At 40.1% G+C, this 144179-nt stretch overlaps 6 protein-coding genes across 7 annotated transcripts in view; 3 read left to right on the forward strand and 3 right to left on the reverse strand.

Annotated features, from left to right (window-relative positions):
* Window positions 1-10925: 10925 nt before the first annotated feature.
* On the forward strand, window positions 10926-34517 carry TBATA (thymus, brain and testes associated). Of its 2 annotated transcripts, XM_053451191.1 has the most exons (11): window positions 10950-11032; window positions 18458-18513; window positions 18897-18974; window positions 19516-19763; window positions 20331-20498; window positions 23125-23213; window positions 31774-31935; window positions 32382-32463; window positions 33345-33501; window positions 33798-33844; window positions 34270-34517. In XM_053451191.1, exons 4-11 carry the CDS (start codon window positions 19544-19546, stop codon window positions 34347-34349), a joined length of 1005 nt encoding a protein of 334 aa, XP_053307166.1. In that variant the 5' UTR covers window positions 10950-11032; window positions 18458-18513; window positions 18897-18974; window positions 19516-19543; the 3' UTR covers window positions 34350-34517. The 2 variants fall into 2 exon arrangements, with proteins under 2 accessions (XP_053307165.1, XP_053307166.1); XM_053451190.1 differs by lacking the exon at window positions 18897-18974 and having other exon boundaries at window positions 10926-11032.
* Window positions 34518-37063: 2546 nt separating this feature from the next.
* LOC128469356 (microsomal triglyceride transfer protein-like) lies at window positions 37064-69942 on the forward strand. The gene is made up of 18 exons (XM_053451173.1): window positions 37064-37159; window positions 40021-40208; window positions 40908-41054; window positions 43615-43722; window positions 44684-44797; window positions 49428-49567; window positions 50421-50568; window positions 55939-56096; window positions 56581-56749; window positions 58655-58762; window positions 60263-60475; window positions 60723-60937; window positions 61039-61133; window positions 61616-61737; window positions 63180-63410; window positions 64230-64354; window positions 65261-65431; window positions 69662-69942. The coding sequence occupies exons 1-18, from the start codon at window positions 37087-37089 to the stop codon at window positions 69801-69803; spliced, it is 2667 nt and encodes an 888-aa protein (XP_053307148.1). The 5' UTR covers window positions 37064-37086; the 3' UTR covers window positions 69804-69942.
* A 5693-nt stretch (window positions 69943-75635) lies between these two features.
* Window positions 75636-82031, forward strand: LOC128468231 (steroidogenic acute regulatory protein, mitochondrial-like). Its single transcript, XM_053449921.1, has 7 exons — window positions 75636-75699; window positions 77326-77480; window positions 77686-77799; window positions 79225-79383; window positions 80268-80452; window positions 80895-80988; window positions 81927-82031. Exons 1-7 carry the CDS (start codon window positions 75636-75638, stop codon window positions 82029-82031), a joined length of 876 nt encoding a protein of 291 aa, XP_053305896.1.
* A 4994-nt stretch (window positions 82032-87025) lies between these two features.
* LOC128469375 (oocyte zinc finger protein XlCOF19-like) lies at window positions 87026-92645 on the reverse strand. The gene is made up of 3 exons (XM_053451194.1): window positions 92433-92645; window positions 90882-90975; window positions 87026-88732 (listed from the first exon to the last, which is right to left on the reverse strand). The coding sequence occupies exons 1-3, from the start codon at window positions 92448-92450 to the stop codon at window positions 88083-88085; spliced, it is 762 nt and encodes a 253-aa protein (XP_053307169.1). The 5' UTR covers window positions 92451-92645; the 3' UTR covers window positions 87026-88082.
* A 5996-nt stretch (window positions 92646-98641) lies between these two features.
* On the reverse strand, window positions 98642-121711 carry LOC128469355 (uncharacterized). The gene is made up of 10 exons (XM_053451172.1): window positions 121603-121711; window positions 119820-119909; window positions 114816-115257; window positions 112785-114042; window positions 108489-109264; window positions 105804-107172; window positions 104275-104413; window positions 103518-103672; window positions 101582-101697; window positions 98642-99432 (listed from the first exon to the last, which is right to left on the reverse strand). The coding sequence occupies exons 2-10, from the start codon at window positions 119878-119880 to the stop codon at window positions 99375-99377; spliced, it is 4374 nt and encodes a 1457-aa protein (XP_053307147.1). The 5' UTR covers window positions 119881-119909; window positions 121603-121711; the 3' UTR covers window positions 98642-99374.
* Window positions 121712-140406: 18695 nt separating this feature from the next.
* Window positions 140407-144179, reverse strand: part of P2RX3 (purinergic receptor P2X 3) — a 9958-nt gene continuing 6185 nt past the window's right edge. Inside the window, exons 9-12 of the mRNA XM_053451188.1 lie at window positions 144084-144177; window positions 142526-142591; window positions 141409-141486; window positions 140407-140970 (exon numbers count right to left, since the gene is read on the reverse strand). Of these exons, the coding sequence (XP_053307163.1) occupies window positions 140854-140970; window positions 141409-141486; window positions 142526-142591; window positions 144084-144177 (355 nt within the window). The 3' untranslated portion in view covers window positions 140407-140853. The remainder of the gene's footprint in view (window positions 140971-141408; window positions 141487-142525; window positions 142592-144083; window positions 144178-144179) is intronic.

A 144179-nucleotide genomic window follows, 5' to 3' on the forward strand; every position in this document is an offset into this window, starting at 1 on the left:
TGGCATATAGGGGGTATAAGGCATTTCTGGAGGCAGAGTGGCATAAAGGGGGTGAAAAGGCATATCATGGGGCACTCTGCCTCCAGAAAAGCCTTATACCCCCCTATATGCCACTCTGCCTCCCTCTTATGCCTCAACCCTCCTATATGCCACTCTGTCCCATGATCTGCCTTCTAGCCCCCTATATGCCACTCTGCCATATAGGAGGTTAAAAGGCATATCATGGGACATTTTTGTTTACTTTATATGGCAAGCCGATCCAGCTTGCCATATTAAATAAAAAATAATATATGCCACTCTGTCCCATGATATGCCTTCTAACCTCCTATATGCCACTCTGGCATATAGGGGGTATAAGGCATTTCTGGAGGCAGAGTGGCATGAAGGGGGTTAAAAGGCATATCATGGGGCACTCTGCCTCCAGAAAAGCCTTATGCCCCCTATATGCCACTCTGCCTTTCCGATATGCTTTATACCCTCCTATATGCTCCTCTGCCCCATGATATACCTTTTAACCCCCTTTATGCCACTCTGCCTCCAGATATGCCTTTTGACCCCCTATATGTCACTCTGCATCCAGAAATGCCTTATACCCCTATATGCAACTCTGGCATATAGGGGGTTAAAAGGCATATCATGGGACAGAGTGGCATATAGGTGGATATAAGGCATTTCTGGAGGCAGAGTGGCATATAGGGGGACACACTTACATACACACACATGCCGATTTTTTTTTGTTTTTAACAAATACAAAAAACATTATACAGTACAAAAAATACATTATTTTACTCACCTTCTACTTCTCTTGACATCCTGGTAGCTGCACACTGTTCTCCTCTATGCTGACAGCCAGGATGCCACTGACCTGACATCCGGTGCTGCAGCAGTGCGAGGGGGCGGAGCTTCCACCTCACGCTGCTCCCATCACTATGCAGCCATCAGACTGCTGGGAATGTAATTTAAACGGCCGGTGCGTGCTGATGCCACCGGCCGGCTCTGCTTTAACACTTTTTTTTTTATTTATATGGTAAGCTGGATCGGCTTGCCATATAAAGTAAAAAAAAAAGTATTAAAGCAGAGGCGGCCGGCGGCATCAGCACGCATGGGCCATTTAGATTACATTCCCAGCAATCTGATGGCCGCATAGCGATGGGAGCAACGTGAGGGGTGAAAGGTCAGTGCGAGGGGGCGGAGCTTTCACCCCTCACACTGCTCCCATCACTAGACGGCCGTCGCACACGGCTGCTGGGTGCTGATGCCGGCCGGCCGCATCGGCACCCAGCGGCCGCTTTGATTAGATTTCGGGCAGCCTGGGGGGCAGCTCAGCGGCTGTCTATATGGTAAGTCTCCTGGCCGCCCAGCCCACGGACCTTCCGGCCCACCGGGAAATTTCCCGGTATCCCGGTGGGCCAGTCCGGCCCTGCCTGACTGTCCTGTACCTCCATCCCGCTATCCTCCCCCACCTCTACCCGCGAGAGAGCTTGCTCAGTGAGCAGCAGACTCCTCTCCAAGTTGTCAATAGATCTCAGTGTTGCCAGTTGCTCCTCTAGACTCAGGATTTGTGCTTCCAAATGAGCAACCTGCACACATCTCGCACAGCAATATGCACCCTCGAAGCGCTGATCAAGGATTGCATACATTGAGCAAGATGTACACCTGACCGCATTGTCAAACATGGAGGACATCTTTACTCTGAATACCACAAACAAACAAAACACAGTGCTCCCCTTGCAATAGATATAAATATACTCTCCTTCTTTGCTTGTAACTCCTCACTTAGAGATGTCACTTAGGAGATTTGCCCCAGCTCAGGATTCGCTTGTGTGTCCAAGCTAAATGCAACTGCAAAAAGCCAAGCAGAACTCACAGAGGAATGTAAAGAATACCTACACTGATCTGCATGCAGTAAAATGTAATGGAGTGGAGTCTTTGCAAAATAGAGTGAAGTATGCATTCGACATGAAAATAGGGTTGGGGTGCTCTATTGGTGTAACTAGATTTTTTTATCTAATTTACCTCTATGACATGATGATTATTAACTAGTAAGAGTTGTAACTATTGGGAAATCCATAATAAATGAAGTGTAATAACCCAACAGTAACCCATGCTTATCTTCAATGTAATTTGGGATCCAGGAGTTGTAAATGAAGATCATAAAGTATGTTGTGATCATTGGACTGACTAGGAAGCTATCACACGGAAGATTCTACAGGGGTTATGCAACTGAAAAACCGACTTCCCTCCATAGCAAGCATTGATTTTTTTCCTGCTGATCAGATCAACCAATTGGTTGCCATTCACTAGAACTGGTCAGTGGCTCATGTTCATGTAATATTTACCTAAATGGTGCTGGTGTCGGTTGCCGATTGCGATGCATACGCACGTGCACTGCAGTCCCATCCCAGCATGCTGTACACCGGGTTGCACGCGCATTATTCTGTGACATAGTAGAGAGGATTGTGGATGTGCCCGCATGTCCACCCTGCAGTAATGTATGTACTTTTTATCTATATGTTAACTTAATGACCATTGTGGCGGGACAAAGCATTGTGTGTAAAACAGCTCTGTGCCTCCATGTATAGTGACCTTAATCAGGTCCTAGTTCACCAGGTGTCTAATGGATAATTATTTTTATAGTTCTATTTTTGTAAGTGTTCAAGAGCTGTAATGGAGGTCAATTCTCAACAAGGGGGAACTGGGACACCTCCTGCTGCTCAGTGGGCTTATCTCCCCAACTGGCTCATTTACTATATTTAAGTCAGCAAAACATCCACAGAGCTTTATGCAGCACGGTGTGAGGGAGTGCCAGGATATGACATCATCTTCCAGCGCTCAGTGATGAGGATGGCAGATGTGGAGGAAGAGGCTTGGAAAGGCAGCTTCCACAAGTCTTTGTGGGCTTGCAGATGGAAAATATCCCTGGCCAAATAATATTTATCCTACATGTGATTATGTTGAGTTAATTGTCACCTTTATATGATACGTTATTTTCTTAAAACTACCAATACTTTTTTTCAGGCAGTCCAATTATTGAATTGGAGATATTTGGTTTAAAACATTACAATTACAAACAATTTATTATATTTTATAGAAGCTGAGCTCTGAAGCAAAACTGGCATAATAGTTATCTGTTGCACCATCACCACCACCACAACCTTACTAAGGGAAGTAGTAACTTATAGGGGAGGAATAATCACGTAGAACAGGAATTTAAGATGTGTGCACGTATTGTAACGGGTTTCTAATGCATATATATATATACCATAGTGCTTACATTATTCTATAAATGCATAGGGTATATAGCATTTTAAAAGTAAAACTACTATCTTAGTTATACATGTAGGATTGTTCTTTCTTCTGAATGTCAACCTTCTTGATAACAAAAAGTCAGATTAAAATAAGCAACATTTAACCCTTTAAGGCCGAGGACTCATGGGGTATGTTTGAGATGGGGAGGGTGCACTGTTGCATTTCTGGGGAGGCTCCTTACCTGCCTGCCCGGTCCCTTCTTATGTCTAAGTAACCTGTGCTCATTGGGGGACCATTGGGGGGCCGTCTGGTCTGCCGGAACCAGACTGCCATGGACTAGTCAGCTATGGGGGCTCTACAAGCCAGGAAACACTCGATGTGCCTGACTGGGACCTAGCCGCAAATTCACGGAACTCTGCGGCGGCTAGGAACCGCGGCGATGCCCGCCGACAATTCAAACTGTGCTGCTACGGACATCCTTTGTCCCACCACGTTGCTCTTTTGAGGTTACATTAAACTCGTGGTGGGCAACACTTGGTGGTGGTCACTGAAAGGGAGCTCATTTGGGAACCCTGGTTTTTAGTATCAATCTTTAGGACCGGGGCTACCCAGCCGCAGCTATAGAACTCTGGTCCGACTACCACGCAAACTATTCCCTGGGAAGTTTCCAACGCTGTCGCTCAGGGTCCTGACATCAAATCACGTCGCTTTTTGGACCATAACATCTTCGGACCCTGGTATAAGGTATAAGTATACCTTGCTCTAGTTGATTTATTACTTTTTTGTACAGTCTATCCCTATACAGATCCTGCATAGTTAAAACTGTGAAGATGCTATTATTTAATGTCACATCTTGCACACCCTGGCACATTTCAATGGCACTTGTTTACTTCTCTCTTGTGTTTGTTCTATGTTTATTTTATCTGCTTTTGTTTGTTGGACTTTTGAGAAACATAACACAAACGATATTCAAATATCTATTTTAGAAATGCATTTACATTTATTTATTAGAGTGCCAGAAGAGCATACTATTGCTTGGTTATATGTTCCACATTCGTATGGCCCTCAAAACCATCAATATTGTTTCCATTTGTCACATGGAGCCGGCTCTCTCGGTATGTTTCCTCCCTTTCTATATTTCAACCCCTATTGTTCCATCATAATTTTAATTTTGTACTTTCTGCAGTGTTCAATTGGGATTAGGATTAAAATGATACAAAATTCACCATAAACGATATTGTAAGAATAATTCATCATCAACAATAATCATAAATAATACGCTGGAACAAGCGTGCCCCCAATTACAAGACAGGTACAGGTGCAAGAAAGACGATCAGGATTATTTTAATGTGTAGGGCACACTTTAAAATAATCTCTGTTGGTGGAATTCCAAAGATATCAGTCAAAAAACACTCAGCAAACACCAAATTGGTTCTGTTTTATCTGTTCTGTTTTTGTCAAATTATGTATAATGTTTTTCAGGAGTCTTTTTAATCCACACCCATCCATACCCATGCAGTGGCAAGAAAATGTAAGTGAACACTTTGGAATTACCAGTTACACATGTACTTAAATTAATGACACACAAACAATGATAATCCTTTATGTTGAACACATCTATTAACCATTCACAGTGCTGGTGGAAAAAGTAAGTAAACCCTTGAATTTAATAACTGGTCGAACCTCATTTGGCAGCTATAACCTCAAACAAACGCTTCAAGCAGCTGCAGATCGGACCTACGCAACATTTAGGGGCCACTACGAAAGGTACATTTTATTTTTTTTAAACCATTTGCAGTAGATTTACTTAGATGTTTAGATTAATATTTCTGCTGCATTACACAACTTCTGCTGAGCTTCAGCTGGTGGACTATCACCCTGACATTATCCTCTATGAAACCTTGATAAACTTGGGAATTAATTGTTCCCTTGATGATGGCAAGCTGTCCAAGCCCTGAGGTAGCGAAGCAGCACTAATCATGATGCTACTTGAACCATACTTCACCATTGAGATGTGGGTATCACATCGGCAGATGTTTCTTGAGAATAGCAAACTCAAAAAAAAATTTCTTATGTAAAAATAGCTCTAAAATACACCTTCAAGTTTCATTGATTGGACTCCAGGTTAGCTTTTATTGAAGTGACTAGCCTAGGGGTTTGCATACTTTTTTTCAATCCGCACTGTGAATGTTTGAACGTTTTATTCAATATGGACAAGAACAATACAATAATGTGTGTGTTATTAGTTAAAACAGCTTGTATTTGTTCATTATTGCAACTTAGATGATCATATCACTAAATTGTAAATATTTGCCCTGATTTTATAATGACCTCATATACCTAGGATTTTAATACTTTTGTAATTACAAATATGAAAAGATACATTACCGTTTCCAAAGTATTTTTTTTTAAATTTGGTATGTAAGGGTGTAGAATAAATCAGGACAAATATTCTAACCCCTCCTCCCACAAAAGCAGGCAGTCTAGGCTATTTCACAAAGATCATTTGGCCACTTTTCATACAGCCAATTCCTAACCAGTGGCAGTGGGGACTATTTCTGATGCCTTGATTATGATGATAGCTGAAAGTAGCAGGGAGAAAGTTTGTATGCTGAAAAGGTGGGTTTTCAGAGAGATTTTGAAAGTTGCGTATGAGGGAAAAAGTCTAACTGAACAGGGAGGGGAATTCCACAGGAGGGGTACAGCAAGGGTGAAATCCTGAATACAGAAGCGGGAATAAGTAATGAGAAGATAGCCACAAGTCGCAAGAGGAACGAAGAGGGCGGTTAGGGGTGTATTTGGATAGGAGCGTAGAGATTTAAGAGGGTGCACAGCTGACAATGTGAGAGCATAAGAGTGTGAATAAGAGTGAGTAAAAGTGTGAGAGAGTGTGAGTGAGGTGATGATGGGAGATGGGAGTTAAGCTGTACCACTATCAATGTCTGGCTCTGTATATAGTGATTAGAGTTATGCTGTACCACCTTCAGTGACTGCCTTACTATTTAATGATGGGAGTTATCCAGTACCACATGCAGTCTCAGTATATAGTGATTGGAGTTATGGTGTGCCACTGTCAATGTCTGACTCATTATATAGTGATAGAATTTGGTGTACCACCATCTGTGTCTGGCTTGATATATAATGATAGGAGTAATGCTGTACCACCATCTCTGTGATGATGGGAGTTGTAGTGTACTACTCTCAGGCTCAATATATAATGATGAGAGTTGTGGTGTACCACTATCAGGCTCAGTATATATTGAAAGGATATATACTGTACCACCTTCAGGCTCAGAATATAATGATGGGATTTATGCTGTACCCCCTCAGTGTCTGGCCTGCTATATAGTAATGGGATTTATGCTGTATACCATATGTCAGACTTACATTTATGCTTATGCACATTATGTACTGTATGATATCTATGTCTGGCTAACTGTATACTGATGCTACCTCTGGAATGCCTAGGATTACTTTACTGTCCCATTAAGCTCATGCAAAACACTTTCCAAGTCTCCAACTGGCACAAAATGTAAATAAATCACTGGGTTTGTGGATATTAGTTTATTTTTAGTATTATTTTTAATACTCTGCAGCTCTAATATCATTAATCTCCTTGTTAGTTATTTATCTTCTTTCCTTAAAATAACCTCTGTAAAAGTGATAAAGTTCATCTGCCTGAGAGAGACGCTGCGCAGGACATGTATCCATCACATTCCATGGATATGTGGTAGAGTTGGTGCGAATTTGGTGATATAATCTGTGCCATAATAACTAGGCAGAGCTAAATTATGGTAATTATGTAGTTTGGGCAGAGTGGGTAGAGCTTTGGGGCAGTGGGTATGGTACATTTTTAAGATGTGCTGCAAAGTGTCCTGCCCAGCGTGGCCAACAGTTCCCACAGTGACAAGGTTATCATACTGTATATTGTAAAAGATCACTATTCAATAGTTGTCACCAGTCCCAGTTCTGTTGGGGCAGTTTTTAGATCGTGCCTGTTAACCAAAGTCTTCCCAATCAGTGTATTGATTTCTTGTCAACATTTGATGCTATTGCCCACACAGACAAATGTGTCCTATCTAAATAGACAGAGCCAAGGCATTATATGAAAAGAGGGTTATGTAATTTGTATCATTATGCCAAGAAGTTTTTAATACAGATTGCAAAATGTCTCATGCAGCATTGCAGTTTTGGGTTAAACACGTAAGTTCTGCTTGGTTATCAGATTTCTCCACATGTAGAGATTTTATTGTTTAACAACAAGCTATCCTGTTAAGCACTCACTATTAAACCAAGCATAATATGTAATTTTATAGCTTTCATATTAGTGAAGTCACAAACTTTTCAAATTAAAATTCGGGTTATATATTACCATTAAGGCAAGTTAAGATAAAGGGTGGAAAATATCTGATTGTGGAACTAACCACCTAAAGAATGGAATTTTAAAATCTAGATGCCACTTGTGTTGTTATTATTATTGTTATTCAGTTGTTCCCCAAAAGTATAGCCAGAATATTTTATGTAAATATTCTGTTGTCAGCTTATTAGCATTTTGCATGGAGTCTACCTGCACCATTCTAGCAGACTCTGCACGGGCATCTACTGCTGCAGTTCCTCTACAAAGTTATTGTCACAAATATCTTACAATAAAATGCCAACCCGAAACATGTAACACAGCAGCTCAGTAGCATTTCCCACTTACAACATAACAAAACATCTGGCAACTGGCAATTACCTTACTTCAGCAAACTAGTTGAGATCCCAAAATAACATTACATCAGACACATATTCATGCAACTTAATGTGATTTATTATTTCAAAAGATAGCAAATGAATTGACCGAATTCATTTTTATTCTCAATAGATAGGGTGGCAGTGTGCACAAACACTATGCAAATACCATGTCTGTAACACTATGACTGTGTGCCAAGCAACCAGTAATGAGAAAGATAAGAAGGAACAGCTAGAAAAAAGAACAGCTGTATGAGCACTAAAAAGCCATAGAAAAAAAACAACTTCTATCACAGCTGCCATCCTCACTACAGAGTCCTGGAATATGATATCCCTGTATCTTAAAGGATGCAGAGCTTTTTAATGAATCCTATGGCGGCTGTGTTGGCTCATTAGTCTACTAACAACTCTCCCCTCTGCTTCAGGATTCCGCTTAGAATCCTCTTACTTCCAAAGCTAGAATACCCTCCTCTGCATTTTTCATTATGTCCTGTTTACCCGCTATACACCGCTATATGAATGAGCAAATAAAAGCAATACTAATGAAACCAAAATTGCATAGCATGACTCTTGGGCATGTGCTGCCTCTACTGTGCAATCGAGAGAATATTGTGACAACCAGTCTGTTGTCCCATATGTTATTTTGGCCCCATTCCTGATTTCATGTATTGCACCCCCATCCCTGTGTTTTACCCCCTCAGCCAAAAGAATATAGTCACTGACTTTCCCAAGGTTTAAGGGCTCAGGGACCCTGTGTTTCCCTTGTGCTGGTTGGATTCCACTTCGACTGGGACCTAGCCGTAAAATCATTAAACTGTACTGTGGAACTGTGGTGATACCTGCCAACAATCGGAACTACAATGCTACGGACACCTGTTGTACCACCACGTCACTCTTTTGGGGTTACACTATGCTTATGGTGGGCAACACTTGGAGGTGGTAACGGAGAGGGAGCTCATTTGGTTTTATTACCCATCTTTAGGACCGGGGATTACTCAGTCATGGCTTTTAAACTCTGCCTTTCAGACTATTCCCGGGGACGTTTCCGGCTCTGCTATCAGAGGTGCCAACGTCAGATCAAGTCGTTTTCTTTGGAACACAACATCGTTGCACCCTAAGCTATCCATTGGTACCCTGGTATTGACACCGCTCCCTCGGGATCACCCCAAAATAGTGACCCCTTTTTAGGTGGGCATTGCTGGCCGTAGAACTGTATAGAGGAGCCGGGCTGTCTGGTGGTGATGAGATTATACTCCTAATCCATGTTATGTTTTGTGTATAAATATCTGTGCTGTCCCCAATAAACTCAGTTCTGTTTTACCCCTACACTGTCTCGGCTAGTGCATGGGTGAATGAAGAGTTAATCCCTTGAGCAGTCAGCGGCAAAGAAGATCTCCACTGCAGAGCTACTCAGTCAGAGTACGGGTCTCTGGTTTTTTTTTAATAGAAGGAAAGGGTTAAAGTGAAGCTGCCTGTTTCTGAATTATGAAACACAGCATGTGGTATTTGAACAGCAATTTCTGAGAAGCAGCAAGCAGTAAATCAGCGTGTGCTGTACCTCCCGCAGACTGTTGGCTTTGAACACTATTGTTGACCCTTGATCACTTTCTTAAATATTAATGCATAACAAACACGAGTAAGTAAATAACTAAATAGAAGGAACGTGTTAAATATGTTCCCTATGCTTATTTCAGCTGACAGAGATTTCTAAATACAAGATTGGCGACACTAAAGCTACTTAATTATTTTTATTCAAAGGGATACCTTAAATAGGTATTGGTACTACTGTAGGTAATATGGAATTTTGCCTTTTATACGACCTCTGCAACAAAACAAAATGGTTGTTGGTTTGTGTATCATTATGTAGTGTTGTTGTGATTTAAATGCGGACATTAATTAAATAAAATCAGTTACCATTCCCTTTATGCAATAATTGGCTTACCACATGAATATGCATAATAAATAACATCATCATCTCTTACCAAGTCTGTGACGGGGCCGACCTGTACCCCGACCGGGTACGCCCGCCCTACGTTGCTTCCTCCACCCCATGGCCATCGGGAGACCAGCGATTAACCCCTTCACTGCCAGACAGCACCAGCGTGTAGAGAGAAGAGGCTGCCTTACCACTGTGGCTAGCCAAAGCTGAGCTACACAGTGGGGCTATCGTCCTGAAAAGGACAATAAGTGATCATAGCAGAGGACACAGCTCTTCAGGAACCTCGGCGCCACTGTAGTATACAGAAGTATAGCAATACAGCGCTCTACCACCATGATAAGGGCAGCACCGAGGCTTACCTCAATAACAAGACAGGACTCGCAGTGAGGTAAAACAGGGACTCTTTATTTGGTAAACGCATGGGCTAATATACAGGAAAAAGGCCATAAACCATGTCCACATAACCCCACCCAGCCCAGACAGTCCAGCGCCACACTTAGGCCACCAAGCCCGACAATGTCCGTACAGCTTTCAACTGTCATTTTCGGGGTGATCCCGAAGGAGCGGTGGCGATCCCCGGGTATCGATGGATAGCTCGGGGTCCTGAGGATATCCTGTCCAAAAAGCAAAGGCCCCCGAGTTTGTGTTAGTGAGTATGAGCAATGTGTGTAATTTGTGTCTTTACATGTTGTATGTTAGAAGGGGGCAATGATGGCACAGACTAGATGGGGGCCTGGGGGGAATTTTCTCATCATGGCCCCGTTAGTTTCTAGTTATGCCCCTGAAGTACTCAAAAGAGTCACGAGAACAAACTTTTCTGTTATTAACCCTTAGCTATGAAATACAGAAATACTGCCACAGGCAAGTAAAAAGTTCTAAATACCAAGCAGCGGGTAATGGGAGGAGGAGGACATAGAACTGTCCAAAGTCACAGCACATTTCCACTGTAGGGGGTTTGTTCTAGTGTTGTCTACAAAATTGTAACCTAGCAACATGGTCTCAATAAGACAGAGGCATGAATGCAAACACAGCTTCACAGAAGGAACCACAGCTCTTGTCAGACGCCTGATCTAACAAGGAGATACCTGTACGGTCCTGTGAGCATAGTGCAAGGTGAGATAAAAGACTCTGTAAGCTGCAGTGCAGATACTATCACTGCTTTTTGTGGCAAGGTGCAATGGGCTAGATTACATGACCTGTCTAAATCCAGACTTTTGCTGAAAATGAAGACCCCATACTAAAAGCAAATTTACAAGTAATTCAAATCCAAAAACTGTTCAAATGCACCTACAGATTTAGTCAGAGTATCTAACAATCGTAGAGTATCATGTACTGATTACACATCTACAAGTCACTGTACATTTGATTAGGTCTAAGGAGAACCTACCCTAATTGATGTTAGGATGGGTTGTCGCCACAGCTGAAGCTCATTACAGTCAATGTTAATGTACAGCTAGTATTGTGCGCACTTTTATTTTTGCTAATGGTTTTTTATTTTCCCTGTATTAAAATGTTTCGGTTTTGTAATTAATAGTGTGTATCAACCCAAAAAACAGCATTAACATTTGTCAAATATTGGAATAAAGTGAAAATATGACTATATAGGAAGCTAAATAATTATAGTATCTACAGTATATTATAGCTATAGTAAACATTGATTACATAGAAATTACTGTAGGAAAAGCATTATTATTTCTTCTTAATGCTGCAGTCAGTGTGTTGGAATTTAAATGGTTACATTTTCATTGGTATATTGTGTTTTCCTTTATATATGTAGACTTTTCATACATTTCAGCTTTCTACAGTCCACAACATTTCCTGAGATGAGTCTTGTAGATTCCAGTTTTTATGTTATGGAATGTACATTTAAAATGTATACATTTAAATTGTGCTAGTGGTCCACACACCCCAATACTCTTAATAGGAGCCGTTTTCTTTTAATTTCTAGTTATAGTCTTGATCGGTTTAGACAAGGAGCTGAATCTCAGACTATGCTTTTTAAACCACTGTTAACACTAAGGTTTAGTGAGGGTACTTTACAAATTGTGAGAATGCTAATTCTTAATCCCAAAATTGGCAGAGGTCATTTGAAGGTGAAGGTGAATTTGCTGCTTGTTACTGTCCATGTGAATAGGGCCATCATCAAAAGCAAAAGTTGCAGGGATTAGCAGCTGTTTGTTTGCCGGCTATATCTACCTCTATAACTTATCTGTCCTCTTCTAGTCGATGTACTACGAAATTGCTGATATATTCCTCCTTTCAATAACCATTGTTCAATTTGCATAGATGTCTATATGCTGATAAGACAAAACACACTGTTTATTTTTAATTAATACTTTCAAATACATTTGCTTTTTGTCTTGATACCTTCTGGTCCTAGGGGCAAATTAAGTCACTCCCCCCATTGTAACACATGCAAACATTAACACACACAGACTAACATGCGCACTTTAACACACACTCTTACATACACTAATACTAACACTTGGTAGGCTAGGTGCTTCAAATATTGTAATGGCTCATAAATAGGCTTCCCAATTAAAATGACCAAATCTTACATTTAGATGCATTCAGTAATATCTGATTTCTAGAAAGTTTTTTTTTTAACTAAAGTTATTTTATGTGCTGTATTCGGGTAAATGAGAGGCATTTTGTTGACACCAAATATGGGTACTGTGCTTTTTGTGAAGGTACGTGCATGTATTTTGTGAAGATCTATATTGGCACTTGGCATTTTGTAAAGTTGAATGCAGGCACTCAGGAACGTGTGAAGCTATGTGCAGGCATTGGGCATTTTGTGAAGCTAGATGTGAGTGCTCACTACATAAAATACTAGGTCATATTCTCACATTAAACTTCACACAATGCCTTAGCTGTGTCTGTCAAAATGTTGTTCAGTGTACGTGCTATCATACAAGTCCAATAAAATCACTGAAGGTCCATCTGGTAGGAAAAGGAAAGATTTGAGTTAATGCTTTGTACTCGTCTAACACTGCCTATTAAATGGGAATGCACCTGTTTAAATACCGGATTAGAATTATGTTTTAATCCTCAAAGAGCAGTAGCTATGTAGGTTGTGACGATGCTATTCATATATCTGTTCCAAAGGTTATTAATGATGTAAGAGAAGGAAAATGTGTCAAAGAAGATTTCCTTTCTCATTTTGTTATGGTTGCCATTTTAAGTCAATCAAGTAAGGATAACACTATCACGATCCAATCCCAATAATTAGATTATATAGGGTTATAGGAATGATGAATCTGTATGTAACTTGATCATGATACCCCTGATAAGAGTTTAGGGCAGAAGCTACATATTGCACATCTAACCTGTTTCATAATTTATTTAAGGATAATCCAAAACTAAATCAACGTTTAATTAAGCGAATCTTAATATCTGATAACTGAACCAGAGAACCCTACAAAGGAAGAATGATTTGGCAAAGAGATCAACCCTTTACTATTAACATGACAGATTATGTTATGTGATATTACCATGTCACCTTCTAATTAAAAATGAACTTTAATAAGATTAAGAAAAATCTGACACTTTCAAAACAATATATAGCGAACCAAAAATATTTGAATTCATTGTGTTTGGGATTTATTGTTACACGAGAAGATTAAATGAATGCCTATGTTTGCTTCTAAATGAATGCTCTAATTACAGAGAACACTTATTAAGCAAGAATTTAAGTGTTGACATGCTGAATGGTAACTGGATGACGCTTAACGTCATTCAGAGCTACAACCACTTTGCAGCCAGGATAAGCACAGCTCAACAAAGTGCAATAATGAGTCTTTGCTTTGTAGGAAGGAGTGTCTAGCACTGAGTAAGCAATGTGAGCCCCTTTAGTTGTTATATTAAATGTCTAACAACTAATCGCATACCTCTGAAGTATAGCTGGAGCTCAACATATGGCTCTAAATCTAAATGGTTTGAAACATGGAGTGTCAGTTGGTTCAAACTCTTGACATGAGTCAAAATCTATCAGGTATATCAATAAATCTACTTCCACAGACAACCTTAGTAAACAAGAATGCTTATTAAATACTTCATGAGCATTTTAATTGCCTTTTTTACTTTTGTTTATAGACTCTCTCACCACAAATTCACACTCACAGAAAAATGTATATAGCACCATGTACAAAACATGAATTGTTTGCCTTAAAGCATGTATTGCTTAACTTGTCCTGAAAATTGCCCCAAGACACAGGGATGTATACTGGCCCTGGCTGACTAGATCTAAGGCAGCAGGCCAAGGGGAAGCCCCTCTGCAACAAAACTGGGTATGGATTCTGCTATTGCGTAGTGTGCCACTGTTTACAATGATTACAAGTGAAATCTTTAATATCCACAGCCAGAACCATTTACACTAGGACTATGCCTAGTTAGCAAAGCCTCCACAGTAAGCTTTAGTGTTGGTCGCCCTTCACATGTAGGTGTTTAGTAGGAGAGTGCTCTGGGTCAAGCCACAGACAACATAAAACTACTTCCTGTCATATGGATCTCAAAAGAACCATCTGATCACCCTTATCAGATGGTTATTTTTTATATAAAGGAAGCTATATATCAGGAAGAAGCTTCAATGTGACTGCAAAAGCAATTAAAGCATTCTTATATTTTTTTAGCACTCAAAAGGCTGACAAATGCATTAGAAACCAAGTGTAAAGGCCTTAGGAAGCTATGTAGTGTCTCATTTATAGGGATTCCATGGCAACTGGGCATGTTTACAGCACCTAAATACAATGGTATTGTTCAACAGTGGAGTTCTGAAACATCTACACACAGCAACACACATATCTATTATCTAACATAATGCACTTGGGACATTAAAATCCAAGTACGGTACTTGGGGTACTGTGGCGTGTTTCTATTTTAAAGACCTTTAATGTGAAGAAATGTACCGTAATAATTTCCTACAATTGCTTGTATCTTTTCACATTAAACAATGTATCTTGGCTGACCATCAACTTGCACTTGCGTGAATACCAGATCCATATTTCATGTTGGGAACATTTTTTTATTTAACCCTGCAGTTTAAGGTCCAATACATTTTCACTAAGTGTGCCAAGCAGGTCCAATTTAATTTTCGGAAAAAAAACACATACTTTCAATTTGTCTACAAAATATTTCTTATTACTGCAAAGCAATTCATAAATACTACTTTAAAACCATACATAATGTTTGTCTCTATATTTGTATGAAACTTTTTCTTATAATCATCAGTAAAATCACATTCAGAATCACTCTGTACTTATAATTTGGCTAATTCTTCCTTTATTATAATAGCGACATCTCATGGTTACTAGGACATCCAACATTGAACCATAAGCTGTAAAATACTCTTTCCTATAATAGCGACACCTAGCGGTCAACTAGTAAATCCGACATTGGACTACAAGCGTTAAAATATATTGTCGGATATATTCCGACATAGGACCCCAAAGGGTTAAATTATATTTCAAAAACATGTTAGTCATAAATAAGATACACATTGAAACACATAATTACTAATAATACTGTGGCCCATGAGATCATGTAAAGGGTTGTGGCCAACGAAGTGGGCACCTGTATACCATATTTGCTTGATTATAAGACAAATGCTCTGAAAAATACCCCTTGTCTTACATAAGGCCGTCTTATAATCAGATCTCAAATAGAGGTCTCACTACAAGACTAAGATCAACATTCTCTCAGTGCTGCATGGGACCGGCCAGGGGCAGAGGAGGTTGTCTACGCGCATCGCGCAGACGCTAACCAGCTGCCAGAGAGGAGGATCCCTCGCAGCGCTGCAGAGGACCTGGATCCTCCTCTCTGGCAGCCGCCGAACGTCTGCGCGATGCACACAGAAAACCTCTGCTGCTACCCGACACTTCCGCCGAGGCTTCTATGACGGCGCAATGGTATGACGTGACCTTCCGGGACTCAGTCATAGAACCCCCAGGGGTCCCGGGTAGCAGCGGACGTTGTCTATGTGCATCACGCAGACATGCCCTGGCTGCCCCCACAGCAAGTCTAGGTCGGGGAGGTATAAGGCATATCAGGGGAGCAGATTGGCAAATAGGGAGGAATAAGGCATATCAGGGGCTGCAGAGTGGCATATAGGGGGTATAAGGCATATCTGAGGTGCAACCAAACAGCTTATCAGTGCCATATTTGCAACACAAGCTTCTTAGTGCCCCCAAACGGTCTGCCTGTGCTATCTTTGTCCCCAAACAGCTTGTCAGTGCCCCAAACAGCTTGTCTGTGCCATTTTTGTCCCCAAACAGATTGGGCCATCTTTGCCACCAAACAGCTTGTCAATGCTGTTTGTGTTCCCAAACAGCTTGTAAGTGAAACAACCTGCATGTTTCATCTTTGCTAAACAGCTTGTCAGTCACCCCAAACAGCCTCAATGTTTGCCTCCACCAAACATTTACATATCCATGCTCACACACAGACACCTACACACATACACATTCATTTTCACATTCATGTTAAGACACATATGCATATATTCTCATTGTTACATACATACTCACTCTTGCATCCCCTACCGGTCTGTTAGCGGTCTGTTAGTCTGTTCTTGCTCTCTATATCCATCCTTTATTTCTCCATCAATACCTGTCAATACCTGTCCCTTAGCATGCCCCCTTCATATCCATACAATATTCAACAGTAATTTACATATGTTCATTCAATTTAACACCGGGGGCTTAACAAGAAACCACAGGGCTCCAGTGCTTGCAACTTCACGAGCAACATGTCCCACAGTGCCACTTTTGTCTCCAAACAGCGGTGAGTGCCACTGTTGCCCCCAAACAGTTTGTTTGTGCAACATTTACCCCAAACAGCCCACCTGTGCCATCTTTGTCCCCAAACATTTTATCGGTACCACAAATAGCCTACCAGTGCTATCTCTGCCCCAAACAGATTTTCTGTGTCATCTTTGTCCCCAAACAGCCTGCCTGTGCCATCTTTGCCCCCCCCAGCACTTTCACGTCCATGCTCACAAACACAAATGTCTATGCAAGTACGCATAAGCGTTTATGCTCACATACACTTACACATTCATGAAACACACTTATACATGCATATATTCTCATTTACTCTCTCTCACACCCCCTTACCTCACCTGCAGTGGTCTGCTAGTCTGTTCTTACTTTGCGTGTCTACCAGTCAGCATCGAGCCGGATATGACACCATATGGGGTGCTGACTGGCGTACGCTCAATGGGAGTACGACCACGGCCGCCAATGCAGCTGCAGGGGCAAAATCTATTTTGCTCCTATAGCGTAATTGGCAGCTGCAGCTAGAGCATTAGATGGCAGGCCTCAAGACCAGTCTCAGGGGAGGTGGCCTACTAGGATACAGGGAGATTTCCAGTCCAGCCCTGGCTTGATGCACAAATACATATTATTTTATTTTGTGCTATTTTAAATTGGTAAGATGAATAGAAGTGTTGAATTTACCATACATAGAAGCAATGCTTTGGATTGTACTTTACTGCTTCTTAGACCAGTGGGGGTACAATTGCAGTCCTCAAAGGCCGTGAACAGGCCACAGTTGTTGGTTATCCTGTCTTCATACCAGACATCTAAATAAAAAATTACTATTTGTTCTCAGGTAAGGATACATATGATTCCTGACCTGTTTTGCAGCCCTTGAGGACTGAAGTGTTGAACGCTGACATAGACTGTATGGCAATCACCTCTAGTATTTTTAACACACTTATGTCCACTCTTGTTTAGAACCTCCAACAAGGTCATAACTCATAAGTGTACTACAGTGTTTTACAGCCCTAAACATCACACTCATGCAGAATATATTTATAAACTAAATTGAGTAAATAAATATGCTTTACATAAATAGTTATTAACAGTCACTAAAAGGACCTGGTAACGCCCAAGACATGCTTTTCCTGTTTTACCTTGTGAAATGTTGGAAGGAATGAGATTGTACTTAATTACACCCTATCATGGGGATGACAGTGGTATATTTATGTTAGGTGCTGCCCTGAGCCTAACCCAGGGCAGCACCACCATGCTCCTCCATTCTTACTAATTGCCGTAAGGATATGCTATCATATCCTGATGCTTCACTTTTTAAGAAGACAAAACACCAGACTAAAAGGAAGCTATGGAGGGCTGTTGGGGAGAACCTGATAGCCCAATATTGGTTTTATATATATTATATTGGGCTATTGGGCCTGTTATGTGGCAGAAAGGTAGCCCCCCCAACCTAGGCCTAGGCCAAAATATGCCGCCTGACCTAGAAACAGTACCTGCCTTTCTCCTTTGTAGTCTGACATTCACATTTCTTGTCATTAATTGGCCATAATGCAATTATTGAAATCGGTGGGAGCACTTGCTCCTTTCCATGAGTTTATTTTCATATATATATATATATATATATATATATATATATATATATACGTGACCCACCTCTATGTTTAATAGGAGTTTTACCAAATTAATCTGGTTATACGTGTAATTATTGTAAAATGTGATAATACCAGCAGATTTAGCAATTTTAATATCTGTTTTTCTATCATAGAAGACTAAAATGGCAAATGTCACGATAGCCTCCCAACCAGTCCTACGCCAAACACAGTAAGTACAATCACTTGAATCTCTTGCTCATGTAAGTAGAAAGATGAACATCTCATTGTCCCACAATTGATACATGCCATTGACACATACTTAAAGCAGTCAATATTTTTTAGAAACAAGGCTAAATAACAAATATATAAATTTGGACTGGCCTAACACCCAATCTCATGCTCAGACTTGGTCTAGGTAAAAAAAAAAGTTTACCGCACTACTTATTACTAATATAGGCATCAACAATACCACTGTACACTAATATATTTTAAATAATGTACATTTTAAATTCAAAATAAGAGCTTGTAATACAGAGAAAAATAATCTGATCACTAATTTAGTGGTCAAATTGTGATAACTGACACAGTATAAATATAAAGCATCTTATTTAGGACCCTCTAACGTGACATTATATGACCCTGCTGAACTCCACACCACGACCAGATTGTTGGTTTTCATGACATAAAGAGGTAAGTCTGTGATTTAGAACTTACCTCTTTATTCTGGGATTGTTCTGGTCAACCAGGGATGGGTGGCAACCCTTGTTCAGAGGCCTTCTCCCCTCAATCGCAATGAGAGTGGATAGATGCTGGTGGTGTAATAAGTGGCTATATAAGCCATCTTAAGAGCAACTAGTGCTGTAAGTCTGGCTAATAATTATTAGCAAATTGGCACTGAATGTATCTGCTCCATAATGTAACCACAATTTCACATATGAAGACACATGTTCAGAGATGCAACCATTCAGATCCAAAATAGAATGCTTACATGTGTATTGCAGCGCCTCAACACAACTTTCCAGGGGTAAAGTTGTGTTAAGCCACTGCTAGAAAATATACTAATTTAACTTGTTCTTCTGTAATGGGAATGGCTTCTAATTAATTTGTACTCAGAGAAACATGGAGAGGAGAGCTCAGTGTCAGGCTCCTGTTTTTTGTTTTATTTATACTGTATACATGAAAAAGTTTAGCTTTATATTGTAATTTTTATAATATACTATTTTAATTACAGAGTTAATCATATTGCATCAAAAGACTCAATGGAGGAGCTGAAGAACCCGGTTTCAGGACTTTTTAAAAGTAATGACATTGCAACTATAACAGAGAAGCTAGAAAACCTTGCCCAGAACACACCTCTACGGTTTAGTGCAGAAGCAATGAGACCCCCAACCAAAAGCAGCTCTCGATTTGGTAACCTAAGCAATCATTCATTCTTCTCGAGACACAATCCCCATCCTCACCGAGTGACACACATTCAAGGTATGGGTCAAGGTTATTACTACTTATTACAAGGTTATTACTACTACTATCGCATAGTTTTACAACCCTGAACAAGTAGTAGTTGTGTAATTTTCATGCATGGCAGTCCTTAAAAACAAAGCGTTGTATTCTTGGAGTGAGACATGTGACACTTGAAACAGCACTATACATAAAAATAAATAAGTACATCTGCCAATAAACATTTTGCAAGACAAGTTTTGAATCTTGGCTTATACATTCTACCACAACAGTACCTGTAAGCTAGAGGTACTTAGGCTATGGAGTCTACCCTCTCTAGTGATCTTCAACACAAAACAGACTTGCTGTAATTCAGCAAAGATACATTAATTGATTCATCCTTATACTCAGTATCTTGAGCCACTGATATTATTACTAAGATCAGGAAACACACAATTATGGGACAATAAAAACCACAGTGAAGCGTACAATTGATACTTATAGCCCTCTGGTGGCGCATTTGACCAAAGCACATGTAACTATGAAGAGTAGTAAGGTCCTGCATTAGGAAACAAATGCAGACATTGCTTTTTTTTTACTTTTTTTTAGGACTTAATGGAATCCCAATTTGTATGGTGAATGATGATTGGTCAGTGACTTCTCCACTCTATCCTCATCCAATGATTAGAAGTCAATTGTCCACCAACTTGCTAGGTATACCCTGCAGCATGCCAATAGGAGATCCGCATGGAAACAAGGTCCCATTCCTTACAGCTGGTTTGTATATTAATACTTGGGTGACTGTTAGGTAAATATACTGTATGTAGATATATATATATATACTATATTGACAAACGTATTGGGACACGCCTCTTAATTACCGTATTTGCTCGATTATAAGACGAGTTTTCTTTCAAATGCTCTGAAAAATACCCCTCGTCTTATAATCGGGGTCGTCTTATAATCGGACCTCAAAGTCTGACTATGAGACGACTAAGATCCAGATCCCCCTCAGCTGCAGGGGATCTGGATCCTCCTGTCTCAACCCCCCCCCGCCCCACTTACCGGTACTTCAGAGTCCCCGGTGTGCAGCTGTCATGTAGCTGGGGCAGCGTGTAGACTCACGCTGCAGCTGGAAGGAGGCGTGGCTAGCAGCGGGGGTTGTCTGCCTGCATCGCGCAGACATTCCCCGGCTGTCAAAGATCAGAGTTCCCCGCACCGGCACCGGCGTGGGGAACTCTGATCTCTGACAGCCGGGGAATGTCTGCGCGATGCACGCAGACAACCCCCGCTGCTAGCCACGCCTCCTAGTCTACACGCTGCCCCAGCTACATGACAGGAGACTCAGAAGTACCGGTAAGTGGGGCGGGGGGGAGTGTTAAATGGGGGGCATAAGGCATTTCTGGAGGCAGGGTGCTCTGTGAAATGCCTTTTAACCACCTTAATGCCATTCTGCCTCCAGAAATGCCTTTTTAACCCTCTATACGCCACTCTGCCTCCTGAAATGCCTTAAACCTCCCTATATGCCACTCTTCCCCATAATATGCCTTTTAACCCTCTAAGTGCCAGAGTGGCATATAGGGTTAAAAGGCATATCATGGGGCACAGTGGCATTTAGAGGGTTAAAAGGCATATCATGGGGCACAGTGGCATATAGGAGGTATAAGGCATTTCTGGGGCAGATGTGCTTAACTGGGGGGCAGGTTGGAAAATAGAAGGAAATAAAACCAAAATATTTTTCTCAATCATACCTTTTATTAAAAAAATAGTTTAAATGAATTAACATTTACTGGTAAAACTTTTTTCCTATAGGGTCGTCTTATATTCAGGCTTTTTCTTTTTTTCCTAAATTAATATTAAGATTTGAGGGGGTCGTCTTATAATCAGGGTCGTCTTATAATACGGTAGTTAATTCAGGTGTTTCAATCAGACCCATTGCCACAAGTGTATAAAATAAAGCACCTAGCCACGCAGTAAGTCAGTTCGTGAAATTTCATAACTGCTAGATAGACAGTGGAAAAGTTTTCTGTGGAGTGACGAAACACAAGTCTGGGTTTGGCGGATGCCAAGAGAACGTTACCTGCCTAACTGAATTGTGCCAACTTTAAAGTTTGGTGGAGGAGGGGTAATGATATGTGGCTGTTTTTCAGGATTGGGCTAGGTCCCTTACTTCCAGTGAAGGGAAAACTTAATGCTACAGCATACCAAAACATGCTATGTCTTGGAGTTTTAACATAGAAAAGAGTGTCCAAACGGGTGCCATACTTGAGGACATGTGTATTTATTTCTGAGATTGGATTCCTTTAGTATGATAACATTTAACCCCTTTTTATGTACGCCCACCCTGTATTACCATATTTTCTCAATTATAAGACAACCCTTATTATAAGACAATTACCCAAAGTTTGAACGTTAATAAAAGAGAAAAAGAAAAAGCCTGAATATAAGAGCATGGACGAAACAGTGAATGAGAGTATGAGAGAGTGAATGAGAGTGTGAATGAAAGTTGGAGTGCATGAGAGAGTGTAAGAGAGCATGAGAGAATGAGTGAGTGTGAGTGGCAAACCCCTAGGCTTAGTCGGCTGTGCGAAAGTGAGACAGATCTGAGGTCGACCTCAATTAGTAGACAATGTTGTTTCCTTCTGATGCTTTTTTCTGGAAAAAAAAAAAACACCCTTGTTTTATAATTGAGCAAATACGGTAGTTGTGTACCTACATGTTTGTATAACCACATATATTTCATGGGTTTTGTGGTTGAAGTTTTTCAGAAAAGTTGTTTATGGTGAAACAACGAGGGAATATTACATTTCGGAGTGAGGGTTGTATTCTTAATACTACTATTAATTCTATCATGCTATATAATGCATGTATTACCTTAAACTAGGTAGATATGAATTGCGTAATTAAAAAGGAAATGTAAACTTTAAGATGATTCCAAGGTTGTACCGGTAGCAAAAATACTAAAATCGGCCTGGCCTCTCACAAGCAAAAAAAAATAAATGTTAAAGGGTTAAAGTTAGTCTTCCAAAAATAGCATTTCGATTGCTGTTTAATTGTAATTTAAAGATAGTTCTTTTCTTTTGTGTAACATCAGAAAATAAAGTTGCAAAAAGCTAGTCCTAAAAGGACTCAAAAGGAAAAAAATGCAGGAGACCACATAGAACATTATACGGTAGATTTTAGAGTAGTTTTATTAACAAAAGTCAATGAACCCTTTATGGAAAACATTTAGAATCTAGGATTATTGAATATCTTGATCTATTACTTGTATTAAGTATATGTAAATCACAAAGAAAAAAAAAGGGTAAACCAGGAAATTTCAACTAATTAATCTCTGAATGTCTGAAAGAAAAACGTTTTTTTTTGCACACTCCACTCATTAAGTTATGTTTCTTTTGCACAGCAAGTTCCATATCTGAAGCCTGGAGGGAAGAGTTGAGAGAGCTTGCAGCCAAAGTATCTACTTCTGACAAGCAGGCAGACAAGAAGGAGGTACTTACTGAACTTGTGGTACATAAATGCATTGGATGGCAGGCAAGGGGCTTTATTGCCTCCTGGGCTGCGCTGATGTAAAGATTTTGGAAATTTCTTTGTATGTGTTGAACATTTTACTTAATTGCTTGGCTGGATTTGCATCCCAATAGATCGCTACATTTATATAGTTTCAACAACGGATTTGTGAAATAGCTGCAGTTTTTTATTGTTCAGTAATAACTTTTGTGTGGAAAGGGAGCAAGAGAGTGTAAACTCTTATGATGCAACAGATCTAAACTGCATATGTGATACATGCGTACTCATAAAGTACTGCACAGGGATGGGATTGTACGTAATGACACCAACAACGGCCTCTATTCAACAACCCATTTAGTTGTTTGTCCTCTTACTGAAAAAAGCAAACAAGAAAACATAAAAGCAACTAAATAGTAGTCAGCGATTCAATTCCCATGAGTGTAACCTTGTGTTCATGTTTAGTGCATGTCAATTTGTAACTCCAAAGCAAAGCCAGGGAGCCAGTTGAGAGCCAAGTAGTTGAACACTTTCAATAAAGCTAAGTTAGTCATTAAAATGTGTCCAGATCCCATTGAAATGAACTGAAATGAAACCTGTGAGAAGCTCTCCAACTCTCCCGCTCTACTTCTCTCCAACTCTCGCAGGTCTCCCTCTATCCCAGCTCTCCCCCTGACAGTGCTTCATCCCAAAGCTGTTGATCTCCTTTGATCTCCCTCCTCCTTACCTTGCATGGAACCCTGTCTTCTTGCAGCTTGCACTGTCAGTTGTAGCAGCTGCACCCATACTGATGGGCATCTTAGTTACTATGATGGCATGGAGCAGGACAGTTGTAGGGCCCTCATGAGTGCAGGGCCCGTTTCGACAATACAAAGGATGGCCCTAGTTCGAGTGTCTTTTTATAAACAATTAAAGGGTAAAGTCCCATGAAAACTAAAAAGGACAGAAATATAGTTTAGCATTGATTAAATCTTGGCTTAAGTGTATTTTGCTCCAATAAACTTATTTTGTCTGCAGTCCTAGAGGCTGCCATTATTGTCAGTAGGGACATTTCTGCTCAAAAACCACACTGAGCTGATTTGTTATGGCACTGCTAATGAAGTTTGGCTTGTACAATTAAATAATTTCCTCCATAAACATTCATAAACCACAATGTCAGGCTGGGTGATTAAGACTGAGCAATTCCTTTTGTGATGGAACCCTCCATCACAAAAGGATAATAGTAATATGATAAGACTTAGGGTGTTTGTCGATAGATTGGGTTATAACACAGTAACACAGTATGCCGCTGTCAGAAAATATTATATCATGCAAAAATAGAACTGTTTAAAAAAAGAAAACAGCACAAAACACTTTTATCTGCCACTAGTAATATTTTTTTGAGGGGGGAGTTAGTCTTAAAGGTTTTGACAGGTCATTGAATAAAGACCATGTCTTAATTAAACCCTGTCCTTCTGGTATGCCTAGGTATATTATAAACAATTTGAATTCAGTCACAATTTTAATATGTAATAGAGCAAATCTAATCTTAAGAGTGATATCTACATCCAATCTGGGACCAATGATATTACACCTGAATCTAAGTAGAAAATCTTTTTATATGTCCAGGACTAAGCTATATTAATACTATACTATAATTACTGAGTTTAGGTGGTTTCAGCCACACCCATTGCTAACAGGTCTAAAGAAGCAAGCACATGCCATCTCCAGAGACAAACATTGGCAAAATAATGGGCTGTGCCTAGGAGTTCAGTGACTTCAAACTTGGCACTGTCATAGGATGCCACCTTTGGCAAGTCAGCCCAGGAAATTTCTGCCCTGCTGGATCCGCCCCAGTCCACTGTAAGTGCTATTATTGTGAAGTAGAAACATCTGGGAGTAACAAGAGCCCAGTTACGAAGCGGTAGACTATGCACACTCACAAAGTGGGGCTGCTGAGTGGCGAAATGCATAGCGTGTAAAACTCACCTGTCGTCTATAGCATCACCTACTATAGAGTTCCAAATTTCCTCTGGAAGCAACATCAGTACACTCACTGGCCGAGCAGCTGACAGACAAATCTGGGTTTAGTGTATGCCAGGAGAACACTACCGAGAATAATGCAACACTACAGGGAATAAATAGTGCCTACTTTAAAGTTTGGTAAAGGAGGTCTGGTGCTGTTTTTCAGGGTTTAGACTGGCCACTTAGATCCATTAAAAGGTAATGTTAATTACGGTACAAGTTGTGCTTAAGAATCCTAATATTCTTCCATACAAGGCCCAATATCCTTTATCAGTGGCCCAACTAGATGCAATATCTATTCAAGTAGCTGCACTCCTAGAATCCAATACAATAATACCTACTACTTCTCTTTGCAATACTCCGCTGTATCCAGTCAAAAAGAAGCAGATAAAAGGCCAACCTCCAGTGTACAGGATGGTACAAGATTTACGCGCTGTCAACGAAGCCACGGTTCTGGATACCCCTATTGTGCCAAATCCACATACTTTTCTATCCAGTATTCCACCTACGGCATCCTGGTTCACTGTAATTGATCTTGCTAATGCCTTTTTCTCCATTCCATTACACCCTTCGTGTCAATATCTTTTTGCATTCACACATGCTGGTCGGCAATACACCTGGACGGTGATGCCACAAGGAGCTCAAAACAGCCCGTCCAGTTTCAGCAAAGCTATGTCTTCTGTGCTTTTTTCATGGCAAGACGCTCACCCGGAAGTTGAGCTCCTGCAATACGTGGATGACCTACTTCTTTGTGCTCCAGACCCATCCACGTGTCAAGAAACTACCCTGGACCTACTCTATTTTCTAGCTACAGCTGGCTGTAAGGTCTCCAAATCGAAACTACAGTTATGCCTTCAAAAAATGATTTTTCTGGGACACTGTATTACCAAAGGCCGTAAACACCTTACAATGGCACGAAAAAAGGCCATCCTGGAGTTGGCTCCGCCAGAAACTCCACATCAGCTACAGACCTTTCTGGGTCTCATTTCATACTGTCGTCCCTGGATTCCCGACGCTTCTGTGCTAATGCAACCACTCTATGACTGTATACCTCGAGAACTACCAGCAATTTTTTATTTAACACCAGAAGCACTGGACTCATTCGACGCTCTACAACAAATGATTGCCTCATCTCCAGCTTTAGGAATTCCGAACTATTCTCTGCCGTTCCGTCTCTATATTATGGAACGGCAAGACCATGCCACAGATGTTCTCACTCAGATGCACGGTGGTCGACATCGTCCCCTCGGATTCTACTCCAAACGATTGGACCCAGTTGCTCGCGCGACACCTTCCTGTGTAAGGGCTATTCACGCTGCCAGCTGTCTTCTGGACGTCACTTCAGATATTGTCCTCGGACATCCCTTGACAATTCTAGCTCCACATGACATCTCAGCTATTTTACAACAGACTCAACCCAGACATCTCACTGCTCAGCGTCATCTTCGTCTCCAAGGGAGTCTGTTGTTGCCCGACAATGTTACTATTCAACGATGCAATATTCTCAATCCGGCTGCCCTCCTTCCACTTCCAAGGAGGGAGTATACTGATATTCCGTCTACGGATTTTATTGATCTAGCCACAGAAAAAGATCTTCAGGAACAGCTATTGTGGCATACTATCGATTTTCCAGATGTACCACCCGAGAACGATCCACATAATTATCTAACTATGATGCAAACGGAAGTCGGTTCGCCTCCGAATATACAGGATACCCCACTCTCAAACCCAGAATGGACCCTATTTATGGACGGCTCCAGATATGCCGATGACAAGAGTCATTTCCATACAGGAATGGCGGTTACGACTGACACGACTGTACTCTGTGCAAAAGCTCTACGACCAGATCAGTCGGCTCAGGAGGCTGAACTAGCTGCCCTCACCGAGACCTGCATTATAGCTAAAAATTCTACCGCGAATATCTATACGGATTCCAGGTACGCCTTTAAAGTTATACATGATTTTGAAATCATCTGGAAGGCAAAAGATTATATCACCGCAGCAGGAACTCCAATCAAAAACAGGAAGGCAGTTGAAGCTTTGATAACTGCGGCCCTACTCCCGAAACAAGTTGCAATGATCAAAGTCAAGGCACACTCACGGGCTAACACTATGGAAACAAAAAAAAATACCTTAGCAGATAGTACAGCCAAGCAAACAGCTCTCAATGAAGACTCAGTAGTCCCTTTAATGACGGTGACCAAGAAAACACCAATAGAATTAGACTGGAATATTTTAATTCAATTACAACAACAAGCTTCAACCAAAGAACAAAATCAATGGATACAAGAAGGAGCATCCGAGAATGAACGGGGAGCCTGGGCCAGAGGCCAATATCTTTATTTACCCCGGACTTTATATCCTTTAATCACATCACTAGCTCATGGACCGACGCATCAGTCTAAAACCATTATAAAGGAAATTATCGACAAAATCTGGATCGCACCAGGAATCACCCCAATGCTAGCACGAACCACCGAATCATGTTTAATCTGTGCTCAGTGCAATACCGGAAGGACAGAACCTACACCATCCAAATATTTACCGAATGCTCAATACCCTTTCCAACGGATTCAAATTGACCATATTCAAATGCCGATGTGTCAGACATTTCAATATGTACTGGTAGTGGTAAATGTATTTTCCGGATGGCCAAAAGCCTATCCAGTACAAAACCAAACCGCACCCACTACCGCAAAGAAGCTTATTCAAGAACTCATTTGCCGGTTCGGTATCCCAGAAGTCATAAAAAATGATCAAAGACCTGCATTTACGGCAAACGTCACTCAAAAAGTGTGGAAAATCATAGATTCACATCTTGCTTTCCATACTCCCTACAGACCACAGAATAGCGGGAAAATAGAAAAATTAAATGGCATAATCAAATCAAAGATATTGAAAATGACACAAGAAACTGGTCTAAATTGGGTACAGTGCCTACCCATCGTACTTTTTGCTATCAGACATACGCCAAAGGCGTCACACAAACTGACCCCACACGAAATACTTTTTGGAAGTAGCCCTAGGTTAGGACAATACTTCCCACAACAGTTGCAAATGAATTATAAAACAATGGCAAAATATGTTATTACTTTGACTACTCAATTATCTAATATATATACCCAAGTTTTCTCTTCTATTCCAAATCCCAATATCCTCGAAGGTACTCACTCTCTATTGCCTGGAGAGTAGGTGGTCGTGAAGAAACACGTCCGATCTACTTTGGAACCGAAATTCGAGGGCCCTTTTCAAGTGCTACTAACGACTCCTACCTCAATAAAAGTTAAAGAAAAACCCACGTAAATACACGCATCGCATTGCAAGAAAGTCAAAGGATACGATCCTCCAATCAATGACTCCTAAAATACATATCCTTTGCAAAAGAATGGGCATCCCACTATTATTATCATTCATTTTCCAACATACATGGGGAAAACCAGCCCAAGCTATCAGTCACCAGAGAGATCGGGTAGCCATTACAAGAGATGCAAAACAAGCAGATCCTCCCATTTTTTGGTACAACTCCAGTAGCACAACAATAGCCACATACTCATTCCAATTTTGTCACATTATAGATTGTGTTTCTAAACGCTACACCAATATATATACCGGGATAATGACACAAGAAAAAGATACCACCGACAATTTTGACCCCGGATATTGTGATGTTCAAATAGGAAAATGTGTTAGGTACATATGCTATGTTGGAGGGCAATGGGGGGACGACTGCAAATATTGGGGCTCTGTTATAACTAATTCAGGAACCAAATAGGGATATAAGCCCCCTGAAGCCCTAGCCCTCAAAAATCAATATGGTAAATCATTGCTCTCACGAATGACTCTCATATCCACCGGAACTGGTGATAACCAACGATACACCCTTACTATAGAGAATCCCCGGCCAACTGATGCTCGAAAATATATTTTCGGGATTTACAAATATGGTTTCATGAGCGGCAAGACCCCCTTCTATCTTAAAGATATGTACAATAATTTAGAATAGGAAGAGCCACAAGGTAAACCATCAAACCAACCAGTTTCGAAACCACCGGAAATTCCATATACTGTTCTGCGCGCCATTCAAAGTATGATAGCTATAGCGAATCCCACTTATAATGATACTTTAGCCATAGAAACTGGATATAATGATATTAATCTATGGCTCGAGTGGATGCAATATTCTGCTATTAAGCACAATAAGTCCAATTGCTATGTGTGTGGTAAAGCCCGTCCACATCTGGGTACAATACCCCTACAGTTGCCCTATCAGTCACTACTATGTCTGTTGAATCTTTATACCAATACCAGTAACAAATTCACCGAATATGAAAAATAGAAAAGAGAATATCCTCTACTAATCGAGACTCCCAAACTCAACGGAGGAATTACTATATATTCTGGCACTTATATTTGTATTTCAAACACCAAAGGAACAGGCAAATTTCTTGGTAAATTCTCTAATGGTAATTGTGCTGAATACAGCAATTTGACCGGTCCCCCCACACAGAATCAAGTATATTCTCTGGAAGACATCTATTGGCTATGTAGAGATATGAAATTGCACACCAGATTAAAAGGTAGTTGGACTGGTGAATGCGCACTAGCCAAAGTTATAATGCCGTTATTTATAATATCGGAAGAGCCAGAAGCTGTTGAGGCCCAGTCTACCCTGTTCCGTAAGAAACGCAGTGTCTCAAAAGCCCCCGAAGGAAGTTTCGACCCCCATGTGTATATAAATGCAATAGGAGTTCCTAGGGGGGTCCCAGATAAGTATAAAACCCGAAATCAAGTAGCCGCTGGTTTCGAATCCATTTTTCCCATTGTTACAATAAATAAAAATGTTGACTAGATTAACTATATCTATTATAATCAGCAGAGATTTGTCAACTATACCCGAGATGCACTCCAAGAACTTTCGGATCAATTGGAGGCTGCAACCCAGATAACTTTTCAGAATCGTATGGCATTAGATATGATTCTGGCAGAAAGAGGCGGGGTCTGTCGAATAATTAGAGAAACTTGTTATACTTTCATCCCAGATAATACAGGCCCCGACGGAAAAGTGACCATGGCTATTAAAAAGTTAAATTCTCTAGGAGACGAATTAAAGCGCAACTCCGGAATCGATCATCCATGGGCCGAATGGTTTGGCTGGCTCAAAGGATGGAAACAAGCTCTGGTCCAGCTGGGAATAATTTTACTGATTATTGTGATTATTGTTGCTTTTATGCTATTCTGTGTAGTCCCTTGTCTTCAACGCCTATGCGATAAAATGTTTGCAGTAGGCGAGACTATCCCGTTAATGCTTATGTACGATGACACGATGCCAAGCTTTACATCTTCTTATAAAACACCATCTAGTTCGATAGTTCCCCCTGACAGTAATCCCCGCCCCGTGTAGGGACATATAGATCCGAGGGACATGTCCAAGACCTGAAACCGGGATTTTATCCAATAGGGATAATTTGTCGCCACTGCAGGTGAAGAGGATGCGGGATCATGTCCGGTAGGATCTGTCAGGATTAGGGACAGTCGGCCATCGTATATTCAAGGGGGGACTGTTATGGAACCATTATATATATCAGCAAAAAACGCTTATTGCTTTAATGAATATAAGCTGGCCTCGACCAATAAAGGGTTACACCTCACGCAGATACGTGAGAGACGCAAGTAGCAGTGTATTCAGTTATCTATATTTTACTAACCGCAAGCGCCATTCTGGCTATATCTTGTTGCAGGAAAGTATCTAATATTTGTTTCTAACGGTTTTCTGCCTTTCTGCCTATTTCCGCATAGTTTCAGGATTAACCAATTAATAAGCTTTACGTAACCTGACGTCCCTTTTTGACGTCCCTATATAATCTATAATATAAACAAAATAAAGCAGAGTGATTTTGGACCTGACCCAGAGTGTGTCGTGTGTCTTATTTTTCTCTCCGTGCACGTACATTTATATTCACATAATTTGGAGCAGTTCAACAATTAAAGAAAGGCTTTATTGGAAAGCATCCAAAACACTACCACATACAAAGACATTTTAGATGATTGTATGTTTCCTAACTTTGTGGCACCAGTTGGGGAAGGTCCTTTCCTATTCCAGCATGACTGTGGTATGACAAATCTGGTGTGGAAGAACTTGAGTGGCCTGCACAGAGCCGTGACCTTGACCTCAATGAAAACCTTTGAGATGAACTGGAACACCTGACCTAACAAATGCTCATTTGGCAGAATGGGCACAAATTCCAAAATGCGCACTCCAAAACTTGTTGAAAGTCTTCCTGTAAGAGTGGAGGCTTTCATAGCTGCATAGGTGGGGGATGGACAACTTCATATTAATGCCTATGGTATTGGAATGGGATGTCTAACACATACCTTTGGTCATATAGTGTAGGTTTCTAAGTGATCAGGGGAGAGGAGCCATACTAGTAATCACCCTCAATACTATGATATGCACATAATCTAAAACACATTACTCGTCTATACGTTGTAGACATAGGCTACGAGACCCAAGTTCCTTAACTTTTCCCTATTGTTCTATTAGGCAGAAGAACCCAGAAGAACCACACAATACTCAGCAGAAACAGGGCGCATTATTCCATCTTCATCAAGGGCAATGACTCGCCAAGCATCCCGCAAAGCGCATCGTAACAGTAATGGCAAAGGAAAAAGTACTGCTGCAGTCTTCCAAGATCAGGAACTACTGGTAAGAAGTGTAAGAAGGTTTGTAGGGGTATCACGAATTATATAACTATTATAGTCAAACATACGGCTCTGGTATCATGTAGAATGTAGCATAAAGACTGTATATGGGCTGGAATAAAACACTGGGTTAGATTCCCTCTTTAGGAAACATACATGTCACGTGGTACTTATAGGGGATTTTTCATTAAGGTGTTTAAATCAGTGGTGCACAAATCCAGTACTCAGGAGCCACAAACAGGCTCCTTTTTCTATTTGAAGCTGAAAAACAATCAATAAACTACTTTGTCCCAGCACTGCATGGATTCTGCGTGATATACACCAGATATAATGGGCAGACCTGAGTCTTTGTTCTTTGAATTTGCTACCTTCAAACTGCATGTTTAAATATTATTAAATGGGTCACAATGACCTGGTATGGTGACATGTGTACTTTGCTGCTGCCAACAGATCTTGGAACTTCTGTGTCAGATTCTACAAACTGATTCTCTTTCCACGATTCAACAGTGGCTGCTATCAGCTGGACAAAGAGGTGAGGAAAACTGGGCAAATAAGAGTGACCATACTTAAACTCACAATATTCCTGAACATAAATTCTCAGCAGCATCTGTACATAAATCATTATTCTGGCCCTGCACAGTAGTTGTGACAGGAAGACCTGTACCACGGCTGGGTACACCCGACAAATTGTGCTTCCTTCCCAGAGACACCAGTGATTAACCCCTTCAGTGCCATACAAGACTAGCACTGTAAAGAGGAAGAGGGACACCGCTGTACTGTAGCTGTGACGGAACTGTAGCTAGCCATAGCACGCTGGTACTGTCCTGAAAAAGGACAGTGGGCTATTATAGAAATCCATCCCAAACATCAGACCATCAGACAGAACCAATGTTGAGGTGATAATAGAACAATCTATTGCAGAAACACACTTCCGCCCAGATGAAGAGTTCCAGGTCTCTTGGAAGTTCTTCCCTAGTCATGAGAAAGGTGGATTCCCGGGCTTCCCTGTGGAGCACCCACTTTACGTTGTTGGATAGCTCAGGACCTTTTCTGTGCACAGTACTAAAAGCAACATAATCCTGTCAAAACGTCATTTGACGGGTACAGGATAACTTAAACATAAATCCACAGAGGGGAAATTATGTTTGCTATCCACACAATGACAATAGGGTTTTGTAGGAGATAGTGGATCAGTCACATGGCAAGCCTAGTCCCAGCAGTCCCTGGGCCCTTCCAGCAGTCAGGAATGTCTGCTCATCAACGCAACAATGCACTACACAAACCCATTTTGTTTTACTCTAGCTAGTCTTGCAGCAATATTACAAACCTGCACAAAAACACTTTTGGAAAAAAAAAAACCCTTACTAACTTGGTATCACTGAATGAATATCACAATTCCTTTTGGCATCTTAGAGAAGGACCTTGTGATGGCCATGATCCAGACGGCAACTGCCAACATGCAGTTCAACTCACATACAGTTGGGAGATCCATGGATGATAGGCTTCACTCTCAAGCTGCACTTGGACTGCTTTCAAGAGATGAGTACCTCCAGAGGAAAAATCTGAACAGGTTCTTATACCGTGTTTTGTGCTGTAAATGTCTTAAAGAAAACATGGGTTTATATTAATTCCAACACTAAATTTTATGTGTCCCGTATATGTGTCTAGTGACCAACTACTCCCTTTCAGTGTTTAAATTGATGGAATGGTATCCTCAGCCTGTTTTTAAGTTAAAAATGCATCCAGACCCACTGCTGCTTGGTGTATATATAAATCTATATGAATCTTTTTTTATGAAGCATTATAAATGCATGTCCTTTATTGAATTAAGTATTGATAAACTTTACTTTGCTTTATGGATTCCAGTTGCAACAAACATAGACAAGAGCCTATCGCTGAGGAAGATAAACCAGGTAACCAAAGTTGTTAAAATCTGAAGAAATCCATAAATCATTACTGGTTCATTGCGTGACTGCATTGTGAAATTGCTTATCTGGCTTGTGTTAGCTTTTTTATCCACCTGATTTCTTAGAGTTACTAAGAAAGCACATTCATAATTTCATATGCATTTTAAAATGGTCCTTGAGCAGGTGCAAAGGGTGAGTTTTAGTTACTAACATTCCTGTTACTGAACTGGCACCAATGAAAGGCCCTTTGTTTTTTTTATATATTATATACGTACACAAATCATTATATACATAATTTATAAGATCAATTTGCTCTGTTTTTGTGCTAATTTATCATTGTAACAATCAAATACATTACCTCACTGCAATTCTGTAAGTTCTTTATGCATATGTGGTTTGTAGACTCATGGTTACTTTCTGGTATCTTACAGAACATATTGGCTCAGCTCAAGTTCTTCAGATTCATTCATCAGAAGATGAAAATGAGAACAAGCCTGGTTCAGCCAAATAATACAATTCTGGATAACATGTGGTCTCCTTGAAATATCTACTGTTATAAAATGTACGACAAGTGCTTATACTAGATTTTATGTCTCGTGCAAAAGCATACACATATGGTAATCTGATATTGTTTGTTATCAGACAACAGAAATACTCTGAAATAAAATGACATATTATAAGTCTGCATTATTCTCCATATTTGATTTAGTGTCATGTGACATTTGGATGGTAGAAGTGAGTGAATCAATATATATGCCCCAGTGCAAACTAAATCAGGTACCAAGCATTTTTCATTAAACATATATATAGTACACAGCACCTTAGATTCAGAGGTATTAGTATGCAAATAGTATTAATAATAGAAGTCAAACATTTACCACATTCTTGGTAAAAGGCTTGGAATTATTATTATTTATTATTTTTATTGGGAATGTCATTCTCTGTTTTCTCCTGAATAGTACTGGGTTGTCCCATAGCTTAAAGGAGCACTTCATCCATCATATGCACTCTAATAAGAGGTCCTTTTAAACATTACATGGTGTTCTCCTTTTAAATGCACTCAATACACATCTTGTTGCATGCCATATAAGTACTGCCAGTGCACATGATTTCAATGGGATTGTTATTCCTGCCACTAATTAGCTGGTAAGAATCCTGGGGTGAAATGCTGCAACTCCAGCTCCAGCTTTTTTTAGGGTATTTTATTTAACTTTCAAAAATGCATATGAGATCTAAATGTAGTCCCTGGCACACTGGAGTGTCCCTACAGCAAGGCGGACGCTAGGGTTTCTAGCATTACAAGTGAGCCATGTCTTCTGCACCCCTCCTGCCTGCACTTGCTTTCATAGGGAAAAACGTGGTACAGCTCACTACAGCATATATATATATATATATATATATATATATACACATATATACATACAGTATATCTTTAAGCTTTCAATGCATGTTCAACATCCCATGGCATCATTCCCACTCCACCTATCACGCTATTATGACTCTAATACTGAGAAGCACATACTCCAAGCATCCCAAATATAGGGTAAATTAGGTGGGAATTCTCTGGGGATGAATTACACGTCACCATCTGGGGGTCTGATGGATGAATCTGGATTTGGCGGATGTGAGAAGCACAGTACCTTTTGGAATTCATAGTACCTTCAGTTTGGTAGAGGAAGGATAATGGTCTGGAGCTGCTTTACAGGGTTTGGGCCCCTTAGTTCCAGCAAAGTGTGATGTTAATGCAACAAAGACATTGTCAAGGGCACACTTTGTACCCTGGCTGGGTATGCCCGTCGGTTCTGCGATGCTTCCTGCCCAGATGGAAAGAGTTAACCTCTTCGAGCGCTAGCCGAGGTGGCTTTGCGGCACCGCAGCCCGCCGAGGTGTAGCTGAGTAGAGCGCCATAGTTGCCCCTGAAGCATTAGACGAAACTAATGTTCCAGGGAAGTAACAGACTTTATTGGGAAAATGAACAGGCTTAAATACTGGTTAGGTGATAAAAAGGTCATAAATCAGGATACAGTCCGACCCCACACTTAGGCCACCGAGCCCCGCAATGTCCGTATACTTTGGTTGTCGTTCTCAGGGTGATCCCGAAGGAGCGCCGGCGATCTCGGGGGTACAGAGGGAGCGCTCGGGGTCCAGGAACATCTGGTCCAAAAAGCGACGTGATCAGTCAACCCTGAGCGGCAGTACTTTGAAACTTCCCCCTGGACGGACCGCAGGACAGCCGGCACGGGTTCGATAGCCGCGCCGACAGACCACCGCTTCTCTAGCAGTCTCTGAAGGGGGTGCCTGGGCTACAAGAGCCGAAGTTTGTGGGCAGGACAGGTGATACACGGATGGGGTAGGACGGGAACGGAGCATAGATAACACAGCACACACATATATAGAAGGGGATACATTATTCAATGGTACTTGATCAAACACGGCATTATTTAACCCCGGATGATCATGATAACTGTTATACACGGCAGGCTTTCATCAGTGCCTGACATCACAAGCGTTCTTTTGCCTGAAACACTCTGAAATCTTGTGCAAAGCCCTCAGGCCGCAAAGGGGCTCCATATTAATTCCCATGGCTTTTTAATGGGATGTGCAACAAGCTCTCACTGGGGAAATGGCCATATGGTGTACAGTATATCATGTGCAAGAAGATGTGGTCACCAAAACAGATCTCCTGCATGGTAAACTAGATGGGGGGCTGGCAAAAGAGCAAATGCTATTATATACGTTAAAATGCTTATAATGGCTGGAGTGTCCCTTTAAGTTAATGAACTATGAGGAGATAGTGTGTGTGGGGGGGGGTTACAAATGTATTAACAATAAGGTACAGGAGGGTAAGAGTCCCTGAGAATTACAAGCGTTGCCGCATTTTCTACTAGCTCTGCTGCTATTGCTACATCCCTCAGAGAGGAGGGGAGGGGCGTGAACAAGACCGATGACCCCGCCCCACTTTCACTTTCGTGGGTCCATTAAATGGCCCTGTACCACCGATCAATGATTAAGCAGCAGCCAATGTTCCGGTTTTGCAGACTGTCGCCGTGTCCTGATTCCGGATAACAATCGTCCCATCCCGCTGCTTCTGGACCCGATCTGCCGCTGAAGCTGTCATGGCAGAAAGTCTGAATTGAGCTTTCCAATTACTTTTGCAGGGGGGGTATCATCCCTCCACAGTAAGCTCTCTGAATAGCAGCTTTCAGTTGGCAACCTCCTCCTTCTGTCATTCATCCTATTTTAACAACATGTCTCTGAGGTGCAGGTCTGGAATGTGCCTCCCGCAGTTAATGCTTCTTCTCATCTGCTGCTCAGCCAATGGTAAGTCCGAACTCTGCCCCATTCATGAGCTTGTTTATTGTCAATTCATTCCACTTGTAACTATGTGATTGCAATGCGCATGCCTCTCCTTCTATCAGGCAGAGGGTTTTTGTTAAATGATTGAAATGTTCATAGTGCTGAATTAAAGGAGGAACATTCCAGGACGACAACCCAGTTCTTTTCAGGGGATGCCTGGCAAGGGTTGCAGTATAAGGAAATCTGTGTCATCTGATTCCATGAAACCTAAATAGTGATTTCTTGTGTGGGTCTCATCACCCATCAGAGCTCAGTATGTATGGGAGACTGGTGAGCAAGTCAAGTATGTAAATCTATTGAACACAAAAAATAGATGCCTTCACACAAAACAGGGTGATGATGATGCCTTTGTTTAAGAGGTTAAACCTAGAAAAGCCAGAGAGTGATACAGTATGACACGTATACTTGTCAGCTGGGACAGGAATTAAATCATGATAGTACTCAGTGCAACATGGATCAGAAGGGAATGCCCGACAATTCAGTCAGACATTCTAACAGTGACAGTGTACAAGTCCTTATCAGCACTGAGCCAGCAATGAGTCAAGGCTGTTCCCCCTACCTCTGCTAATACTTTAATATCCAAAGATGCATCCTGACTCTTCTTTTGTGGGTATAATAGTATGTCTATAGGATCGTAAATGGGTTAAAAACCCTTCACGACCCACCAAACCAAATGTTTTTAAAATGTGTAAGGGTGCATTTTGGCCTTTTATTCCCTTCCAACACATTAAAAAGTTGTGCATGTGGGGTATTACTGTAATATATTTGTGTAAGCAAATTGTGGTGGTTTTTGGTTGTGGCATATACCGTATTCATTGGCCTAGCCTAGGCTGGCTGCTATAGTGTTTGACATTGTTGGCCACACCACTCTTTCCATTCTCTTGGCATTTGCACTAATTGTTTCTCTCCTACTTTTTTCAACCATCTTTCTCTATGTTGTACTTTATAAACTGTGTCTCCCCTTTTAGTAGGAATACAAAGACCAAGGCCTTTGTCCTGTGTCCCTCTCCCAGCTGTCTATATACGCTTTCCCTGGGGCAATTTATAGAATACCGTATTTGCTCGATTATGATGACCCCCCAAAATTTGAATAAGAAAATTTGAATAAGACTACCCTATAGGAAAATGTTTTACTAGTAAATATTAATTCACATGTAAACTATTTTTTCATATTTAATAAAAACTCTGATTGAGAAAAATGCATTTTATTTGCAAACCTGCCCCCTAGTTATGCACAGGCTTGCCCCAGATATGCCCTATACCCCCTTATATGCCACTCTGCCCCCAGAAATGCCTTATACTCCTATATGGCACCACCCAGAAATGCCTTATACCCCCCTATATGCCACTCTGCCACCCCAGCCAGATTTACCAATGCATCCTGATACTTGTCCCCCATGCATCAGACACCCTGGTGTCTAGTGGGGGAAGCTGGTGAACGTTGGTGTGATACACATAAAGAACCTCTGCTGCTGCCCGGGGCTTCTATGACTGCTTATATCACTGGTAGCTCCATCATAGAAGCCCCAGCGGCAGTGCCGAGTAGAAGTGGAGATTGTCTGCGTGTACTGCGCAGATGTTCACTAGCTGACAGAGAGGAGGATCCAGGCCTCCTGCAGCGCTGCGGGGGGATCCTCCTCTCTTGCAGCCGGTGAACGTCAGACAACCTCCGCTTCTGCCTGGCTCTTCCGCTGGGCCTCTATCATGGAGCTCCAGAAGGTCATGTCATGCCAGAAGCGGAGGTTGCCAGAGAAGAGGATCCAGGTCCTTGCAACGCTGCTGGGGATCTGGAGCTTAGTCTTATTGTTAGACCTCTATTTGAGGTCCCATTATAACCTTGAATACACGACATTTGCTCTGAAAAAAAATCTCGTCTTCTATTCGAGCAAACATGGTACTTCAGCTTCAACAACCATCTAAATTAGAGGTGACACCCAAATCTATTTTTCTTTTACGGCATTCATTTCCTGCATGGGTCACCTATGATTAAAACTTATGCCAAAGCCTTGGCACTTAATTTTACCTTAATCAACCTCAACACCCAAGCTTCAGCTTTCCACAACTTGAAAATCAAACTAAATGAAGATTTTTTTTTATTGCGTTTTCCAATTAATGTAGAAAATGTAGAAAACCTGATCACACGGGATGTTACACATAATTTAAAGAGTACATCATATTATCAAAACATGTACCTGGTACATACATAAAAAATCTATAGGCAGGAGGATAAAAAATCTATAGGCAGGAGGAGTTTGCATATGTTGCATTGAGGTATAACTGAGAGATGCCAACAGAGACAAGAGGTAAATCACAAATACAACCTATTATACCTATTGTGTCCAAATGAAAAATAGACTATAGACTACTGTACTCGCTATATGACTGCACTTTTTTTTACCTCTTCTTTTTTATTACACTGTAAACCTTGAAGCTTTAAGAACATCTGTCTATGTTTTGCTTAATAAAGAAGCATGCAATATATACATCTCCAATAAATTACTAAAATCATTGTGTTAGTTGTGCATTTTTGGGATGGAGCATTTTCACGACTATAATCTACTAACATTCAGCCATGCCCAATTTTTCGATGCACATTTGTGCATTTTTTTGTATTTTAATGTCCAATTATTTTAGAAGAGTCAACATTTATGTACTGTAACGATCCAAAAATAAAGAATTTCCCTACAGAGAAATTAATGTTGTCTTACACTCTGTTAATAACATCAACAACATAAATCCTTAAAATGAAATATTGTAAATAAGGTACTCCCTACCCTTACAACATTGCTGTACCTGTTGGTATTTTATGCTGGTTTCTGATCCAGGTTATTCAGATGGTCCACTTTTCCAGCCGGAAACTACCTACAGATATCGCTACACGCTGGATTTCAAGTTAGAACATGCTTCTCAGCCTTCAATGCCAGGAACCAGACTCAAGCTAGATGCATCTGTACAGACGTATGTCTTATGGAGAAATAAGGACCAGACAGATGAGCAGCTGGTACATTTACAGGTTTGTAAAATGTTTAATAGATTGTGTACAAAAATTTATCAGTTTTTCCTGAGAGAGAGATTGGGCATAATCCACAATGAAGACCCAGCACAGTTGCATTGCCCAATCATAAAGTCTTTAGTGATACCTTTTATTGAACTAGTATAGAAACCAATCTTGATATTCTTAAAGTTTATGTGATTCTACATCTTATATGCATGCACGTGTGCTGGGTCTTCATTGTAGAGTCAAAGTAAGGATATACTGTAGCTTGTACTACAGGGGTGTCCAACCTGCGGCCCCCCAGCTGCTGCAGGACTACATCTCCCGTAATGCTCTTTCAGCTAAGGGGCTGGCTGAGGAGTATGGAAGATGTAGTCCTGCAGCAGCTGGAGGGCCGCAGGTTGGACACCCCTGTTGTACTATGAAGAATGGGGTGCTTCCCAAACTTTTTAACTCGGGGAAAGTTCAACATTATTTCTTTATTAGAATAATCAGCAGTTGGTAATACATTCAGTAGAGCTTTATATTCAGCTACAAAGTGATCTTAATCTGACAAACTAACAGGCAATACAAGGATGTATATATTTTCAGAGCAGGTTATGCAAAAACAGTTTTTTGAAATTCTAATTGATTTCTATTGATTATGATACAATGGTTTTAGTATATTACTACATGTTATACAAAGTTATTCATGATTTATTTATTCAACAATTATAGATAACGGATTTTGCCTTTCACCATATGACAAAAAAACCCAACAAAAGCAATGATGCTGAACAGTATTCCGATATCAAGCAGTTTAACGACACAGAAAGAAGCAGCAACTTCCTCCAACCTATACTCTTTCACTGGAGTGCTGGGAAGGTACATTATAATATAAATGTCATATATAATGTCTAACTTTAATTATAAGAAGGATGAAAAGTCTGTTAAAAGTTAGTGGTTAAAGAAAGATGTAATTGGAACTTAATTTAAAAGTGTCCACTGGTTGACCACTAACACCACTTCTGGTGGGCTAGCGGGAAAGTAATGGTGCCTACAGTGATAATGGTTTCGCTATATTTCCATTGTTGCTGATGCTCAATTGAATGAACTCGCATCATGATTCTTTTTAATATTAACTATTTTTTAATCATATTGTGTTTATTATCGTATGTAACCCAGGGAGACATTGCAGTATCACAGTCTGTTGTGGATTCCTGTTGCCATCAGCTGCAGAACAATTGTCAACTTGTCGTCGAAATAACTGGGAACTCGGATTAGCCAAAAATAACCCAGAACTTAATTTGAATAGGTGTAGGCTGGGTGCACTCATGATTATCTTTAGGACTAATAGTAGATTGTAGTTTTATGTATCAGTTCCTCAGTGTGGATATTATATAAAATATTGAGAGCTTTAGTCCATTTTGCCTACAAATTTGGTAGATACTATAGATAAAATGTACCTTTCCCCTCCAAGTCAGGGATGCACCCTAAAAATACAGAAGATATGTAGTTGCTTTAAGAAAAAATTCCCAAAACAAATATTCATTATTTATAAATAATGATTTGCAGTGTAAAAGTTGGATGGGGATTTTATTAAATTAATGTTTTTATTTGTAATTATGTATATCTGACAATTCAATCTTATGCAAGCTTTGTGGGAAAGGCAAGGGTTGCGCATTATTTGGAGCCTTTGGAACACTCTAACTATCATGTCCACATTAATTTATATGATAGATGAGTGGTTTATTTAAATGATTTGCTGCCCTTTGCAAATGTGTGGAAGGATCCTGCAGAACCCCCCATGAGTTTCTTCTTTCTCTGCCCATCAACTACTAAGCATGGAGGTCATTCTAATGTGAGCCCCTCATGCTTGCATTGAAAACACTGCCTATTAAAGTATTTACAAAATAATTTAACATACTTTTTTTGGTTCAATAGAGTGTCCATTAATTTGCGAAAGCATAGAAAATTATATCGACCACTATGTGGCAAAATCACCTGAGTTATAAAAAACCTTACATTTTTATAGTTCTATGTACATTATAAACAGATGTACGTATGTGGGTAAAGAGAAAAGAAATAACTTCAAGATAAGAAATTGCTAGCTCAGCAGAAAACCCTTCGCTGATCTGCGAGTTTATCCTCTGATCGCAACAGGATTATTTTAAGATATATATTTTTTTTTTTGTTTATGTGGCAACAACCTGTCCCTGTCTTCGTATCACATGACAATTAAGGGTTCCCAGTAAACATTCTGAATGAGACAAAATTTGACATGATTATAGAATTATTTCTGGGTAGGTCTTTGGCAATCCGCAAGCACCAGGAATTATGTTTCTAATGCTGACTTTGGTTACACAAATGTTACGTTTGGCAGAGTAGCTGCCGCTGTGAACAGCAGCTGTACACTAAGTATCTCCAAAACTATTACCCTCATTGACAAACTGAAAGCATTTATACTAAATGAGTGATACTGAAAGATTTAATGGTCTAACTCTAACAATAAAGAAAAATGTACATTTTATGGGTATGTGAGTATGTGACTGCTAGTGGGTTACTGTGAATATTTTCATAAATATGTTTACACAGAGTGACCTTTAACCAGGAATGGTTATAGAAAAAAGATCAGCTTTAATAAAATTATTGGTAACTTAAATGTTCACTTGTTGCTTGTTAAACTGATTAAATGATTCCTATATCAGTAATATTTGGAGGGCTTTTGGCTGAGAAGCCACTTGGCCAACGGCTGCAAGTAAGCGTTCTTTTTGCAATCAACGTGAACTTAACTGCACCTCTTAAGCGCCATTGGTGTGCTAGCCCACTACCAAGCTATTATGCCATATCACAGAGTGGGGCAGGACCAAGTGGTTCTGCAAAGTGTACGGTGCAGAGGAGGCTGAGGGAATGTGCTAATAAAATGACATGACTTTTATTTTAAAGTGGAAATCTGGTCACCTTACAGAACAGAGCAATGTAACTCAGCAGAAGGTAGGCTACAAGGAAGAAGCACATTTTGGTCCATTTTTTTCAAGCAAAACAGGTGAATAGGGTGTGTTTCATGTAATGAATATATCGTGGAGATTGATAAGGAAATCCGAACCCCCAATCTGCAAAAAATAGCGCAAAAAATATCTGGGCTCAAGTCCAGTATTAGTACCAGGTGAGTTAGGAAGCAAGAGACTTCAATCCTGGTCTGGTACCTGGCAGGTGCAATGGAAGCCTCCACAATGTTCAAGAGATCTATCCCTTCAGAAATTTCTTAAAGAAATCGCATGTATTGGTGTTGGGCAACAAAGGATCTTCTGGCTTTGGGTGCAGCTTGGTTTTAGAATGTCCGTGTTGCAAAATGTTTTTTTTTGTTGGACACATTTGAATTCCAGCTGTGTCATCTTATGTGATTTACTGGATATGTTTTCAAGCACATTATTATGTTTTCCAGGTTCTGAGTTTGTACATTCCGAAAGAAGACAACAAACAAATGCTTGATTTAAAAAAAGGACTTGTCAGTCTGTTCCAATTTCAGCTTAACCCTGGGATTTACACAGAGGTACTCCACAAATGAACACAAACCTTACCAGAGCTGTATTTTGTAAAATATATTGATGTTGTAACTGTACAAAGCGAATAGAATAGAATGATACAAGGTGCAGAAAATTCCAGCTCTCGCATTTGCTTCACCTTTCTGTCCACTGAACATCTTCAACCTCATGAATATGATTTATACAGGGGTAGTGAACATGTGGTGCTCCATCTGTTGGGAAACTAGTTGTTCATCCAGCAAGTTAAAAAAGAATGCCCTCCAGAAGGTGGTATGTCAGGTTTGCCCATCTGTGTTTCAACAGGAGTAGTACTGTCCAATTGAGCAGTCAACTAGATAAGAGGTTTGCTGATGTCCACTCGTGGTAGAAGAAGTTCTGCCCAATTACTTGCCATGTGACTTATCAATGTAATGTGATTGTATATTCATAAAAACTTTTAAAAAACATTACGGTAAAAACAAAAAGAGTGCATGTGAATAGCTGAGCATCATTGAAGCTGTACTTTCACAACAGCCGCACCCAGGACCTACCTCAGGGAGGGTCTCCTTTTTAAGCCATCTGTTATCAGTGTTGAGCCTTGGGACACAATGTCCTATCCTGGCACTATATCTTATTACATTCCTGAGAATAGATGCTATGGCAGTTGCGCCAGCTAGGCACAGAGCTCTGTGGTGTAAATAACCTAGTTAGACAGAGATCTCTGACTATTGAGCAGCGATGGGTGCCAGATAGGGCATACAAATGCCGACCTGTCTGCCTAGGCCTAGATGGCCAAGGCTAGAACACAGTACTGTATGGATATTATTAACACAAACTGAAAATGTGTTCAATATTAAATGAAAAAATAATAATTATTACGATAATCACTTATGCATATTATTCAACACCCCAACATAGGCAAACATTTAAGTATTTATATTATTTTTTAATGCTTCATGTCAATTTATCTCTACTTTTTATATCTTTCAGGAAGATGTTTCTGGCAAATGCAGAGTTACGTATGCCGTGTCCAATGGTTTAATTACAAAGACAAAAGCTTTGCACAGCTGCACAAATTCTCCATTCAGCAATAAAGGCGATGAGGTGATTTCTGTGTTTGTTTTGATGTAGACGTAGGCCATCCTGGCAGTGCATCTGGAAAAGACAATCTCTCGAAATATCAGGGCAAATGATGCCAAAACGTTTAATGTTATAGTTAGAAGACATGCAAAAATTTTTGTGGCCCTAGATATTTACTGTGTAAAATACTCTAGGGCAGTGATGGGCAACCTTTTTGGCGTGGTGTGTCAAAAATCGGCAAAAAATCGAGCATAACTCGCGTGGTGTGTCACTTCGACAAAAAAACATAATTTTGCGCAATTTATAGTTTAAACTACAAAAATGTATAATTGCAATATATAATTGTATTTAATAAACCAAAAACAAATTATTTAACATACCTGCTTAGTAACTACTTACCTTTCAGGAGTCCTGCGGTGGGGGTGCAAGGCCTCTGTCTCCCAGCTCTGCCATTGTATGGAACAGTATAGAGTGATGGGAGTTATGATGTACTTTAGAGCATAATTATATAATGAAAAATACATTGGAAATGGTACAGCATAACACCCATCACTCTCACACACTTACCAATCCACACGCATACCAATCCACACATATACCAATCCACACACATATACCAATCCACACACATATACCAATCCACACACATACACCAATCCACACACATATACCAATCCACACACATATACCAATCCACACACATATACCAATCCACACATATATACCAATCCACACATATATACCAATCCACACATATATACCAATCCACACATATATACCAATCCACACATATATACCAATCCACACATATATACCAATCCACACACACATACACCAATCCACACATATATACCAATCCACACATATATACCAATCCACACATATATACCAATCCACACGCATACCAATCCACACGCATACCAATCCACACACATATACCAATCCACGCGTATACCAATCCACACACATACACCAATCCACACATATATACCAATCCACACGCATACCAATCCACACGCATACCAATCCACAAACACATACCAATCCACACACATACACACCAATCCACACGCATACCAATCCACAAACACATACCAATCCACACATATATACCAATCCACACACACACACCAATCCACACACATCCACCAATCCACACACATCCACCAATCCACACACATACACCAATCCACACACATACACCAATCCACACACATACACCAATCCACACACATACCAATCCACACACACATACCAATCCACACACACATACCAATCCACACACACATACCAATCCACACACACATACCAATCCACACACACATACCAATCCACACACACATACCAATCCACAAACATACACCAATCCACATGCATACACCAATCCACATGCATACACCAATCCACATGCATACACCAATCCCCACACATACACCAATCCCCACACATACACCAATCCACACACATACACCAATCCACTCTCACTGTATGCTTTCCTACCTTTCCTCTTTTCTCCTTACAGCTCCTTTTCCTGCTCTTCGCTCCTCTTCTTCTTCAGTTCTTCTTCCGAGGGCACGGGGTTCAGAGGGCACGGACAGCGGTGGGCGCGGCTTCAGTGTTGTGTGCCGGGATCTAACAACAAACCCCGGCGCACAACAGCTGTTGCCGCGCGGATCACAAGGGAGCGGTATCGGAGGTCTTTAACAGACCTCCGGCTCCCTTGAGTGATTTTAAGCCGGTTCAAGGGAGATCCTTGAACCGGCTTAAAATAACTCAAGGGAGCCGGTGGTCTGTTAAAGACCTCCGATACCGCTCCCTTGCGAGCCTGCTCCTCCACCGCCCCGCCCCCCGCTAGTTACGCTAACGCACGTCCCGCCCCCCCCTTTTTTGGGGGGGGTGACACGCGCAGGATTTCCTGCGATTCATCCTCGGCTCCTGCACGGCCGCCGAGGATGAAAGAATCTGTGCTGGAGGAACGGGTCCTCCAGCACAGATTCTTTCATCCTCGGCGGCCGTGCAGGAGCCGAGGATGAATCGCAGGAAATCCTGCGCGTGTCACCCCAAATGGCTACGCGTGTCACCACTGACACGCGTGTCATAGGTTCGCCATCACTGCTCTAGGGGGTGCTTCTTTCATGTCTGTGTGCAGTATATTTGAGGTAATGATACAATCGATATCCTGTGGCCAAACATCTGTTCACTGCTTACACAGGCAAGGATACTTTGCTTGTGTAACTCCCATTATAGGGTCTAACTATTTCTCTGACTTAACTGAAAATAACTCTGTATGTATCATTAGTGTAAAAGAGACAAAAGTGTACTTCAGAAATAATTCAGAACTTATTATTTTTCTGCCATGGAAAATTATGCTCATGTTATAGTATGTTGTTACAGGGACTGTCTTACATCCCCGACAGCCTCTCTAAAGAAGAATAAAAGATTTATAGAATTTGATGGCAGAGAAGAACCATTCAGCCCAACTAGTCTGCCCATTTTTCCTTATATAAGGCACTTAAACCCTTATCAGTCTTTGGTCAGATCCTCTAGTGAGGAAAGCTTTATGTCTTTCCCTTACTGTATTAGCCAAGTAGAACTTCATTACGTTACATTAAAGCCTTTGATCCTCCCAGTTTTAGACCATGGCCTTGTTTTAACATCGCTCCTCCTTTCAAATAAGCTTGCCTTCTGTACTTTCGTAAATACCCTTTAAGTATTTGGATGCTTCTATTGCACCCGCTTTCTCTTCTTTCCTCCAAGTTATATATATTACGATCCTTAAACCTTTCCAGATAATTTCTGTCCTGCAAACCACTTACTGTTTTTGTAGCTCTCCTCTGAACTCTCTCCAATGTATCAATATCCTTTTGGACATGGAGTCTCCAGGACTGGATGCAGTGTTCTAGGCGAGGGGTGACCAGAGATCTGTAAAGTGGCGTAATCACCTCCTTCTTCCTGCTGGCTTTTTGAAATGCTTTATTGCATTGTCTGCTTACCTTTAAGTCATCAGAAATAATTACAAATAATTTAAATGTAAATTTTTCATTTATTGAAAATAACTTAATAAACAAACAGGATGTTAAAAACAAACAGGAGAATAAATAAACTGCCTCCCAGATAGGCCACACACCCCCAGATAGGCCCCCCCGAATATGCCTTATACCCTGATATGCCACTGTGCCCCCTGCCATGCCATTGTGCCCCCCCGCCCCCATGCTCCAGACTACTTGGTGTCTAGTAGGGACAGCCGGTGAGCAACTGGGCGATGTGCGTAGACAACCTCTAATTCTGGCTGGGACTTTCACTGGAGCTTCTATGACTGAGCACCGGAAGGTCATGTGATGCCGGTGCTCCATCATAGAAGCCCCGGCGGAAGTGGAGGACAGTAGCGGAGGTTGTCGGCACATACCGCACAGACACCCCCACCGGCTGTCAGAGAGGAGGATCTGGGTCCCCTGCAGCGCTGCGGGGGATCTGGATCTTAGTGTTATTATCCGACATCTATTTGAGGTTGGATTATAAAACGAGGGGTATTCTTCAGAGTGTTTGCGAAAAATACCCTCATCTTATCGATAAAATTGATTAGTTGTTGCAGCCCTACTTAAGTCCCTCCCTTCCATTGTCACATTGACTCCATTCTGTCACATTGACAGAACAGTGCCCCAATGCTATATTCTGCCTGGGGATTTTTAGTTCCTAAGTGCATTATATTTCATTTATTACTATTAAACTTTGGCTGCCGCACTCTCGACCATTCTGCTTACTTATTTAAAAGTAGAATATATGCTGGCCTCGTTCCAGCATTCATATCAGCAGCTCACCTTTGGAGCTCGCCCTCGTCCCATGAAAAGGGTCAGGGCAAGATGACAAGTGAAGTTGGGTGCTTGCGTCAACTATTTCATAATGTCTGTATTTCTAGGCGAGAATCCAAGATTCTTAACTTTGGCTCAGATTTTAGTTTTCTGTATCTGAATTCCAGCTTTTTATGAGGACATCTTCTGCCCTGTAGACACTGATAAAAAAATATGGTTATTAAAATACAGCACAGAAAGCAAGGAACAATTTAATAATGTAATAAAACGAGTTAAGGGGTATTATGATATTTTAAATCCATTTAATATTATTTAATTCATGTATTAATATCAGTATGACTGCTAAAGGCGTACGTACATGGCATATTAGTGCTCTGTGACATGAAAGCCTAGTACTTGTACAGCTGTCCAACAGTTTAGTTTCGCAATCTACTAATAAAGGCTGTGATTTTTCTTACATTTTCATAAATGGCTGCTGGATTATGTGCCAGGATTGTGCCAGGTTTATTTTTCAATCCCTGTCCTGTTTCTTGCCCCTTGTGGCTTGGACTTTGACTTCTCTAAGGTAAAGTGAGGTAAATACTGTGAATGTGTAGCATAGTAAACAAGAATTAAAGTCAAGTGTACAGATAAACCAACAACGAATTAAGATCTGTTCCTTATTTATAACATCACCAGGTAAATCTCAGATTTAGCCCATGGTTGCGCATAATACAATAAATAAACCATTGTATTTATTACGTGACCAAGTATCACCTTAAAATTTGCCTTATACCTTACATTTCAATATCCCTACTATTTCTTTGGAATATGATGCTTTACGACATTTTCCTGTTTATTTTAAGGTTTTGGGAATTTCTTGGAACTCCACCAACCATGGACATGTATTACTTAATGGAAGTACTATGCTGAAAGCCATTTCAGAAGAAAGCCACGTAGTTTCCCTGCATCTGAAATCACTTCTTGGATCTCATATTGCTTCTAGGTAATATTTGTTGTTGTGACAACATCAGGTGAAATTCACAATCTAGTCCAAGAGGCCAGCAACATTCAGTGTGGAAGCCATATCCATCCAATTGGTCCGTTGGTTAAAAAACCAAAAACATGTTTGGCAGGCAACACGCTTAATGTGTAGTGTCTATTTCTTTCTAAAATACATTTACCAAAAGAGAATGATTAGAACGCCCATAAAAGAAGCATTGATCCAGCCTACTGTCCTGGCAACTCTAGATCATTTGTGGTTGTTTGAGGACACTTGATTTTCTTCATCATAATGTGTGTGTGTGTGTGTGTATATATATATATATATATATATACATACAGTACATCCACAAATGTATTATAATTTATAGAAGTGGATGTTAACTTTATTTTGCACATCACTAATACAATTCTTTGCTGTATTCTGTCCCAAATGGGGGCTGCTGCACATTATTTACCAAAACATAAAACTGTTAGATCATTGTATTGAGAGAACACCAGCACATGCCATGATCTAACGCTAGTCAATAAAAGCAGCTCCCTCAATCAATCTGCTGTGGAGTGGAGATTGAAGTCTTCTTTCTCCACCAGTTAAATTGTCATATATTAATTTCTCTTAGTAGGCCCTACCACTGCCAAAATATGCGCCTATGAAAATAATGCCAGCTATCTAAAATGTATGTACTTAATATTTCATAACTTTGAAAAACACCACACCTCTGTCAAGTTCCAAAAAATATTATTCCCGCTACATACAAATGTACAAAAAAAGGCATACTTGATGTATATGATTTATATGCAAGTTTATAATATCCAAGGCATCCAGCTCTTTAAAACCTCCCTTCTGGGTTTTACAGGCAAAAATTGGAGCTCATATCACATGCCCCAGGTCCTACAGAGTTTCTTGGACCAAATGTTGAGAAAGTACTGGAAGAAGCTTCTGAAAAATACGAGAAAGTAGAGATCACAACTCACCAAGCAAAACATTCTACACAAAGCCAGCTGGTAAGCAGTTTTTCTTGAGGATGTCTTTATGTATTTTTTTCATAATCCCCTACCTCTACCCAGGTCTTGGTATTTTATAATGTATGCATGAATGAATCCAGAAAAGAAAACCTATTAAGATAACTTACTGGAAACAAAGAATATTGAAGTATCTGATTAACAGATATGATCTTCTAAAAGTGAACATGGCTAGCCATAGGTTTTATTATTTTATTATTTTCATCTTTAAACTGCAGTATTGATTCTAGCCATGGTCCATCTACATTCTGGTTGAACAATGCTACAAGCACTAACATAGCTTAAACAATAACCACTTAACAAAATCTGACCGCTTTTTTATCCTGGATCTATTCTTCAATTTTACTTAACATGCAAAATCATATGTGTCCTCAATACAAGAGACTAGATAGATAAAGGAACCTTGCTCAAATGAGGCAAAAACTGATAGCCTTGGTGCATATCATTAAATTATTACAGTTAGTCAGGGACCTCTCATAGTCAAGATACTACATACTCAAAATGAAACAAGCTTCCTCTTTTCAGAAACATTTCATGTCCAATTTAATTCCAATTTGGCAGAATTTACCTTGAACTTCTATTCAGACAAATGCTTTGGAAGCTCTTCAGACCACAGCTTCTATGAAGTAAACAGATTCCATGATAAATTATAGGATCTATAGCAAGTTTATTTCCCAGTGCCATTTAAAATATTGCATATATAGGCTAAATTAGGGGTAGCCAACAGCTGCAATGGAGTAGCAGTACCCACGATACTCAGACATCAATCTGAAGAAAAGGAACCATGCCTATAGATAGCAGGGTATCACGGGAGCTGTGGTTCTGGAACAGTTGAAGAGCTACCCTGGCTGTAAATTATTTTACCCCTTTTAATCTTTTTCCTCTTACAGATTAAAAAATGTGTTTTACCACCGCATCCCATGTAACGCTAACCTTACAATCTTACAACACTTCTATAATACATAAAAAAAAAAGAAAGGAATTGTTTTAAGACCATCCCAATCTGGAATGTTAGTCAAGATTGCGGTGGCTTTTGTATGTGGTATCTCTCATGTTTTATAATGTTCTTATAAGTGCCTATGGAAAGAAAGAAATGCCCTGCAAAGTTTGCACCTGCAACTCTGTCCTTCAAGGGAGCTGGGTAATTAACCAGACAGAACTGTGCTTGTCTGGCTCATCCACTTCTCGTCACTATGGACACTATGGACCCCCCCTATATGCCACTCTGCCTCTCTAAAATGCCTTATACACCCCTATATGTCACTCTGCCTCCCTGATATGCCACGCTACCCCCAATATGCCTTATTCCCCCCTATTTGCCAATCTGTCCCCCTGATATGCCTTATACCCCCCATATGCCCCTCCAACTGTTAATTTCAGTTTATGTATGGAAAGGGTTCACAGGAAGCTAGTTGAGATTATTTATAAGATACCTAATGGGGTGATTGAAAAACGGTTGTATAATCAACCAGTTTCACCAAATGGCAACCAACAGAATGGTCCAATCAGCAACTTTTGAGAAATATTACTAACTTTCCAAGAGAAGTGTGTCTGAACCAAGTGTGCATGGAGCATTAGTGTCATCCCCAGCACATCTGTGGAAGAAAGGGTGACCCAACACGGAAAGATACAACAGAGACAACCTTTCATTTTGTAGATTGGAAAACTAACACTTTCTACAAGGTACTTTTTGTTCTATTAATATAGAGATTGTGATTGTGGTTTTGTGCTACATTTTACAGTTCTGTTTACCTACCAAGACTTCTGTGGGGCAGTCCAGATTTTTGGGCACTGTCCATACCTGGGAACTTGTGGGCTCCAGCTGCTTACCATTGCGGGACGCGGCCAGGACTGCCCACTGACGTCGGTAGGCATTACAGCCCACATCAGTGGGTGTTCCCGCTGACATCTCATGAAGACCCCCATTTAAGGGGGAAATGGGCAGGGAGTGGGGTGTGTCAAGACCCTGCTCCCACGACCTGGAGTATTTGGGCCAAACCTGGGGAGTTTCCTGGTATGGCACTGTCCCACTATATGTACTTTATCTGTAAAATATTTCCTCTTTATATATGTTAGGTTGAAAAAAAGTGTTCTAACATAATGAAACTTTGTAGCATTGAAATGTTAAGGGCATCATGAGCAAGATAAAATATTGTAGGTAGTTGACAAGAAGTCGTATCCGAAGTTTCAGAGTTTAAAAAAAATAGCATTCAGCAATAAATAAATATACTGTGCTTTATTGTATGAGATGCAACTGTATTGCATCTGTTGTAATTGATTACCCATCGTATGATGCCTGCATGTTTATATTAGGCTTTTTAAGTACACATACAACAAGCTTTCTGTATGCCATTACATACAAAATTGGGTCTATGTCACATCTGCTTTCCATGTTCTCATTCTGTTGACAGGGATATGGCAAATGACGCTTCTTCAGATGGTTGACCTCACTATATTATTGAGAAGGTCACTGCCAGTTCTGCATTAAGCGTACTCTGTAACTGAAGGCTAGATATCTTGCCAACTTCTCTCAAGGCTGGGGAAGTCCAGAGACCCAAAAGACATTACGATGTGTCTTCTGCTTGTCACCCATTACTAGCTATTGTCATTGATGTATGGTGGATTAGGCGTGTAACCTAACTTTCAATTATTTATGACTTTCAATTACTTTCTTTACACACAGCTGCTTATACGCCTAATACAAATATATATAATTATATTCTAGTAAGTGGAACACAAGGAAATACACTTACTTTCTTCAGCTTGGTGTATGACCTGTTTCTTCAATTCTGTTTGTTTAAAAAGGTTTTTCAACTAGATCATATTATTTTAGAAGATTATTTTATTTTAGAAGACCCATCAATAATCAATTGTTATATGTGAAAAATACTTTGAATTATAATTACCAACAATATACGGGACAGAAATTTGGACTTTAAAAGATGGGTAACGACCAATATAGAACAAAGCAGCTAATCCTGAAAATAAGAGACTCGGGAAAACCTATAAAAGCAAAAACACACTCAAGAGACGGCGCCTTTTTTTTTACAGCTGAATACGTTTTTTGAAACGCGCCCTGTATTTTGTACTAGCCTGGCCAGGCACAACTTCCTTTATTTATTTGTTACCCCTGTTTGGCATTTAAGGAGTTATTTTTAATAGTCTTTTATTGGGATTATTTTCGACTATTATAATTATTATGATTATTATTACTTTTACTAGTTTATATTTGTCAAATGTATTATTATTTGAATATGTATTTTTTTGTGTATTATTAACTTGTGTTGATGATTCATTATATGTTATATTCATGTAGGCGCTGTCTCTTGAGTGTGTTTTTGCCCTCATTAACATATTAACAAATAAACTATATTTAAGTGGTAATTGGGTTCAGTTTTATTAGCTACACCCGGGCGTGATTGATGCCAGCCCTGTTGAAACTAAACATCAATTAAATAGAACCTGTCTTGCAAAGTGAAGTGGGCTAAAAGGTCTCAAAAAAGCAGCACATGATGCTGCATTCTAGAGAAATTCAAGAATAGGTGAGAAACAGTCATTGATATCTATTGGCCTGGAAAGATTTACAAAGCCATTTCTCTGGCTCTGGGACTCCAACGAACCACGGTCAAAGCCATGATCTACAAAAGGAGAAATATTGAAGTAGTGGTCAACCTTCCCAGGAGTGGCTGGCCTGCCAGAAAGCTCCAGTGAACCACAGTGAGCCATTATCTAAAAAAGAGAAAAATTGGGGCCGATTCCAAGAAGGAATTTACCGTTGTAGTAGTGTGATGGTCTGGGTATTTGCTGGTTCTGGGCCTAGGCGACTTGCCATAATTGGTGGAACCATGAATTCTGCTTTCTACCTGAAAATCCTGAAGGAGAATTACCAACCAACTGTGCAGCAGGACAACGATCTGAAGCATGTACACAAGGGGATTTAAGTGACTTTGAACGTGGCATGGTTGTTGGTGCCAGACGGGCAGACAGGTTCGAAATGACAGTAAGGCAAGTCTTGATTCAGATGGCAGGGTCAGACTTTGGCGTAAACATCATGAAAGCATGGATCCATCCTCCATTGTATCAATGGTTCAGGCTGGTGGTGGTGGGCCCCTTAGTATCAATTGAGCATCGACAGCCTGTCTGAGTATTGTTGCTGATCATGTCCATCCCTTTATGACCACAGTGTACCCATCTTCTGATGGCTACTTCCAGCAGGATAATGCACCATGTGACAAAGCTCACATCATCTCAAACTGGTTTCTTGAACACGAGAATGAGTTTACTGTAGTCTAATGCCCTCCACAGTCACCAGATCTCAATTCTATAGAGCACCTTTGGAATGTGGTGGGACTGAAGATTTGCATCATGGATGTGCAGCCGACAAATTTGCAGCAACTGCGTGATGCCATCATGTCCATATGGACCAAAATCTCTGAGGAATGTTTCCAGCACCTTGTAGAAAGTATGCCATGAAGAATGAAGGCAGTTCTGTAGGCAAAAAGGGATCCAACCCGGTACTAGCAAGGTGTACCTAATAAAGTGACCAGTCAGTGTGTGTGTGTATGTATGTATGTACGTATTTTTGTATAAAAGCATTTAGTGCTTTTTCTCAGTGACCTAAGATCAGTCAAAACCACAGCTTCTAAGACTTCTTAAATATATTTTATTATTCATATATATAAGCATATATACATGCAAACAGCACCAATAGATGAGATGATAGCTACAGGATGATGGAGTCAGAGTTCTGTAGGCTCTTCTTCTTGGAACAATGGAGGGAGAGAAGTGGTAGAGGTGGTCTCCATGGCCTCTAATGAGTTTCTATACCTTTTTTTTATATCAGTCAGGTTGAAGCGATTACCATTCATGGCAAGGACATATCTATTGATTTTACCATTGCATCATCTTTTATAGAGCCCTTTTAGTCTGCCACATGGTTATAACATGTTTTCTGGGTAGTCATTCTCCCTACATAGAGTATAGAAACTACTTGCTGCAAACTTCAGAAAATGGAAATCCCTGAGTGTTATTAGCTCAAAACAATTCTCTGAAAACCTAACACTTAGGTTTCAGATTGTTCTTTTTGCCAGCCCCCGATGCTGTATTTAAGGCAAAAATGTACAGAGGAACCTGCCTTTTGTTCTGACAGACTGACCACATGACCTCACTAGCACCATGGGCTATGAAATGTACCTAACAAAAAAAGATGATTCGCTCTGTCTGCATGTATCAACTATGCCTTCCGATTTACATGTTATTGATGCTTGACAAAATTGTGAAACGTAAAACCATAACCATGATGGTTAGCATAAGATCCCCATTTTAACTTGGTTTTCATTTTGGCTATTTCAGCTTCAGGACTACTTTGGATCCTCTAAGAAAAAATTATCTAAGATAAATGTATCAAAATCATCAACAACAAGACAGTTTCACAAGTTTGTGAGGATTCTACGCCATGCCAAGAAACGGGACATCCTACAATTCTTACAAAAAGCATCTGGCGACCTACTGTAGGTTATTTCAATTCTTGGCTGTATTTTTTTAGTATTATTTTAAAACCTGTTGAGAGCTGGCATTTCTAATCAACTTTATGGTACTTACATGATTACAACTCAATAACAATGACATTCTTACCAAACCCAGCTGGACCAGATGTGTCACCACATATAAGCAGAGGTGGTTTTAAACAACGTGGTGAATCAACTTGTGAGCCAGGTTCCTTTTTAAGCTTAATCTATTTCCCTTTAGGGACAACCTGTGAGAATAGCATTTGAGGTTGGTCACTGTCCTCCCCTGGAACCCAGCTAGAGAGCTGTGTGTATTCCTCAGCATCCATCAGACCTTAGTGTTCATGGAACATCAGTAAATGTTGATTTATTTGATAAGTTACACAAAAAGTACTTTCTTTCAGGTTTTCATCTGCTTCGTGTTATGTTATCATTTTATCTTTCCTCTTAAGGACATTCATGACAAAACTAACTCATTCTGTTATAGACCATTTTCCGTTGATGCGGCAGTGGCTGCACAATCTCCAGCATCTATAGCGGCTCTGGGCGAATTTCTGGATTTCAGAAAAAAGAATCAGGCCTCCTTGCAGGAAAAATTTCTTTACTCTGCAGCTTTGGTCCGACATCCTTCAAAGGAACTTCTTAACCTTGTGTTGGTAAGTGCAAACAATTTATACTATATTTAGTGAACAATAAATATTCAAAGGTTTCTCGTTCTTTTGCTCTTCTGTCTGTGGGGTCCTTCCATGTTTTGGGAGAGCCCCTCAAATTAGGCATAATTGGTTACAAATTAAGGTTGAATGGACAAGTCTGTTAATTAAGGTTAAAGAAAGACTTTTGAATCAAATGTTCAACTATGCTGTTGATCCAGAAAAAAGGCAAAAAAATTAATTTTGAAATCTCCTTCCTGATTCCTTTGTTGCTTTTGGGTACTTTATTGGCCTAATATAGCATAAATTATGGGATTGGCTTGTTAGTTAAAAAGTAAAAAGCATGGTAACATGCAGAGATTGGTGATTGCGAATACACAGGTGCTCCCCCAACCTCACACACTCTAAAACTCACATCACCCCAGTGAGATTGATAATGAGGCTAATGGGAGTTGTAGCTCTCAAAAGCGGGTCCACCAGTGATGCAAGAAGGTTGCAATGTTCATGGAAATATGTATTCACCTTTTTCGTTTTTTTTTTTTTGGTCTGTTTTTGGCCCATTTGTTTTTTTGGGCAATGAATTTCATTCCCTGCCCATTTGGTGCCGCCGAGAATTCGGGAATGTTCGGGAATGAAATTGGTTGCCTGGTGGCCACATTCACCCTCTCACACTGTAACTCACTTTCTCACACTGTCACTCATACTCACATTCTCGCTCACACTCTCTAAATGTTTCCCTAACTTCTCTGCAGACCATTTCCACATCTTCTTTTACCTTCTCCATTCTCTCTCTATGTTCAATCCTTAATCTTTTAACGTCTGCATACATAACCCAACAATTTCCATCGCAATGGCTGGGCCTGCAGTGATGTCATCTCCCCTATCCTCCTATCCACGTGAACTGAGGGCAATATGGCAGTGCTTGCAGTGATGTCCTCTTCTTCGATTGGAGGATGTCAGCGAAAGGGCTGCCTTATTGCCCTCAGTTGGTGCTTTTGGTGATGTCCTCTTCCCCAGTTGGAGGACTAGGAAGGAGATGTAGACGAAAAAAGGATTTAGGATTGAAGAGAAAAGACAAGGGAGAAGATGTAGAAAGAAGATGTGGGAGTGGTTGGCAGAGAAGGTAGGGAAATGTTTAAAGACCATGAGAGTCTGAGAAGGTGAATGAGAGAGAGAGAGAGAGAGAGAGAGAGAGAGAGAGAGAGAGAGTGAATGTGTACCCACAAATGAATGAAAATTTGCTTAGCTTTTGTCGGATTCATAGGGGTCTGGCATTGTTTTCGGGGCTTTGTACAAAATGCCCAATTTACCAAAATTGTATCAATTTGCAACTCATATGAATCAAGATACTGATTACGTGATATTATGGTAACAAAAATGTACAAACTATTTTCTTAAATATATAAGCTATAAACTGTATATAAAAATATTTTAAAAAGTATTAAAGAATATAAATATATTAAGTTGTAACCTTGTGGACCAGCATTGCTTCAGACCTGATGACGAGAGGATAGCTCTCAAAAGCTTGTCTTTTAAATATTATGTTAGTCCAATATAAAAAGGTATCACCGCATACTCTGCAATACTCAGATTTTTTGACATTATATATATATATATATATATATATATATATATATATATATATATATATATATATATGTATTATGTGATCTGATGCATGATAAGCCTTAAACATGTTATCTGCTTACCTTTTAATTGTCGTGAAAGGTTAAATATAAACTGCTTATATGGTTGTCATCTTGCTATACCAAGACTACAAAGTTATGCTCAGCCTCCCACAGAGAAATTTATGTTGTGACTCCTGATATGCAAAGAATTAAAGATGCCAGGCATATCTTATGTGCTTTTGTGATGGTCTGTTTAACACAAATCTTTTATTTTCATTTTCAGAGTAAACTAAAAGCTAAAGTTTCTAACTCTGCTGTTATGGAGACTGGAATTTTAGTAATCGGTGCTATCATAGGCAAAATGTGCAGAGTGAAGCTTTGTGAAATACAGGTTGGTGGTGTCACAGATTATCTTTTGTTTGCATTTTGTCACTGGCCATTATTGGATTTACTTGAGATATCAAAAAAATTGTGAGTTAAAAAAAAATGATTTCTAGTAATCCCTGCATCAGCAAATCTAAAACTGTTCAGTGAGCTTTTCCAATTTCTAACTTTAGAGCTCATCTCAGCGTGCCTCAGACTTCCATGCTTGTTGTTTGCTTCCCTTAAGATGAACCATCCACCACGGCCCAGATATTGTGTACTAGTACTGGATATGAGAAGTTGTCTTCTCATAAATTATTCTCTAGAACAATGGAAATGTTTCAATTCATGTATATGTTTTATGGGAGATAAGTTGAATAAATAGAAATACCTTTTAAATAGAAACATGTGTCTAAACTTGGGAATGATATCAAGTTGCCAGGACCTCTGATTTTCAATCCACATTTCTTTATTTGTATAAGCTTGCTACTGGTTATGTGACCATATATAAACACCAAAACCTATTGCAAGGAGAGCATGTAAGAAAAAAAGGTATATACAAAGTAAATCTTTATTAGACACTATGATTTAAATACATATAAAAAAATATATAATATAAAAGCATCTCGGCACCAAGACATACATACATACATACATACATACATACATACATAGGAAGGTACATATGAACAGAGGCACAGGACTACAGGAACTAGGATGGAAATACGTATGTATATGAAGGCACAAATAGGAAACACAAGGATGACCGGAGCGCTAAAGTAAAAAGGAACAAATGAAATAACATACTGCAATGGTACAAGGAAGGCTGAAAACGGCAAAAAGTCTGGTAATGAATGGTGCCAAGTCCAAACGTACCAACTCCAACGTACGTTTCACTACAATGAGCTTCGTCAGGGGGCGTGGCGTGGTTATGTGACCATCAAAATCTATTATATGTGACAAAGCTGTCTCGAACATTGATTTAACAGATTGACCTTTAAATATATTCTCTTTGTATTTAACAAATAAAAAATATTGGACCTAGCACAGTAGATGCTTGTTAAACTTTGGTCTTGTATTAATGTTTAGCAAGGGCATATTACGTGGTCTTTACAATTATTCTTTATGGCAATGAAGCTATGAAAAATGTAATCTTCTGACCATAAAATGCAAGAGCTGAGAGTCATAAGAATTGATGTTCGGAGCAATAAACTTGACTAAACAATATTGGAGTCTTTTTTATTTATTGCAGATAGGGCCAAGGTAATATTCCTACAATGAGTCTGCTGAGTGCTTGTATATGTATGTGTGTATGTGTGTATGTGTGTATGTATATCTATACCTGTATATATAGTACATATATTTCTAATGGCAAAAAAACTGTTACCCAAAGGCACTGGTGCCTATGAGAAATTTACTACAATCTCTAAGATTGGATTCCAGTTTAATTTTTAGTCCCAGTCTGCCCTGTTTGGATGGACCCTAGTTATTTAAAAGCTTAAGAAATTGTATTTTATATGTTTTATAGGATGTTGAATATGGAAAATCAACACTAATAGAAGGACTAAAGAATGCAGAAGACGAGGCAGAGCTGAAAATATATCTTCTTTCTTTAAAAAATGCCCAGCTTCCTGAAACTATTCCTCTTATCATGGAGTACACTGAAGATCATTCGAGTGTTGTGTGCAGTGCAGCGCTCTCTGCGCTGCAGGACTTTCCAGCTGAGTACATATCTACCAAGGTACAAAAGTGTTGTAAATGGTCTTACCCTAACTATCTTTAGTTTGCTCTTACGCTTTAACCCTGTTCTTGAGTAAGAGTTTGAGACAGGAACAAGAATGAAAATGTGTCCTACAGAGTGATAATTTACATTGTTGAGAATGTTTTATAAAACCCATTAGGCATTGCTTGATTTAGCTTGTGAGTGTCTCATTTCCTGCTGATTTTTCTTTTTGGTGAGTAAAATATATTTTACGTTCTGATCTTAGGAGGTGAAGGACGTTTTAAGAAACATTTTTCATCAAACGCACCAGCAGTATGATAAAAAGTGCCGGTTACTTGCAGCAGAGACTCTGCTGGCTACAGATTTTTCACAGATGGACCTTGTCAGTGTCTTGCAAGGCTTGGATTCAGTGGACAATGAAACAGCAAAGTTACTGCTCTCCAAAATACAGAAAAGCCTGACCTTCAAACATCCTTTCAAGTAACTACACATGTTTTTTGGGTCATGACCTTTATGTTGTACATTTTATTCATCGATGCTCCTACATCCTGAACCGGATTAATTCTTCTTTCAAATTTTAGACAACAAGAGAAGAACTTTCTAATTGGAAAATACCTCAATTATGAGACATTTTCAAGAACTGGAAAATCAACCACCTATTCTTGGCTTCTAACTGGTAATGTCACTGCAGTGCACTGTGCTATTTTGATCATTCTAGACCTTGCTTTCTTGGCTGTATGCAACCGAAGCGCCATCGCTGCATTGTTTTAATATCTGTGCTTTCCTATAGTGCATCACTTAGTCATTGCTGTATAAGATCATGAGTGAAGACTACCAGAAAATGGTTTTTGTCCCCAGTTTTTCACGCTGGCAAACAAGATCATTTTAGTAATAAGTAAACTTAGATTATGTATGATTCTGCTGCAAATTGTGAGAGGTGGTCTTATTATACCAACCAATCAAATGGTCTTGCTGATTATTTCATTGATCAATGATTAAGCCAATTTTCCAACATAGCGTCAGAATCCATTTACGTATATAATTCTGTTTCTTTTCAGTTTATAGGCTATTTCCTAAAATGTTTATATTTAAACGAATAACTCTCTCTTTCTATACTGTGTTGTCTAGAGTTTAATGCTGCCTTTTTTTGGGTTTCAGCCACAAGGGATATGGCGTCCATCTACAGTATGGATCTCTTATTCACGGAGTCTGGTTTATTGAAGAGGACTGTCTCAGATATTACAGTATTTGGTCTCGGCAACCATCTCAAAGCAATGAAGGTCTGCTCATTACTTACTTGTACTTTGGTTGATCTTAAGAGACGCTCCCTCCATAATTGTTATTACTCGTATCAGATTAAAATTTGAAGAAATTTGTGCCATTTTATTTTTAAAACAAAAGCACTCTACAAGCTAGACACTGAAACTGACTTCAATTAGCATTGCCATAAAAAATCAACTAAGTTTTATGTTTGAGCAAAGAAAGTCACTTAAAATAACACATGACTGAGAACAATGGCAGCTTCCAGGTCTACAGATAAAGGAAGTTATTGGAACAAAATGAAATGAAGCCATTTTTGTCAATGTCAATCTACAATACTGTATACAGCACTTTATGTTATTACTCAAGAAGAACATGTTTTCCATGGGACTTCCTCTTTCACTTTGACACAATAGGGTTTATTTACTAAAGGTGGGGTTGGTATGTAAGATGTTCTTGCAGCAGGAAATTACCATGGTTGGTCCTTTACACATTTGCAACCCATTGCCCATTAGTTTACTGTTCACCGTGTTAAACCACAATTGAGTTAGCCCACTAAAAAAGAGTTGGCGGGAAAGTTTGCTGTTTCAGCTAATTGACTTCACTTCAAACTTTCCTGCCAACTCCTTTTTAGTGGGCCAACTCAATTGTGTTTTAACACGGTGAACAGTAAACTAATGGGCAACGGGTCGCAAATGTGTTAATTAATAATACTATATAAGCCTGACTTCACTGGCAATAGGTGTGCTATTGACCGTGTATAAATAAGATCACAAAAGAAATCAACTTAGCCTTAAATGTATGCTAAGTAAATCTATTAAGTGTTTTAGTGTTTGGAATGTAGTAATCGTTGTTTTGCAACAAGTGGAAAACACTACAGCTTTATGTTTGTAAATAGCTGGAGGAAGCACACTCTGGGTCGGCCCTGTCCGTGGTCCTGATATCCACAATGGAAAGCCACTTTTCCTGCTGAGGTGACCCGAGTACATTTCATCAGGTCATCAACCAATGCATTGAATGTGGGAACAGTAGACAGGCAGTGCAAAGCAGGCAATTTTGGAACCTGGATAGGCAGTTGACAAGTCCTGCTTGATTTTAATTTCATAGTGAATGTGGGTTTATTGCTTTGACTGCTACAGAAAAAGGAGAATTGGACTCTGTAAGCTGCTGTGCCTGGGTATCTGATTACCAGCAGTTACAGTTAACAGACATATCGTCTGGTGCTCTCAGTGGGGCCTCTCGTAGGTTCTACATGCATTTAGATACTTTATTTAAATTTTATATTTTTTATAAAAGTTTTTTTTTTTTTTATATCTTTATATTAGATTTCAGTAGATTTGTATTGGCTTGTATAACATACATATATTGAAGCATGTCTAAATAGTATTTGGATAAATTATTCTATCAATGTAAGAGCTACGACCCCAAAAAGTGATACTTTTACTACCTTATTGTCTCCAAGGTCTCTGTAGATGCACGCGGCTTGGAGTCTCTGATGGGAGATGGCGGAACAGAAGATAAGGAGGATGAAGATGAAGCGATGGTTGGAATGTCGGCAATCTTGTTTGATGTTCAACTTCGTCCATTTGTATTTTTCCAGGGTTACATGGACCTAGTCTCTAAATTATTTACAAGTAGTGGGGAGCCCACTGCTGTGGTTAAAGGAAATGCATTACTTCTTGATTACCATAAGGTAAGTATTTACTAAGCAACAAAAAGCGTTTACATAATAGCAATCTAAAATACTCCACTGGTTACATTTGAGTAAATATTGTTTTTTTCACAAATCATGGAGAACATATCATACAGAACACAGGGTCATATTGATTAATGAACAATGGATGTAAAATTAAACGAATGCCTAACTGCAATCCTAGATTTGAAGCTAACCTAATAGCGCCAGATGTCCAAAGCCTAAAAACTATGTTAATATAATCTGCATTAAATGGACACAGGAAAGGCGGTTGCTTTTTTTGCCCTGTGCTATATAATAGCCATTTTTATAAAAGTTAAAGACCCACAATACACCAGCAACACAACTTTTAAAGTGACTTTCGCTCTGTGACTGACATTGCCTGCTTACAAACCAGAATATGACCGCTGCTAGTCACTCATTGCTGCACCAGTGAGGGTTTGATTTTGCCCTATTGATTGCCCTCCTTAAAACCAGTTTCTCTTACTGTCTCAAGTAAATTGGCCAGTGCGTGATTTCACAGCATCAACTTCATCTGCAGTTAACTAGCTGTGAGGAAGCAGGCACATAAACCGTGGTTCTTGTAATCAGATACATCACATTTCTAGAAAAAAAAAAGGTGGCTTATTAAATTGAAGTCAGTTGTATTTTTGAGTCTTAATGTTTTCGTTATGTTAGAATACTGTGCTACAAAGAATAGCTACTGTTTATTGCTGTCAACGTGTTTTAATTTTATAGCTGTAATAATAGCCTACTCCATTCTCCCCCTGACTACCTCTCCCCGACTCCTATATACATAATTTATGAATGCTTTTGCAGTGGTTGCCCATGCAGTCTGGACTTCATCTCCTGATCGAGTGTCAGGGTGGAATTGGATTAGAAGTCTTGACCAACCTTGATGTCAACATTTGGGAACAGCAATCTAAAACAAACATCAATACCAAGTATGAGATAATTGGTTAAACTATATGTATTGTGGTTACCAACCAAACCGACACTCGCAGACACTAACACAAGTACACATTCATCGCTAATACACAGTAACACGCACAACCAAGACACTAACATGCCCACTCACACTAACATACACATCTAGTACTAACACAACCAGACACACACAGCCACTCGACACTTAAACACATACAAACACTAGTAGGCATTCAACATTAACATACACTAACACATACACACCCAGACTCTCACACTAACATGCCAGACACACACACTAACACAAATAGAGGAGACACAATGACACAAATGCTAACATAACCAGGCACTCAAACTAACACAACCACTCAGACTAGCATTCATGCACATCAACATTTCCAAACTCAAAAACACACTTACATACACACATTTATATACACAGACACACATACACTAACATACCCAGACACATGTATACCCAGGAATTGCCCATTTTTGGTAAAACCTATACCCCAACTGATCATGTAAAGGGATATAAAAACTAATGTCTAGAGGTGTCATTCTCCTCCATGTTTTCAAGGACACAGAGCCTATAGCACCCAAGCTCCATCGTCGTATTCCCATCTGTCATCAGTTAGTACTGAATGTATACTACTTTAAAGTACATAGAAGCTGATTTTGCCTTAACTGGTCACAGAGACATTTTGATATTTAGTTAAAACAAACAGTTAATTTGGTTATAAGAATGTGCTAGAATGACATGTAACCCAGTAGGGACCCAAGATGCTAAATATATATATATACTGTGAATAGTAAATTGCTGGTCTACCTGTATATTTATATAGATGCCTGACACTGTATAAATGCAAGAAAATTAACTTGGCTAAAAAGTTATTTTTTGCCTATGTTGTGTTTTATTACAGGGCTGGTCTTTTTTTCGAATTTAACACAGGAGTAGAAACTGCATTCTTTAAAACAGACTTGAAGTCCCAGGTGGATGCAGATACCTCTGTAAACGTTGACACCATGATGACGTTTTCCAGCTTTCCAATGCATATTTGTCTTGAGTTGTCTCAGGGAGACCTTCCGTACCGGTAAGTAGCATCTGATGCAGATGATGATCTGTTTTCCAAATTGAAGTCTAGATTGCTTTTGCTCTTAACTGTTTTCATCAGGACAGGGTTGATGACAAACAAAAAGACCTAATTATCTTTAAAATGGGAACTCCAAGTAAATTATTTTATTAATGATATTAGATTAAAACTAACTTTGCAAAAACTTTGTAGTGTGTTTTATTTTTTTAAAACAGTTGTGGATCTGCGTAATAGTCAGTTGTTTGTGTACTAGCTCTGTTACTTTAGCTGAAACAAACACACTGACTTCTGATCTGAGGTAAGCAATAGATTGACTCGATCTTAATCGTCCAGATCTTCACACTCTTACCAATAAATGTCCAGAGTATAGAGGAAATAGTTTATTGTACAAGCAGGACTTTTTTTCTATTGACATGAAAAAAAATTACATAAGGTGTTTGAGCGGGAAGGGTCACCCAAAATATGACTGCCAACAATGGCGACGTCCAGTTCAGCAAATAAAGGAAGTTTATTGTAACAAAATCAAGTTGTCCTTAAGGCTACTGTACATTACTAAAAACAGTACTGTATTTAATGTTCAAAGAAAAGTATTACTTTTTTCAGGGAATTTCCTTATGTTTGTTGCATACAGATGAATTACTGACACATTGTATTGGCATTTGTAAAGAATCACTGGTTAATTCATTTGGTTTTCTCAAGTTGTTACTTTAGTAGTAATGTGCCATGAAGTATTGTTTCCTTAGGGATGCACCGAAATATCAGTGGCTGAAAATGGCATTATCTGCAAAATAAATTAAAAAACAGCCGAAAATAATCATCCGCAGGGGCCCTGCTGCTTACCTGTGCGTTGGTTGCACAGAGCACTGCCTCTTGTTCCGCCCAGGAGAAACCGGAACGCAGTGGAGTCATGTGAATTTAAGTCACATGGAGTGCGAGCAACACAGAGGGAAGCAGCAGCCCCTGCGGAAATCTGCAAGTGGCACTGGGAAATCTGCAGTTCAGGTAAGGGGGTGGGGGAGATTGTATAAATGAGTATGTGTGATTGAGGAAATGAATTAATATCTGTGAATGATGGATTGAATGAGTATATGTGAATGAAGAAATTAATGAGTGAATGAATGTTTGTGTGTGATAGCATGGATGTGTAAGTGGGGAGGGGGGCATGGCACAGGTATGCTGTAAGTGATGTATAGACCCCATCCTGCAGGGCAGAATTGTATCTGTACTGGCAGCATCAATACAAAGGGGGCAGCTAGCCAGGTTTCAGCATTTATTGGTTGCTTGTGCTTGATAGGAGTGTGATTGCTGTTGGCAATTATATATATATATATATATATATATATATATAATATAAATATTGTTGATTTTTGTCAATTTTTGTGTTACTTACTTTTAATTTTTAATTTATTTTAAGGTTTAAGGTGGGGGGGGCAATTTTGTTTTCGGCCAAGTGCATCCTGAATTTTCAGTATCCATTTCGGTGCAACCCTAGTTTTTCTGTAACCTTTTTAAATATGCACTGTTTGCATATACTCCTTGTTTATCTTGAACCTTACCATCTTATTTAAGTCGGAATGTTCTTTATACATAAATCAACACAATTAACTACCCTATCTCTCCCTATATGTTTGTTGGTTTCATTCTCTGATATGAACATTTCCTTCTTTTCATCATGAAGAGTTTTTGTGTACTTTTTATATGTAATTTTAGAACTTTGGGTCATTTATGGTAACTTCATGCCATACATTGAGGTAGTGGAATTTATTGCCTTAAATTCATAATTGTCCCCCCTCTCATTACATTACATTAATTTATCTAGCAGCAGCAGATTCCATAGCGTTGTTACAATAAGTGTAATAATTTAAAATCACACACAATAACAAATGGATATGAAAGGAGAAGAGGGCCCTGCTATTGTGAGCTTACAATCTAGTCACTGGTTTAAGGGGAAGTGAAACAATAGGAAAGCACTGCTTGGGTGGGCATGAGTTGAAAGGGTCCGGGTTGTGGATCTTTGGGAGGAAAGCCTCTACGCTTCTCAAAAAGGTGGGTTTCAGAGAGCAGACAGATAATTGTGATTTGTGGGGATGGGGTGCTTCAACTGAGAGTGGTTAGTGGTAGGGGGTATGAAGAAAGGAGAGAATGGCATGTGAGCGAAGGCTATATGTTTAAGGAGTAGGGGGAAATTAATAAAGAGTAAAATCATGTAGGGGTTCATAGAAAGGATTAATGCCACTGGGAAAAGAGATTCTGTGGGTTACCCGCTGATTGCACAACGTGATGGTTTTGCAGTTTCCCTCTCGTTTTAACTCCATTGTACTCTTATCTGTCCACTTACAAAGAGTCCACTTGGGACGAGGCCGCTGCATTTCCAGGCACAATGTTTCCAAGTGAGGAAATGTATAGGGCTACCTCACACGTGGTCAGACAAGGCGGTTGCATATAGGATGCAAATGAGGGGTTCAGGGGTGGATCAAATACACCGAGATAGCAACCTGTAAGAGAGGGAGTTGTTTAAGATTAATACAGATTGCAGGTGAATAGTTGGATGAAAGCATGAAGAGCAGGGATGGATGTCTGGATAATGAAGTTCCCTTTTTCATTATTTATGTTTTAAATAGGACCCTCTACATTAAGCTGTTTCATAAAATCTCATGTTCAATAATTATTGAAATCTCACATCATATGACATTATATTAAACATGCTTGCGTGCTTTTTAAATTTGAGCTTTTTCAGATGCGTTTCTCAGTTGTATCCATATGACAACTTTTTGTCATGCATTACGCATTGTTTCCCTTTCTATTTCAGTCATCAATTTATGTAACATAACTTTAATGTTCCTGGGAAGCTTGGCACAATAACCAATAGACCCTTATATTTCACACATGATTGGTACACCAAATTATGCCAACACAACATCTTGGTGGATTTCCTTCCCTATAAAGCCAGTACATCCTGCAAAACACAGACAAGGGAACACATCCTGCCTGCCCCAGTCAAACTCCACACCTGCCACCGTCAACCACGACAGATGTACGCAATCACAGAGCAGGCCTCATTCTCACCTGAGTCAGTGCTTGTGTGCTCCAAGCTGTGGTGTATGGCTTGGTAGAGGCGCCATTTATCCGTGCACTTATACCTTAGCTGTTTTGAACTCGGCTCGTTTAACTAAGTAAACCTGTGCTGCCTGCCACGACTGTCTGACTACGTATGGCTGTTACTGCTCTTGGTCTGCCCGGCCCTCGTGGCCCTACGCCCCTGCCTTAAGCTCCCAGCTATGCCCCCTGACGAGTAGGTTCCCCAACTGGGATATGATGTCTTATCCCAGCATTGAGCGCAGTAAGGATGACAGTGCCTGAAGTCATCATTAACATTATTTAAACGGTATACTTTCCGTTTTAATCATGATGTTGTTGCTGGAGCTTGGTACATTTTGAAAGCTGTGCCATTTTTAATGTAATGCCAAAGTAATGGATAAGATAAAATGCAATATCTACTGTTTCTTTAAGTCTTACAGCCTCACAGATATCTATTCTAAAATAATAATACTTTAGAAAAGAGGAAACCTTGAATCACAAGTACATGAAAAGGCACTCCTTATCTCTTGCATAATGGAAGCTCCCTCTGTTTTCTATGTGGTAATAACCACTCATTGTTACATTTTCCCAGACAAAATATGACTTATGTTCCCATTCAACTTTTGATAAAAAGAAAACCTCGGGTCTACCAACACAGTTTATTGTTTTTTTTTCTACAAACCAAAACAAGTGTTTATATGGAGTTTTTTCTGACTAAAAAAATAATAAATACAATTTTTTTTTGCACCCGAAAAACAGACAAAATAAACCACGTCATATCTGCAACAGAAATATTTGTGACGTCGATCCTAGGTGTGGCACATATCACATATACTACAGATACAGTGCTATCCTGAAGTACATATGAGGTATAAGCCCACAGTGGATGTTAAGTATATGGACACACATCCCACATACTGCTGGGCAGCACTTTACATGTGCTGGGCAGCATCACGTGAAATGTATGTTTGTCCTGGAAATAATGGTTGGTATGGCCACCCTCATCGCAAGCCTACTTATATAATTGATACACTAATTTGATACACGTAAAGTGTTTTGTTCCACATGTGCGTTACTATAAAGGCTTAAAATGCTTGCATGCGTATTAAGAGTTCATATAGATGGATTAATTTTTTTTCTTCTCTGTATCAGAGAAACATACATCCTGTCCGAAACCTTTCCAGAGAAGAACACAGTACGCAAAGGAAGGAAATCCACTTTGTGGGGGAGAGATTTCCCCTTGAACGATGCAAACTCTTACATATGTAGAAGATTAAAGGCTGGAGATGATTAATAAGACACTCAAGTCACCTTGCCAAAGACTTACAAAGTTTTCTATTCCAGTTTGTCTGTTTACTTTCAGCATCTGAACCAAAGCTGCAAGATATCAGGGTTTATCTTTTACCAATAAAATACCTTCATGGACATTTAAACATTTTTTCATTCCTTTTGGTTTCAGAATGACAGTGTTATGACATTTTTTGTGGTTCGTGAGAATGTGTCCATTCAGCCGTGTTTATTAGCTTGATAAGGAAGGTCCAGTTTATCAGTTAATGTTACCGTATTTGCTCGATTAGAAGACAAGGTTTTTTTCAGAGCAAATGCTCTGAAAAATACCCCTCGTCTTATAATCAGGCCTCAAATAGAGGTCTGCCTATGAGACTAAGATCCAGATCCCCTGCAGCGGGCATTAATCTACATGATTCTTTGAGCTTTGATCATCCTGCTGTAGCCTTACTATTGGACCCACCTAATGTGTGTCATGTAATGTATGTTTTATTTTATGAATTTAATATTTTCTCATTTAGGATTATTTTTTGCTCATTGACTTTATTTTGGCCTTCTGGCTACCAAGGCATGTTTTAGTCCCAACAGAAGTATCCCACACATTCGTATCTGTGATCTTGTTTGGAAATAAGCCAGGTCTGTACAATTACACGCATCACTCTGTGTCCTCTCTCTCACACCACTCCATTTGTCCCTGGCCTGTTTGAACTGAAGCAGACATAACACAACGCGTGTACGGATTTTTAAGCACAGGGAATTATACGTGATAACGAATATATAATATAAGGATATGAAAGTAGTCATTATCCTTTGCATTATATTTTATGGAATTGAGTGGGGGCAGTGTGCTTATTATTAATGTACTTGTTACATTCCCTAAAAAAAACCCTAATATATCCCTAAACATGATTATTTGGAAGCAAAATCAAAGTACAAAATGACATATTGGCATATTATTAGCTAAATGCAATTCATATAGATACATCTACATAAATGTATAGCTGCATTTATGAATGTATTGTGAATTAACCTATAAAACAGTTTTATTTGATTACATAGGCAAGCCTAGAAAAATATTCCTTAGACTAACTAGTCAGAGGAAGTGACTCACCTGCCCATTATATGTACATAATTTTTTGTAATTATTAGCATTTTTTATTATCATCCTCCTAATTGCTTTATATACCTCAGCCTATATGTTCTCCCTGTTTCATTTCAAAAATGATGTGAGGGGAGGCTGCTGATGCTTCACATATACTGAGGGTCATCCCTACACCTTTAGTAAATTAACCATAGTAAATAATGTTTCCTACACTAACGCTAACTAATCATTGGACAGTGTTGAACTCAGCATGATCAATAATTCCTAGAATGTGAATCTGATAGTGGTGAAGCATTGCAGATAGGGCAATTGAGTCAAATATAATCTGAAGAAAAATGCTTGCGTCTATAAAAATGTAGAGCGAGAGAACACCATACCAGGGGTGGCTCCTGCAGTATAGAGTAAGTGCTGGCACATTTAACATGAATGACGCCAGAATCTTACAGGAACTCAGCTAAATTGAGATAACAGCTCTGCAGCCTTGACAAATTAGCCCCCTCTTGAAATTAGGGAATCCCCCCTGTAGGTTTGTACATAGTATGACTGACAGTTGATCCTGCCAGGTGCTTTATAGCAGTATAAGAAGGGATGGGGCTACCAGATACAGATGTATTCCCTGTACACGAGGGAATGAAAAAGGGGTAAGCGGCCACATCTCTGGCAATGCAGCAAAAACATAGGAGAAAGTTAGAAATACAGACAATGAAATATTACTGCACTCCTACTAATCATTTATGGTATGGGTCTGGACTGCCTCTTGCTAGATGGTGGGATTTAAGGGTGTCTGCTGGATGGCGTGTTATGGGAAGGTAAGCAGCTGCTGGATCATGTGTTGTGGGGCTGTGTGAGAGGCTGCTGGATAGTGTTTTGCGTGGGGTGTGAGCATTTGCTGCATAATGTGTTGCGTGGTGGGTAGGCAGCTACATCATAGTGTGTTGTTGGGGAGTGAGCAGGGATAGTATTAGTGGCTGCTGGATAGTGTTGTGGGGGAATATGAGGGGTGGTTATGGGGGAATATGAGGGTCGGTTCTGGGGGGCATTAAAAGAAATAAAAGATTATTAGAAAGAGAGGAAGAGAAAGGAATTTAATGACCGACACATACACTAGTCTAATATGTATATATAGATCATAGTCTTGTCACTGACCTGCTACCTCCCATGCAGTGCAAGCCAGGGCCATAAGGGAACTTGAAAAAGTACAGAGCAGGCAACAAAATTAATAAGGGGACCGGACGACTTTAGTTGCTTACACTACAAAAACGTGTCACAGATGGCTTGTGATATAATTTTACAAATACATAACGGGACAGCTTTATAAAAAAAAGGAGTTTATACATTCATAAACATTAAGCTTCGCCTCTCCAAATAAAACGTATGTTTTCTTCCCTGTCTCACAACAGCAAAATTTTAATGAGTATGTCTTTACTGTCTTTCTGTGTCTATTTGAAGTGTTGTAAGGGGGGCTTTCCAATTTGCTTGTCTGACTAATTAATTCCCAACCATTTTCAAAATAAAACAGGCATCACTGGGGACTCATGATACTGCATGCACCTCTCATTGCTTGGAGCAAAAAAGTGGTGTAGTCCAGACACAGATAAAGAACTTTAGTCCATTCCCTTCCATATCTTACCTTGCTTCCTGCTGCCCTTACACCTTCACTGGCTGCTCTGAGGATTACTTGGCGGTCCTGGTACTTTAAGGCAAGCAAGTGCCAAGTGATGTATGTGCTGCCACTGGCTGGATGTTCCTGGCTGCATGTCTGCATATCCAGCCAGCTCTGCACACACTCAGTACCTGATCTGCAGCAGCAGCATTATAAGTATGCAACCCTACTGGGAATCTGCCCTGTGTGCCAGATGATGGGCATACCTGGGAACTTCTCGGCTACGGCTACCCAGAGCCTTCCCTTGCGGAACGCGGCCTGGATTGCACACTGACGTCAGCGGGCGGTCCTGGTGACGTCGGCGGGCAGTCCTAGTGACGGCGGGCGGTCTCGCTTACAGGGGAGTTCACCCCCATTTAAACACCCCCATTTAAATTAAAAAGTGTCAAGACCACGCTCCCGAGACCTGGAGGATTCAGTTCTTGACCTGGAGAATCGGAGGAGCAGTGCTCACCCGGCAGTTCTCAGGTATGATGATGGGTCTTGGTCTGCACCTATGTTAATTATAATTATAATACATGGAGATAGGAACCTTCCCCAAGATTAAAACTTAACCTTTATTCAATATCTTAACTCCTAACTTAATAAATAAATAAATAAATAAATATGTAGATATCTGCAATCACCTAACACCTTACTACTATCAATACAGAACTCAAAACTCTATATAGATATATATATAAAGATTCTTATGATGGTCCATACCCGCCACCAGGTGCATGTATCTAAATCCTCGCGATACAAGATCGCATTCTATCTCTATATTAGTAACGGGTAGGACCATCCAACGTAAACAGATAACAAAGAGAGATAGATAATGAGTGCTGAAAAAAATAAAGACAACAAAGGCCAACACGTGTTTCGCCGGCATAGCCACTGGCTATGCAATTCATGTCATACCTATTCGCCATCCTTTTAAAGTATAGTGTAAACAAGGTAGCCATCCTCCTTTGCTCCCATGCGGTGGGAAACCGAAGACACACCCCTTACTCCCTATTGGTTCCAGGGGGCGAGCCCACATTAAATAACATTGTATATGACAAATCCTCTTCAATTAACTGCAATGCTCAATCATCCTCTAGTAACAATTGAACAATTAAGGGCTTCAATCCCATGACATCACTTAACCTTTTCCTTGCTGGATAGATCACAGACCCCTTCATTACCGGATCCAAAACCATATTTAAATAGATAAATAAATAAATTCAATCAACATTGTATAACATAAAGTGATGCACCGTTCAGGTAACTGTATTATTATATATAATAAAGTATTAGTGCTACCAATGAACAAGACAAACTCCTACAGTGGATATCAATGTTTTAGAAAAGGTGTATAGTTAAATCGTTCATTGAATCCTTTTCAAAAATAGTGTATTCAAGTGATATATATATCCACCAGGATTCCCGTTGTAAGAGTTTAATGTTCACATTTCCTCCTCTGGGTCCCGACGTGACCCTTTCAACCCCAATAAACCTTAAAGATTTGGAATTGGCAGCATATGCCTTAAGATGTCTTGAGATTTGAGTATCTATTGGGCCTTGTACCGATCTGATATGTTCCGTTACTCTCCATTTAAATGGTCTAAATGTCTTACCTACATATTGCAGCCCACATGTTCATGTTCATATCGACATGGTACGCAATGTCCACACCTGAACGTACCCAGGGTGGGTTGCAGCTTGACGTATGACAAGGCGTAAAATGGACATGAAGGCAGCAGGCTTTGGTAAATGACTGGATGCAAGATTGAATGATGAAAGCAACGTTGGATAGGGCAAAGTCAGCAAATATCCTGTATCCAAATGACTGTGTACCAAGATATCACGTAGGTTTCTCAAATGTCGATATGTAACTGAAGCTTTATCAGATAGTATGTCAGATTTTAGAATAGGCCAATATTTATTCAAGATCCCTTCTATTGACGACCACCTCCTATCAAAAGTACCAATACAGTGATCTATTAGTTTTGTGCCAGTATTATGTCTTCTTTCTTTCAACAATTCCATCTTTCCATTGTTTTTGCCCTATAATATGTTCTTTTTAACCATTTTAACCATGACACACTAAGTCATGCTTTCTTTCCTGATCTCTTATGCTGTTTTCTAACTAGAATCATTGTCTCTAGAATTCTGGACAGCTCCAAATAACCAATATTTCCATCACAGTCAACAATTCCACAATCTAGCAAACAATTGATATTTGCTGACTGTGCCCTATCCAACATTGCTTTCATCATTCAATCTTGCATCCAGTCATTTACCAAAGCCTGCTGCCTTCATGTCCATTTAGCCCCTTGTCATACGTCATCTGCAAATTCATGACCTCCTCATCTCCCGAATTTCTGCGTTCCATTCCATTCCGTTCTGAATATCTTTGCCTACAACTCACCTACCAAGCTCACACTTCATCATCTGCTGCCATGGCATCTACTGCCTCCCCATATTCTCCATGAAACACCTGATCCCTATTTTCAGAATAAGTAACAACCCTGTATTCCATTGCTTCTTTCTCCAAATACTCAACAGAACTACTAGACTCAAAATTACAAAGAGGGTACCCTGCCCCTCTCAGGCCCATCAAACTGTGCTTGTTAAAGTTACTAACCCTGACATGGAAGCTGAGAAAATCTAAATGTGCATTATGATGCAAGCATAATATCCATAATATGCATTATAGGGATACTACTAGAAAAAAAATCCTGTAATGCCATTCATTATGAATTGGTACAAACCAAAATAAAACTCTTGTTTATAGAAAGTGAATGCAATAACTTTAAGGGAATTAATTCAGTTTTCCATTCAAGGACCACAAAAATAAACTTACATTTTTCATTTTTGTAACCACATGTATACAGTAAAGATGAATTATGTTTGACCTGATCTTTTCCCCTCATCTATTCCCCTCCCACCAGGCTTTCTCTGTCCTTGGACTCCCTCCATTCTTCTCTCATATCTAGAAGCTAGCTAGCTATCATCAGGTGCTGTCCTTCAGGATAACTATAAAGATAGGGACAGTGTGGCGTGTCCAGCCTCTGGAGTTGGGGAGGCTTGACTTCATCTCCTGTCAGACCATGCTTCCTGCAACACTGAAGCTGTGCTGTGGGATCTCTCATCAGCATCTTCGCAAACTGACCGGTACAGTATAAACCCAAACCGTCTTGTTGTTTGACAGTGTGTTTGGATTCCCCCTTCCTTATAGATTAATATACACGGTAGTGCAGTTGAAACTTTTGGCAATTACTAATACAATTATATTATTATTCTGGACTTAGACATTTTTTATTATTAACAGTGATACGTAAGACAACGTGAATTAACAAGCAGTTTGGTTATATGCATATCAAGAACACATTACACTTGCAGAGTCATATAATCATAGGTTATAGTACAGCAATATGTAGGGCACAGGCATCTCCAGAACACTTAACGACAGGGCTGCATGTCTGTCTAGAAGATATTTAGGTGTGTTTTATAATAAAGATGACTTTTCCATATTTCATCTATTTATGTATGTTTTGAAGCTAAATAGATCTAAAAATTATGGAGCAAATAAATGCAATGCTGCAGTGACAGTAGCTTTGGATATGCTCAGTAATAATAAAAAATACAGATGTCATTAACAGGAGATTGGAGCCAATGTCAAAGGCCCAACTTCTGTGCCAACTAGTCAACAAGACTTGGTGGCCCCTACAACACAGGGACTACAGGAGCCAGTTATGCTCCTGGTGAAATCTCATTGATTCAAATATACATTATGAAGGGCCAGTGCAACTCTTCTTGCAAGGGATACCTACCAGGGATGTCTCTTTATGCTGAATAGTGAAGTTAGTAAGTTTCAAAAGCAATTGGCCTGCAAGCTCACCATGAAACTTCACCTTTAGTGAAGAAACGTCTGAGGGAACAATAGTAGAACATAGTTTTTATGTATAGTAGCATTATTGCTTGCACAGCCTATAGAAACCAGCGAACACAAATTCCCCAATTTTGGCAATCCTATCTAATCTTACGTGGTTTACCAAGGAGCCAAGTCACTTTTAGCAACCTAGGAATCTGAACGTGTATGTCTTATATGCTGTTTGGGCTGTGCTCCCCTTTCTGTATACTTTTTGTTGTTGGGCATATTTGCAGATTTTGACCAAACCTTAGGGGTGAGGACCCCACCTGCCACACGGGTGCCTCTTTAATGGTGTCCAGAGAAGGCTCAAATGGCATTCGCTGGGTATGCGTTGAGTCCTTGCCCCGTTTTGTGTACGTCTGTTATTATTATTTTAGCTGTAGGGGGAAGTAGTGGTATTAGAATGATGCAATGTACATGACAGCGGTGTATGGAAGGCTCTAGGATAACCACTGTTGCAGTCTTCTGTTATGTCCTTACAATATAAAGGTAATCTTGTATATGACAGAAAAATGCTTCTTGAAGGTAAAGTAAATATACTTTGTTTTCATTTACTATTGGAATTGTATAGAAACATCTAAGGCACTGATATTTTTGTTGATGCTGTCTGGATGGGAAATTAAAAATATGCATTTTTTTGTAATTGCCACAAGAGCTGGCATTGTGTTTTATCTGAGCTGAAAAACCCTGGTGATCAAATTAGCTGTAGATCGACTTACCTCATGTACTAAAAATATTTTTAAATGAAAAACATGTTATTCACGCATACATACTATGGATAAATCTTACTGATAAAAGTTTTAAACTAAAAGTTCAATGTAGTAATCACACGTGGATTATTTTACTCATACAGTTGATTTCCTTAGGTTTACAAAAGACAGCAGTTGGTGCCTTTGGAAGAGAAATATCAAGGTTTATTTTGGATAAGACTAACAGCTATTTCCCAAATATCTTGCACCCCGTCCACAGATCTCGTCATAGAGATTTAGGTGAGTGTTCTAAACAATGCTTATCTTATTTTGTGCGGTTGACAAAAAGTTTCCTTTTAAAGTGGTATGATTAACAATTATCTGGTTAGTAATACATTCTAGATTAGAGTTTGCGTTCCATATGGAAGTAAAGCAAAAGGGACTATAGTTCACATATTATAATAAAGTATTAGAATTCCATTCATTTTGTTGTGTTTCGTTCTCTTAGGCTTCAATAAGGAACCCTGCGCCTCAGAGGCAATATTGCTTTCTAGCAGAGATCTCTGTTATTTGAATCAAGCAGAAGACACACTTCGCAAGGCTATAGTAATGCTTCACCAACAGGAAGGCTGGCAGACTGAACTGCACCTGGTAAGTACATGTAGTCACACTGACTTTTTATGAGTCCTTTAATTTGATGATGTTGGTGTCATAAATTACATTACAGCAATCTATATAGCACCAGAAGATCTCTTGGTGCTTTTACAGTCTGAGTCAATAGAATAATTCAAAGTCAAAAACAGTAACACACTGGTACCAAAGGAGAAGAGGGCCCTGCTCTTGCGAGCTTACAATCTAGCCAGTGATTGATGGGCCAAGTGAAACAGTAGGAGAGGACTGCTTGGACGGGGATCAGTTGGTGGAGTGTGGATGAGTTGAAGAGGTTGTTGAACATTCTGATGTCATGAATAGGGTGCTGGATGAGAGTGTTATGAAGAAAGGTTGTATACTTCTCAAAAGAGATGGGTTTTAAGAGAGTTTTTGAAGTTTGCATGGGACAAAGTCTGACAGAACGGGGAAGGGAATTCCAGAGAAGAGTACAGAACATGTGAAATCCTGAATGCGTGAGTGGGAAGAGGTAATGATGGAAGAAGAGAGACGAAGGTCATGAGAGGAAACAAAGAAGGCGGTTGGGGTATATATGGAAAAGAAGTTAGATAGAGGGGTGCGGAGTTGGCAGAAGTTTGAATACTTCTGAAGGGTATGGGAAGCCAATGAAGTGATTGGCATAGTGGAGCAGCAGACAAGAAAAGGTAACAGAAAGAGTAATCTAGCTTAGATCACAATGCAGCAGATCGAAATATATAAAAATATAGTCTGATCTACTTTTGATTTATCTCTTCTCAGCAATAAGGCACACACAGCAACTCATTACAACTATATTGTGCAATTGTGTACAGTGAGGTGTGATATTATAAACCTCTTCTTAAAGGGACACCCCAGCCATTATATGCACTTCAATGCATATGAGAGCACAGAGGTCACATTCAATTTCCATTATGTCCCTTTTGTAAAGCATGGGGGAGATTATGCAGTATCCCCCAAATACATTTGTCCCTTTGCTTACCCCCCCCAGCAATTTTCCATGCAGAAGATGTGTTTGACTGAGCATATCTCCTTGCACGTGATGTACTCAATGCCAGTCAACTTTAATGCTGGCTCGGGGAATGCTGCAGACGGGGATCTAATGAGACTCTCATGCACATGCATGGAAAGATTCAAGTAGACAGTCAGTGGCAAGAAAAATATCAATATGGAGGAGGAGGACAGCTGCGAGTTTTTTGTCATTGAATGATGCATATTTAAGTTCTCACATTCTTCTTTAGTGGCGTTTTCAGGGACATTAAACTCTCCTTTTAAGTGGGTACCTTTTTTTTCCCAAGCATTCATTCCCTAATCTATAGGTCCATTATAAAATGTTTGATTTTTGTCATGGATTTCCAAATGTAGTTTTGTACACTGATTATTATTGAATGTATTGAGATATACCCAATACCAAATGTAATCTCTCTACAGGAAAGTGGAGAATGGATTCTAAGCAAGACTTTCCCGAAGATTGGCAAAGTGTTCCGTGCTGAGGCAGTTATAGACTCACCACCTGATTACATCTATACTCACCTCTTTGAAAAGCTAGAGGACATGTATAAATGGAATCCAAGCATCAGTAAAGTGCAGGTAACGATGTAATATTTTTCTTTTGATTAGAGTTTACACAATTTAACATAATTAAGAAACAAGGATATATTGCAGGAGTAGAGAAATATAGACCAACATATTGGACTACAGTTCCCAAAACCCTTTTGAACAAATATATGAACCATAAAAAAATTGAGAAATATGCCAAGGATTCATCCCATAACATCTTGATGTTGGTAGTGTAGGTAAATGTTCTCTCCAGAATAATTTGTGGACTGACTCTTTGTTCCTTCTAAACCCATGATCCCGGAAATAGATATTATGCTCCGACCAATTCATTCAAAACAACTCATTTCAATCTAAATGGGTACCTTTACGTGAGGGAGGCCACTAACCATTTAAAATATATATATCAAATTAGCAATCGAAAAAACAAGGAGGATGGGGGGTAAATTCACTCTGCTCTCACTGCTAAAGTAAAAAAGGAAGGCCTTGCTAACACTTTCCACTTAAATAACCCCTCCAATAATGTCCACAGTCTTCTCTGTCCACTTAACTTTCCCCTTTCAAATCACTTGTTACCCTGGTCTCCCCTTCCCCTTACATTGGCAGGTCCATGGCTCTCTTGACTCTTGCCAATCAAATGGTGAAACTCTTGTTCTTGGAACAGACCTACCACGACTGGACTAAGGGACTCTCTCTCTCCTTAGCCACCATCAGACTTTTCTGTATAACCCAATTTGTATAAGTATATAAGTATATAGAAACTGTAAGATGTAAACGTGGATGTACTGGCTGAGTTAGATTCTCTCCTGTGTATTATATTTGTTGTACATATAATTCAAAATCTCAGAATCATGTTTTTTTATCTTTCAATCTAAATGTTGTTTAAATGTTTTTATTTACCTCTATTTTGCCCACAGGTCCTTCAAAAAATTGAGAACAACACAATTCTGACACGAGAAGTGACATCAGAGATGGCAGTAAATGTGATCAGTCAAAGGGATTTTGTAAGCGTACGACATTGCTGCAAAAAGGGGTCGTCTTTCTATCTTGTTGGAACGGCAACTCATTCCGAGTTAATGCCCCCACAAAAAGGAATAATAAGGTACATCTTTTGTTGAACAGGTGGTTATTTATTATCTATATATTACTAGAAAAAAAATCCATGCTTTTATGCAGGTGTCTATAAAATACCTGCAGGCTGATGATATCCATCTCTACAATGCAATTGATAAATATGCAAACATCATCAGAATTGATATTTATCATAGCTTAGGGCTACCATATTAGACATCCTATAAACTCTAAATTCGCAGACAAGTGTTGCCACACACTACATAGAATTGATACACTTAAACTTAGAATTTGTGCGTGTCCACAATAAAGTGTCTTTATAATAAGGAAGAATAAAGAGCTTTCTGGTGAATTGAAGTATCTCAAAACAATTATTGTTACAGAATAATAATATGTCCTGTGTATGTCATTATTTACAAAATTTAGGGTGTAAAAGCGCTATACTGTCTAACATGGCTTTTTTGTGTTTGCAGGGCAGAAGCTGGGCTCACCTGCATTGTACTTCAACCCCTTGATGGGGAGAGTAAAAGAACACATTTGACTTGGCTTCTCAGTTTAGATCTCAAAGTAAGTTGATTGCCTTTGTTAGTTTTCTGGCATATATGCATACTGTTGGGTGCTCGGAGGCTGCAAGGATTGGCTATTGCTCATCTTCCTAGATCCCCATTGAGCGACAGCATTGGTCTCTGTAGCAATCGGTAGGTACAGTTTCTGACAGCTTTCCGAAATGACATGATATTCCCAGATTAGTTTTGCTTTCGGTTACAGTGGTGTTTCAGCGTTTTGTGTCTACTATGCACTGTCTGTATAGACATTGGGGCTGGACGTTTACATTCTACCGCTGTATTCTCCTGTAGCTGTAGGATTCAGGACTCTGTTCCGGTGGCTTTCCCAGGATGCTAATCAACAAACTTATTATTACATTAATAAATTAAGTTGTATGCTTATGGCATATTATTTTTTTTAGATCAGATATCCTCAACCTGTTTCGTGAGATTTCAATGTATAATAGGGCTGCAACTAACGATTATTGTAATAATTAATTGTTTTTTTTCAATTCATCTGATAAAAAATATGCATTTTTTCCATTTATTTAAAATAATGTAATGAACAAACGGAGTGTTACAAGCAAACTACAGAATAAAAAACTTAATTTGCAGACTGGAGGGTGGAGAGGTGGTTAATCAGAGGAAGAGAAGACTTGGGAATTCAGACTCATATGAATTGCAAATTTACAGAATTTTGGTACATTAGGCAATTCGTACTAAGCCCACTCACACTCTAAATGTTTCCCTACCTTCTCTGCCAACCACTTCCACTTCCGCTGACCACTTCCGCATCTTCTCCATCTTCTATCTTCAATCTTCAATCCCTAAACTCTCTTCGTCTGCATCTCCGGGGACATAACACGGCAACTAAATAGTGCACCATGACATCATTAATTTCTTTGTAAAACATTTAACATCACAGAATGTTTTATTATCGTATATTTTTGTTTGCCACAGGGCTGGATCCCCAAACCAGTGACTGACCGTACCCTGTCACAGTCTCAAGCTGATTTTATCACATGTCTACGGAATCACCTTGCTATCTCAGCAGAAACATACTAGCTTCAATTTATTTAAAGATTTAAATTATTATGTTTTTATTGTTAAATGTTAATGATGTATTTAATAGAATTATTAAACTGAATATCATACAATGAAGCGTTGTATTAAATTATATGTGAAATGCAAACCTACAGTGCTGTTTGCTACAGCTAATTACTTATGAGTGCTAAACGGATCAATTAAAAATCAGAGAATAAATGCACATTTAACACTACATACATAAAAGTGTCTCAAGATATTATCCAATATCCAACATTTTCATATACAGCATTATAAACCATCGAGAAACACATGTAGAAACCAAATGGTATTGGGTCCGTGTGGTTGTAGGAGGTAGGAAGCAGTGCAGAGATGGTTGAGAAGACACATCTCCCTCCAACAAGCCAATGAGTGAGCAGCCCATGGGTTTTGTAATATGTAGGTCTGCACAAGCAAGGACACAAAGGCACCTTCCTCCTGTGTGTTAAGCATATTAAAGGGAGAGGTTTGTTGCAGTATCCAAAAAGTAGATGGTAAAAGTACCGTTTCTCAGACTGCTTTGCATGCTTTTCCTTTTGCTAAGCTCATGGGGACTACTGTACACATATAATCCCACATCATGCTCACCCATAGATGAGATGTGATCCATTTCAAGTGCTAGTGGAGAAGATGAGGGGTTCCGGGGTGGATCAGATGCACTGAGATAATCATACCTGTAAGAGAGGGAGATGGTTGATATTATTACAGATTGCAGGTGAGTAGTTGGATGAAGGCAAGAAGGCCAGGGAAGGATGTCTGGATAATCCAGTGTAACTCTTATCTGTCCACTTATAAACAATCCACTTGGGATGATGCCACTGTAAACACAATTTCTAAGTAGCTCCTGACAACAACCCTCCTAAAAATCCTCCTGTAAGCACACATTGTGAGAGCAAGGGTCAGTCCTGGGGTAAGTGATTCCTGGATATATTTCTTCAGAGTCCCCATAACTAACATGCATACATACTAATACGCAAACTCCCTCCGACACCAAACACTTACATACACATAGTCTTTCTTCTGCTCCATCTCCCAGGCACCACTAACCCTAGCCCAACACCATATGCTGACACATGATAACTGTCATGCGATATAGGACAGTAGAGGCCTATCATGAGAAAATAGACTTCACTTTATTGCAACCAGGCAAGGCTGTGTGTACCGGACAGGGAGTCATTGACGTGCAATGGCACATTCAGCAGTAAATGTAGTTCCCCATCAAGTCCTCCTCCTACAAACTCTTACATTCTTGCTGAAACAGCTCCCAGTCCTACAACACAAACAATCACCTCAGACTTCCTGGCACTGATGCATTTGTGACCCTTTGTGGTAATTCTTTGGAACCGGGTAAAATGGACTAGATCTCCTCACACTATACAGTCACAAATACACATGATAATATCATATGCTCTTGCACACATACGTTAATATACACACACTCTAACACTATATGCTGACATACAAACTCAAGCAATTGCAATATGATAACATAAACACGATACGCTCACACACACTAACACCACGTTCTTATACACATGCACACTGGCTGTACCACTATACATAATTTATTAGTGTTAGTGTTTATAATTATATGTAAAATATTCACACTGACTAACTCTTTACATACTCACTGCTTCTACAGTACATATACATACATATGCGTACACTAATTCCTGGGGGGCCCATAGCAGCTGCCCCTTGAGAACACAACAACCATGGTCGCTTCAGTGCACCCCTGTGGGCAAGCAGAGGGGCCCAACCTCTCTGCTCCCCTGATGGTGGCCCTGAGTACAACTACATACTTACTACAGTTACCATTGGTTACTAGTGAGCTGTGCCTATTGGTTGCTTGGTCTGCCCTCCCCTATACCCTATTGGTTAATATAAACAGAACTCGTTGTTTTTATCGGTCAGTTGTTGTAGATTACATTGTTCTGCACTGTATAAATATCTAAAGCTTTCCTCAATATACCAATTCTCCTAGTGGATTTGTTCTTAACTAAACCTTGGTTCTTTTTTGGGTGTGTTTTGCTATTTGCGAAAGGGCTAACATTACAGTGCTTCTCTAGGACCTCCAGGCCAACAGGGTAACAGCCAGCTAGGGATGAGGATCAGCAACAGCAATGGTTCAGGGACCAAGGGCCTCAAAATTATACTATAAGCCTTCTACTGTCACTTTATAATAATGAAAAAAACAACAACCGTCTGCTCTTCTCACCCTAATAAAGTTGGCAACAAATATATATATACATAATATAAATGAGAGGTTTTGGTTATATGAATTGGCTGAAGCATAATTAAGCTCACTCACCACTCTCAATAGGATGAGAACCTACTCTCACCTCCTACATAGTGGGCACACAAAGCAGTTTCTACTGCTACCAAAACCTTATTAATATGTTGGGGGAGGTGCAATTAAACCTCCTCCCAATCAACCCCTGGACATCAAGCTACAACCAGACTGATGAGGAGCCAACAACCTCAAGACACCAAGTAAGCAACAACAGGAACTTTCCTCTTTTAAACGTTTCCGGGGTTTGTGGTCAGCGTTGACGTCATCAGGGGGCTTGCCTGGCACGGAGCCCACAGCGGTAAATATCTTAGGAAGGATTCCGTGCGCTGGATGTGGAAGGTATTCGAACGAGATGGGCGAGACAGATGGGCGCCTGGGACATCATTGGTCAGTAAGAATGCATAAAATAAGACAAAAAGAACACTGAACCCTGCTGAGGAATATAACGAAAGTAAGAGAACCTAGGTGGTACCACATGTGAATCATCCTAAAAACTCACATGCTCACCACCAAACTGGTAAAAGTACAGTAACTCAATACAGTGCAGTAATTGAGGAAATAGCTAAAATGACATTGAAAGGGGAAGTTATAATCATGAGCGACTTTTATCTTCCTGATGTGAACTGGAAAACCAAAATATCTGGTTGCGCAGATATTCTAAAGGCCCTACTGGGATTATCATTAAAACAAATAGTAGTTGAGGAGCCAACTCAAAAAGAGGCCATATTAGCTTTAGGAAATTTTTCACGGATAACTGATAAAATCATAGATTTTTTGTTTGGGAGCTTATTAGTATAGTTATTTATATTTCATATTTTTATTTTAAAGTATACTTGTGGGGAAGTAGACGCTGTTGTGTCGCTTCCTGTTGTTTAGTATACATTTGAATAGTGGCACTGAATGGCACTTGTGTGCAGCTGTGTATGAAATTGGTGGGATATAGCCATGTTAGGACAATACTACAGAAATTGATACCCAGAAATAGATATTAAAACAAGAAAAGGTGGCAAATTCAAGAGCGGGGAGGATGCCAAGGAGAATAGACTACGAAGGTGTAAAGATAGTAGTAGTAGGCACCCATATCCTTGTAGTACATCCACAAGTAATAGATGGCCTACATCTTATAATAAATCTAAATCTAATGATTTAAATAAATCTACACGCTGCCTGGACTAAGCACCGGGGACTCAGAAGCACCGGTAAGTTGGGGGGGGCGTAACACAGGAGGATCCAGGTCCCCTGCATCTGAGTCCCCGGAGCTTAGTCCGGGCAGTGTGTAGAGGTCTAGGCGAAGTTGTCTACGGGAATCGAGTAGAGCTCTACACGCTGCCCGGACTGAGCACCGGGGACTCAGAAGCACCGGTAAGTTGGGTGGGGGGTAACACAGGAGGATCCAGGTCCTCGCGTAGAGCTCTACACGCTGTCTGGACTAAGCACCGGGGACTCAGAAGCACCGGTAAGTTGGGTGGGGGGGTAACACAGGAGGATCCAGGTCCTCGCGTAGAGCTCTACACGCTGCCTGGACTAAGCACCGGGGACTCAGAAGCACTGGTAAGTTGGGGGGGGCATACACAGGAGGATCCAGGTCCCCTGCATCGCAGCGGGGGATCTGGATCTTAGTCTCATAGTCAGACCTATTTGAGGTCTGATTATAAGACGACCCTGATTATAAGACAAGGGGTATTTTTCAGAGCATTTGCTCTGCAAAAACCTCGTCTTATAATCGAGCAAATACGGTATTTAGTAGAAGTTGGAACAATCCCCCGGCTCAACTGTTTTCACCAAGTAACTGACATTTATTATGTATGACATGGACTAATGGTTTTACAGTGATTGTATGTACATTATTTTATTAATTTTCGTAGATTTTGTGTTTGGGAGCTTTTTAATATACTTATATATTTTTTCAAGTATAAATTAAGAGTTTTTTTTAATTTATATTATTATTTGTCTATATCCAAGAACCCACTTTTTAGCATTTAAACATTGGTTTGTGTCTTTTTAGTGTTTAGTAGTATACATGTTGACCGTCTAGTGCAGCAATGGCACACCTACGTCATGCTTGCCACTACGGGCCCACCACTGCATCTGCTGTGGCATGCTGCCAGGTTGGCCACTGCCCGCTCTCTCCAGATAATCAGCTAATGAGAAAAACAGAAAGAGAGGAGGAGAGATGATGAGAAGTGGTGCTGATAGGGAGAGATGTAGTGAAAGGGGGGTATGAAGGAATAGGAGAGGTAAAGAGAAAGATACAGGGGAGAGATAACGTGGAGGAGAAAAGTAGGGAGAAGGTAGAGGCGTTATAAGTGAGGAGAGATGGGGAGAAGAGTGGGGGAAACAAGAGATAATGAGCAAGAGAAGAGATTAAACGGGATGGGTGCAAGGTTTTTGGTGGCATCTCAGATGTAAACCGTGTACTGTTGCTGCCACTGCCCTTTTCTTTCTTAAGGAATGAGAAAAGCAAGGTTAAACAGAATGCAGATTATTCTTCAAATTGCTGCATTTACACCCCCCCCAAAGAATCATTATACACACACTTTACTAAAACTATATGTACCAAGCGGTGTTCGCATGCATGTATATGTGTATAAAGTATGTATGTATGTGTGTATACAATGTGCATGTATGCATGTGATTATATGCTTGTTTGTGTTTTGTGCAGTGTTGACACTTTGAGGTCTGCAACATTAAGGCCCAAAAACATTTGCCATCACTGACCTAGCGGCTACCTATTTTACTGGCTCTGTTGTAACAGTGCTACAAAACATGCTGGCTCTATATATAAATAAATGTGATGTACCCTATAAGAGAGAGGACGCATAAAGCTAAACCAGCAGTCAAATTATGAACATTACAAATAAAGCAAAAGTAAATGTGCATTTAATCAGTACATGATTCATATTGTTTATTGGTACATTATTTTTAAAACTGTAATTAGCACCGGTGAGCCCGTTGTAAGACTACGTTTTTTGCTTAAAAAAATTAAGAACCAATGCTCTTTGCGCAAAATAATAATAATGCTCATAAAAGGGAAATGCATAAAGTGCAATATGGTGACGTATATGTGAGCTAATGCGAGGTTTATTTAAAAAAACTGATCTGATAATTACTCCATTACATAACCGTCACATTTGGGGAGGTAAGAGATCTTGGAACAAGCCCATTATATAGTAGAACACTGACAGGCAGATCACCCAAGGGGTCAATTTGCCCCCATGGTTTTGCATCACTGCCTCCGAGTATCCAGGATGCTTTGTAGAAAACATTGTCGACATTCAGGAAACACAAACCGGTTAAGGCTCATTGGAGTGGTGTATGTGCGTCCCACAAATCTTCTGGTGGTTTATTTTCCCAATGTGAGGTCTTTTATGCAATGCAAGATGTCCACTCTGAGTAAAACCTTTAACATATCCAGAAAAACACCAATAGACTGGCTCCAGCATGCATTTCCATATGCTTAAAGAGTGAAGCCCTATAAAAACTTAACATCTGTCAAAATCTGAGCAATTTTTTTCTCCATTGTATGCAGTCTCTCATGCTCAGTAAGTTGTGAGCATGTGTCAAAACATTTCCTGAACTTGATCGATCAGCGACTCTGGTGGGCGACAGTTTGGCAGAATTTGGATTTGATGTTTCTTCCTTTACATAATTTTCATCCAGGAATATATCTGCTAAAGTTTCTCTTAGGTCAGAGCTTGAACCATTCCAAAAAGCTTAACAGCTGGAAACAAAACAGGACTTTAATATTGTGTGAGCCTTATATGAATGTTTCTATGTGCATTAAGGGCTGCGCCCGTAGTAAACGTTTTTCCACATTCACTGCATACATATGGTTTCTCTCCTGTGTGGTGCCTGTTATGGGAAATCAGCCCAGTTTTGCGTGGAAAACTCTGTCCACATTCCGAACAGACAAACGGTTTAACGCCTGTGTGACGCCTCTGGTGTTGAACTAGATGCGTGTTCCGTGTGAACTGTTTGCCGCACTCAGAACATTCATATGGTTTCTCTCCAGTGTGAAATCTTTTATGGATCGCTAGATGGCCACTCTGTGTAAATCTTTTATCACACTCAGAACACGCATATGGCTTGTCTCCAGTATGAATTCTCAGATGCTTACTGAGTGCAGATTGAGAAGGAAAACGTTTCTCACATTCAGAGCAAGCAAATTTTTTCTCCATTGTATGAAGCCGCTGATGCTTAACAAGCTTAGAGCGTGTGGCAAAAGTCTTCCCACACCAACATCTATTTTGTATCTCTGAATGATTGCAGACTTCTGTTTCAGCACAATGATTATCCAATGTGTCTTTCTTGTTTTTATCTTGATAATGCAGGGATAAATTACTGGAGGTTTCTTTTATGCCATCATAGGTTTGCCCAGTTGGTGATTTAGCTATTGAGGGGAGAGGAGGAAAAAACAAACAAACAAACAAAAAAAACAGTTTAGATGAGGCTCTTAAAGGGTAGAGTTAGGCATGAAATAGAGTTAGGCATGAAATAGAGTTAGGCATGACATTTTGTACAAAGAAATGTGTGTTAGCAAACACCTGATTTTATCTCCTTTTATTCCAATCAACTTCCTTGATGTGTAGATCGGGAGGCTGTAATTATTATCAGCCATGTGATATTTTAGTCCCTGCACAAACACAACACTGAACAGATTCTTTATAGTAGATTTGTTCTCGTACAAATGTGTTTTTGTGCCAAGTTTTGCCGTTTCGGACATTCGTCCAACTAACGAACAGAGCGCAACATTGGATGAAAGTAAAAAGAACAAATGCATGCAACACGAAGATTCTTTTGAGACTTGATGAACCTTAGTCTGTCATTTCTCACAGTGTCTAGTTTAAGAGGGTTTTTCTCAGTGCTTCTGCCAGCTGTGTATTCTTGTCCTAGTGCTGACAGCTGACCTCACAGTGCCAGGTTTCCCTGTTGTTTTTTTGACAATTTATTTTTTATTAATAATTCATCAATAAATAAAAAATAAAATTATACCAAACTGTAAATTAGCTGTTACTTAGCTTAGTGTTCCTGAGGGATTCTGTCAGGTAGAATACAAAATAAGATAGACTGGCAGTACTAAAATCAAATAGCCTAGTGAAAAAAAACCTTAGCTAGTAGAAAGAGGAGATCTCTCAGGTTAATAAATCAATCTTGCTCTTAGAGGTCTGTTTAAAAATGTAAAGCTAAATTAGCTGGTAATCCTAATTTAATTTTTGTTAAGATAACCTTTGATTGTAGCACTGGTGCTGCTTTGTGCTTTTCTAGTTTTCACAGGTTCTTTTTTTTTGTTTTGTTATGTTCAGCAAGCAGTAAAGATTACCTTACTGTTTTGCCTATTTTTTTAAATTCTTTTAAAAATGATTGACTATGTGATGATTACTGTACTAAGCAACGCTTCAAGGTAGCTGTAGAAGTACTAGTAACAAAAGAAAACTAGAAAGGAAATATATACTGAAAGCCTTAGCCTAGTTGTAGAAGAAAGACTGATAGATTAATCTTGCTCTTAGGCCCATTTAAAATCCAAATAGTACTGCTAGTAGTTAGTTTATCATAGTTAAACTTCAGTTAACTGAAGTGGCTTTAAAAACTAAAATAAATATTTTATACTGAAGCCATTTTAAATAACTTATTCTGAAAATAAAAATTAACTAATTAAGTAATATTTTTTGGTTAGCCTGCATCGCTGTTAGCACTGCACACGACAGCACAGTACAGCTGTGCATACCTTTTCAGCAGCACTGAAGGGAATCCTCTAAAATGTATTTGGTTGTTTTTTTTTCATTTTTTGTGTCAGATTCCTAATTAAATAAATGTAAGCAACTTCCCCTACTGTTAAAGAACATCACACAGTGCACACACACCTAAATAAAATTGCTAATGGATCCTCCTTTTGGTACTAGAAAATGGAGGGAGGGTCAGGCCGCATCCACCTCGACTACCACCAGCAGTTCAAACTTATAGGTTGAGCTTAAGGGTAGTAGCGGACTAGTTCATCTTTAATATTAAACAAATGTATTTTATTTAATTAAATATAATTTATATATATTTATATATGGGATGTCGAAGGGCGAATTTTGTCAAATACCAAGATATTTCCCCCCCTAAAATGAAGATGAAAACAAACTTTCTGCTGGCGCCCAAGTCTACATTATAGCAATGCTATCAAGTACCTTCTGCATTCAATGGGTGACTCTTTTGTCTTGTTCATCGGACAAAGATAACTATTTTACACACTATTAGATACACAGGTTTCCTGTGTTTTATACACTTCAAGATGTTTTGTGTTTGCATATTCTATGTCTATTTTATAGATCTACAACTTAGTTCTTTGCTTTGAAAAAACAGGGAAAAGATACAAGCTGAAAACACCATACCCACTTCCCTGTAACAAGGAATACTTCAAGTCTTTCTGCCGACAACTTCCAATCCCGTTGTGCTGATAGCAGTAGTTTAACTAGTAGTACTCCTTTAGGATACCTCCGTCCACAGCCATTTTGCAAGACTTATTTGTTGGGTGCTACTAAGTGTTTATTACCTACCCATGCTTGAAGATGGAGTTTCTTCCTCAGAATCACAACTCATGATTTCTTTTTCTTGCTCAATAAGAGGCGCACATTGGTGCTTTGCTGTATTCTGTAGAGAGAAGGATTAAGTTAGCTGAATTCCAGATATCCAGAAATAACATTATTTTCCTATGTGGAATGTACTCAACAGCTAATTCTCAGACAGGGCTAGTGGAAGGATTTTCGGCACCCTAGGCAAAACATAAACAGTAGCCAACTTACTGCTACTATTTTTGTGAACATGTTACTGAATATCACTAACATTTTTTTTTTAAAATACACCTTTTAAAAGCTGTGTCCTGTTAACACTCGCACTAAGAATAAATAAGGTGACTGTGTATTAAGGTAGTAATATACTTCCAATATACTTTGATGCCGGCTTCTGCTGTCAGGGGGGAGTCCAGGCTGCCCCTGCCACTGCAAGAAGGGCTGGACGTACCGGTACGTCCGTAGGGGATTCTTGGGATGTGTTTTTTGGACGTACTGGTACGTCCATAGGGGATTGAAGGTGTTAACAAGACACCATCTGGATATTATTACTTATTGTTTTATATAGCGCCATCAAATTCCGTAGCGCTGAGATGTATTTTAATAAAGATTCGACCATTGGGAGACCTTTTCTCCCTTCTAACTTTGCTATGCCTACTTTTATGTGCTCTCAGGAACAGCATGGAAGCAGAAAATTCTTACGTGAGAATTTCTTTACCTTGTTATTTTCTGGTAACACATTCTCCCCACAAAAAAAATGCATTCATTTTTGTGTTGGTCTTTTTTATTATACCGATTGTATAGGGTCCTAAAGTTTATACGTAATTAGTCCTACCCTTACCTGGACTGTCAGCAATATCTCCAACTTACTACTTGGAATGACACGGTGACGCATACCAAAGTTGTCCTAGCATAAGAAAGTGACAAAATGTAAAGGTCATGGAAGTGGGAGAATTGAGGAACATATCTTAACCCACTTAGGATGACATACAATTACACAGATTAATGTTAAGATGATCCTTAGGAGATAAAAGTAAAGACAGTAGGAGATCAGTTTGTCTCCTCATAGCCTCAGTAGCCTATTATTTTCCAATCAATGTGTGATGTTACATAAAATCATAATAAATAAAAAAAATATTTATATAAAAAATAAGACCCTATTTGTTCTGGAAAAACAATAATTTACTCTTAAAAAACAAACATGGCAAAATAAATAATTAAAATCATCCGATCTTAAAGGCATGAAGGGCCCTTAGTCCTGAAGGGGTTGACCACTGTATCTGATAAGGCACATTAGGGGAGATAGTAACCGATCCTAGAGGTTTTCTTTTCCCCGAATTCTCTGCAATCATTCCACGCACGTTAGCGCTCAACCTTGGAAATAAAAACGGCCGAAGTAGTTTCTTTGAAGTCCTAATTCTAATCGAAATAACCAATATTGAGGATATAAACAAAATGTTTACATATAAAAGCAAATCGTATTGCCTTTTGGACTAGATCCACTTAGTCAAAAAAAGGACACTACGGGAAAAATTATACCTTAAATATACCGGACATCTTCCGCCAGCAAAATTATGGCTAAAATCAATTCAATACAACCACATGGTACCAACATGCCGCCCAGCGCACGGTAACATGGACGCAAGAATACCTCAAGTAACTTTTGCGCTCTAACGCAGACCCAAAACTCGTAGGTATATATAAATAGTCACACACAACGCATCACGCCCCACTCGTGAAAATCGTTCGCCCCCACGCGAGCCCTTACCTTTCAGCAAACTTTGAGGTGAAGACGCATTCCAAGCCAAAAATATCACCAACCCGCATTGGTTGCCGCTAGTCACGTGATACTCAGAAACCTTATCCTTACAGTCTGGAGCTACGCTAATTATTTTCTAAACTGCTTTGCCTGCGTCATTTTTTACTCACACTCTTAAAGAGGTGTTGGGTTGGATCTAGAGGCATCCATTGTAGAGTACATATGTATAGATATGTATTACTTTCCCTTGAAACTATATGGGTTTTTTTTGCACAAGAGTGCTTACTTCAATTAGTTTAATTAGTGATGCTTCATTTACAAAAGGCATTAAATCACTGCATTGCGGGGGCACCCCACCTCCATGCCAGCGCAGTCCTGCTAAATGCCAGCCGCGGCACAGGAGAGCTGCTCGGTCCCCACTCAATGAGCTTGAGCAGCAGGATATGATGTCATCTCCTGGCGCACAGACGTGTGAGGACGACAAGGGAACAGAAGAACTCCCATCAGTGTGTGCATCCTAACAGTCTCTTGTTATTTAAAATGTCATTAGATCCATAACAAAGAACATTGCCATTGCATTTTTTTCATAACTGGTCAAAGGAGTTGCTGTTTTGGAGTTGCTGTTTTGGATTCAAATATGATTCCTTCCAGTATATAGGAAGTGTTAATACATCTACATAAGATTTTTTAAGTGTTAATGGTGTGTTAAGGATCCAGTGTTCTGGATAGTGTTCTTTTGAAAGTGATTAATGGTCCCGCCTGGGCTCCCAGCATAGCTGGTTCCGGGCTGCAGTGCCAAAGAATTCTTGCAGTAAAGCAATAACAAAAGTGGAATAAAATATTTTTTCTTACATCATTGAAATATAGTATTTCTGATGTGTGCGTTTACAACATAGTTGAACTATGACTGAAGAATGGTGCTCGGTGTCCTGAAAACGTGCATCAAATATTTTCTTGTGAGTCAGCTGTTAAATGAATATTTTTTAGCCCACTTATGTCACTGCTTTATTACAAAATAATTTTGACCCCTGTCTATTTTAAAGGCTATAACTGTCAGGGTTCCACCCTACCAGCCTGGACTATGTGATAATCATAACATTGTACCATTGCTAACAGCAATCACACTCCTATCATGCCCAGGTTTTAGCATGTACTGGTTGCCTGGGCATGATAGGAGTGTGATTGCTCTTAAGAATTTTATATATATATATTAATATTGTTATTGAATTTTGCTGTCCAATTTTGTGTTACTTACTTTTAAATAAAGTGTGGTTAACACACCAAAATTGCAAAAAAAAAATGCTAATAGCAATCACACTCCTGTCATGCCAGGCAGCCAGTACATGCTGGTGCCTGGGCATGATAGAAGTGAGATTACAGCCTCCCTATGCAATGCTACCCCCCCTCCACTTACATATCCATGCTATTACACACACACTCATTCACAAACATTAATTCACTCATTCATATACTCATACTCATGTAATGTCTAGCATAGTATATAGTGATGGGAGTTATGATGTACTTTAGAGCATAACTCCCATGATTATATAATGAACAAGACACTGGCAATGGTACAGGCTACAGCATAACACCCATCACTATCACACATTTACTAATCCACATTTACTAATCCACTCTCACTCTCATTGAATGTTTTCCTTTCCTCTGTCACTGTCACTTTTCCCGCTACAGCTCCTTTTCCTCCTTCTCTTCGTTCTTCCTCTTGGCTTCTTCTGTGGCCTTCCGGTGCAGTGAGCGCGGAGGCGGTGGGACCTCCCGCTCCCTTGGTTGACTTTATGCCGGTTAGAGGGAGATATTTGATCTCCCCAACCGAGCCTGCTCCTTTAGTGGCGGACATTACTGTCCATCTCTGGAGGGGTTCCGGTACGCTACTGTTCCCCCGATAAAGGTTTAACCATATTTCCTAAATATTAGAGACTCTGAGGACTGTGGAGCGCTGATATTGATTTGGGATTTGTCCTGTACTTTGCCAACACAGATTATGTTTTGCAATAATTTATTGTACATTATAACTTTTCCCTGTCTCCCCATGTTTTCTGAAACCCCCAGAAGTATATTTTCTCATCACTTGCTAATTGGATTATGTCTGGCATACTGCCAGGATGCATCCAGGGAATGACAAGCTTTTGTTTCAGTTAATCTGTTTAACCCCATGGTGCACCAAGATGGTTCACTAAGATGTTTAAATCAGTCTTTCCCCATCCCTCCCCCATTGTATTCCACTATGTTGAAAATTAATTTATGTCTGCAATAAAAACCCTGTGTGTGACTCTGAATAAACAGTTCTTGTACTCCACATTGCATTAAGCTTCGGCTAGTGATTTGGTTGACTGGAGAGTTGGTGCTTTGGAGTGGGCCCGTATACAGTTCTTGTAAGGAATCAGCTATTGACTGAGGTCTGGGCACAGGGCGTCCCCTCACAAAAGCTGTCAAGTTTGAAACTTGATTCTCTTTCTTGAACGTCCTTTTCCAATATTCCAGCAAATATCTGGGTAATTGAAATCTTCTGTTATTAAAGCCAGACCAAGATGTGCGGCTTCACATTGTGGGATCATGTAATCAATCACAGCTTCCCTAAACCATGCTCAAGGTGTCTTTTAATGTCATATATGTAATTTGGTTACCTTACTTTAAAGGAACAGTCTTTTTTTAACTTAAGAAAAATGTTTCATCTGTCTGTTATTCTCAGGCCCTGTAACTCAGAAACTGAGTTGTGAGATTATTCAAATAGGTTACAATAATAAAAGCAGAAACAACCTCTTTTTTCAGATGCTAGATGGCAGAGTCCACAAAAATATATAGCTACAATAACTGTAATGCCACAAGTTGAACACAAGATGACGCTTGTAGATTTCAAATAAAAAAGTGGCAACATGAATATTTACCACTCAAACAGATCAGAAAATATTTTTCTAGCATTATTATTATTATATAAACATACTTTATATCTTTATCATACTAGCAATTCTCTTCATCTTATGATGTTCAAGATTATTCCTTCACATAAAGTTAATTTTACCATTTTGTCCCTATTCCTGGGAGCAGATGGTTCTGAGGTGCTATTTCTTGGTTCTTGTAAGGACCGCAAGGGAGCAGAATCACTGGTGGGCAACAAAGGTAGGAGGGTGAGGGGGCTAGGTGTGTTTGTGCGTAAGTATGTTAGTGTGAAGGAGTGTGCTAGTGTGCATGCTACTGTGTGTGTAAATATGTTATTGTGCATGTCTGTGTAAGTATATTACTGTCTATAAGTATGTATGTGCATGTTAAATATGTTACTGTGTGTGTAAGTATGTCAGTATTGTGTGTGTTAATATGTTTATTTAATTATGTTAGTGTCCGTGTAAGTATGTTAGAGTGTATACAAGTATGTGTGTAACATGCTTGGGGGCCACCACCAAAAATCTTGCAGGGAACCCCAGCACTTTGTTAGGCCACTAATGGTGTGAGAAGACGTGAAAGGACAATGGGACAGGAAACTCGATTGTATCATATTTTGCCATTGATGTAATAGTCTGTTGCTTTAAACCCAAACTCATAACGATGTGGTTTTATCTTTTCTTTTCAGTGTAACTAATAACACACAAATGATTTTATAATTCTTGTCCATATTGAATACATCATTAAGCAGCATCTGTTGTTATGAGCAATGTCTCACAAAAAGGAAATCTCAGAAGATCTACAATCAAGAATTGTAGGGCTGCAACAACTAATCGATAAAATTGATAATAATCGATAATGAAAATCGTTGCCAACTAATTTCATTATCGATTAGTTGAATCGATTTTAATCGATTATAAAACAAGGGTTTTTTCAGAGCAAATGCTCTGAAAAATACTCCTTGTTTTATAACCCGTTTCAGTGACTCACAGCAATTGCCGATTGGCCCTGCCCTTTTTTCTCCCAGTCCCTCCCTGCAGTTACTGCCGATTGGCCCCGCCCACTTCCTTATAGCATCCACACGGCTCTAACTGTGAGTATAAAAATAATATTTGGGCTGCTGAAAGTTAGGGGAAGTGTTGGTTATTTTAGGGGCAGTTATGGTTAATGGGGTGTTTAGGGTTAATTTAGGGGCAGTTATGGTTAATGGGGTGTTTAGGTTAAATGTAGGGGCAGTTATGGTTGATGGGGTGGATCCCGAATCTTGTGAGCTAAAGTGTTTTGGAGGTCTAGACACACATCCACTTGGTGCCCTGGTAAGGGCAGGTGAGCTGGACACAGCAGTACCCAAAACTTCATCTTTTCTTGATGGTTCTTGGGGAGCACCAAAGCAGAGGTCAGGAGTGGCAGCCACAGTAGGATTGAAGACATAAGATGAAAGATAGAAGCTGTAAGAGGAGAAAGGTAACAGATGGAGAGAAAGATAGGTAATATATGGGGAGAAAGGAGGAAATGAGGAAAAAGGTCAAGTATGTTTATGGGAAGCGTCCATGTGTATTTATGTGTGTGTATAGGCAAACACATGTAAGGTATTTAGGAGCTAACAGACCCAGTTAGCTCCAACAAGGAAAACGGTTATTTCTCCACCAACCAGATCTATGACATTATTTACAGTGGACAACTAAATCCACTTTCATCCTAGAACGGCTGGTGCCCAAAACCTAGAAGCAAGTATTGGCATTCCTGGGTACCACTGCATATGATACAATCTTTGTCCTTAACTATAGGGACTTCACCAAGAAATTTCTACTGTGTAATGCAACCTGGTGTGAGCTAGCCCAGCTTAAAGATGTTCTGGGAAGCTCCATAGTACTTGCCACCGCTGATTTCATTAAACTTTTTTTTTGGTCCATACAGATGCCTCTATGTATGGACTGGGTGTGGTACTGTGCCAAGTAAATGACCAGGGTGAAGAACATCCGGTGGCATACCAGAGACACAAACTCCTGGACCAGCAAGTAGAACGTGCACCATCTTCTGGCTATTTTTTATTTATTTATTTTTTAATTTGGAATTTGGATGACCTATTGTATACTGGTATGGCATTATGTCCAAGCCTGTCACCCTTTTTTTTGCCTCACAAGCTTTTAATTATGATGTGTCTTTTGTTATATATATTATACCTCAAAACATTTGAAATAGCCAAACTAGGACTAGGTGAATGTATGACCTATTAGTAAAGTATGATAATGGGACTGTAATTTAGAACAAGGACATGTTATATAGAAGTTATATTTTCATGTGACACAAAAATATTAACCCCCCAAATATGAGACTCAAGGATAAGAAAGATGTTTTTTTTATTTTTATTTTCTATTTTAAGAATTGTCTGACAGAGGGATGCTAGGAGGCCTATATATACTGTATATGATACATTTATACAATAGGGTCCAAAAGCCTGAGTTCACTACCACAATCTGCTTTTAGTTCAGCATTTCTGAAAAATGAATTGGTTTGACAAATAAAAGTAAAAAAGATTATTGTTAGTACATAATGAAAAAATCTCAATATCTTACTTGACCGTCATTTGCCTTACTGAGTGCTGTAACAATGTCTAACATTTATTCTTCATGTTTGTGATGACTTTTTGAAAACGTCATTATTCAAGCACTCCTTTAGGGAATCCCAAGACTGTCTCCTTTTCTGTCCTGTGTCTATGCCTATGATCCTCCTATCTCCATTAGCTCTGTTGCATGAGAGTGACGAGCCTTGTCTTGCACGTCACTTAGCTCTTTTTCCCAGACTGACCTGAGTGATTCCTTATCTCCATATCTGGGAAACCCAGTGACTCCGGTTGAAGTGCTGCTTCTCCGGGTCATGACAGAGAAACTTTGTCTGCGGTCCTACCCACTAACGTCATGGAGACTGCCTACCGGCATCCTGAAAAAGGGGTGGCTCTGGGTAGTCGGAAACTGGATGTTCCTAGGTATGTTCTAGAAGCTGCATCCCTGATCGTATCTGCCACCTGGTACCATACTTATAGAATTAATCAAATGTAAATCATTAAAGGACAACTGCAACTCTTACATGTGCTACAATGTTATCATTTTAAATATATAGATAGCTTCACAACAATTTTGAAAATATATATGCAAATTATGTGTTAAGGGGATTATCATATAAATGGCTATTTTACATAAGAAATTATCAAATAAAAACAGTTGGTGACGGTATACTCAGACCTTTGGATTTTACATAGCTAAGTAACAGGTAAACAAGTAGTTAAAATTAATAGACATTTTTCCAAAATTATTTTATGTAATTACATAAAAAATAATTGACTTGGCAAAGTGCAACACAATGCATTAAAAGACAAGTTAAAGCATTTGAAGTATTGAGATTTGGTTCTAGAAGAGCTGAAAAATTAAGTTTCATCTTGCATATAATGACTACTACAGTAGACTCCTTTGACCCAAAACAATGGGGTAAATTAGTCACTTACAGAAGAGAACAACCATAAAGCGTGCATGTGACTCTGTAACAGTTCATCTATCAAGCTGCTCATTTATTATGTTTTAAATTGCAACTTGGCCCAGGTCAGGAGTCGAGTTGAACTGAGTGGTCAATGTGGCAGTTAAGTAAATTTTTATTATGTATAAGTTGTAACATTAAAGGTAACAAACTTAAAACGGTCTAGGCAACTCCACACGATGGCCAACTCAATTCAACTCAGCCTTTCGTTAACAGACAACTAAATGTAATCTTTACATCAAAGGTTAAAGCGAGCGGAGCTTGATTAGTTGTAAATTCGTCTTTAAATTTCACTTTGGCGCCTTCTTTTTCTTCTTCTTCAAAGCACTTAGCCAATTCAGAGAGGAGCTAAAAGAGAGCACAGAAAAGTGTATTATAACAAAGTAATGTACCAGTGACACACAGCCTCATTGGAAATAGCCAGTTACAGTCCTCCATAATGGACAGTGAAGTCAGAAGTTACAGCCCATCTAGTCTGCTCGTTTTTCCTGATATAAAGACTCAAACCGTAACCAGTCTTTGGTCTTGTCTTAGATTCAGGATACCCATATGCCTATACTATGCATGATTAAATGTAATCACTGTATTAGCCTCCATAACTTCTGCTAAGAGGCTTACATACTCTCTATGGACAAGAGTATTGAGGCACCTGACCATTACGCCAACAGGGACCTTGTAGTTGCCCCCTTTGCAGTTATGACAGCTTCTACTCACTTCCACTGAGCCCCGACCTCAACCCCATTGGATAAACTGGAACAGAGATTGTAAGCCAGGTCTTCTCATCCAACATCAGTGCCTGACCTCACAAATGCTCTACTGGGTGACTGGGCAACTTGCCACAGAAACACTCCAACAACTTCTGGAAAACCTTCACAGTAGAGTGGAAGCTGGTACATTTGCAAAGGAGGGACCAACTACATATTAGTGTCTAAAAAAATGTTGAAAAAATATCCGGTATAACTTTACAAATTAAAGTGATGTCTGGATATAAGTCACTTGTGACAAAAATTAAAATATCCTGATCTTGTCCTAAGACTTAGAATTTAGTACCTAAAACCATATGGCTCTCTAAAGAGAGTTTTGATGACAGATGAGAGTGGAGTGCTACCACATTAAGGTGACCAAATTACCTCTTTTCATAGGGATGGTTATGAGAAATGTCTACTACAAGCTCCATTAGAATCATTACTGCCCTATACGATGGATTATTAATAATACGCTTTCCCGTTTTAACATAGTTGGCAGTAGCATTGGATACAACTTGTTCTCATACAAATTCATTTTTAAAATGATTTATTTCTGTCAGATAAGAAGACCACTTTGTTTACTTTGTACAGTTGCCAGTAAGGACTGCAGCTGTCTGTGAAATGCTTACATGCTTTGACACAGTCTCTTGTTTATGGAAGATGAAACTACCAAAACGGAATATCACAAAGTAATAAAAATCAGTAGTGCTTTACTATTTTGTTACAGGGCCACCTAAGTTTTAAATTACCCCATAATTTTCTTTGGCAGTTGATGCACCTACCATTGTATGTGTAAATACCATTTTAAGTTGCCTCTATTTGTCAGTCCTAGACAAGAGACCTTCTGGAATATTTCTTGGAAAATGATAAATTGGCCTTCCCAATAAACATGTATTATAGTGTTATTTAGTCACCAAGTCTCAGCTAAATGCAACATTCCTGTAATCCCAGTTTTATGTGTGCCAGTTCTTGCTTGTCCTTGGTTGGGGCAAGGTTGAAGGCTTATAATGCTGGTTTTGTATCCTTATGGGGTTTTGGAGAACACAACTTAAATGAACAGAGACAAGTAATGTATGCATAATTAATTAGATTTTGAGCCCCTTATGCTATTTCCTGGCAAGCGGCACCAACAGGTTTACTGCTAATGTATACACATGGATATCTGAGGCATACAACTGGCACTGATGGGCTGAGTCTTGCCAGTATCTGGGACAATAAGGGAAAAGAGGCGAAAGCAGAGATTTGTAGACTGAAGCACTCTGAAAAAATAGGATGGGAGAGGGGGCTTTAGATGTTAACACAAAGCAATAGTCATGTCAAAAGTCATGTTCCTTTAAAATACATGGTCAGTCCTGAACCAACCATTGGGCCTTCACATATACCAAACCTCCTGACATGTGAAGGATCGATCACAATTTAAGTGTTCACAGTGAGCTTGTAGTGTCACGTCTGTTGCAAAAAAATATCATATAAGTAATAAGGTAAATGTTACATGGTCAAATAATTATTTCCGGTAACTGTTGGCATTTCACGGTACATTGAATGTTGCCTTTAGTTATAAGTGTGGAATTTAGTGAATTAAGTAGTGGTATAGATAAATAGCTGCTACACATAGATGGGCTTATTCTTAAAAATGAATCCCGAATCTAGAGCAGCCACAAGGGAAACCAATTTCATGCCAATGTCAATAGTTCCACATGTAGCAATTTGCCCCATACTATTTTAAACATGAGAGTATTTTTGACTCATACCCTTCTTGTTTCTCTTTCTCTGGAGAGCTACATGATTTGGGTGTCAAACTTGATTCCTCTGACTCTTTTTTGGTAGGTTCCTCTTCTGTGGTTTTACTGCGAGACTTTAGGCGACCCTGTAAGGAAATAAAGTGAAGAAAAGTTTTACACTGTTAGAGGTCAGTGTGGCCAAACACAGAGAAACACCCTTTATGTCATGAGACCTATTCCAGGGAAGCGGCCTACAGAGCATTGTTGTTCAACCATTTGCTCTACCACTTGCCGTGCTAAAACCTCACCTTGAATATGTACATGTCCTGTAAATATTCTTAGAGGTAGACACAATAACTAATACAACATATATCTATCTATGAAATATAGTTCATTCCTGCACTATAAACCAGCAAAGTAAATTTAGAACAGCATCAGTGAATTTGCAACGTCTTTTTTTAGAGTACAAACATATTTAGTTAGTTTTAGTGCCATGCGAGCATTTTTCCCATGGCTCTGACTGTGTGGGAAGATAAGAAATCCGGTGCATTTTTTCAACATAGAAAATGTTAACTATGTAAAAAAAAATACAGTAGATTATGTCCCTGTGGGTATAATTATATATAGACATATATAGATAATGATACAGACAGATAAAATCCGGGGTAGCCAATTCTTTAGACTAGAATTTGCAAAACAAATAGATCCTTTTCTGTTCCTTTGAAATCCAGTGTGTTAGGGGGGGGGGAATCTGAGATTTTAAAAACAGACTTGTTTGTAAAATACTCTAGTCTAGGGTTGGTCCTTCATAATGTGAAGTATAAAGAAAGTAAGAGGAAAGGTACTTCTCACCTAGACTCACAGGGCTGGCTTAATATAGGACAGGGGCACTATCCAAACTGAAGCATTTCACCCCCTTAGGTTTTGCAGGTGCAAGGATTGTGGAAAACATTTTCGAAAAGTGATAGTATTTATGTATAAATAGACAATATCTTACAGAATATGACAGTTATGCGAAGGGCATACACTGATACAATGTAATGCAATGTAATGGTAGGCTACAATAAGGACAAGGAGACAACTGCCAAGGTAACCCGCTGAGGCTGAAGACACATGGGGGTAGATTTGAGTTTGGGAGGGGGGCACTGGTGGATTCCTGGGGAGACTCCATGCCTGCCTGCCCAGTCCCCTCTTATGTCTAAGTCACCCTGTGCTCATTGGGGGGCACAAGATGACCAGTAATCGCAGTCTGGTCTGCCCTAACCAAACTCTCATGAACCGGAAATGCTCCATGCGCCTGATCGAGACCTGGTCGCAAATTCTTGGAACTGTACGGTGGCTAGGAACCGCCGACAATTGGAACTGCATCTCTATGGACATCCATTGTCCCACCACTTGGCTCTTTTGGGTACACTATGCATGTGGTGGGCAACACTAAGGTGGTTACAGAGGGAAAGCTCATATGGGAACCCTGGTTTTATTACCCATCTTTAGGACCAGGGTTGAACCAGCCGCATGGAACTCTAATGGGTGTACCCAGTCAAGGTACGGGTCATTCCCGTCACAACAACTGCCTCCTGAGCTGATGTGATTTAAAGATTTTGGGCTTTTATAGTTATTACACATATAGCCACAACGATTTAGAAAGTAAACAATTTTATATGGCATGTCTCTAAAGACTGGCTGATTTATCTGTACCTTTTAGCACAAAATGTAGGAGCTAGAAATAATATTTTAGCACTCAAGACTTCCTTATTATTATTGTGTGGACAATCCGTATTACAAAGTTAGTAACAAGCTAGGACAGGACAGTTTGCACACGCCAGGCAAATACAATCGTGGTCCCACCGGTCCCGGTCCATGGTGCAATTTGAAATGAATCTATCGGGGGCACTGTTTTAAGATTAATTACTCGACTGTCTGCATCTTAGGTGGCTTTTTGAAGCCATTATTATTATCACTGTACCTTCAGAATATTAGGATTCATTATTCCTGCAAATATTCCAGACTTCTTAGCATGAGATTTTCCAGGTGAAGTGGCAGGCTCATTTGTTGAAGGTGAACACTCTGGAGATATGGCTTTTGTCTCCTCACTGTCTGATTCCTTCTCAGGTCGGTCTTCTGTAAGACATTCCCATAATCAACATACACATATATAAAATACAGTTATTAATAAAACTTGGTTTTATCTCGTTTGCACCAACAATACACTGGAGCAATGTTAAGGATCATGCTTCAATATTTGTCCATGACATCATGATGACATTATTGTTCCCTGCTATTTGCTTTATATTTATCCCATTGTCAGTTAAAATACACTTTGGCTTCCAGTGTTATTTTGCAAATGTAAATACATTTATGGCTCCAGCAGACATTCAGATGAAAATGTAGTCACGTTACTGGTGGTATCCAATAATGGACCCATCTATTAGCTTTCTATGTGTGTTAGTGAGAGTCAAATATAACTGGTCACGGTGCATTTTATGTACAGTGTGTGTGCATGCCTTGTCAGCAGGTACAGTACTGTCCATTTAGCTGTGACCATTTCCCCAACAGTTGGCAGCCAGCCCCTGCCAAAATCTCTGAATGAAATCTAAAACATTAGTAAAAACAGTAAAAACAAAGATAAATAAAGTTTGTAAATCAAACAGGCCTTAACCAAAGGCCTGAACAACAGGTTGACCTGTGGCATACACTAGAAGACATTTTATGTTTTTATTGACCTGTGGAATCCCTGAACATCCAGTACTCTGGGTCCTCTGCTTCATTGTTCGACGTTAAATGAGGTGGAGTTCGATGGCATCTCTTTCTCCCCAAAGAAGCTCTACATCGTACGGAGGAGGTGTCCAAGATCTCAGTCCCCTGCACAAAAAATGGCAGATGAACATTTATTAAATAACATTTCAAGACTAAAAAAACCTAACTGGTATCTGGATTTGTGGTCTCAAGAGTGAAAACACTTGCTTTGCCAGTTAAAATTCATTCAATTATTTAATATTTATAACAAAATGCTACCTGTTGGATAGGTTGTGAGTATTTACCTCACTCAGTGGGCTGAATTCATTATACTATATAATGCCTATAAAACTGTCTGTAACTTAATTGGTTTGAATGGAAAGTATGAAAATACCTGCCAATAACTAAATCCTCGAGAGTAGAAACAATTAAGGCTAATAAAAACATCTGCATCTAAGCAATTCAGTGCCATGTGAAGACACATTGGGCATATGAAATTGATATTTTTTACTCAAAAACCACACCTAGAAATTTAACTAGATTATGACTCATTTAGCAAACAACAAAACTATTACTCAGCACATGATGTGTCTCAATATACTTTAACATTGACAAATTAAACAGCAATGCCAAGGTTATTAACAAGCAACTTTTTATTCTGTGCCACCCTTTTTACTGTGTTAGCTAACAGTGTCTTTTTCTGGACAGGAGTCTGTCAATTTTCCTTGGTAAAACTTTCATTTTGTTGTATTTTTTTCAAATTTCAATTTCATTGCTCAATTTTGCAAATTTAATGTCACCATAAATTACATCATTCTGCTGGGATAAAGCTCAGATAGGTGAATCTGCACAATTGCTGAATTAATCTCCAATTTAAAAGAATATTTTTTAAATAAATTAATTCCAGGCTAACCCTACATAAACGTGAAAACATATTATTTCTGAATATTGACTTTCCAATCTAAATTTATAGGCACCACTACTTGCACTGTGTGATGTCCCCTTTTCTACTTATTCAGATGTCATTTTTTTGCAGTTATTATTTTTAGATTTAAATCAGTAAAATTATATATATATATATATATATATATATATATATATAATTTACAAATATTATGATAATGTGTATGGTGTAAAACATGTATGTAAACATTGTATTTGTCTTGTATCTGTTTCAGTTAATATGAAGTGATCTAGACATTTTCATTGACCGTAATTGGTCAACTACCTTGATCTCAACTGGCCACTTGGAGGTTTCCTTTTTGCTTACTGGGGCTACGTGGTAATTTTAAATAAAAATTTTAAAAAAATATTGTGAAGAGTTTCACATTTACAGATCCTAGAGGTGTAGGCATGGGTGAGGGGTTATCACTAGTTGACTATGTGCCCTTTGAATCTCTTACTAGTAAGTATGGTTTTGATGTTCATTTGTTTTTTTTAATCATTAATCTGGATTATGGATGACTCACAGGGATTAAGACCAATACATCTAAATTATAGAAACTGTGTCACAAACCTCTAAAAATTCAAAATCATCTGGTGGAGATTCCTTTAATTGGGAATTTCTCTTTTCTGGGTCTGAGGACTGTGTCACATATTGTGTGTCGTCTGATTCAGTCTCTTTGTGCGATGTTTCTTGTGATTTAATAATGCGAAGTTGTGGTTCCCCTGACTCTGTTTGGTCTGGTTCATCTATGGAACTATCTTTGTGTTGTAACTCATTTTCAGGGTCTGATAGTTTTTCCACTTGGTTATGATCTACATGCTGTGATTGTATGACATCTGTACGTTCCATTTCCTGGGATTCTGGGGCATCTCTTTGCTCCACTTCTTTTACCTGCAGGTCATCTCGGTGCTCCACTTCCTGTGACTGGAGGGCACCTTTATGCTCCACTTCCTGAGATTGCAAGATATCTTTGTGCCCCACTTCCTCTGATTTGTAATCTTTACGTTCACCTTCTTGCGGTTGGTAATCTCTGCATTCGACTTTGTGTGTTTGGATATCACTATATTGATTTTTTGGGGATAGGATATCATCTTGATGTAGTTCCTGTGATTGCGCGTCACCATGCTTTAAGTTATATAATATGAGACCATTATGGTGTAAGTTTTCTGACTGGTTATTATACGGCGGCACTTCCTGTGATTGGGAATATCTATTCTGTCGTTCACCTGATTCAGTGTATGCATTTGGTTCCTCAAATTCATTATCCTTTGACTGTAACTTGTATAACTCTGTTTCTTTTTCTTCAGATGGGCTTAATTGGGTTTCTGTATTGTTGAGCTCCCATTTCTCAATATGGCTTTCATGCAGCTTCTCAGATTCTATAAATTTATGTTGTTTTTCTTCAGATTCAGCATCTACAGTATCAGTTTCCTCACTATGTTCATAATGTGAAGGTTCCGATACATGACATATTTTCTTCTCTTTATCGAAATGTGTGGGCTCCATCATTTTGTCATATTTGTTTTTTGTTTCCTCTGATTCATCAGAAGGTGGTGACTGCTTTACATCACTGTATATATTTTCTGGGCTCTCTGATTCAGGGCCTACATGATGCATCTTTTGTGGTGAAGCAGACTGGTGCCTGGACTCCTTATAATGTAGCTCTTCTGATTCAATAAACTGGTGCAGTAACTCCTCTGGGCGAGAAGGCTTATACGGCACCTCCTCAGCTTTTGCCTCTCTGTGCTGGTGCTGCACTGGCGTTTTTATCTCCATATGTATTTGCTGTGGACCCTCTGGTTTGGCATTGACATAATCTGGTGTCTTTGTATCGACAAATTCATTGTTTGAACTCTCCTCTATCTGACCAATGTGGTCGGTATGATAATCCATTGTATGGAAAGAGGGAAGCATAACATTTTCGTCTTTGCTTTTTGATCTAATAGGATTAGTGTTAAAGGAAAAAAACAACAACGTATAATCAGTTTTATAGGTATCAAAAGTACATAACCATTTCAGTCTGACAATCAAGACACTCTGACTGTGTTTAGATACATCCCACTAAATGGAGAAAAAAAGCTTCAAATTTATTTGGATGTGCTACAATGTGACATCAGGTTATAGAACCCGCTTAAAAAAAGCATTTTATAAATTAATTCAGATATGGACCACCTCGGAAAGCATTTCTTATTAAGAGGGTATCAGTGTTAATAACATTTCTAAATTGTATTTAAATACATGCCTTTTTGAAAATGACAACTTCCACGGTAATTGTGATCTGTACGCAAAGGTGTATAATAATCTTTATATTATGTCTTAATTATTATCGCAGGATAATTATAGTTCTGTGCTCTTTGTCTTTTACGTCTATGAAAATTTCCAAAAACACAAACTTCATTGCTATTTTTTTTTCTTGACAATGGCTAGCTAATTGAACAGGAAATATGGGACCCATTGAAGTCTATGGAGTCTATTAAGGCCAAAGGAGCTGCAATACAGGCTTCAAACACTGGGGGCTGCTGGTGCGCAATATCATATAAGAAGACTTCTGCAGCCAGCAGCCATTTTAGCACCTCACAGTCGTGTGTAGATTGTGAGGGGCACACCTTTTATATGTTATACCTCCCATCCCGCTGGAAATAGGATGAGGCATGAGCGAGACACAGCGTAACTAAAGGTCCAACTCACTTCTAAATTATCAGGCAACCTTCGCATTAGTGGATTTATGAGTTGCACGATTTTTTAAGCTTGGATCCATGCATATACTCACATCTCCTGCATGTGAAAGTATACTAGTTTTTTTTTGCAAGTATTAATGCATTAGTGAATTTGAGAGTTGGCCTTTTATCCACAGCTATCACACACGCTCTTCTTTACCCCTTTGGTAATAAATTAGCCTGCTCTTTGGACAGACTGGAGCAAGAAAAGATCCTGTGTTGTAAAAAAATAATGTGCGACCCTTATACATTTATATCTAGATTGCAAGGAGGGCCCTATTTACCTAATGTATCATTCTGTTGTAGTCTTTGAATATATGTATTTTAAGAAGCACTGCGTAACTTGTTGATGCTATATTAAAACATAAATCAAATAAATAATAATACCAATAATAATATTTGATTCTAAAAGACACATGTCAAGATGGAGAAAATTGCCCTCTTGTTCTAGATGTCAATGTACTGTTGATTAGTGCAACTGAACCAGAGGAAGGAATTAGAGAGCCTAAAGAGAAATAATATATATAAATATACACACCTTAATTGTGATTCAGGTTCTACAATTTCTGCCGTCTCCTCTGCTGTTGTAGAGGCCATGCATTCTTCATTCTGCTTACCATACTCATTTTCAGCTGGCTGTCTAAAAGCTTCACTCACATTGTTTTTTTCTGTTTGGTCAAGTTGCATTTCTGTGAAACCTTCATTCACTTTCTCAGGAATATAAGTGAGGTATGTTTTACTAACATCCACGGTTTTATCATTAACAGAATATTCTTTCTCTGTGTTGTCCCAAATGCATGGCATAACACATTCAGTCTGTTCCTCCATATGTATCCCCTGCTGTACATCTGCACAGTTCTCATGCTGCTCTTTGGGGGGTTGTATTCCATATGCAGAAGGTTGTGTTTGATGTGGCTTCAATGTATGATCAGTAACCTTGTTGTCTGCCCAATTTAGATCCAATCTTTCCTTATCTTCGCACAATCTCATATCTCCTTCACAAGTAAGTTTATCTAAGTCACCTTCATGTTCCACCTGTTTCCCCGCCTTTTCATTGATCATCTGGTCCACATTATTTCTAGAACATGTTGTCTCATATGAGGCAAAAGATGTTGGAGTCACATTTTCATAATATTCGCTGTATTGTTCTGGAAGTCGAAGCAGAGTATGCATTTCTTCCACATTGTCTTTACTTTTGGTGTCAAAGTTGTTGTCTTCAGGCTTTTCTTCTAGGTCCTCATCTGTCTTGCTATCAGTGTGTTTCTCGGTCACTGGACTAATGTCCCTTTGGGAAATATTAGTAACAGTGGTTGTCTGTGAAAAAAATGGAATTTTATTGAGAACAACATTTGTAAAACATGTCTTACATTCAGATATTAGACAATTATGTCTATGCAGAAGAAATAGAAATGCATTATAGATACAAGAGTAAAAAACTGTGCATAAAAGTCCTTGTTTTCCATACATCATTCACAGGGTGCATGCATGTGGGATGTGTTTTTGTATATTGTGGGGTCCTGGGCACCCATCCCACCACACAGACTCTTTATTAAGGGTGTCCAAGAGATGTAAATGGCAGAGGAGTATCCTAGTGGGTTAAAAGTAATGCAGTGTCACTCAATGGTAAGCAATACAGCCACCATAGAATTAGATTTTCCTCCTCAAAAAACAGTTGCAACAATGCTAGGACATTGTTGTATGACCTTGATATTTTGCATCACACACACATAAGCAAAAACAAATAAACCCACAAACTAACCTTATGTTAGTCATCAGACTAACATAACCCAGAATGGAGGATCAGGGAGAGGACTTCACTGGGTGTGCCGCCATATTACCCTGAGTTCAAGCGAGGGCAAAATGATGGAGCTTTCAATGACTACCTCTCCCCTGATTGGAGGATCAGGGAGAACGTCACCACAAGCACCACAATGTTGGCAGAAATTCCTGTCAGGTTATGTCTGCAGAGATGCAGATGAAGAAAAAACTGGAAGATGATGAAGAAGAAGATGCGAAAGTGGTTATTAGAAGCGGAAGTGGTCAGCAAAGAAGGTAGGGAAACATTTAGAGGGTATGAGAGAGTGAGACTGAATGTGGGGACCGGGAGTTTTCACCAAACCGAATGGCCATTGAAGGAAACTCGTTACCCAAAAACAAATTGTCCAAAAATGTTTGCACGTCTACTACTTCCCATTGTGAAGTCTCAGCCTGTCCTAGCACGCAGGACTAGATGCCACGTTACTACCAAGAGGCCACGCAATGTAATCTTTGGCTGCTTAACCCTGCCTCCTCAACGGAGCCAGAGAGAACTTGCCTTGAGGCGGGAAATTGCTGTTAATGGATGGGTCATCAGAAAGTGGCTGGTATTATTCCTGTATGTATGCACCTTTTCTAGCCGTCAATCCTGTTTTTTTAGACATGAAAATTTCTTATTGGCTCTGACAGCAGTTGACATTGAATATAAATCTTGATCAAATCTCCCCTGTAACCGGCCCATGGAGCAGCAGGATACTGTGTCTGATTTGGCATAAGGAGATTGCCGCCCCCTGGACCTGCCACACCTAGTCAGCCTAGTCAGCCCAGGCCTGAATACATCACTGCCCTGAGATACCCCAATTCCCAGTTACGTCAAGCTGAATACTTTTCTATTAACAACAATTCTCTAAACTCTGCATTTAAGCCAGTTTGTGCAAATATCGCCTAAGTCTGTATAACAATTTTAATTTGTAACCTTTTATGAGAACCTTATAAAAGGCTTTTGCAAAATCACAATGAATCACATCCAATGAAAGACCCTGATCTATACCTTTGTTTTCCTCTTCACAGAATGCAGTTAAGTTTATCTGACGCTGTTTGTCCTTCACAATGCAATGTTGACCCTTAGTTATGGTGTTATTGGATGAAATTATTTCCTAAATATTATTCCTTAATAGGTTTTAAGTTGGATAACTCACAAAGTACCTGGAGCCTTCCAAAATGTATTGGCAGTTTAACGTGTGGCTTAGTAACGTAAAATATGAGGTTGTCTGCATGTGCAGCTGGCATGGTGGTAACCGTGCTTTGCTATGCCCCAGAGTATTTGAATTATTAGCTAAATCCAGGAAAGATTCCAAATATTTGGTCTGTTAATAATTAATACTTAACTATCAAAGCATTTTAACTATGTAATCAATGAACCAATACTGGCAAAAAACTTATTGTGACATTTATCACAAACTAAACATTCTGTGTAATTTAGAAATGGGATACAGAACCCATTTTTTTGTTCAAAACACCCAGAAGCATAATTTGGTTACTTCTAATGTTTACAATATCAATTTTGAATGTGAGAATATTTTCCCGGATTTAATAAAAATCCTGTACATGCATACACATTTCAATGAGAAGCATTACTATGCGTCCGACTTGGTGACACTCACTTGGCACTCACATGCCCTCACAAACAACTCACATATTAGTAAATCTCAGGCGCCATATGTATATTAGCAATATCACAGTGCAACCAAATAGCTTTTGAATCAAAATCCAGTTAAATAAGTTAAATTCTGGTGCACCGACCGATAAGTATGCAGTGATATATAACTGGTATAGCTTCCAAGTCTCAGGGTTTCCAAGTCTCAGGGTTTTTGCCCCAATCTCATGGTGAAGGGGCAGATTCTCAGGGTCACACAGTCTGGAGCTGGCTCCTTCCTATGCGACACTCCTGTGATCATATCTAAGACTGCCAATTAATGCTTTTACTACTAAATGTTATGGTTGGTATCCTTTGAATTTAGGTGACTTAATCATGTGTCTCTTTAAATAATGACAGATAAATGCTTCCACGAGGACCAGTGTTAGAGTCATTTGGGAAGCACATTTGGCGTCACTACGTAGAATCTTCACATTGGGCTTTTCAAAGGTTAACATTTCAAGAGTCCCATTGTCAATTTATTTAGAAAGTTCTCAGCTCTGCCTATGAGTTAGCTCTGCATATGTTTTTATTTACACATACTGTATGTCTCTCTGTTACGTCTTGTTATGAATATAAGTACAGCTTCTCCCAAATACATACCAATAACTACATACAGCACATAAGAACATCACTCTGTAGTGAATGAACATAACCACTGGGCCTGATATCCTCAACACAGTAATTGGCCTTAAAATTATGCAATGCACGACGTGACAGAGCCAGGTTAACTGGAGTTACCCCAGACCATCTGGTTGTCTGGGGGTAGTTTGCACAAAGTGTTTCGTTGTGTGAGAGTGTTTTTGGAGGTCTTTGTTGGGGATTCGAGTGCGGTTTAGCCGGGTCATGGAGCGCGTCTGTGTCCTGTTTCTGAGTTTTTAAGTTATAGCCGGACTGAATGTGGCTGCAGCTCCAGCCCTTCAAAGGGACAATCATGTAACCTGGCTGGAGCTCTTACTCGGCCAGCACAGCCCTGTTTGCCCAGACTGCAGCCTCACTAAAGGGGGCATAACACAGGCGGGGGAAACCCTTTCTATCCCTTAATCCCCTCACCTTATCCATTCCCCGAGCTGATGGGATTTGGGGTTGGGTTCGGTGTACATTGAGACCTGTTAAAGGAATGTTAATAGAATTATGGCTCTATATAAGTTCTGTGTGTTTGTAATAAAAGAAGTTGTTGTTTTACTGAAAGAATTGTGGTCTGACTGCTCCCTGGATAGCAGGAGCTCCGTATGAGGGTACTGACTGGTGATTCCTCAGCCCTCAAACAGGGGTACCCAGCCTTGGGTATGGTGACCCTGTAACACATGGTGGATCATGCAATATTGCATGAGGATTACAGTCTTTTTTAATAAAAGACCATGTAAGTTTTTAAAAACTTACCTCCAGATCACATTTGGTGTATCCAGTGCCAGGCTCCTCCTCCAACAGTGAGGTTTCAGTTATAATGTGCTCTTTGTTTTGTTGACAGTCTTTAAAAACTGACACATTTGTATTGTCTAATACTCCATGCTCTTCTACTTTTAAATCACTTGTAACATTACTCAGGTCTGGATTATCAAACTGGATAGTATGAATATCATGAGTGATCATGTGATCTTTGGTAGGTGGAGGTAAATACTGCACCCCTTCAGTTTCCTTTATGGGTCTGTTGTGTTGTATCTGTTCCATATCTGCATTGTCCTTGTTGTGGCTGTGCCACTCCACAGGTTTATTGTGAATGTACTGCTCACTAGCCACATCCCTGTCCTGTAAGTACTGCTCAGGACTATCACTGCTGCCATAATGCAGATGACTCGCTAAAGGCACATTACCACCCTTTGGGCTTTGCACTGGAAGTGAATATTTTTCCTCTTGGTTTAGCTCAAATAGCCCGTGTCTGTCTGGCTGCTCCTGTTGGTCCACGCCTGCTGTTCGAGCAAGTGTTGGCTCAGATACTTTTGTGGAGACCTTTGGTGACTGTAGAACTTTATCAGTTAAACTGTGTCCAAGTCTTTGATGCAATTCCGAAGCTTGCTTATCACCATATTCCTGGCACTCCAGACTGACTGTTTTAGAAACCTCAGAAGGTTTCTCAGAAGGCTTAGCTAAGCTCCCCTGGTTACTTATTGTACCGATGCTAGGACATAAGGCACTGACAAGAAGATTGTCTGATTTTGGGGACTCAGTCTGCGTGTCTGTAAGATGGACTTTGGTACCTTTTGAACTATCAGACACTAAAGAGAGTCCACTGACTCTACCTGGTTCAGGTCCTGTATTCTCCGCAGTGGTCATTGTACACCCAAGATTGCCAGAAACCTCTCCTGTTGAAAGCCTTGCTTCTGGCAAAGAAACTTTATTGGTTTCTTGAGTTTCATCAGTATCTTTAACAGGTTTTGGGATTCTGCTTGTCGAAGGTGATTCAGAACAGGACACAGCTACTTTGTCAACATTTTCAGGAACTTCCTCTAAACTTGTATTGAGCTCTGCTGTACTTGGTTTAACATCCCTTTTATTTGCAGCTGAATTATTGTATAGGTTTTCTTTATTGCTGTCACATGTCACAGATACTGCCTTTTCTTGTGCTTGATCTTTCATTTTGTTCTCATGTGTTTCTTCTTTACTCTCTAAGGTGGAACTGTGCCTCTTGGATGCAAAATCACTGACAGAATCCAAAATAAACAAATATATTAAATACAGAGATGTGCAAAAAAACAGGGAGAGAGAAAAAGAAAGAGATGAAGAAAGGGTAGAGGGTGAGGTATTAAGAAATAAAAGGCACATAAAACACAGGCAATAGCGCAGATGATCCATATGAATGTCAGGTAGGAATATTTATTAAAAAAGAAAATACAATGAGGCGTAGTAATAAGATGTGTCTGGAAACAGAAAAAGGTATAGATTTTATCTTAAAAACAATCGTTTTTTTTTACTCTTTTGTGCTGGGTGGAGGATAGATAGAATATGGGCTATTCATGACCATGAATGGGTGGCGCAAGAAAGTGTTTGCCCCAAAATTAGGGTAAGAGCAGGTATGGACTTAAACCCTATAATATGTTGAAGTAGGTTGGGCTATAAATTAAGGAAATCTATTGACTAAGAAGTCCAGCGATCAGTTGAGTCAAGAATAGACTTGACTCCAGTTGCATGCCTTCACTTGCTAACAAACAACTTGCAGATTCACTAATCTATGAGTTACAGTTGAGGAAATATTACGGCAGTTAACTACAATGTGGGAAGGGCACCTATTTTCCCTGTGATATTCTGTTGGGAAAATTAGAGAGACACGTACCCCCATCACATTATTTTACTGGGATCAGCACAGTGCTAAAACATTACTGTATGTAGCCAATGTCTCTATACCTCACCTCCCACCCACTGACAACGCTCTATTCCCATTCTGTCACAAAATGAAATCTAATCTACAAAACTCACCTTTCAGGGAAATCTCTTCCATGCTGCCATCTTTGCTCCCCCCATCCTCGTGATGTAAGTAAGAACGGACTATGTCCCTTCCATGATGTGCCAGGTTTAAAAGGCTTTGGAAGAGCGGATACAGGGTGTACAGCAGCTTTGGATGATACATCGAGAACAGGACTTTCTACCGGTGACAAGGGACTACCATCCGGATTTGACATCTTTTCCCCACCAGAAGCCCATCTTTTAAAGGAGGGGCGCCTACTTCCATAGGGCAGGGGTCCAGTGAGCTGGGTAAGCTTTACAGCTGAAGGGAGGTCAGGTGGAGGAGAGGTGGGACAAGAGTCTGATGTTGAGATGTTTTTTGTACAAGGATTCTGATTCCCATGGGCATGTGAGCTCCTGAGATGTGGTGGAAGAACGGGTTTAGGCTTCAGTGGTGGTTTTGAATATGGAGCTCCTGAAAAGAATATTAAACATGGATCATTAAGAGCACCTTAGACATATATATTTGTTAAATGCTGAGACATTTTGAAAGCTGGATCTACTTATGGTTGCCCCCAATGTCATAGGGACCTCCAGAACAGAAGGGTATGCAGTATACCCTGTATATATGACTTTTGTTATAAGGGGAAATACAGTGTTGTTTACAGTAATGCAGGTTAGAATTGCCAAAACCTTGTTTAATCTCACTTTTGTTCCAAATTTTTTGGTTATATGCAGACCTGACTGCTGCCATTGCTATCACAGTTGTGATAATTTGGTTGACTTTCCATGCCCAATCACCACACTGAGATGTTTCTAGTGGCTTCCTACATAACCTTTAATTAGTCAGAGTGTCCGGCTGTGTATTGTTTACCAGTCAGTATAATGAGAAGTCAGGCAGTTTGCCTAGTAGAATAGGCTAAGATAACACAGCTAAAAATGTTCTATTAAGCAAAAACTGTTTTAAAAAAGAAAACAGAAAAATATTTTTGAAAATGTATTTTTAATCTGATAATATTCATAAAGATGGTTCCCCTTTAAATTCTAATATTTCACTCTGTATATCGTATTTGCCTGATTATAAGACGACCCCTCCAAATCCGAATATTAATTTATGAAAAAAAGAAAAAGCCCGAATATAAGACGACCCTATAGGAAAGAAGTTTTACCAGTAAATGTTAATTCATGTAACCTATGTGAACATTTTTTTTAAATAAAAGCTATGATTGAGAAAAATATTTAGTTTTTAATTATTTCCTTTTTTTTTTTCAACCTGTCCCCCAGTTATGCACATCTGCTCCCTGGCTTGTAACTCTGCCTCCTGGCTTGTCACTCTGTCCCAGAAATGCCTTATACCCCCATGATATGCCTTTTAACCCTCTAAATGCCACTGTGCCCCATGATATGCCTTTTGACCCCAGAATTGCCTTATACCCCTATATGCCACTCTGGCATTTAGGGGGTTAAAAGGCATATTATGGGGCAGAGTGGCATACAGGGAGGTATAAGGCATTTCAGGAGGCAGAGTGGCATACAGAGGGTTAAAAGGCATTTCTGGAGGCAGAGTGGCATAAAGGGGGTTAAAAGGCAATTCACAGAGCACTCTGCCTCCAGAAATGCCTTATGCCCCCATTTAACACTCCCTCCCCCTCCCTCCTCCAAACTTACCGGTGCTTCTGAGTCCCCGGGCAGCGTAGTCCGGGCAGCGTGTAGAGCTCTACGCGATTTGCGTAGACAACTTCCGCTGCAGCCAGGAGGAGGTGCGGTTAGCAGCGGGGGTTGTCTGCGTCCATAGTGCAGACCTTCCCCGGCTGTCAGAGATCACGGGGAACTCTGATCTCTGACAGCCGGGGAAGGTCTGCGCGAATCGCGTAGAGCTCTACACGCTGCCCGGACTAAGCACCGGGGACTCAAAAGTACCGGTAAATTGGGGGGGGGGAGAAAGGATGATCCAGGTCCCCTGCATCGGTGCGGGGGATCTGGATCTTAGCCTCATAGTCAGACCTAGTTGAGGTCTGATTATAAGACAACCCCGATTATAAGATGAGGGGTATTTTTCAGAGCACTTGCTCTGGAAAAAACCTTGTCTTATAATCAGGCAAATACGGTATTTTACAGGGTTGCACTGCTCCTTATATATTTTTTTGTTTCTGAATGTAAACAATAAAACATGGTCCTACATGACTTGTAATGTCCCTGGTATATCTTATTGCAGAAGAGATCAACTTCTGTTAACTCTCCTTAGGGTTCTTCTTAGGCTATTTGACAAAGCTTGTTCTACTTGTTTTCATGCAGCTATTTCTCCACCAACCTGTTCTAAAGCACATGAGAAAATAACAGCCCTAACTAAGTCCCATGTATCAGCAGGTGACTATGCCCTAATCAGAGAATGTGCCAGGCACTGGTTGTGAAATACAAATATAAACACTCTTCATGGCAACTAAAACAACAAAATAGTATAAAACCACAAATAAGTCATTTTTAAAACTACCTATCGCATGTGATTTCTGTTTATCAGTATAATTGTTTGGGAGTTATTTTGTTTAAAAGCTTACATTCGGGAGTAAAGGGATGTGGCTGATGATGGTTCAACTAGCCTTACCTAGTCAGTTTCTGAATATTATTTTGTTGCATTTTAACTACATTCACCCCCATCCTTTGCTCTCTGCAATATATACCAGATTTACTCCCCAGTCACTGCCCCCTTGGTTTGCAGGGGTCCTGGGGACGTCTGCTTTTTTGTCTCCCTTATTTATTCATTTCATTATATTTATTCTTTGTAAAGAAATTGCGGGGGATGGGTGTAATCTGTGTGCGTTTCAGGCAAGAACATATAACTTGACACTGCACTTGCACAATTTGAAGCTGCATGCCCTCCCAAACAACAGATTAGTGAATTAGTATTACCATGTGCGATTGGAGTCTAGATTGGTCTAAAGAGATTGTTCTTGGGGTAAAGTACAGGGCATTTTATGGACCTTTATCGTGGGTTATCGTGATATCACCTTTGCAAGCTCTAGCATGCAGAGCCCTTTGCACCAAATTACCATATGAAATCTTTTGGCACTGGAAAATCATAGGGCACTATTTACCAAAGGCTTTTTGGTGGAAATCAGGGCCAGAATGAATGCTATATTTACTAGATTCGATTTGCACGTTTGTAAATATCATATAATGTTTTTGGAAAAAGTTTGCCACGGCTATGCTTTGGTAATGTCTGGCTGATTATCTACAGCTTAGTTCTGCCGCTTCATGACAACTTTTATTATCATGCGTTTCCTTTCTGTATGTTTTTTCATTGTAAATAGTCTTCTTCTTTCTTAACCCCTTAATGACAACATGCATTGTTTTCAACGGGTTTAGGGACCCCCTCATTGTCCTTAAGGGGTTAATTTCTTAATTCTATACATAACATAAAATACTGTGACATTACCAAAAAAAACATTTGCATGATTACTTCTTGCACATTTTATTCCCCCTCAGTCTCAGAAACCAGGAATCATTAGTGTGAACCCTTTTTACTTTGCTCAGTAGCAAAGGTAAAGTAAAGCAGCAGCCAATCATATACCTTCTAGCAATACATCGGTGTTCGGATAGCATACACGTGATTGGCTGCTGTTACTCTCATTTCATTGGAGCTCGGTATGCTCATACCTCAGTGTATGCTCCTGGCTTTCAGTAGAGCAGAGGTCTTACTTCAATAACTTAAGAATGCCGGTAAAAGTATGCAGTAAAATGCGCTGCGGCCCATGGTATGAATTTAAAATGAAAACAGGCATGGAGTTCTCCTTTAACTCCTCTGTTGCATCTGCCGCCATCTCTTAACTGTAATCACGTTTATATCTGTCTTCAGTCTTTATGTCGTGACTGTAAATTTTCCAAAGGCACTCCCTTCTAGCTTTCAAAAACCGTGTGATGAAATCCTGTTTACCTTTGGGAGCATTTTATCTAATTGTGTAACATAAAGACACAATGTAATTTACTTGAGCAGATGCCAAAATAGGCATTAAGTAACTTATTTTCTCTAAAATGAATCAGGCCTAAACCATTTAATTGTGTGCACCTAAAACACACAGACCCCCCCCCCCAATAATAGACATAATTTGTGCATAGGGTAGACTACAGACTTTTCTCCAGCTGTTTCTGGGCTACAGCCTTTGGCTGCTGTATCCAACAAGTTGTTGGCCACAGAAACAGAAAACATCTCCACGGTATTTTGGTGTGCTTCGTTTATTATGGAGGTCTGGCGCATGAGCTAATTCGTACTAAATCTCTTGGAATAATATTTTCCTATAATCCCCTAGAGCTTGCTGAGCACAGTTAAAGCGGGTCAAGTCTTGAGTACAACACCTTTCAGGAAAAGCACCTTACACCATTACCCCATTCAGCTAAAATTCACGCTCCTCCCCCCTTCTAGGACCTTTAACAAATATTACATACCAAATGTACATTAAAAAAAAAGTTACATTAACCCAGTGGAATTATTTTAAGATACCATACGTTGCAAATGAAAATGCAGTATTTTTCTTATGCTATTATGATGACTAGTTGGGGATTATTACATCATCCAAATTATTTTTAACACGTGAAAAATGTAACATAGACCACGCCACATTGTTCCATTATATTCATACAAAAAATAAGTCATTTCAACTTATTGATGAATCAGCAGAAGCAAGAAGTACCACATCAAAGATATAATTTCAAAAAATATAATTCACCAAAAGACTCCTTCAAAGGAGTGGTTTGATCACCCCAGGGTTTAGTGGGTGGCTCTTTTGAAACACTGAATTGATTGCTACATTGTACAATTGGCTACAGTGCGATAGACTTTTTTATGGTGGTAACCATTCTTGGTTTAAATAAGAAAGACATAATAAATTGTTTCCAGGGTTATCATTTTGCTCAGCGTGATATCATTGACTTCCACATGCAGTTTTCATACCTTTCTAAAATATTTTTGTGGTTTGCCCCTTTCCACAATTACAACCTATTGTTCTGTCAACCCTATGGAACACTGTTCAGCTCATATCATACCTGCTTTGTCCTGACCCAGATCACTAGGCTGCCCGAGCACTTCACCTTGTGGCGACGCCATGATCCTGTTGAAAATGGATGGATTTTATGCTGGGATAGAAAGAAGAAAAGGTTGGATCACAGAAGAACTTTGATAGACACATTAACAGGAAATGTTTCTTTGCTAATTCATGAACCTCAAGCATCATCAATACAAGAGCATTCTTGTTTTAAATCCACTGAAAGCCATCAACCATCAAGAGCCATCAACTGCTGTTTTGCTGTATCCTTGTGGATGTCCTACCACTACCTCAACTTATCTTATTGTATTTCCCCATCTATCTCTAAAACAAATGCCTGTAAGTAACTCAAGCGTCCATCCTTTTTCTCAAGCACCTCGTTTCTGTTGAACATGTCTCTACTCTCTCCTGCATTTATCATATTCTACTTCCATGTCTTGCCACATTCACTTATGTAATATTTCTCTAATCTCCTGCCTTTTTACGCAAGATACCACCGAATTTATTTCTCTGTCTTGGCTCCTAAAACCCTCTTTTATTTGGACCTTTCATGCCTCTTCTTCAGTATACCGATCTTGTCATTGATCCAATACCACCTCCCCTCTTAATTACCCCTGCTGCCTTAGGTTCCGCTTACCCTTTAGATTGCAAACTCTAGCAAGCACAGCTATTTACACCAAATGACCATATGGAATCTACTGGCACCATTTAATAAGACGTCATTGACCAAAACATATCCGGTACAAGTCATGGCCAGAATGAATGCCATACTTTACAGTTTAAGACATTTACAAATACATCCAAAATGGGCTTGTTTCACATTTATAAAAGTTTTTTCAGCTTGCCCCATTTTTTGCATGACTTATCTATAGTTCAGGTTCAACCTTTATTTTCATGGCATATCATTTTGTCCTGGCTTTTCATTTTGCTGCATTCTATTAGTCTGAGCTCATTCATTCTCACATAGTTCTTAAATGGGACATGACATTACACAAACATTAAAAAACTATCAGCAAACATCTGGAAAAAATTGTTTTCCCAACAGTTATTAACTCATTCTGCCCCAGCAGTTGATGTTGTGGGTATGTAGGTATGTATACATGTATGTGTTTGTATCTTTGTATTCAGTGTGAGAGGTCACAAGGTTTGTATGTTCCTGTGTTTAAAATGTTAGTGTGTGTTACAGGGGTGGCATGTCTCCCCGTCTCCTGTGTACAGGGTGTGCGTTTCTTTTGTGTGTGTCATGATTTGTGCTTGATAGAATGTTCCAAAGTACAAAGAAATCCTCAAGGGAAATAACTAGGAGAGCCAAGAATTGAGCAATAAGTATCACATGCCAAGCAGAAACTGTGACAGGCACAGAGACACACCCGATCCCACACCCAGAGACACTAACATGTATACACAGTCGCAACAACACGGATACAAAGACACACACTTTATACACTCGCCACTGTTACTCATTGACACTGATTTGTGAAAAGGAAACATACTGATGCACTTTCACATCTGGACAAAGAAATGTACATCTGCGATTCACTTAAAACACACGTGCAGACTCACAGATTCTTATACACAACATGCACAGATCCAAACCCAAAGACAAATGGGATCACACAGATTAGGAACCATCGTTAAACATGACTTTAATACACTGTGTGACATATTGTTGCACTTTGATGACGCAAAGCTATACAACTCTGATGCAACAGAACTATATAAGCACTTTGATAGTAAATGCTAACCCCCTAAGCCACCTAATTAAGGGGCAACGGCATTCTTACCTGGTACCTGCATTGGTGATGAGCAGCTCTTGGTTGTTGGTCTGCAAAAGTTTGTACAAGTAAACGAGAGCTCAAGAGACATTCCTCTCCGCTTACGCAGACCCAGCACACCCTCTTCTGAAAACTCAGCCCAGTTCATGAATATAAATATTGCCATCTGCATGAGAATTGCGGAGCCTGGTGCTGGATCCAGCTGGCTAGGTGGATTCAGATCAGAGCGCCACCTGGAGGACAAAAGTGTCATTACGTCTGCCCTGGGGGACATAATCCTCTGCGCTATGGGATTTACAAAGCTGTAGATGACTGGTGACTCAGCCCCTATGGAAAATATATAGAAACAGGTCACATAACATTACACATTATTATAACATCAGCTGATAAATCTAGGCTTAAATGAATGCAGACTACAGGGCAGGGGCTTGCTTTTTTACTTTTGTTCACTTTATAATTTACTTTATTATTAATATTACTAATTGTTACTGTTTTTATAGCACCATAATAGTTTGCAGTACTCTAAAATGGGCATAACGGCCGAGCATCACATAACAACCTGGATTTATGCAAACAAAAGTTTAGGATTTTACAATCTAGAAACAATTATATTAAGGGGTCCATTGTGGCAGAAGGGTTACAGCACAGATAAAAGAGTCTACAAATACAATTGTGCCAGATTACACTCTAGACTACAGCCACTGAATCTAGAACCACTGACGTATTTTACAACCAGATTCTGCCATGTGGAAAGATGGACAAAATTAACTCCCAATTCTGTGTACTCTTCTGCAGTCCTAACTGGAAAGGATGAAATCTCTGGTTAGACATTAAAAACATTGTCAGGACAGATAAGCAGTTGGCTGTGTTTCAAGTGACTAGTTCCACAGTCACTGAGTTTAATTTCTATTCCGGAAAATGTTTTTTGCTTATGAGTAACGGTTATTCCCCAGAAGACAATCGGCAATTTCTAGTCCTACGGGTAAATATTGCCCAGTAATATAGCAGTCCAAAATCCATATGGCACACAAACAAGGTGAATTACAAATTATTGTTCTAAGACAAAGGACACGTGCATGTCATCATATCTTCACAGTGTCTCAATTGAAGTAAGGTTTCTTCTTTAAGAGTCCCCAAAGCCCCTCTTTTCTAGGAGTTCAGAATGTTTACTGAGTATGAGTGTGTTACAATGCTCTACGGTCCTTAAAGTCACAGTATTGTGTACATAAACAGCAGAAAGTGTTTTAAAATCATTGTGTAAACAACATATGTTCTTCGTCTAGATGTTTTGCTGAGTTACATAAATCAATATCAACAGGTCACAAAGTCATAAAAAAGGATTTTTGTGCCTAGAACCGCCTCTAACTGTAGGTCCAAAATAAAAATATATCCTTCTTTGGCTTTTTGAGATGTCAGAAGATATATTTCACTGCTGCTGGTGATATCACACACAGCTAACATTTAAATTATAATGTATATATTATTGAGGCCTTAATAGGTAAATCGTTTATGTTGCAGAGTTTCTTTAACTCGTACATTCCAGAGAGTGAAACCAAAAGTATGTGGACACGTGGTCATCAACCCATGGGCATTAATATAGAGTTGCCCCACCCCTCCCATTTGCAGCTATAACAACCTCCATTCTTCTGTGAAGGCTTTCCAAAAGGATTTGAATGTGTCTGTTGGAATTTGTGCCAATTGAAAGTACTGAAATTGGACAAGAAGGTATGGCTTGCAATTGGCAATTCATTTCAGCAAAAAGGTGTTCAATGGGCTTAAGGTCAGGGCTGTGTATAGACCACATGAGTTCCACCACTCCATACTCGTCAAAAATATCTTTATGGACCTTGCCCCTTGCAGGGACACAGTCATGATGGAACAGGAAAGGGCCTTACTCCAACTGGTGCCACAAAGTTGGAAGCATCCAATTGTCTTGGTATGCTGTAGTATTAATATTACACTTCACGGTAACAAAGGAACATAGCCCTAATGCTGAAAACAGCCCCAGACCATTATCCCTTCTACATCAAACTTTACAGGCAGTACTATGCATTCTGATATGTAGGGTTCTCCTGGCATGCACCAAATCCAGATTCTTCAATCAGACTTCTAGATAAGTGAAGGATGATTCACTATCACGCCAGAGAGCATTTCCACTGCTCTAGAGTCTAGTGACAGCATGCTTTACACTGATATTGCTTCTAGAGAAAGCTTGGAACTCTTTAGTGAATGAGGCTACAGAGGACAGCAGTCAGCTCCCCGACTCTATGAGTGTGCGTGTGATCTACAGTTTCGTAGCTGCACTGTTGTTACTCCTAGGGCAGATCCTACAGGGCAGAAATTTCATGACCTGACTAGTGACAAAGGTGGCATCCCATGAGAATGTCACATTTAAAATCACTGAGCTTTTCAGTATGGCCCCTTCTACTGCCAATGTTTGTCAATGAATATACAAGAGGCATTTGCAAAGTTTCCGCACTTTTATATTTTCGTTGAGAATGGTAAAGGCGGGGGGAGAAGTAATTGGTCGTGTCGTAGCGTGTCATGTGACTACTTCTGTCTGGCATGCCGGCTGCTCTTGCAGGTTAGTGTAAGAGTTTTCACCCTGGGGTGAATTTGGTTGCGAAACGTATAAATTGCACCAAAGAGAAACAGCATTCTGTTATATAACTTTTTTTGCTTTAAAAAGTTGGTATGACATTGTGAAACTCTTTGAACGTCCCCCGTAGTGTGCCTATGCGCTGGATTTTATACACCTTTTGGTGTAGCTGATAAACCTTTATCTCCCATATTAGTCTTAAGCCTTGGTTCCTTAACGTGAGGCTAGGTAGGAACAGGTATCCCAAGTCTCCTTAAAAGGTCTAGATTCCCATCCCTAAAGTAGAACCCCTTTTCAGAATCTTAATATAAGTGATATAAGATAATATAAGATATTAGCTGCAATTTATTAATGCTTTTGTTTTTTTAAATAGAATTAAGAGATAAAACCAGCTATTAGAGGTCCTTGTCATTGCTTACACTAGCAGGCTCTCTACTGTACTGAAGGATATTTTGGGGGGGGTCTTCTAAACACTTTTACTGACCATCATAGCATAGACAGAGGAAGCAGGTAGGGGACCAGACTGTAAACAAATAGCAAGCAGATTCCAATGAAGCAGATATAATTCACCCATATATAACACCCATGCCAACGCATATACAATTAGAAGCAAATTTCATATACGCACCTTTCAGGTTGACACAATTTTCTTCCCAGTTGTAGGCTTAATCACAGCGTCTCTTGAACCAGATTTGCCTCACACTAGTTGGACCTGTTTTGCAGGAACACAAAATATTGCTGTCCCATCATGAATATTATGATGACTTATTGTTTTATATACAGCACTATTATATTCTGTAGCTCTGTACAATAGGTAGACATGACATAACAAGTAGTATATAAAATAACAATTTTACTTAAAGAAACAACAGGCGAGGAGGGCCCTGTTCAAATGAGTTTACAATCTAGAGAGAGTTAGGGTGCATGACAGAGGTAAAAGTGACACTGTTAGTGATGGACCAGCCACACTAGTATAAGTATTGCAGAAGAGTAACTAGGAAAGGAGAGCTAAGCAATATGAAAGGCATTGATGTGTAAGATTGTAGCTGTCCCTAAAGAAGTGGGTCTTGAGAGATTTTTTGAAGTAACACAAGCAGAGGGAAAGACTAGAAGGGCATGCCAGAGATTCCCAGAAGGAAACCCTTTTAAAAATCTTGCAAGAGAGCTAGAAATGAGAGGAGAGGATAGAAGGAGAACATTGGTTGAGCGGAGAGACCGGTTAGGAGAGCATTTAGAAACAAGTGATGAGATGTAAGTCGGGGAACCACTATGAAGGGCTTTGAAAATAAGAGTCAAGATTTTGAAATGAATCCCGAGGCTTACAGGCAGCCAGTGAAGAGACTGGCGGGAAGGGTGTTGGTAAAGCGATAGGTGAGGAAGGTATGTCTGGCAGCAGCGTTCATGGTGAATTGCAGAGGGGCAACATGGGTAAGAGGAAGATTAGCTAAAACCTGGTTACAATAAGGTAGAACATAATGAGGGCATGGCCAAGAGCCTTGGTGGCATCTTGTGGAAGGTCAAGTGTGACACCAAAGAAGCGAGCATGAGGGGACAGGGAGATGATTGCACCAACATTAAGGGAAAAAAATGAGGGAATGTTAGCATTGGAGGGAAGGAGGATGATAACTTCAGTTTTGGAGAGATTGAGTTTAAGGAATCGTGCAGACATTCAGGTAGAGACAGATGCAAAGCAGTTACCTACAAGATCTAAGACAGAACCAGAGAGATCGGGAGACGATAGGTAGATCTGGGTGTCATCAGCATACAGTTGAAATTGAAAGCCAAAGGATGAGATCAGTTTACAAGTAAGGTAGTGTATAGGGAGAACAGAAGGGGTCCTAGAACTGAGCCTTGAGGTACAATGACTGAGAGTCATTACTGCAGATGAAGACACAGAAGGTACGATCAGAAAGCTAGGAGGTGAACCAGGAGACAGCAGTGTCACAGAGACAAAGATCAGGAAGAGTTTGAAGGAGAAGAGGGTGGTCCACAGTGTCGAAAGCAGCGGAAAGGTCCAGTAAAATTAGCATAGAGTAGCTGCCTTTGGATGTACCAGTGAGTAGGTCATTAGTAACTTTAGTAGGGGAGGTCTCAGTAGAATGTTGAGAGTGGAAACCAAGTTCTGTCTTGTTATTGAGGTAAGTCAGGACAGTAAAGCACTAGGTTCCTGGGGAGCAGTTTTTCCTGCTGTCTATTGAAATCCTGTGGAGAAGAAAGTAACGTCTGGCGGGTATACCCAGGATCTGTGAGTGTAAGTGAGGTGGAGGCCATCGTAGAAGAGCGCAGCAGAGGCAGGGCTACAGGAGGTTAGCCAGGTTTCAGTTAGAGAGAGAAGTTGCAGGGAACGAAGTGGTGAGAATCAATATGAACCCAACATTTCCACAAAAAACAAATTTGAAACACCAACAGGAGTTTTACTAATGACATATCTCAAACACAGCTTTCAAGCCAGGAGGTTTCTTGACCACAGTTCCGTGAATCAGCTTTATATACTCAATGCGCAAATAGCACAATTTCCCTTGCACACATAAATTGCAATACAAATGGCAGCCACGCTAATAATAAAAGTATACATAAAGATTTACATAAAAGGTTAAATCCAAAAGTATAATGAGTTGAACGGCAGAGGTAGGGCACTTTAAGCATAGATGTTTGAACTGAATAAGATAACACACTGGCGGTGAATATATGGATCATATGTGCTTGATTGGAGAGATGATTGGAGAGAGGGAATTGTTTTTTTTTTGTACTAACAAATAATATATATATATATATGTATGGGCATTAGCGTATATATTTATATATATATATATATATTTGTGTGAGCATTAGCATATGGTATTTGTCAGGGGTAAGCCTAGTGATTTAAGGGAATGTGTGTGTATGTATGTATGTATAAGTGTATGGTGAGAGGTGGATTAACAGTGGGTCAAAGCAAGGGACCCCCAGTTGCTACTTTCTTGCTGCAGTGTAATTTATGCATCTGTCTGCACTGCACAGCAGGAATGTAATACTTCTTCTTCTTCTGGGTGATGTGGGAGCCCCGATGGGACCACTTGGTGCGCGGGACCCCTCTCCTACTGCAGGGGTACTTGCAGAGACAAAGAAGGATTTCATTATGGTAGAGTCAGCTTCCTAATGTGACAGAATCTTCCGGTAAGAAGCAGCTTCTGTAGTTCAGTTCTGTCACACTCAGGTGCTACATTGCTCTCTGCTTGTAACACAAGGGTTGAAATGAATGTATCAGGATCCCCCAGCCAGCAACCTCCAGCTACAGGATAAGAAATCATCTTCAACTAGGAGCTGAGATCTGTGTTTATGTCAGTCAATGTGTATGCAGGTGGAAATGTAGTAATCCTACTGAGCATCCAATGTAAGGGGGTATAAGAGTGTGTTTGCGTGTCAGTATGGTGACACCGGAAAAAACTGCACCACTACTCCTAGGCTTTAGAACACGGCGATACACTTGTTACAACAGACATTGCCAAAGAAAACAGTGGGACACTTTATGTTTTTGCTTATACTGTCATAAAGCACTAAAGTGTGATTTGGACAATATGTGAAAAAAATGTGAGCTTTTTAAATCTAAAAATACTGACCTTTATATACTCCAAAAAAATATCCTGGATCTTGATAGAATAGCAGTTTATAATATAATCGGCCTTAACTACATCACAACAGAATGATGCAAATAAACTGGAGGAAATAGTAGCATCATAATATGTAAAATATAAGTGGGTTATCCCCTTGGCCTTCACATAGTGAAACATTAAGAAATCCTATTTATTTCTTAGGTTGTAGAGAGCGATACTGATGAATCTGCAACTGGAATTAGACAGAAGATCCAAGATTCCTAAGCTTCACAGCACTCCAAATTTGGGAAAGACTGTGAATGAATTGGAATTCAGACTGTATTTGTCTTTTGGCATGCTCTTTCATTGCTAGTTATGCGGTAGATTCTCCACAGGAAGCTACAGTTAAGGACAACGAATGGGACTGGGAGCTGTGTTTGTGGTAAAGCCTACAGGGAATGCTGTGATTGGATCATACTGCAGGATCATTTTTACTTTACTGAGAAAGTCGTAGATAACCAGGACAGCCTCCTAGCAGAAGTGGTAAAGGTTAATAAAAATGCATGGAACAGGCAGAAGGCTTTTGACGGGACCGACGACTGATTAACCCATTTGCTACCCTATAGACATATCGGTACATCCATGAACGGTGAAGCAAGATGCCCTTAGGATGTAAAGATTGTGTGTAATTGTGCTTGCAAGCCTATTTATGCAGCATGATCGCTGCAATGATCGTGAGCAATTGTGCAACATTAACCCCTATAATGCCACAATCATACATGGGAACTCTCCAGGTTATACCCAGAGTCCGCAGTGGTGGCATCATGGCACACCCCACTCTCTATCCACTTCCACAACAATGTGATGTGCCCCACAACGTTAGCGAGACCACACAATGTCAGCGGGACCCTCTGCTGGCAGCAGCTCCTTCTACTTGCATCCGGAGTAGCCGGAGTCAGAGATTTCCCAGGTATGCTGAATACTGATCAGATTTACTGACCAATGTCAATGACCTGAACTTGTCACTTACAAGTTGTCTGATTGTGGCGGCAGATTTTTTATTTGACAACATTTTTAGGTTTTACCCTAATAAATCTGGTGGGTGAATATTATACACAAGTTCTTTTTTTTTTTTATAAATCGAAGATTTTTATTGATTTTGTCTATAAAGGGGGAAGGGAGGGGTATACAGAAAAGAAAAGGGAGAAGGGGGGGGGGCCCTGACGCAGCAGGACCAGGCACAGTACAGAAGGAACAAAACAAATAAACAATAAAATACAGGACATGGCAGAAAATACACAGCAGAGTAGTAACATAACAAGAGACATGGCTTGGTAAGGCTCCAGATGTGCCCCAGAGCGCAGCAGAAAACATAGAAATCAAACTACACCCATCATGGAAGGGCCCCAGCCACAAAACGAGACCAGTAGAACCATTTCTTCCCATGTTGTGCCTCTCGACCCATGTGCCCTGCCACCAACTCCTCAAGGGCCCGTGTATTCTCCACCCTCGACACCCATTCCCTAAAGGAGGGCGGCGACACCTGATTCCAATACAGGGGAATCAAGGCTTTAGCCTCATTGAGTAAGTGTGGCACTACAGATTTTTTGTACGTAGCAATCGAGGCAGAGGTATGGTGTAGTAGGTAAGACACAGGCTGAAAAGGCGGCGGGGAATCAGTGAGAAGACGGATGGTAGCACTAACCTCCCTCCAAAAAGGAATAATAAGGGGACATTCCCACCAAATGTGCAGAATCGACCCACCCGGTTGACCACAACGCCAGCACACGTCCGGGTGATCGGGAAAAATAGCATGTAGGCGAGCCGGCGTACGGTACCACATGGTGAGAAACTTGTAGGAAAGCTCCTGCGTCTTAGTATTCATAGAGCATACATGAGTAAACTGAAAGATTTTTTCCCAGTCTGCTTTAGACAACGAAACCCCTAAATCACGCTCCCACTTCCCAGTGAATGCGGGCAAGGAATCATCCACCACCCGAGTAAGAATCCCATATAAAAGCGAGATCCCATGCGGCGGAAGAGCATCTCGGCCATGCAGCATCTCAAAAGGTGTTAACTGTCGCGAGAGGTTGTGCTTCTGTGGGATTGAATTAACAAAGTTCCGCAGTTGAAGGTATTGGAGGGATTGAAGGGCAGACGGAGCGACCCCCTGGAACACGGCAGAAAAAGAGCGGAGCGCGCGCCCACTCATGTAAGCACTCAACGGCACAGATTCCCCAGGTCGCAGCAATAGAAAGGCCCCCCCACTCATGCCCGGGGGAAAGTCTGGGTTATAGCGGATGGGAGTTAGAGGCGAGGGATACGAAGTCAAATGGCGTTTACGGTGCGCAACATGCAAAACCGCGAGGGAAGCCAATACAAAAGGATTATCCCCAGCCGCACGCCGAGCAACACCCGGATCTAACCACGGCAGAACACGAATAGGAACGGAGGCAGCGGCTGCCTCCAGAGCAATCCACGATTTATGGGGCGGGTGGTGACACCATTCCAATGTGCGCAGTAGATGGCAAGCAGTATAGTAGGTGTGAAGACAAGGTAAACCCAGACCACCCTCAGCCTTGGGTTTTTGTAGCAAAGAGATCGCCAACCGCGGGGATTTACCCGCCCAAATGAAGGTGAGAAACAGCGTCCTGAGCGACGAAAAAAAACCACGGGGTATCCGAATGGGTAAAGCCTGCAATAAGTACAACACTCTGGGGAGCACATTCATTTTGAGAACGTTAATCCGTCCCACCCACGAAATATAAAGAGAATTCCAAGCCAAAACATCTTTCCTGATTGCCTCAAGAAGAGGGGGAAAGTTGAATGTATACAGAAGGGAAGCGTCAACAGTCAACCACACGCCCAAATGCCGCATCTTAGAAGAGCACCATCGAAACGGGAAGGCAGAAGACAGAGATTCCACGTCCACCGGGGGGAGAGAGATGTTCAACAACTCGGATTTAGAGAAGTTGATTTTCAAATTGGACAGGTGGCCATAGGTGCGAAATTCCGCCATGAGCACAGGCAAGGAAACCCTGGGGTTTGTAAGAGCAAAGAGCATGTCGTCAGCAAAGGCAACCACCTTATGGTGGACACCCCCGCAGCGCACTCCCGTAACATCAGGGTTAACTCTCACCGCCGCAAGAAAGGGCTCCAAAGAAAGGACGAAAAGCATAGGGGACAGGGGGCAGCCCTGCCTAGTACCATTGGTTATGGGAAACGAGGGAGATAGCGCTCCATTGATCCGAACCCTCGCAGAGGGTACCGAGTAAAGGGAGGCAATCCACTGAAGCATATGAGGGCCAAAACCCACACCCTTAAGAACAGCGAACATGAAGGACCAGTCAAGGCGATCGAACGCCTTTTCTGCGTCCGTGGAGAGAAGCACAGCCCCGGCGCCCGAGCGCTTGAGCAAATGAATGAGGTTAAGGGCCCGGATAGTACCATCCCTACACTCCCTAGCAGGTACAAAGCCAGATTGATCCGAATGGATCAATGTCGGCAGAAACCGACCGATCCGTAAAGCCAAAACTTTTGCGAACAGTTTGAGATCCACATTTAAAAGGGATATAGGCCGATAATTGCCACACTGGTCGGCATCCCTCCCTTCCTTAGGAATCACCGAAATAGTCGCAGCCAGAGTATGGGGATGGAAAGACGCACCGTCTAAAATAGAATTATAAACCGCAAGCAAACGGGTACCCAAAACATCAAAGAATTTTTTATAATAGACAAGGGAGAAACCATCCGGCCCAGGACATTTTCCCGCCTTGGAGAGCTTAAGTGCCGTCTCCAACTCAACCAAAGAGATCGGGCTCTCCAAAGACTCGGAAGCCTCAAGAGCCAGCTTGCGGGTCAAGTATTTTGACAGGTATTGGGTTATAACTGAGTCACGATCACCGGCAGGAGAGTTATGCGAGGGGGAGCAATTGTACAGACCAGAATAATAAGAGACAAACGTTGCAGCTATATCAGGAGGGAGATGACAGGGAATCCCGGTAGGGCCACAAATCTTAGGGATATAAGTTTGACGACGACGCGCTCGCAGAGCCCTAGCCAAAAACTTCCCTGGTTTATTACCATGCTCATGGTAGATAGCCTTAAGCGTAGTATAATGTCGCCGAGCCCGGTCATTAAGGAGGGAGGCGAGTTCCCGACGCAGGACCGACAACTTGGCGAAGTCAGCATCCTGCAGCGTGTCCTTATGAATCTCCTCTAGCTGCGCTATCTGCAAGTAAAGGTCACGGAACCTCTGAGCGTTAGCCCTCTTCTTCTCCGAACCCAAGCGAATCAAAAGCCCCCGCAGTACGCATTTATGTGCCTCCCAGACGGTAGGGAGAGGGACGTCCGGCGTCAAATTAGTGCTAAAATAATCTCTGAGGGCAGAATCAATGGAGTCACAAACCGCTACATCAGAGAGCAAGGATTCATTTAAACGCCAAGTAAGCTGAGTAGGTCTATGGAGGGAGGAGCGAAGGGACAGCACCAGAGGCGCATGGTCCGACCAAGTGATAGAGCCATAGTGGGCCTTCACCAGAGAGGGCAGATGGTAATGCGGGAGGAACAGACAATCTATGCGGGAATAACGCGCATGAGGGACGGAGAAGTAACTGAAATCCCTATCTGAGGGATGCAAAGCCCTCCAGCAATCCACCAGTTGCGCCTCTCGCAACACAGCTCTTATCTTCCGAATCACAGAGGCCGGTGTCTGGGACAGGCCAGTAGAGGAATCCAACTTCGGGTCCAGGACAACATTAAGGTCACCACCAAAAACCAGGACTCCATCCTGAAAATCCTGCAAACGCCGCAAAGTTTTAGAGAGCCACACATGTTGTCTAGTATTGGGAACATAAATATTGGCGAATGTATACATCACGCCAGCCACCAGCCCCTTAACAAAAAGGAACCTCCCCTCTTCGTCGGATAGGCAGGCAACTTCCGACCATGGGAAATCTTTAGACAGCAATATAGCTACCCCTTTAGACTTAGCCAAAGGGTTCGTACTGTAATATGCAAAAGGGAAATCCCGAGTGGTCAACTTCGGGTGTGAGGAACCGCGAAAATGAGTTTCTTGGAGAAAGGCGACAGACACATGATGATGTTTCAAGTCCCGAAACAGTGTAGAGCGCTTCTCGGGGACATTAAGACCACGAGAATTGAGAGAGAACAGCACCAAATCGGCAGGACGGAAAGCCATGTCTAGTAGGTCAAGGGTTCAGAGAGAAGGGCAGACAAACAAAGGATGAAGAAGAGAAAGAAGAAGAGAGGAGAGAACGAAGGAAGAGGGGGGGAAATAAAGAAATAAAAAAGGGGGGGGAAGGACAACAATCACTAACAAAACAGGGAAAGTAGGCAGGAAAAGACAGGGGAGGAACAGAGGGAGAAGGGAGGAGGAAAGGAACCAAGTACCTAGGGTGTCAGCCAGGAACAAGAACGGGAGATCAGGAAATCTCCGCAACGCCGCCCTAGCGAACCAAGGACACCTACGGTAAAAGGGCAACGAAAGCCCCAAAAGACCGGGCCAACCAGAGCAGTCGCTCTGTGAACAAAACCGAACACACAAACAGGTAGGTTTACCCACCAGCAACCTAACATGGTAAATAGGGAAGAAGGAGCCAAATCACGCAGACTCATCAAAAATAAAAAAAAACAAAAAAAAAAAAAAAAAAAACCCCAAAACCCCCACCCAACCACCCACCTCCCACCCGTTGCCCTTCTCAACGTCGCTGAACCGCATAGAGAGAGCAACAAAACACAAAAAGAAAGAAAAGAAAATAAATAAAGAAATAAATAAATAAAACATATCGCGTATAGACGACGCAGGGTGGTACGTGTATGTCGTGTGAGAAAGAGTAGCACGGTGCACAGCATGGCCGACACGGGAAGAACAGCAACATCAGACGCAATAAAAATCAAACATTGCTTGTTTTTGACCCTTCCCTTTAAAATAGTTATGAATGTAACCAGAGTCAAGCGGTAAACTCACTGCTGAAAGATCAAAACTAAAACGAGCAAAGGTAAAATAGTGTGTCACGGAATGAAATATGGAGATATATATACCTTGCACTTTTCATCATGAACATCAAATACACCTTTTCAAACACCGCCCATAGCCAGGTGACATCGGCAAATAGCAGAGCAAATGAAGGGGAATATGGACAAAACAAAAAACAAGACAGCCCCCCACCCCCCCGGCCCCCATATATATGTAAGTATACTTATACAAAATAAAATAAAGAAAATAATAATAATAAAAAAAAAAAAAAAACAAAAAAAAAAAAAAAAACAAAAAAAAAACGAAAAATCAGAAGATAGCAACAGTTATGTCCACGTCGGCGGGGGACAAGAGCAGTCCCTCTTGAGGCAGTTCAATGGCATCCCCTGAGCAGCACAACATAACACCAGACTGTCCCGGCTAGAACCAACCTGCGGGGAAGGGAAACAAGAGGCAAAGTACCGCAGCAGAGCAGCCACGTAGCAGGAGACTGCAAGAACATGAAGTGCCGCTGGAGCGAACATAGTACCGCCGGAGTGAGCAGCAGGAGTGGCGGTTCATTCCTCAGCCGCAGCCGCCGCGGCTCCAGCAGAAGGGGCAAGAAGCCGAACCCCACGTCTGGAAGGTCTCGCCGGAGAGCCACCGCCTCGACTCGGAGCATCCAATCCACGATTCAGCCGAAGAACAGGTAAGCCCCAATCCTCCACGGAGATGTCAGGAAGATGGAGGGCACGCAAAAAAGCAGGCAGCTCATGATGGTAACGGAGCGTAATCGTGGCACCACCAGAGCGCGCAATGAGGCTAAAGGGGTAACCCCAAAAATATTGGAGGCCTCGGCGTCGTAGCTCCAGAGTCAGGGGTCGTAATGCTCTGCGAGCTTGGAGGGTGAGGTCAGAAAGATCTTGAAAGAAAGTAATGTCGTGACCCTCAAATCTCCAGGAACCAACCTCTCTCGCACGACGCATAATCTGCTCTTTGACATGGAAGTCAGACACGCAGCATATCACATCCCGGGGGGGAGACAGCGGAGGGCCCCGAGGTCGCAACGCCCTGTGTGCCCTGTCCAAGCGAAGGACAGCATCCACGGGTTGACCCAGGAGGTCCCGAAAGAGACGTACCACCAAGTCCTCTACATCCTCCTGTGCCCGGGGATCCGCTTCGGGTAGGCCACGAATACGAATGTTATGGCGGCGGCCCCTGTTATCGAGGTCCTCCAGCCGCCGTCTGTAGTCCGCCAGGTAAGTAGCATGCCGTGAAGTGAGCTCGGCGAGGTCAGCCGTCATCCGAGCTTGCTGCGTGAGCTCCTCCGCCTGCCTAGAGATCCGGCCCTCCACACGGGAGAGCTCCGATTTGAGGCCTGCAACCGCATCGGTTACCGTCTGTTTCAGCTCTTGGAGCAGAGTGCTGAAATCCGCCCTCCACGGGGCCGAAGAAAATAGGCGAAGCACTTCAGCTGAGCAGGTAGGTGTCTCATCCGCAGCAGGCATGTGGTCAGGGATCGGCTCATCGGAGCCCCGGGAACTCGCCGGAGACGAGGCCTCGTGGTCAGTAGGCCTGTGAGAATCCAGCACCGCTGGGGTGCGGAAATAAGCGCGGAGGGAAGGCGCCGTCGAAGACTCTCCATCCCGAGAGGATGACTGAGAGGAGGACTGCCGCTTGTTGCGCCCCATGGTGATGGATGGCAGCGGATTATAGCGAAATTAGTTAGGTTGCTGGCGGAGCACTAGTCTCAGGCAGCCATGTCTCTCAGCGGCCAGCCACGCCCACCTATACACAAGTTCATGAGAGGTTTTGGTGAGCTATATTCCACTGATTGTAGTCATGAAAAGGTTAAAGAAACCACTATAATTTTTATAGCGCCCCTTACATCCTGTGCATTGACCCCTTAGTCCAACGTAGGTTCCAAGCAGCAACTCAGTCTATCTATATGGTAGTAATTCCTGAGCCTGAGGACCATAGTTGATATGTGCAGTCCTGGGTCTGAATCTCAAGGAACAAAACAAAACCACACGTATGTGGTATGTATGTAAAATACATGTTGTTTTTAATGAAAAGCAAATTGTGTCCATTAAAAAAAAACAGTTAATGGATCAAAAATACAGTGTAGATGTTGTTAGTGTTGTTAATGTTGTAAGTGACTATTGTAGCTAGAAACAACTCATTTGTCACTAAGTGACCATAAACTTTTGAAAAGTAATGTATATGGCAATAGTAAAAATAGTAGAAGACCCAGTTTTACTATGCCAAGTGCATGCTGTTATAATTTAAAAAATGAATGGCAAAACTTTGGATTGTATTGTGGGTCCTGTGATATTTGTTATAAGCAATGTTTAAGTATTTTTGGATGTATTTGTGTGTGATTGCCACCTAGTGGTTTATTTGTGTTTCAAATATATACATTGTACCTTCCAAAAAGTTGTTGACAAAAGTTAATAGGCAGGGGTGTAACTAGAAACTGGGCCCTGGTGCGAAAAATTTCCCCGGCTCCCCAACTTCAACAGCTAGTCACACACACACAAATACACATGCATGCTCTCACACACAAACAAGTACACATGCATGCGAGTGCAACTATTAAACATAGTTTATGGCCAATTTTTAACATAGTATACACTATTTAAAAAAAAAAAAACATCTGATGATTACCATCTGAAAAATCAGGTTATTATAAACTAACCATTTTTGTTTTAACACTTGCGCACGTGGACGATTGTGTCTTTGTATCAATTCGTATTCTATAAGTGTGTTGTGGGAATCAGTCCATATGGCAGCTGGTGTGTTTCACTGGGCACTAAATGAGAAAGAAGAAAATTACACGCAAACACTTGAATGTTAAAGTAGTACAACATTTCAGTCCAGTCAAGATAAGGGATATATGTGTGTGTTAAACAACAGCTGCAAATTATTGTTACAGTAGAGAGACTACCTTCTGGAGATCTGTGGACTGGTATGCAAATAACATTACAATTGTCTCCCTAAAAATGATACACAGGGCAAGTCAACAGAAATGTTGAATTTTTCCTAGACTATTGGAGAATTACTACTCATTTCATTGTCCCTCATGGGGACCTAGTCACTAAAGGGAGGCTTTACAGGAGAGTTGTGCTTTCAATATATTATTATGCATTATGAAGATCTAACCCCAGTGAGTCTGATGCAAGAAGAGCTTGTCTGGCCCTGTGTAATATATGGTTAAACCAGTGAGATTTCTTCAGTCTCCTCAGCCGATTCTGTTGGAGAAACTTGGCCCTTCATAGTGAGGTGAGCAACCTGAAACCACATCATCCTGCAAAATTCTCTGTCTCTCATCCTTTACTGAATAAACTCCATGGTCTTTTCCACCTGATATAACAGGGTATGTTTGCTTTGTGTTTATATATCAAGGAATGGGGCGCATAAACATGTAAAAAAAAGAACAAAACACAATAGTGTAATATGTCCAAATAGTAAATATGAGTGATAACAACGTGATGCACTCACAAAGGTAGTAAGTATAGGAGGCCCATCAAATGAGAAAAGTTCTTCTGAGTATCTGGAAAGCAAATGAAGAGAACCACAAATGGTGCAGTATAATGAAACTATATTTAATAAGAAGAGAGCTCATATAACTCACAAAAGGGTTGGCATAACCGAAATGTTATGCAAAATAGCAGAATAAAAACGTCCAGCAGATCAAAAGAAGTCCAAATACGATAAAGGCTCAGTCTCAACGCGTTTCGCCAAACTCCGTTGGCTTCTTCAGGAGAAAAATATATGTATTCAAGCAGACAAACGATCAATTGATATATCACGTAGACAAACGATCAATTGATATATCACGTATATCACATATATCACGTTGTTATCACTCATATTTACTATTTGGACATATTACACTATTGTGTTTTGTTCTTTTTTTTACATGTTTATGCGCCCCATTCCTTGATATATTTGCTGTTGTACACTTTATGAGGAGTGTTGTTTTTGGGAGCTGCTAACCTTATTAGGGTATTTACATTTTTATATTTATCACGTGGAGGTGTTTTGTTTCTGTTTATTACTGCTTTGTGTTTATATTCAGTTGTATAGTATCTAGAGTTACTAGGAGGGTCTAAATGCAGACTTTGAGGCTAAGGGCCTTAAGTCCCTGGAGCAGCCTGCTGGTTCCTCCTTCAGTTCCCACATTTCCTGTTAGAGTGTGTATATCTTAGTTTAAGGTGTTAGCATGGGTGTATGCCTTTTAAGCAGGGCCGGCTCAAGACATAATGCCGCCTGGGGCGAAGTTTAAAATTACTCCCCCCCCTGCAGACGCCAGGGGTCATTATCTACCCTTCCTCTCCCTCCCTCCTATTATCTATCCTTCCTCTCCCTCCCTATTATCTACCCTTCTTCTCCCTCCCTATTATCTACCCTATCCTCCCCCTTTGTACTTCACTTACCTTTCAGCAGTCCTGTGGCGAGTCTCCCTGCTCTGCCACGGTGCGCGCTGCTTTACCGCTGAACGCCGGAAATGACGTCATATTCCGGCGCTCAGCATTACAAGCCGGCACCGAGACCGAGCTAGAGGGCTCGCAGAGGAGAGAGAGGGGCGCCAAGCGGGTACGGACAACTTGGTAAGCGAAAACCACTCGGCACCCCTCTCTCTCCTCCGCTTTAAAACAAAAAAGGCAAAGTGCCTCCTCTTCAAAAGTGCCACTCTGCTCCATGGTAGGGCCGGCCTTGCTTTTAAGACAGTACAGACTCTAATTTGGAGAGGAAGGCTGGGGGTGTTGCCCTAGTTTAGGCCTTGGGCAGAGCAGAAGGTAAATGCATCACTGAGTGTATGGTAGTACTTAATGTTTGTGTCAGGAGTGACCCTAGGGAGACGGGAAGAGAGGAGAAAAGTGAGCTTGTGTATGTGGTGTTAGAAGGAGTTTGTGGGTATTAGCTTATTTTGTGAGAGTGAGCGTTAGCCTGTTTTGTTAGCGTGGGTGTTATGGTGAGTGGATTGAACCTAACAAAGTTTGTAAAGCACAGTGCATGTTACAGCTATTGTTGGGCTTTAACCCCAGGAACTTTTGCACACAATTTTATAACAATATTTATAAAAATCTATGGGCCTGATGACTTTTGGGCATCACTCTAAATCAGGAGCTATTACCATCACCATTGCAGCCAATAGACTATTACTACTAATTGTATTATTTTACAAAAGTCACAGAAGTGCTCTTACGGCCAAAATTCCTCTTACACAAAGAATTTTACTGACAAAAGCAATTAATCAGAAATGGATGCTTTTAGCTCAAGCTTCTCGAGAAAAACCACCAATTTAGTTGTTAGCAATAATACAAGCATTAACCAAGTTATCCTGATGACCTTCCCCATGGACAACTTTAAAAAATATAAATTGCTGTTTGTATAACCGATGTGGCTGTGCACTGATATGAGTGTCTTATAGTACAGATCCAGTTGGTATCTTGTCAAAACATTATTAAGGATCTGTGAAGCACTCTACTCTGCATCTACTGTAAAAAGAAAACAAATCCCAATGTTTAGTTACAAACAGGCTTGGACTGGCCAACTGGCACACCAGGCAAATGCCCAGAGGGCCACTGGCCAACACCACCAGATACTCACCCGATCTGCTGCTTCAGAGGCAGATTGTGTGCTGTAGCATGCAGCCATCGGTTGGATATGCCTGGTCACATACTACTTCAGTAGAAAAAAAATGTAGCGTGTGGCCACACATGTCCGCTGCAATGACCTTATCAGATGTCCATGTCTGACCATCCATGGCCAGTCTGTCCTTGATTACATAGCTAATAAGCCTCACAATTTACATAAGTGCATAGGGTTCAGCCCACCCAACATATCCATAATTGCATTTATTCAGTTTAAAAAAGGAAAATACTTTAAATCTAGAGAATTTCTTTCATGGCTCAGTTGGCAGAATAATCCTTGGATTGACAAGTTTTAAATTGCAACTCCTCATGCAGTCACCACCACCATAGGTTGTGCATTCCAGAGCTTGATGTTCATACCTGGGAACTCTCCAGGTAAAGCTCTGTTCTTTAACGGGGGGGGGGTTGGGGGTTGGCGACTAGCCTGATTCTGAGAAGGGAAAAGGTCACTGTCTGAGACTGTCACAGGCTGATCCTCAGCTTGCTCAGAGACTACTCCATCATTGACAATCTCAATGAGGAGCATTAATCCCAGTCCTCACTTTCCTGGCACTCTCAGCCCTTGGACTTTTACCATATATCTTTTCACTCAGTCCAACCCTCCTACAGGTGTTATTACTGCTTCAAGGCCACTATTTCTGCACCCCTTGAACTATTATTTTACAGTATGATGTGATTACTGTTGTCTCTTTGTATTCTGTATATCTGTCTGTTTCAAGTGTACTGTTTTCAAACTCTGCAACTTTTGTTGGCAGTGGGCATCATGGGCTGGTTGGGAAGACCCTCTGATCTCCCACAATCAGAACAGAGAGTTGTAAAATCAACAGATTACAGGTCTAAGAATGCTGGGCAGCTGTGCTTTGGACACCAGAAATGTTGAGAGGTATGCATATGTACCTATATTTTCTTTCATATAAACATCTGTTGTTTTGCAGTAGAAGGCAGCAAAATACATTGTATTATGCATTTTTTGTTTTTGAATAAATTACACAAATGCTATAAATATCTCTAGGAATTTTTATTTTATTTCTCTATAGACAGTGCTCTGAAATATACAGACATAACTGGTATTTACATCAAATTCAGTGGGCAACTATAACATGACATGGCTAAGTCATTGGTTGCTGGTAGAGGTTTCAGAATTTATCTTTTTAAGTTTATTTGAATTCACATCTCATTGTTTTACCTAGCTTGGGGATACAATACCAGAAAAGAAAGATAAGGGTTTATGGCCATGATTTAGTAAGAATGATATAGGAGATACAGTACGGGGAGGGGAGTTGTAAATGTGCTGCAAGTTATAAATTCTCAAACAGCATCTAAGGAACAAAATAGCAAGAGTATCTTAAACAGCTGAAAGCCTTTTCATATAAAGCTAAGGGACTATACAAAGAGCATTACTAAGTGGAACCCTAATCAGCCACTTTAAGGGGGAGGAGGTCCATTAGGTGATTACAGGCCTATTGAGTAGGCCCCAGAATCCGTAGATCGTTTCTCATCTGCACGTCCAGCCAGCGTCTGATCACTCTTGTACACCTGACTTCCCAAAGGAGGAGCGTTATCCGACACCTGTGAGATATGAATTAATAATAAATAAAAAATGCAGACCTGCTAAAAATGGCAATTTGTTTTTAATGTTACATTAATTGATAATTCTAAACTCCACATATATGTTGCTTCAGTTCTACTCTCATGGGGTGTGTGTTTTCCATTCGCTGAACTCTCATCTCCTCAAATAATATTATATCATTGTTGTTTTCCAAGACATCTTCTCATTCTGTATGTTTCCACATAAGTCTCCTACTCTCTAGCTACTATTCTACTGGCAGCTAATCTGTACTGTTCTTCTGATCCAGCTAATAGGCATCTCTAAAATCGATTTCACATACTCAGCCACTTCATCCCCCTTATTGTTCTTCAGAAGCCCCAGATTTCTTCCACATTCCCACACATCTTCAGCCACTACAGGACTCTCTCACTTCCTTAAGCAATATCCCCCCTCCTTACCTCCTCAAACTTTTTGGCTTTATATTGATCAGCTCCTTTCAGGAAATTCAGTAAAATTATATCACACAGAACCGTTCCCTGTCAGAAAACAGAATATTAGAAAGCACAAGGAGGTGTTGATATTTTTTAATAAATAACAGATGAAAAGGCGAGCATACATAGGTCAACTGATGTAGAGATGAAGAGAAAAATGTGGAGCTGTGACATCTTGAGGCACTGTTGGGGCGCTTAAAGTAATATTTTAAGAATATATTTTAAGAATGGAATAGTATCCTGCATTCAGTGTGAAGTCTATGGTGCTGGTATTCTAAGTAATATAGATTGAAATAGAAAGCAAAATCTAATTACAGCATAGAATGCTAGGGCCTATGTAGTTGTTTTTGTCCCTAATGTAGTTTTTAAAGTATACTAGTGTCCACTTTGCATAGACTGCATATTAAAGTAATTACAAATACATTAATATAAATTCACGTTTTGCGAAGATGTTTAGGGCAGTTGCTCTTTACAGTGGGAGCTCTTTCGCTTTCTTGCAGTCCTCACACGCCGCCTAAACCTGAGCACTGGGTACATACATCAAATACAGGTGCTCAGACGCAGTATGCTTTGACTGAGGGAGTCTGTTATGTCAGAGCCTCTAATATAAAACAATACTATTTGACATAAAGTTGAGCAGTAAAATGTCAAATTACGGTATAATTGATAAAGCAAATTAAAAGTGGGACTGTCCTACAAATAAATGAGGCACATGGAAGGTAGACCACTGTGCTCCATAGATATTTAGAATCTGTCAAATATTATAAGATCTTAATAATGACTAATTGACAACGTTTAGCACTGCTGAGGAGACAGGTCTCCCAAAATTAGAATATTATGTAACAATATAAAATGTGATCAGAACTTATTTTCAAATGTGTCCTGTTATGTTACCAGAATGTAACAAGTAGACCTCGTAGAAAATAACAATGAAAGTTTGTTCCCACATGATTGGTGGGCTTTGTGGATGTATAACACAATTAGTCTTGAAACAAATCAGGTTGGTGATAAATTCGACAAATATGTAAAAAAAACAACCTAATTTTTGTTTTACAGATAAAGACAGATGAGAAAATTTACTCACCACACCCACAGATGTAAATGCTGCCACAGTGTTGATGAGAGTTGGAATGATGTTAAACTTTCCCGCCTAAAGAATGAATGAATGATTTAATTAAATACTTAAAAAAATGTAACCTATTATTTTAGAGGAAAAGGAACATCAAACTGTATTTAGTTCACTGACAAAACCAAAATTGCAACTACAAATAAATCTAGAATCTTACGGCGGATGAGAACCATCAAGTCTACTCATTTAGATAACTTTATTGGTCCTTGGTCTTCTCTTAGATCCCGGATAGCTTCATGTCTATCCCGTGCATGTTTAAGTTTCCTCACTGTATTAGCCTCTACCGCTTATGATGGAAGGCTGTTTCATTTATCTACCACCCTCTCAGTAAAGTAAAACTTCCTTACATTACCTCTAGTTTTACACCATCGCCACTTGTTTTAACATTTCTCCCCTGAAATAAACTTTGCATTTACTTTATTGAATCCTTTAAATTCTTAAGAGTTCCCATCACATTTTTCCTCTCTCTTCTTCCCTCAAGCCTATATATATTGAGATTAGTTAGTCTTTTCTCATAGTCCTCCAATACACCAAAGCTTTAAAACTTTTGTCCCACTTTCTGCTATGTGACACAGACTTCTAATTCAAATATACTTTGGATTTTTTTTTATCAAATAACTAATTTTGCATTCACTTTTGCAGTTGAATCAATATGAACGGGGGTATGTTCTAAACATTACAGTTATCAAAGGTATATGAAGTGAGAAGTCTACTTTTATAAAAATAAAAGTGGCTTAACTAATAACAAAAGATGCCAAACATGAAATATAATATTCTTATATGATATATCTTTTATCCTACCTTTTCTTGCAAACTCCATCACAAATCTGTATTGATTTCTCTTTAGAAAAGACCTTCCCTTTCAATTTGAAGATCTTAAAATGATCTACTAGTAGGTTTGACATGTTTGGCAAGGTGGCTACTTGAAAGGATGCTACTTGAAAGTGCATAATAAACGAAAAATGAGATTTCAATAGTACGCCAGTTGTTTCGTAGATACCTGCCTATTTTTTAATGCAGTTTATCACATATTGAAGGATAAAACTGTAGAACCCATAGAAAAGCTAATACTTGCATGGCACAAGTAGGCTTGTGCTTTAACAGGACCATGAACAAGACAGCAATATTCAAAATATTAAACATATGTTTTTTTATTTCTCTCATATATATATAAGGGTGTGATAACGTCTTGACCAGACTTCCTCGTTAACCAACCCTCCTACCTCAAATGCAGCTAATAATGGTGTCCACAGCGGGCTTTAAATTGAAGGAGTCTTGGTGCACTCAATTAGAAAGGACTTGCCAATATTAGGGTACTTTTTTGTAGTTGGTAGGCTAAATTATATGTGGTTATATAGTTTGTGCTGATTCCTTGTTTTCAGGTTGTCTAGCTCATCACGTTCTTCCTTGTTTGCTGGCAGCATAATTTAACCCATCCTGCAGAACTGAAGCATTTTCACTGTATTTCATCTAAAAATAAGTTATTGTTAATCATTGTATGTTTTGGACTTACATTGCCATAAACCAGCACATCTACTCTGATTCCGTAGGCTTTGACCAGAGTTCGGAACTCAGAGCCATCTGGGCGCATGTAATAGCGAGCAAACCT

This window comes from Spea bombifrons, chromosome 11, assembly GCF_027358695.1.
Source record: "Spea bombifrons isolate aSpeBom1 chromosome 11, aSpeBom1.2.pri, whole genome shotgun sequence".
Classification (NCBI taxonomy): domain Eukaryota; kingdom Metazoa; phylum Chordata; class Amphibia; order Anura; family Pelobatidae; genus Spea; species Spea bombifrons.

Excerpts from the sequence above, each read along its gene's own strand:
- LOC128469355 (XM_053451172.1), bottom strand. The coding sequence starts at position 119,880 with ATGGCGTCGCCACAAGGTGAAGTGCTCGGGCAGCCTAGTGATCTGGGT. Across the intron at positions 109,265-112,784 it reads ACACCAAATGTGATCTGGAG|ACAACCACTGTTACTAATAT; the intron begins GTAAGTTTTTAA and ends TTTTTTTCACAG. Across the intron at positions 107,173-108,488 it reads GAACCTGAATCACAATTAAG|ATCAAAAAGCAAAGACGAAA; the intron begins GTGTGTATATTT and ends TAATCCTATTAG.
- TBATA (XM_053451190.1), top strand. The coding sequence starts at position 18,467 with ATGGCAAATGTCACGATAGCCTCCCAACCAGTCCTACGCCAAACACA. Across the intron at positions 20,499-23,124 it reads GGTCCCATTCCTTACAGCTG|CAAGTTCCATATCTGAAGCC; the intron begins GTTTGTATATTA and ends TCTTTTGCACAG. Across the intron at positions 33,502-33,797 it reads CAGAGGAAAAATCTGAACAG|TTGCAACAAACATAGACAAG; the intron begins GTTCTTATACCG and ends TATGGATTCCAG.
- LOC128469375 (XM_053451194.1), bottom strand. Across the intron at positions 88,733-90,881 it reads AACTCCATCTTCAAGCATGG|CTAAATCACCAACTGGGCAA; the intron begins GTAGGTAATAAA and ends TCCCCTCAATAG.
- LOC128469356 (XM_053451173.1), top strand. The coding sequence starts at position 37,087 with ATGTCTCTGAGGTGCAGGTCTGGAATGTGCCTCCCGCAGTTAATGCTT. Across the intron at positions 56,097-56,580 it reads AAAGCATCTGGCGACCTACT|ACCATTTTCCGTTGATGCGG; the intron begins GTAGGTTATTTC and ends ATTCTGTTATAG. Across the intron at positions 58,763-60,262 it reads TGAAGCTTTGTGAAATACAG|GATGTTGAATATGGAAAATC; the intron begins GTTGGTGGTGTC and ends TATGTTTTATAG.
- LOC128468231 (XM_053449921.1), top strand. The coding sequence starts at position 75,636 with ATGCTTCCTGCAACACTGAAGCTGTGCTGTGGGATCTCTCATCAGCAT. Across the intron at positions 75,700-77,325 it reads GCATCTTCGCAAACTGACCG|GTTTACAAAAGACAGCAGTT; the intron begins GTACAGTATAAA and ends TGATTTCCTTAG. Across the intron at positions 77,800-79,224 it reads GGCAGACTGAACTGCACCTG|GAAAGTGGAGAATGGATTCT; the intron begins GTAAGTACATGT and ends ATCTCTCTACAG.